Genomic DNA, 121,896 nt, shown 5'->3' with positions numbered 1-121,896 from the left:
GTGCAGTGGGATGTGGCACAGCAGGGAGTCCGGCAGAGCTCGCTTCTCACCATCTTGGGATAGCCTGTGTCTGGCGGGTATGGCAGTTTGCCACACCAGAAACAAGGTCAAAGTATGCAGAGCTACACACGCCCTTCGAGTACACACAAATCCCAGTGATTAGTTACTATAAGCCACTGTTGGGCAGTTAGAGCTCTCCCTGTGTTTTCTTTAGAGGTGTGCACGATTCCTGCCAGATAGCACAAGCATTTAATTTCTCATGGTCAAAGAGCAGGGTCCTAACAACAGAAGTAAAAACCTGTTCTCTTGCACTGAAGGCTGTGCATGGGATTAGCGTGGGATAAGTATGGACTCAATGACCTCAAGGGTCTTTTCCAATCTACATCAGTCTATGATTCTGTGATTCTATATTTATGGGTGACACTTTCCATTATTGCCCTTTTCTGGAATCCTATCAGATACTTATAGCCAAGTTTACACTATCTGAAGTTGCTAAACCACAGAACTGAATATCCATTTTACACTTGAGAAACTCTTTACAAGAGAAAGAGCAATTGTGTGTGTTCTAGTACAGGCTGGACAAAGGGACTCTGCGCAGTGTGGCTTAACTGTTACGTGTGAAAACTGAAGCCAACATTAAAAATAAAATATACAATAAAAATACCAATTCTCTCTGCTGCAACTGCACAAGCAAGGATTACTTTGGCTGTCAGGGCAGTCCACTGCCGTGCTAGTATCCCTGAAGCAGCTCCTTCCAACTGCCTCAGTGAGCATGCCTTAAAGGGGTTTTGACTGCTAAAGGTAAAAATCCCCCATTCCTGTGCAAGTAACAGTCCAAAATATTATCTGTCTAGCAGGAGAAAACTCACCACTAACTTTCCCATTCCTTTCCTTGGAAGAGCATCAGGAAGCAGATGCAGGTCACAGAAAAGCTCTCTCTGTGCTTCTCCCTTAGTTTTCTGAAGTCTGAGGAGGTGCACAGCACACACATGATTTGCTGATGGTGCCTGTAATTTAGAAGTGAGATGCATTTGTAACCTGGCCTCATTGAGGCTACAGGAGTTGAAGGGCCTTGGATCCAAAACTTAAAAGGGCAGGAACAGGAAATCAGGGGAGAGGCAGCTCGCAGCTGCTGCCCCGTCATCCCCACACACAGTGAATGCTGAATATTCCTGGCCAGCAGTGCCAGGAATAATGAACAGGAGCTGGGGTTCCAAAACAAGAAGATTTCCCTGACATAAGGAAAGCAGAAAGATTATTCATATTTCCAGATGCAGAATGTGGCGGAGAGGGGAGAGGAGTCACTGAATCCTACCCGAGTAAGAACTTTAGTCTCGGCGTTGTCACAATTTCCTTGCAGAGTTCTGGAGTGGAAACAAGAGGGACCAGCGGTGGCCAGGAGTAGCAGTGCCATCCTTGTGACACAGCAGGGGCTCGGACACCAGGGAAAGTGCAGCCTGGCTGCCCCAGGAAAAGCCCAGTGAACAAGTACCACACTCACCACAGCAATTCGGGTTGTTTCATCCACAGGGTTGACTGGTTGTGAACCACAGGGAGAACCCAAAGGGCCAGGATCAGGCCTTGGTGCCTGTGCCAGCCTCTTCCAGCCTCTCCCTGGTGTGTTGCAGAGGCCACAGGCAGCAGCATTTCCTACACGGAGGGAAGCAATTGCAAGTTTATCCTCTGCAGGGGGAATGGAAGAGTCGCTTTGCATTTCTGTCAGCTCCAGGTAACTGCAGCAGCCCCGCTGAACTGCACACTATGGACAGTTGAAGTGAGCACCTTTTGGAGGAGATGGCAAGTTTGCACACTTTTGGAGAGGAGGCACATCGTTACAGTTGCTTGCAGGAACAGTCAAGGATGGAGAGAAGTCTTGAGGGGCAAAAGGTAGGAAATTAATAACAGGATTGCATAACAGGCTTCTTATTAAGACCACAACTAGAAGGAATAAAGAAAGGAACATAAATTCTCATTAAGAAATCTCCCCCCACTGTGTGCTACACGAAATACAAGACAGGAGGGTTTCTGTCCCAGTTTTATTTATTTTTTTTACAACATCTGCTTCAACAAAAGATTGAAACAGTCAAACTAAATCAGACATTATATGCTCATACCATTTACAATATTTACATACTGTACATTTTTTTTGCTCAACAACCAACTACAGCAACTTGGAAAAGCGAAAAGAATCACTGGTGTAAAAAGTTAAAACTTTCCTGCTGATCATGGTGCAATGCTTGAACCAACAGAAGTAACAAGTGGGGTAAATGCACTTCTTAACAAGCAAGCGTAGCTGTCACTTCACAGTGACAAGTCCTGCTGAGATTTATTTACACCAAGCCTAAGCCAGCAGAAAGCTATTACTCTGCGCAGAAAATTGCTGAATGAGTTCACAAGTGATCCCTTCTTCATTGTAATGCTGAACAGCAGAATCGCAGTGTTGAACTTTCTATTGTGCAAATAGAAATTAATTTCAAATGCTCTGTTGTATTAAATGCTAAAATATATTTTAACTTCCTTATTATACATGCTATAAAATTACACTAAAAAGTTCAAGTTTCCAAAGTAACAATTACCTTTCTATATATATATATATATATATTCTATATATAAATTTTTAATTTTTTTTTCTTAAATAGCCAGGATAAGGAAATACCAGCTCCAGCATGGCTGTGTTTTTCCATAAGCATCTACCAAAGTCCTGTACATAACCAAAGCCTCATCTACAAGCTGGTTTTCCAGGTATACTACATTTTGTTCACCCTCTCATTTTCCCTTCCCTCCTTTTTAAAACATCTTTCCACACATCTCATTCCCTGGCTGTGCTACCTTTTAACCTCTGGCTATGCCGCCCTCCCAGCAGAAAGGTTGAAATTCAGTGCACTTCAATTAATAAGCCAAGTCGTGTGGCCACTGACAGACAAGCAGCTGGTGACATTTTTTTCATCTCTTGGAGTGTTCCTTCAATACTGCAATCTCCAGGTCAGAACTAATTTAATCCTGTCAGATACTTGACACCAATAAGAATTACTTTAGACCTAGATTTTGTTTCATAGCCAAGTACAGAGGTGCTTTTGCACACAAAAGCTGTACACACGCTGCCATGTGCAAAACAGAGTAGTGTATGGTGGTCTTAGCTGCATGGTGTTCAACAAAAAGCAGTCTGAATTTTACAGACAAAGCTTATCACTCACCTTAGTGAATTGCTCCATGGTTTCATCCTCAGGTAGCACCAACCATTTAAAGTTTTCACCTTTCATATATATACACACATATATATTCACCTTTTAATATTTTATATGTGTATATATATATATATACACACACATATATATGAGGCATTGGTACATTCACCACAGGAGAAACTTATTTACAATTAGTTGGGAAAATTAAATTGTATCGACTTACAGTATAGCAAAACAAAATTGACAATTGTGCTTTCTGTTTGTACAGGAGTCATTTTTACAATTTCAAAATATGTTTACATTTGTATTTGCATCAAGACGCGTCACCTAACAAAAAAACTAAAACAGCTAGGATTGAGAATTATAGAGCATCAGCTTTCCTCATGTGCCACACTAAGTCTACAGAAGAGCTGCTTTCTATAAAAATTCTCCACTCAAACACCTAGGTGGTTACCTGATGTTGCTTGAGGACCTTGTCGCTAAATACCAACACACAGCAGAACCATACATGCTGTCTTGCACTGTGCACATTCATGAGATTAAAGTTCCTGCCTTCACTAACACGTTAATAAAACAGCACTTAACCTCCACCTTTTACTGAGGACGTCAAAATGCTTTTAAAAAGAAGGAAACAACCCCATTCTATGTTGTAGTTAATAGGCACAAAGAATAAGGCTTGAATTACTGTCTTCAGACACCAACAGTCCATGGAAACCATGGGTTAAAACTCCAGATTCTCCATAATCTATTTACAGGGTTGGAGAATCCCATTTTCTCAGGTAATCTCTGCTCTTGGATGCAAGATGCTTCTTCAGAATTCATAACATTAACCAGCCCAAAGAGCCCAGCTTCACTTCAGTAAAACTACTTTTCTCATGAAAGCATGAAATAAATCCATAAGAAAGACGTTTAACTAAAAACAGAGCAAAGTTTAACCTTCATAGTGACTTCATAAATACAGGTAGTAAAGCAGGCTATCAGTAGTTCTTTGACCGGGCTAACAAGTACTTTCTAAACAATCATAATTTCAGCACCGAACTACATAAAAGTGACCACTTGCCTCATCTGTTTACATTTCAGTAATCACTGGAGACCAAAAAGTATTGCTAAGATATACAATATTAAATAACTAATTAAAAACTAACAGTGAACTTTATTTTCTTTTTAAAATACAAAGCCCATCTGGTTGGGTGCTGAAGGAAGACTGCTGCCATCCGCTTCAGGAACTGAAATAGCACACGTGCTGTTACTTTGCAAGCATTTTAACTATTTTAGGAGTAAAAACTTCTGAGTCCTAATAGGAAGTCATAGCATTCACATTCATGTCAGGAAACATTCACCTCTTCCAGACCACAAACTGCTCTTCCTTTAGCTATTGTTTATGTGCACATTTGCAATGCTTTTCCACAGTCTTCTTGTAAATGAAGGTTTCTTGTAGTCCTCCGTTTTGACAAACTACCCTCTCAGAGATGGCTGCAGGATTCCTTTTTCAATGAGGTGAGATTTCAGGGCTTTATACACATTTAATTGTTGCTCAGGCTGAAGTACCAACAGCTGTTTCAGCAGTTTGCTGGGATTTGGACCCCTATCAATGAAAAAAATTATGTGTGTGAGCAGCAGCTCTAGAGAAACTTTTGACATCTTTCCATTTTCCTCTTGCTGCACAGACAGTGCCTTCCCATTTTGGGGATATCAAGTTATGGAGATCTCCCAGTCTATCTCCTCCAGACGCACGGGTGAGCATTACTGGCAAAGCATACTCCTTAGCTCAATCTGAACAGAAACTAAAAAGCTCTTCTTGTATTTGCTGACAAATGGGATATTAAAAAGGCTTACAACAAATAAGATTCACTGATTCATCCTTAATGACTGCAATAAACATTTTTCATTAACGGATCTTTTTCAGTGTAGTACGCTGCTGTATAAACTGTGTACTATTGAGCTATATTAAAAGTTGGCCAAATGTGCTAGTTTTGGCTGCAGTAGAATTAATTTTCTTGACAGAAGCTTGTATGGGGCTAAATGCTGATTTGTGCTGGAAACAGTGTTGATACAGGGATGTTTTCCTTGCTGCATAGCAGAGCTTACAGAAAGTTCAGGCCTTTTCTGCTCCTCACCCCACTCCATCAGCGAGCAGGCTGAGGGTGCACAAGACACTGGGAGGGGACACAGCTGGGACAGCTGACCCCAACTGACAAAAGGGACATTCCATACCATATGATGTCATGCTCAGCACCTAAAGCTGGGGAAGAAGTTGGAAGAGCGATGTTTGGCATTTGTCTTCCCAAGTAACCATTATGCATGTTAGAGCTCTGCTTCCCTGGAGATGGCTGAGCACCTGCCTGCTGATGGGAAGTTGTGAATGAATCCCTTGTTTTGCGTTGCTTGTGCGTGCACCTTTTGCTTTGTTTATTAAATTGTCTTTATCTCAACTCAAGAGTTTAACTCCTCTGATTCTCTCCCCATCCCACTGTGGGGCAGTGAGTGCATGAGTTACTGGGCAGTGCTTAGTTGCTGGTTGTGATTAAACCACCACACAAAGTCAGTAAAGAAAACCACAAATTAAACCAAGCTTTTCTAGCTAGTCACTTATTCACAGTCTACTTCTAATATGGCCTAAATATGAGGCAAAGAATCTATTCCTGATTACATATCTAATAATTATTTAGCTATATGTACTTACAAAACTAAGAGCATGTATCACCTTGTTTCCCCAACTGCCCCACCCCAGGAACTAAAATAAGTGACTGTAAGAGAATCGTCATTCCCATATTTTTTTCTTTAAAGCTGTTGTGGTTCAGGGAAGATGAGCAGTATTTTTAAGAAATTGTTTCCCCTCTTTAACCATAATGTTTTCATCTTAAACAGAAAATCCCATGTCAAGACACTGAGAAGCAGTGAAATTTAGAGGAAGAACTGCAGTCTCACAACCTACAGGCTCTTCAAGAACCACAAAGGGAAATCATATGCTGCTGCAACCCTCCTGCCCCAAACCCCATCCTCATACCTCCCTGTAATCAGCAAATCCTAGTACAACTTCTAAGAGGCTGCTACACAAAACTTTCTGGTACACAGGCTAAATTTAGCAGCAGTCTCCGAAATGTTAAGGCACAGCTCGAACCTGACACAAAGTCCAGGCAGTGACATATGTTTTCTTAATGGTTCTGTATTTAAATCACTGTGTAAATCAGATTTAGAAACTTTCCATCTCCACTGTGCCAACAGTGCAGAACATAACTCGTATGAAGCTACTATGGTACAGCTATTTTGCAAGCTTAAGTAGTTAATATTGTAAAAAGCCCTTACCTTATGAAACTGGTGATATAGACATGAACAAAAGTGGCCATCAAGTACTGACAATCAAAGCGATCCATTATCCCACCATGCCCAGGGATTGTGTCTGCAAAATCCTTTTGGGGGTAAAGCACAGAGAGTGGGGAGGAAAAAAAGATCATGGTCAATGATTGGGATGAAACATACTAATGATACATCACTTGGTAGCAGCACATTAAGGCTGCAATTAAGCTACAGTTTCACTGCACTAAGCCAAAAGTTAGCAAGAGCCTCCTTTGCTAAAGGAGTTGTTAACTGCAAAGGTTTGTCAACGGCTGAAAAAAAAAAGAAGAGATGAAGCAACTTGTCTACAGTATCACACAAGAGGACAGTGGTATGTCAGGTGCATGTTTGCCAGTACTGAGTACACTTGCGTGCCTATACATACTTCATTTTGTCGGAAGCTTCTTAAGCTGATGGCTGTTGTTTCTTGCCTCTGCAGAATCTAATTCTCCTCTTTAATACTTTTATTAATCCTCTACCGGTAGCTGCTGCTGAAGCCCTTGTTACCAGCAAATGCATATTTGCTACAAGAGAAGCGGTATCTTGAGGACTCTTTCCACTGTCTAACACTGGCTTTGCAAGTCATACTGCCCATACACCTGCTGTTTTTTTACACAAGGTTCTTGGTAACCACAGTTAAAATACATAATGTGTGTGGTGGATATAATATAAATATATTTAACAGAATCAAAAAAAAACCCCGTAGTGAAAGATTATCACTACTTAAAATATTTCTGAATCAAACAAAGCTCAATACACTACCTCTGTGTTACCTGTTGTTGTCTGTAGAACAGCTTTATCAATCAAACTACCCATGTATATCCTTTTTGTCACCCCTACTCACTTGTGTACTTGCTGGGTGAAAACCCTGACTTTAGTTATCTGAGGCAACTGCCAGCAAGTCAAAACAGTCCTGTGCCAGTGCCACTCCAGCCCTACAGTGCTGGGCAGGCATGGAGTGTTTAACCTAACCTACACTGCTTCAGTAACAATTCCCAATCTCCTTCTTTTCCCGAAAGTCCTTTGGTCATCATCTTGGGGCCTAGAAGTATTACAAAAATCTACTTTTTAATGTTCTGCTTTAAGAATAAGTGCTGCTTTTCAGAAGCTCTTTTTACCCCTCAAAAGGCCTTCCTCACACAAGCGGTCTTCTGCTACATGGATATACAGGTATGACAGCATACAAGGCTGTAGCTAGCAAAGTGCTGGACAAGCTGCTTGGTCCGGCATAAGAAAGAGGGGTAACTACAAGCATGCGTACAGGAGATTGGCACAAAAAGAGGTTTATATGCTTTTGTGCAAAGCACATGCCAAAACTGGTGGACGTAGGGAACAACAAGAAGAACAACAAGCAACAGGATAAGAATAACAGCAGTCCTACCAAGACATAAAGAAGGTCGGGAGAAAATTTGGGGCTGCCCTCTTCCCACACTCCTGCTGCCACTTAATCCCAGCCAGGGACAACACTGCCACAAGCGACAGCGCACACCTTGCAATAAACAGAGGTTAGCACATCACATCATTTGCCAATACACACTCTTGTTACAAGGCAGCACTGTATTGGCAAAGGCAGCCAAACATCTCATGCTTTGGTGAATCTGACACGTCAGCATCTACATACGACACAAATACTATTGGTAAAACACAGCCAGCCACAACATGAAGGGTAAACCACTGTCAGTGTTTCTAAGGCATCTACAGATTGACTTTCATGTCACATATAATGTCTCACATCTTGTTTGTCTAAGCCACTACTGCAACAAGACTTGGAAGAGTAATTATCAGCCAGAATATGAAACACAACTGTTCTTGTATTTCTGACACTAAAGTAACACATTGATTATACAAAGTTTTAAGACTAACGCATACACGTATCTAATGAAACTAAGTACTGCTGATGATGCTAAAAAACAGCTCAAACATCATCCCATCTTAGTAGAAACACTAGATACTACAATGAATGATTAAAAAAAACCAAACCCAACCCACCAATTTATCTAATTCAAGAAGAAAACCAAAACAAAACTGGTTTACAGGAGTCATTACACACCTTGATTTTGAAAGCTCTTTTAAATCCACTAGCGAAAAATCCTCCAAATGGCCCAATTAATGAGGCAAAGGTTGACAGTGCAATGCTGTGCATCTGAAATGGGTACATATTCACCGCTTCCTACAAAAAAAACAATAAGCACTGTATTTCAATATGTTTGATTGTAGGCACTTTAAGCTTAGATATTTTAAAATGGGGCTGTTATAGAGAAGACTTCCACAAGCTGCAGTTTTCCTAACACAAAGTGTCCTAATAGTGTAGAGAAAGGAAAAGCAGACACACTGTAGAAAGCTGCCGAAAGATTTGGTCTTGTGAACAGGATGAAGTATTCAAGGTTGCTAAAACAGTTAACTTTAACAAATCAGTGGGTTTCAGCCATTCCTTTTAGTTGATCATAAGGAACACAACTACTAATTCCATAACATATGATTATGCTCTCTAGTCTTCCCTGGCTCTTCTTTTCCAGCTCCATTTCCTTTAAACAATGCAGCTTTCCACAAATTCCTCATATTGTTCTCCTACGTGGCCCAATGCTCATCACAAACTTGTCACCTTCACTCAATTCACTCTCGCTTCTCTCAAGTGCTCCCACAAGACAGATACGAACTTTGCTCTAGTTCACCACACTGTCACCTTTTTCTATATATGGCAATAATGGAAGACAGGTTTACCCCTATCAATATTTTTTGGCTTGTGTTTAAATAGACAATGTTCTGTCCACGCACTTGAAATTTGTTTTGATCCATTCAAGTTCCTACAGATAAGAGAGACTCCATTGGCAACAGGTACTTTTCCTTCCTGAACTTAGATGAGAAAAAAATGGGGTTTTTTTCAGTTGGTTGGGCTGTTTTAGGTTTGTTGAGGTTTTTTGTGTGTGGGTAGCCCTGGGTTTGTTTGTAACTTAGGTTTGAGCACTTTCAAGTCAATGGTACAAGCTCCAGCCCTGGAGAGAAAGCTCTGTGGCCTCAACCCTGAAAGCAGAGTACACCTCACCTAGCAAGTCCTGATAAACACCATCTGTAGCTGAAAAATCCTGTACCTTCTATTTCTGATTTGCCTCACAGCTGGCCAACGCCAATTAACTTTTGGCTACTTTGTGCAGTTATGTTAAGACACCTTTCTTCTAGGCTAAACTATTCAGTTGTTCAAACAGAGAAGTTTATGAGTTGGAATTATTAAGTCAATTTTGTTGGGAGAACACAAGGCTCAATGGTATCAATTCAGTTCCTACTCTTCAAGCCTCACCAGCATCCAGATCTTTCAAGCTGGGAAGTACCATTTCGATTTTAACTAAAGCTTTTTTTTTTTCTCTTACCCATCCCAACACAGCCTGAAGCAATGGTGGCAGGGAGTACTTCTTCATCTGAAAGAGCTCTGAAGGTTCACACTCTGTCACAAATCTGTTGGTCTCACTGTTGTATTCCTCAGGGCAGACGAAGTACTGATGCTGAGCCAAAAAATAGGAAAACTGAAAAACAAAACAGACTCCTGAAATTGCCATTTGTTGTTACAGTCAAAAATCATACTGTAGTGGACGTCTTTGTTACTGCAAGCTGAGGATAATTAACATCTTTTTAATAACAAACAGACACAGAATGGAGTAAAATTAGCCTATTTAATTTGGCGAATGCCTCAACAAGGCAGACAAAAGTGGATGTTCAGTGTGCTTAGCGAAAATTCCCAAACTTGTTCTCCTTTCACATCTCTCAGATTCATATCTACTGGATGTTCTGGAATTATAAAATCCAAAATGTTAGCCACTCATCATTTCTTTGCAGTTTATTTCTCTGTTGAAGTGTGAACTATCACTTCTACCAATTTTGACAGTTACGAGTTCAGCTGACCTTGGTGATAAATTATTTACTAGAACAGTTGCTGTATGCTGTTATCATCTTCTGTAAACTACTTCTCAGGAGAAATGTCATTATGAAGTATGTAAGACAGAAGTATGACTTTACAAAGCATAAATAATGCTATAAATAAGCTTCAATTTCAAAATAGAGATGGAACTAATAGATAAAACAATTCCAGATATAGTAACAGTAATGGCGAAAATAGCCAATATAACCTATTTAGGAGAGATGCAAGCCTTGCCTAGCCTTTCCAGCTAGTAATGAATTGGCAGAATTTTCTAGCCCCCTCAAAAACCTAACTCTTAGGCTGTCAGCAATTTGAGACAACCCAAGTGTCAGTAATTTTACTTCAAGTAAAACTAGGAAATTCAAGACTGAATGTATACAAGGAAAGTCCTGTGGTTACTTACAATAAATCCAAATACAACTGTGGAAAAGAAGCCTCCAATGAATCCTTCCCAGGTCTTCTTGGGAGACAGCTAAGCACAAAACAGATAGTGTTAGCCTCATCGGTTGCATCACTGAAGCTTTTTAAATTCTATTTCTGGCTGTTGTTCATGAAAATTAAGCTCCTACTTGTTTATTTGAAAGGTATGTGGGAAATACTGAACATCAGCAGCTTCAGGCACTGAACATGATAAATAGAGGAGTATGGGTAGAACCCATCCCAGGTAAGGAGGGCAAATGCCATAGTTTGGTTGGTGCCATTGGGCAGCTTGAGGGAACAGAGAGCTTCCTTCCCATCCATTGCTCCTGTCTGAAGGCTGCTGTCTGCCTCTGGTATAGCTGACCCTGATTGCAGAGCTGAGCTCCATCAAGCACAAGACTTGAAAACCTGCGTAAGCATGTTATGGCTCTGATGGTGGCCCCTGTTAAGAATGTGCACATTCAGATAAGCAACAGCAAGTTGGGTGTTAGACAGCTACTGCTGGGTGTTAGACAGCTACTGCTGGGGATGGTCCTCAGGAGACGCTAGGTTCCTACATAGAGACTGGCAAACTAATAGAGCAAAAAACATCAGGCCTAAAGAGACCAGCCTAGCAAGTTGTTTTCCTCATCAAATTCTGTCATATTTTCAGTTTAGGAGCAGCTTAATATCAGAACCAACTAAATACTCAAAAGTTAACATGGCAACATCATGAAAATAAATTCATGGCTTTCTGTGGGGTCTTCCATATTCTACCAGAACAGGAAGATTACTACTTGAGCCCTTCTCAGTGCTAGGTCAACAAGACCAGATGAGGAATAGGTATATATGACCTAACAGCTTATTTCAAATTACAGTTTCTGTATTTAAGTATGCAGTAAAAAGGAACCTGGTGATTTGGACCACAAGGCCTGGAGCACAGGGGTTATGGGTAGTGGTGAGGGAACTGGGGCTGTTAAGTCTGGAGAAAAGGAGGTTGAGTGGAGACCTTATCACTCTCCACAGCCCCCTGGAAGGAGGCTGAACTCAGGCAGGGGTGTGGTTCTTCTCCCAGGTCACAAGCAACAGGACAGGAGGAAATGGTCTCAAGTTGCGTCAGGGGAAGTTTAGACTGGATACTGGGAAAAATTCCTTCAAGGAAAGGGTTGTCAGGCACTGGAACAAGCTCTACAGGGAAGTGGTGGAGTTGCTACCCCTCAAGGTATTTAAAAGACATGTGGATGAGGTGCTTAGGGACATGGTTTAGTGGTGGGCTTGGCAATGTTGGGTTAATGTTTGGACTTGATGATCTTAAAGGTCTTTTCCAATCTAAACAATTCTGTGATTCTGTAATGATGCAATAGGCTCAAACTGTATTATAATGTAACGTCAATATTATATTCACAGTAATCCCAGTTTCCACTTACAAACCTTCAGAAACAAGATAGCCAGGGTGTTGAGTTTTTTAAGCAAAGATAGGTACCATGCAGTACAGTAGAAAATATTTTTTCCATTAATATGTTTTTGAACCAGTATCAAAACCACTTTAAAATGCAAAAGTTTGTTAGTGAGGAAGTGCCTAACTACATACCTTAATTAATGGAGTTCTGCCAAAGAAGAATCCAAAAATGTAAGCAGTAATATCATTGCAAATAACACTTGAAATTGGAACCAGAAACCTAGAGAAAGACATTAAAAGTTTGATGGAGAAAAAGGAAAGCTGCACAAACCTAACAGGACAGAACTTGAAAGAGCAGAACTTGTTTCTGTGAATTTTTTTTGCAGTATTTGGAAGGAATTATGTTTCGTAACATGTTCACCTGGTTCCCCCATGAGCAACATATTTAGCTATACTGGTTTTAGTCTTCAGCCAATCAAGATCATTACGTATCCATGTTAGTTCAAGTTAAAATACTATTTTGGTGCATGAGCTTAAAACATGAACAGGCTGGCTTTTTCCTATAAGGCTTAAAGACTAGTACCACAGTTAAGAAGAAATCAACAGATATAAACATGTTAATGTTATTGGTAAAATCAAAGCAAACAAATTCCTTGTAGAGTTTAATGATAACTAAATTTTAAAAAAATGTAACAAATTTTCCTCTTTTTTGTCTTGTCAGCCTGGAGCAGCCTGTGTTAGCTTTTTAAATGTTCTTTGCATGCTAACAGCATCTAAATTCATTACTCAAGCTATTAAACTCTCTGTTTTTTCCCATTTCAAAGCAGGAATGTATTAATAAGCTAAATTGCCTAGCACCAGTGGAAATGAGAAATAGTAAGCTAGCAAGGCAACTAGGTTCATGTTTTGGCACATGAACATGATCACTATGAAAAGGATTTGTTTATATAAACTTTGTCAAAGGCTTTGGGTTTTCTTTCTAACTATGAGCATGTCTTTTCTGCAATCATCTCCCCAGCTGTACATATATCAGGAAAAGAAAAAGAAGAAATGCAATATTGTCCTTGGAAGAACACAAGTTATCTTCCATGCTCTTCTTCCTTCTTTCTCAAATCATAATTTACCTTGTCCCTATAGAAGTCGGGGGGTGGAAAAACACAACTTCTCTTTAATGAGACGTTCTAAGTAATCAAGTTTAACTGCATCATCAGAACTTAACATATTGCTGGAAATGGGGCATTAAGATGACCCAACAATATCCAAGACATAAATTCTTAATTATAAGTAATCTGAATTTATCTGAAAAGGGGAAGCAGCAGGGAAAAGGGAAGGGAAAGCAGCCAGATTGGTGATTTCAAATTTAAATGGTTCAACTTCAATAGCTCCAAGCAACCTGAAGCACCCAATTAACTGAAAAAGAATTGATGGGTATTCATCCATTCAGCAAAATCCTATGGAAACTATTTCATCAAGCATGCAAGCAATCCTATTTCTTGTAAATATATGCAGTGGGTGTTCCAAATTATCGTACTTGTGGCTACCACTCTAGTTAAACAGGTTTCTTCTTCCTCTCCTGTATCCTTTGGTTCATCACTCCCAGTTCCTCTGACTCCTCATCCAACCAAACGCTAATGCTCCTTTAATTTGTGCTGCTTTAACTGCTCCCATGACTATTTCCTAACCAGATCTATGTAAAAGAACCAACCTTTCAATGCAATAGAGTTACAAATCAGTTTATTACTGTCCCCTTACCAGATCATGCCTTCAAAGAGATTTTGGATGACAAGATGAGACTGAGTTACAGTGATCAGCAAAGTGACATGAGTCCATGCGAACTGTTAACAATGCAACAACACAACAGTTAGTGAAAACACCAATCCATACACCTTGATAAATACTGGCGTGTCAGCTAGAGTAGCTATTTAGGAGCTCACAGGAAAGACCAGTTCTAGTGATAATGCAGGAGATGCATGCATACAGTATATCACAAGTTAGCCGGCTTTCTGAAGCAAGTACTGAAACTTTAACAGGTTTCCCCATCACTTACCTCCACCCACAATTTTTTAACGTGCAGTTAAACATCTGATTTAATAAGACACACACCTTCAGCATGAAAGCAGCAAAGAAATGTAAGCAATGTGATATTCTGTATATACATATAACAGATATGTTAGAACAATAACAACAAAATGGCAATGAGCTACTCATGGAAGAATCATGTTACACAGATGTGAATATCTCTCATAACAAAATAACAGTCCTCTTATGAAACATGAAAATTCTCAGGGTTAGCAAAACCAAAGTGTTAATTTTTATGCACATGGTCATCTAAATAGTCATTTTCCTCAGTATTATTGTAAGCGCTTGGTGGTTTTTTGTAGCACTAGTGTACAATATAATGGGTTTCAAACACTTTACCGGTAAAGACTCTACAACAGATTTTATTTTCAAAAAACTTTTATAACAAGAATTACTAGTTTTTTCCATGAAACTGCAAATTTAAGCACTCTGAATGTCTGGGTGATTTAACACTCAATGCCCTACTACTTTAATTCTCTTATCACTTGTGTTTTTTATAACAGCCAGTATCTACTTCCAGTTAAGACAACTCAAGAAGGCTGAAAGAGGGTGTGTGTGTGCAAGAACTAACTAAAGGTTTCTGAAAATATTACCTGCTGGTTAATTACTCTCTGCAGAAAAATTCTTAGTATTGTGCAATTCTTAGTATTGTGACTGGGTTTAAGTACTACCTAAACCCAAATGGTTACTCTCATTGTCTGTTCAAACACTGTGTTGCCACACAGTGGATGTATAGCTTCCCCTGTTTTACTGCAACTCTTCGGCAGTTGTACCTCCACATTTTCTGAGCAGGCACCAAGCCACATGAGTGACTGTATTTTTTCTGCCTTCTTTACAGAATGGGAAAAAGGAAAAAAAAAATAATGAGAAACTTTTACATTTACTCTGTGCTAATCCAAACACAAGGATTTTTTTTTTTTTTTCAGATTAGAAGATAAAGACCACCTCTCCTAAAAAAGCTGCAGCTCCTGGCCAAGCAAGTTCTCCCACAAACAGGGTAATTTTTTCTCAGTAAAAGATATTTTCAAGTGCTTCTACAGGGCTCAGCTAAGTTCTAGTCTAGAACTAGGGATCCTGAATGCTAAAATGCTAACTAAAGGACTGTACAAACAGAGGGGTTAACAGCATTCCTGGAGCTTTAAGAAATCTTGAAAGTTGTGCAATGCCCTGACTGCTGTTAAGTGTCGCAGAATAAATCTTCCACATAGAGGTTAAGACCAAGTTCCTTTCACAGTACTTCAGTGGGGCCTCTACAAAGTAACACTTGAGTCACAAGAACCACTTCCCACACTATGCTGAACTATTTGGCTTCAGACCTGGGAGGGAGATGTACACCCTTCTCTCCAAGAATCTCTTCCACATCAGCCTGTCACTAAGGGAGACATACCACGTTGCATATGCAAAAGGCCTCACTCACCAATGACAGCTTGTATTGACTGGAAGGCCACATGTCACAACATAACAATAAGCTGCAAGGTGAACAGATACCAAACAGTCCAATTGGATTTCATGTTAGTGTTGGTTTAAGAATGTTTTCCACACTCCTCTTCCAAGCTATTTTATGAACATAGGGACATGACTATTTCTAGTGACATGCAAAACATGAGTGATCACAGTAAAGTGGGTAATACACACCATGTAAAACTGCAGACGATAATGTTTCTTCACTAAACTCAAAACAAACATGCAGAAGCCTGTAAAACAAAGCAAGTGTAGTTTGCACCATTTTATATTTAATTACACTTAACCGTAATATACCAGCAATTGCCCTTGAAGCAGCTTTTAATCCCTCTGCCTCCAGGAGTATTTGCTTCCATTCAGTTAATTGTATATATAGAATTATTCTCATTAGAGCACAAGATTTAGTTAACACCAGCAATGACCATCCATTTCATTACTTATGAGGTCCCATAGCAGACATCAGTTTTTAGGGGAGAAGACCATCTCCTTTAAACAACACTCAAAACCCAGTTGACAAGCTGGTTTTCAATAGCTAACATAAATAATGGAAAGAAAAAGATCAGCTTGCCCCTTTCCTCCAGACATGTATACAGCTGCATGCAACACAAGTGTACGGTGCAAGTGCTGGAGAATTCAGCTGACTGAAAGAAGCATTTTGGGTGGCAAACAGAGCACCTCTTCTCCCTAGGGCAGCTCCCTGTGCCAGCAAGGGTCACAGGCCTTCAAAAGATCCCTAAGCCTGGAGATAGCCCCTTGGTGACCCCACAATCCCAATGTGACAGCCGCCAAGGGGCTCTGCTATGCTTTGCCTCCTGCTTTTGCTCATGACTGGTTTGTCCCATCTCTTCCCCTCACTGCTCTTCAGTGGTCATGAAGCATTAGTTAAGTTTGTTTCCTCAAGCCAAAGCCAGCTGAAAAAGGTCAAGTCTTTCACAGATGGTTTCCAGTTTGCAATCTAAGCATCGAGCAGAATTCTTATTCGGTTTAAAAAAAAAATCAACAGACAGACTGACAGTCCATCACAAAGATCAGGTTTCTTAATATATTCTACAAGTATTTGTAGCACAGCTGTCTCCTGTCCAATTGTCCTTAGGCCAATTTGATTCTTCAATTAATTTAATTTTAGGCTAACATAATATTAACTGCACTGCTGAAAACACTGTGGACTATATTTACATGTTCACAAAGCAATATCCCACAAGACTGCCAGCTTATTTCTCTTCTTCCTAGAGAAGAGGCTTTTAAAATGTCTTTCTTTGGATAGGGAGGAAAATCTATTAATGAGGTAAGCATCTGAGTATCTTGCAGACAAAATAAAGCCTCAGGCATTTTGAATAATCAGCATAAAATATATTGGTCAATCTTATTGTTATAGACCTGGCAGAACACTTGCACAATAAAGCATCAGGCCAGCACAGCAATTACGCATCCAAGTCAACTCCACGGACTGCCAAAATAGTGTGCATGTACTCGGTACTGAGCCCCAGTTCTTCAGCAATCAAAACTGATTCATGCCAACTTCTCCCAAGCACCATTAGCTCAACTTTCTCAAGATTATCTGCTTTCTTTTGGCTGTTTTCTTCTTCTCAGTGAATGCAAAAATTAAATGCATATTCTCACAGGAAAAATGGAACTGCAAATGCCCAATTTCCTCAAACATCAAGAGGAAAAAGAAATTGAAAGTGCATAAAGCTGGGAAGCAATTTATATTTTCTTAAAGAAATAAGCACAGAAACAAACACACCACAAAGTTCTTTCGTTTTTTGCAATTTCCTTCACTTACCTATTAAATAGAGTGCAAAAGATATAAATCTGTGGTAACGAATTAGGAATTGAAGTTGTTCTCTTCTCTGAACAAATGTAGCAAAGTAATCGGCTACAGTCTCTCCATAAAAGAAGTAGTTCACACACAGCAAAAAGTACCTAAAACATACAGCAGCTAGTAGTTATCTTGACAAAATAATATATAATTAAGTGTCATTCTTAAAAATAACCAAAGACAGACAACCAAACCCACCATACAAAAGGAAAACCAGAAAGGGAGAAAAGACATAATTATGGACACAAACCCAAAAGATATAAAAAGTAAAATTCAAATATAAATCCAGTCTTTTACTTTTGGGTTGGTGTCTCCTCTGACAAGCCAACTTTTGTAATTTAATATTTCTAATGCAACCACACTAGAAAAACAAACATATTTTGCAGGACAGTTGCAAAATTCATGCCATCCTTAACCACAGCATTAAACACGCCACACCTATGTAAGTCATTTTCAGATATTCTAAAAATACACAACAAGTATCTGCTTTCATTGATATCAATAAAATCATAGAGTGGTTTAGGTTGGAAGGGACCTTAAAGATCACCTCATTCCAACCCTCATGCAATGGGCAGGGGCACCTACTACTGGATCAGGTTGCTCAAAGGTTATCCAACCTGGCCTTGAACACCTCCAGGGATGGGACTTCTATGACTTCTCTGGGCAACCTGTTCCAGTGTCTCACCTCTCTCACAGTAAAAAATGTCTTCCTAATATCTAATCTAAATCTCCGCTCTTCCAGCTTAAAACCATTCCCCTTGGTGCTACCCCTGCTGTCCCTTATAAAGAGCCCCTTCCCAGCTTTCCTGTGGTCCTCCTTTCAGTACTGGAAGGCTGCTATAAGGTCTTCCCAGAGCCTTCTAGGCTAAACAAGCCCATCTCTATCAGCCCGTCCTCGTATGGGAGGTGCTTGAGGATACGGTTGCCTTTCTGGGCTGCAAGTACATATTGCCAGCTCATGCTGAGCTTCTCACCTACCAGCAGCCCCAAGTCCTTCTCTTCTGGGCTACTCTCAATCCATACTGACACAAGCAATTCTGCATATTCTTTTCTTGTGTCTTAATAAGAGTAGTTTGCGATTTCTGCCTTACAAATAGAAAATAATGTACTTGCATGATGAATCCTCTGATGTTACAGGACAGCAATTCTGGCACTGGGCTTGAGTATCTGAATGTCACTATACTTCTGCCACCTGGTCTGAAGACTCTCAGCTGAAAGAGTTACTGCTGCATCTCCTGCTCCACTAGACCACATACTTGGCCTTTTAGTTTTCTTGACTGAGCAATAATCTTACCAGGTTAAATCCATCAACTAACTAGTAAATGCAGGCATTACTACAACTTTTGAAAAACAATTTTGCAGGATTATGTCCACACACAAGGTTCAGCTGAGGTGAAATCTTCAGCCATCTCTTTTTGAAGGACCTTCAAATAAATTCTTTTCAGTCAAAACAGTCAGTATTGCAAGCAATTCTGTCATAGTTTTTCATACAAGTTCAGTTGCTCAGCCTTCTAGACTTAAGTGACAATGGGATCTTCAAATACCAAAGCAGCACTCAATAAAAAACAATAAATAGCAACTTCAAAACCACTACGAGATGTACCTCTCTAGGCAACAAACTCTTTGGGTGATTACTGAAGTCAGCCACAAAAGATAAAAAATTGTGATTCAAGACTGGATCTCCAGATAGTCCCAGAGCCAACAGTACTCATTCTCTTCCCCCCAAAAGATGTTAACACTCACTTTGCAAGGCTTCTCATCTCTAAATAAGCCAAACAGGTGATGTTCAGACCACTAATAGGATTCCCTAATCTCACTGAAATGTCTTAATATGTAGTCTCAGTGGCAAGATGTTGGACTGAAAGGAGCTTTGACGTTAACTAGCGTGGCAATGCAAAGGAGTTGGTTTTGAGCTCCATATATGAAAGTGGCAGTGGTCAACTGCCAAAGTAGACCAAGTGGTAGAGCGCACATCTCCCCCTCCTCCTCAAGCATGAGTCTGCTCTAGACTTCTGTAGATCCAGAAGTCATGGAATGAACCAGACAATAAATCAGTCCCCTGGGTAATCCATGAGTTACCAGAGGGGAACGGATCAGCCTTTACAGAAGAGCTGACAGCAGAAATCTACCACATTACACAATAAGTTTCTTCTAGAAGTGAAGAAGTAATGTGACAAGAGACAGCAAATAACCTAGGTATTTCTTAAAAAAACAAACCCAACACAAAACGAAAACAACCAACATAGGTTGAGAAACAGAAGAGAGTTCTGTTCTCAAGCACCTTAGAGACTACATGTGCCCAACACTCTGCCACAATGCTGACTCTAATCAAAAGCCTTTATTTTTCCTCCCAGAACTCAGAAGAAGAGTTGATTTCCCCAGTTTTATCCAGTTTGGACATTGTCACAAGTATCCCAAACCTGCCAGAAAAATTGGTATCATCTGTTGGTTTTCAGAAGATTCCCCAATATTGTATTTATGCAGTCCTATGATTAAGTAGACAAACTGAGAAGATTTAAAACTTGTATGTTATTATTTTAATTCTCTGTGTGTGTGAAGAGAGGAATCTTTAAGGTACCTGTTCTATTTAACAGTAAAAAAAAAAAAAAGTAGTTCAGATAATACGTTTTCGGTGATTATTTGGCTATGCATGTTTCAGATAGCTTATACATACTCAGTTCTGACTTAAAGGACATATGCATGCATATATGTATGTGTACACATATACACATTTATAACAAGAAAAAAAATCGAAGAAGTAAAAGGCCAACTGATTTGTCCAAATTCAGTGGTGGAAGACAACTACATAGTACTGCATTAGAGACAGATGTTGTTTTATGTGCACATATGACCTACAAAGCTATCGATTCCACTGTGACAGGATATAAAGAACACGAAGATTTAAGTTTTCCATCCCTACTCACTGATGTTCTTGCTTGCTACTCACCAACTGAGGGATCTAAACCACGGTAAATCATAGGAGTGGTAGACTCTGTAACCTATAGTAATGATTTCATGGTAACACTTCACTTGGATGCTTAAGACCTAAAAAAAGAGAAACAAAAACCTATGTAAACATGTTGCAGTTATTTCTTAAAGGCATTAAGTAGCACTGCAACCTGCATTATGGGGAGAAATTATTCTGAATTCAAATCCCACACAGAAACCAGACAGCTTCAAAGTAAGTCCAAGGAAAACTAAAACTCCACTTCCCTCCCTCTCCCTCCCTCCCCCCTCCTCCCCCCCACGAAAACCTCAAAACCTCTAGGCATTCTGAGAAAAAACTCACTGGACCAACTGCAAGAGCACACTCATGAAACAAGTGAAAATTCCTGACTTTTCTACAATAAAATAGTTTGGCAGAAGCAGCTCAAAAGTACCTCCTGTAGAGAAGACTCTTCTATTTCTTTTAGCTAAGTTTTACCTTTAAATTTAGTTTAAGAAATATTTTCTAGGCCTAATGGAAAAAACTAGCTGTGCAACACAACCTGAACACTCATCTTCCACTTGCAAGCATCTCATTAAGGGCAATTAGCATTGATGATTAGAAGCAAAGCTTGTCTAACCCAGGTCTGAATGTCACACCCTCCACAGCCTTCATTTTATTTTGCTGATCTCACTACTTCAGCGACTGTCCATTCAAGTCTGGTAGTACATCCTGTCAGTCTTTGGGCTCCAAAGGACTCTCTGCCTCTTTTGTCTAATTCGCAGTCAGTGAGCAGATCACCCTGCCAAGTTATCAAGAACTGCCAAATGCAGGTCAGTAATCCCACACAGAGGCAGAACTAAGAATCTACCCATACTGACTGTGCATGTCAGCATGCTCAGCTTTGCAGTATTCTCTTACTACCCACATTCATGAATAAATTTCATCTTGCTCATTGTGTGAACGTGGTTTAAAACAGCCTTACAACATCTCAGTGAGTTAATTTTGAAGCTCTCCTATCTTGCACTCTTTCTTTTGCTTGACCAGTTTCAGGTCTTGTACTCCAAACTTCGTAGACTATACCCTTTCTACAAGTCTCTAGGGATTTTCAGTGTCAGTATTAAGATTTGGTTTTAGCACGACAACTCTTGTTAAAATATAAGCTATTTGGTTCCAGTAAAATGAAATAATTAATGATCAAAAATGCGGTCTCCCTCCACTCTTCCTTTTATGTAGTCCCAATGTCAACTTTATGAACAGTTTATTACATTAGAAAACAGTTGTTGCTTTATGGTACAATACAGGAAGAACTCTATTCCAATGCCATGCTAAATTTATTTACTTTTGGGTGATTAAAAGCTCTTGATAGCTTTGACCATAATTGCAACCTCAGAGTACACCATGAATCATGCTGCTTAATTCCCTTTTGTTTGTTAGCATGTCTCTCAAGTATAACAGACTGCTAAAGGAAGAACTGAGAGAAAATATGTCTCCACAATAACCTACAATTTAAAGGGGATCTTTTGTTGTTTCTTCACACACAAAAAATGAATTCCTCTACCAATGAAATGATTAATTACTAGTTTGCTATGTCACTCGTCTGAAAACAGGAAATATACACCAGTCTAATTCAGGTGTAGAGACTGTAACGCAGACCATAATACTGGTAAAACAGCATTCCAGTTGCTCAAAATAATACCAGGGAAAAAAAGGGAGTTTATGACCTTTGGAAGCAGGGGCAGAAAACTCGGGACTACACAGATGTTGCGAGGTTGTGCAGTGAGTCAAAGTCCAACTAGAACTGAATTCGACTATTGCAATAAAGGACCATAAAAAATGTGTCTATAAATATATCAGCAGCAAAAGAAGGGCTAAGGAGAATCTCCATCCTTTACTGGATGTGTGTGGGAAACAGTGATAAAGGATAAGGAAAAGGTTGAGGTACTTAATACTTCCTTTGCCTCAGTCTTTAATAGTCAGACCAGGTGTTCTCGCAGTACCCAGCCCCGAGCTGGAAGATGCAGATGGGGAGCAGAATGAAGCCCCCATAATCCAAGGGGAAATGACTAGCAACCTGCTACACCACTTAGACACACACAAGCCGATGGAGTCAGATAGGATCCACCCATGGATACTGAGGGAGCTGGAAGAAGTGCTCACCAAGGCACTCTCAATCATTTATCAGCAGTCCTGGCTAACTGGGCAGGTCTCACCTGACTGGAGATTAGGAAATGTGACACCCATCTACAAAGAGGGCCAGAAAAAAGACCTGGGGAACTATGAGCCTGTCAGTCTGACCTTGGTGACAAGGAAGGTTATGGAACAGATTTTCTTGAGTGTCATCACACAGCACGTACAAGACAACCATGTGATCAGGCGAGGTCAGCATGGGTTTAGGAAAGGCAGGTTGTGCCTGACTAACCTGATCTCCTCTTATGACAAAGCGACGCACTTAGTGGACAAGGGAAAGGCTTTGCATGTTCTTTACTTGAACTTTAGTAAAGCCTTTGATGCCGTTTCCCACAGCATTTTCCTGCAGAAACTGGCTGCTCGTGTCTTAGACGGATGCACTCTTCACCGGCTAAAAAACTGTCTGGATGACTGGGCCCAAAGAATCATAGAATCACCAGGTTGGAAAGGACCCACTGGATCCTAATTCCTAACATTCCCTTAAACTATGTCCCTAAGCACTTCATCCACCCGTTCCTTAAACACCTGCAGGGAAGGCAACTCGACCACCTCCCTGGGCAGCCTGTTCCAGTGCCCAATGACTCTTTCCGTGAAGAATTCTTTTCTGATATCCAGCCTGAACCTCCCCTGGCGGAACTTCAGGCCATAAAGAGTTGTGGTGGATGTAGTTAAACCCAGTTGACAGCTGGTCACCAGGGCGCAGTGTTGGGGCCAGTTCTGTTTAATATCTTTATCAATGGTCTGAACAAGGAGATCGAGTGCACCCTCAGGGAATTTGCAGATGACACTTAAGTTGTGTGCGAGTGCTGATCTGCTTGAGAGAAAGAAGGCTGGGATCCAGACAAGCTGGATCAGTGGGCTGAGATCAACTGTATGGCATTCAACAAGGCCAGGAGCTGGATCCTGCACTTGGGACACAACAACCCTGTGCAGTGCTACAGGTGTGGGTCTGAATGGCTGGAAAGCTACCTGGTGGAAAAGGACCTGGGCTGCTGGTCAACAACCAGCTGAACATGAGCCAATAGTGGCCCAGGTGGCCGAGACAGAGAACAGTATAGCTGGCCTTCAGAAATAGCGTGACCAGAAAGACTAAGGAAGTGATTGTGTCCCTGTACTCATCACTGGTGAGACTGCACCTCGAACGCCGTGTTCAGTTTTGGGCTGCTCACTCCAAGAAAGACACTGAGGTGCTGGAGCACATCCAGAGAAGGGCAACAAAGCCAGTGAAGGGTCTGAAGTTCAAGTCCCATGAGGAGCGGCTGAGGGAAGTGAGGCTGTTTAGTCTGGAGAAAAAGAGACTGAGGGGAGACCTCATTGCTGTCTACCACTGCCCGAAAGGAGGTTGTAGTGAGATGGGTGTTAGTCTCTTCTCCCAAGTAACAAATGATAGGACATGAAGAAACATCCTCCAGTTGCACCAGGAGAGGTTCAGATTAAACATTAAGAAAACTTCTTCACTTGAAAGGGTTCTCAGGCACTGGCAGAGGCTGCCCAGGGAAGTGGTAGAGTCCCCATCCCTGGAGGTATTTACAAGACAGGTGGATGTGGTGCTTAGGGACACAGGTTAGTGGCACAGCATTAGGTTTACAGTTGGACTGGACCATCTTAAAGGTCTTTTCCAAGCTAAATAATTCTATGAATACAATCCAAAATGTGTTTCACAGGAGGCCATGAAAAAAAGTAAAAGTACATTTTGACAGTTTAACAAACTTAGAATTAAAAAAAATAAAGCAGTTACGCAAACCCAGCAATTTCAGTGTTTTAGGAAACTGTTACCTACTATGACAGTGAAAAACAGTGAAACCATAATGTCATAGTTTAACCCCAGATGGCAGCTAAGCACCACACAGCCAGTCACTCACTGCCCTGTAGTGGGATGGGGGAAAGATTCAGAAGAGTAAAAGTAAGGAAACTCCTGGGTTGAGAGAAAGACAGTTTAATAACCTAAACAAAAGCCACACACGCAAGCAAAGCAAAACAAGGAATTCCTTCACAACTTTCCATTGGCAGGCAGACATTCAGCCATCTCCAGGAAAGCAGGGCTCCATCAGCATAATGTTTACTTGGGAATACAAATGTCATAGCTCAAAACACTCTCCTCTTCCTTTTTCCCCAGCTTAAGCATGACATAATATGATATAGCATATCCCTCTGGTCAGCTGGGGTCAGCCATCCCAGCCGTGACCCCTCCCAACCTCTTGTGCACCCCCAGCCCGCTCACTGGTCGGGTGCTTTGAGAAGCAGAAAAGGATTTGAGTGCATCTAAGGACTGCTCAGCAGTAAAGAAAACATTCCTCTATTATCAACATTTGCAGCACAAATTCAAAACATACAAGCTACTATGAAGAAAATTAACTCCATCCTAGCCAAGGCCAGCATAAAAAAATACCAGCTATAAAAATGACAGAAAGCAGCAGTAAAAGCTGACTGTGTAGGCATGATGTATGAATATTGTTGTTATTATTTCATATCATGACTTAAAAATGCACTTTATCTTTGTACCTTGGAAAGGGATCTAGATCTATTCTACAGATACACTCAAGGCCATGAGGTAGCCCTGTAGAGAAACAGAGAATTAATGGAGCATGTCTGAGGAAAACCTTTTGGCGCCCATCACAGCCAGCAGACCAGAGCTGCCCGCTTTCCTCAGCTTCAAAAAGGAAATTCTCTCTTTAGTTTTCTGGGTCTTAAGGGTTTTTTTTTGTTCCTGTTGGGGTTTTGTTGTTGTTTAAAAACAAACCTCAAAGAACATCACTGTAGGTGATGGGAACTGGATGGCAGTAGTTTAGTAAACTTCAAAGCAATAATGGTTCAACTTTTCAGAGTTACTTTCATTCCTACTTAAAAAACTCCAGTAATTACAGTATATAAGCAGCCCCTAATCCACAAGGCTCAGTTGTGAATTTGTCCAGTGATTTTCAAAAGCATTTTTATCTACACAAATAATAGAAAAATTGCTCTGAATTGTCTGTGCAATTTGCTTCCAGATGTTTAGGCACAATGAATGAAGAGATGAAGTAACTCCTGCATGGCAGAATGTATTTAAACAAACTTACCAGAAGCATCAGCATAAATGATCCCAGGTATATTATCAGAAAAAACCCAGAAATCATAGCTAGAGTGAGAATTCCACGAATCCACCAATTTTTCCATCTATTTAAAACAAGAGAATAAAAAACAAGCAGTTACAAATGAAAATAAATGCCACTTCCTTTACTAAGTAGAGATTAAAATGTATTTGCAACAGTAGGAATTCCAGAAATTTCCATGCTTAATAAAATGCATAGCAAGAAACATGGAATCAGCCAACTATCTAACTAAAGAGAATACACAGTAAAAGAAATTCAAGTTAGCCACCTTAGTCCTCCCCCATGTTTCCCCCAAACGTCAGCTGCAATTAAATGTATCGACCCCATAATGAAGTTGCTATGAAAATACATTAGGACCCTCAAAAAGAATGACAAAAATCACCAAGATGGATGGGGACCCAGCCGTGTAAAGGCTTGCACATGAAAGAAAGGCTGCCAGGAAAAAAGCATATGATTCTTTGAGGAATAATAGACCAAAAAACCCAGGCAATCACCAACTTCCTGTGGCCGCAAAGTTGCTATTTGGCCAGACAGGGGGTTATCTACTGAAAGCAGTGCTGTGCCCTAATGAGCACCGGAATCAGGAAAGGAAAACATATGACGATGAGGGGCAATGGGTTGAACTAGCTGTACACCTCTGTCCTTGTAGCTGCTTGTTGCTACCTAAGGAAAGCAGAATAGAAGTCCCTATTACCATAGAATCATTTAGGTTGGAAAAGACCTTTAAGATCATTGAGTCCAACCATAAACCTAACATGGCCAAGTCCACCACAACCATACCCCTAAGTACCACAACTACACATCTTTTAAATACCTCCAGGGATGGCAATTCAACCACTTCCCTGGGCAGCCTGTTCCAATACTCGTCAAACTTCTAGGTTTAGATTTTCCCTAATATCCAATCTAAACTTCCCTTGTGCAACTTGAGGACATTTCTTCTTGTCCTATCACTTGTTACTTGGGAAAAGAAATGGACATTCACCTCACTGAGTCCCCTTTTCTCCAGACTAAACAGCCCCAAGTTCTCTCTGCTGTTCCACATAAGACCTGTGTCCAGCCCCTTGCCCAACCAGCTTTGTTGCCCTTCTCTGGATGTGCTCCAGCACCTCAATGTCTTTGTTGTTGTGAGGGACCCAAAACTGAACATAGCACTCAAGGTACAGATGCTCTAGTTGAAAAAAATAAGAGTTCTTTTTCAAAAAGCCCAAACAACTGGAAAGTTTTTGCTGGTTTGGTTTTTTTTTTCATTTCTAGAATAACTAAAATGTTATTTTCCACGTGTCCCACACTCCCAACCCCCTTCCCTCAAAGGCCAGTATCAGGAAAAAAACAAGAGCCTAGTGTATTTTAAAAAATAATTTAAGAAAACTCTTCATATGCTCCACTGTGCCATAAGAATGTTTCTAGTTATCGATAATCTGTATTTTATTGTTCATATTACTTTTCAGTAAGTTCTTCTCCTGTTTTGCCCGTGCTTTTCCCTTCAAGAGTTTTGCCTCTACAAGTACACTATCTTACTAATTGTAAGTTACAGCTAAACACAAAACCCACTACTACAGCTTAAAGAAATTTTCTGTTTCCAAGCTTTGTATCATACTTCAGTTTTAAGGTAAACTTCAACTATATTAGTTTGATTTTCAAGGATGTTATTCATCAGCAGATTAATGGCAGCTAAAGCCACTAATTGGATTTGCCTTAAGTATCAGAACAAAGGCACAACGGGCTTTATTGCAATGGAAGCTTTATGTTCCTCTGTGATGTGGGCTATAGAGTAGCAGCTTGCTCCTAGTGGCATATCTATAGTAAGCAAGACTATTTTAGAAGAATTTGACTTCCCTTAAGAATAATGTTAAAATACTGCATTGCATCTTGAGGGTGTTGACAATTCAGCACCGGAAAGACAGCTTCAGTGAGACAACATGCTCCAGAATCTAGGAAGCCACCTGCCAAATTTATTGTATCCTAACTCTCCACCGGAAAGTTGGAGATACTATTTCCTTTAAAGGTCAAATACTAAGAGAAAGGATATTTCCGAGAGTTACAGTGCAACTCACTCATGTTGTACATTATGAGAACAGCTCTGGTGGGACTGCCAGTTACTAAACTAGTGGGTAAGTTTGAATCTAGCATTCATAATGCACCAAGAATTTAATCTTGCACTCAAAGCACCTTTGTGCAAACACTCCAATAAAGGATTTAAAGCATATGAAACAGGAAGTTTTGCCTGCACCTCTTAGTTGCAGGGTTTGAGGCATCACCATACAAATGCCCTTTGGAACAAACTTGATTTGGAGGCCTAAGGCTTCCACGACATTTAACATGGTAAGAGAACTCTGAGAGTGATAGGCACTAGATACTCCTTGCAGTGTGATTGCAGTAGAGACCACTACACTCTGCTTGGAGCTGGTGGAGTTATCAAACATGTTTTTTGAAACCTGAGATCAACGTGTTTGTTTATAGCTCCCAGACATTACAACAGAAACAGACAACAGATTAGAAAAGGAGCATGTCAAAAACTGTAATTTCGCACTGCTATTGGAGATACCTACTGTAGATCAGGTACATTTACAAGGCCTTGGAACGTTTTATTCATAGTCCAGATTGGATGTCCTTCCTTCTAACTCCTGCAAGGCCTAAATTGCGTCTAAAATATACATTGTATATTGCTTGGTTTGTTATGTTAAGCATAAGGTATATATGACACATGCATTCACGTTACAAGGCAGTTTTTTGGTATGTGATCTGTCACACACCTAAATGCTCTTTCATTGCACTAGTGAAAAAAAATGCAGTGCTAATTGCCATCTCCAAAAGTGTTTGACCAATAAAGTCTTGTAAAGAGACTGTATAAAAAGTTATACTAAGAACTTAGTTCATTAGCTTCTATGGATATGCAAGTCCCCATGACTGACAGTCTGTCTATATACACACACCTCTGCATTTGCTAGCATTCAAGCTCCTCAGAACAGGAGTTGGAAACAGAAACCTAGGTTTGAAAAGAAACAGCCAGAAAAAATTAAACAGTGCTTTGAAAGGTATGAAAATAAAAGCTATGTTGTAAACTGTAAAGAAAGCTATGTTGTAACTGTAAAGAAAAGTGATTCAGAAGTGGAAATGCTGTCACCAAAAGCTAGCAAAGCTCATCCGGAGAATTTACACTTCTTCCCTTTTCATTTATACAGAAATACTGCTGCCCCTTATCCTTGGATGTAGGGAATCAGTTTATTATAACCCCTAGAAATAGTTATTCTAGACATCAAACCAAATGACTATTCTTTAGCCCATTTTATTTCATTGCTCAGACTAAGCAATGACAAATGTTTACATAAACTGTAGTTAAACATTTCAGCTGTTTACATGGAAATGCACGCAATGGGCAATCTTCAGGTCTATGCAAAAAAATCTTGCACTGAGAGGCTATCAAAGCATAAATCAATGACATCCAGTAAAAATATATCCACGAATTTTCATGTATATCACATGAAACTTAAAACTCTAGCACAATCTGTAAGAATTAAACAACATAATCTGTAAGAATTTTAGCCAGCAGCTATTAAATTTGAGAGTTGTTTGGTTTTACTATACCTGGCAGATAAGCCTGACAAAGCCCTTTTGAGGATTTCTGGAGTGCTGTCTGTTGGTGGAGGAACATAAGGAACATCTGAATCACTTCTGAGATCCAACTCACCAAGTCTTTCTTCCAAATAAACCTCCTGTTGCAAATTAAAATACAAAAAAGAAATGAACACAACACGCAAGATCATTAGTTATTATGTCTGAAAAGAGTATTCAGAGTCATAAGTATTGATTTAAGAATTGATAGTATCTACATTACTTTCTAAAAAGAAAACAATAGCGTACTAGAGAAACTGTGGACGTTCTAAGAGACAAATGTATCCCAATAAATGCTTAAAAGAATGCCAGTACTCAAATCTTATGACATTTTCTTCTGTGCTCAAAAAACTTCACATTCTAGGAACTTTTTCAACACATGTACATAAGCATGAAGATATTTGTTTCTTGAAATACTATAGTTGACATAGAACACGAGCTTAACAGAAATTCCCAACCTTTTAACAAATTCCCTCAATTACATCTCAAATCAATCCTTTATAGAATCAGGAGAAGGGTCTTCTGGTTTAATGTCACATTAAGGGGGGGGGGAAGGAACTAGAATGCATAAAAAAAACAACAGTCCTTTTGTACAACGAGAAGAGGTTGCTGGCACAGTCTCATACGTACACACATACTTGAACCCTCTAGCTTGAAAAGAAAGATCCAAAACCAAACTAAGGGACCAAGTGTCCTATTGACACAGTATTACTCAGAATAATTTCTCGTATGACTCCAATGCTGCAGTTGTTACTTCAGTATTCACTAATGACCACTGAGGCAGCCATCATCTAGACAGACTTTGGGTCTAACCCGTAAGCAAAATAGGCAGTATATATTTTGGTGACAAAGTACAAATTGCCATCAACGGCCAGAGTAGACTGTCAAGCCTATTTTTCCCACAGTTAAAGCAAAATCTAAGGGTGCCGATCATTTATTTCACTCATGATATTACAAACACCACAGCTCTGGAGAGAGACAAGGCTGCACTTAGCCCTAGTGCAGCAGTAAAGCTGTCTCTAGCTCAATGTCTGGCTCTCTAGAGACCTGAACTTCCTCCTGACCCCCCTGACTTGCCTTACAAATAACTTCCAGCCTGCTCTGCTGTCTCAGGTCCATCAGTTCTTAACAGCTTTGGGGACTGTTAAGTAACTTCGCTTGAAAACTTTTTTCGCCACCACCATACTACTATTTCTCACTCTCTCTCTTTCCAGCTCATTGCATATCTCAGTTCTTTCTCCTTAATCTATCTCCATGAATGTGGCTGCTTTTCTTTCCTATTTTTCCTTAAAAATACAATTTTCTTCCCTTGTTCTGAGTCTTTTTGGCATTTTGGAAGCCAGCAGAGGTATAGCCTCCCCCTCACCTGCTCCACAAGACACCACAGAATTAAGGCAGCCTAAATCCCGTGGTTACGCTGTAGGCTATCGCTGTTTTCTCTCAGTCTGCCGGCAGGAGGTCACACTTGGTGTAACCATCACCCCAGGCAGGAAAAGAGAAGCCTCTCAGCCCCGGCCGCCCGGGGCTGAGCCCCCCACTGCCCCGCGGCCGGGCGCTGACCATGGTGCTGAGGGCCCTGCCGAGGGCCAGGCAGCCTTCACTGCGCTCGCTCTCCAGGCGTACCAGGCCGAGGGAGACCGTCAGCCTTTTCATTTCTACGGTGCTTTTATCTTGTTAGAGCTGACATTACATGTACACACAAGGGGAACAGGTAACAAAAGGAAGAGTAATTCTCTATTTCAACATGTTAGGCCTGTGTTTTACTCATTCACTTTATGAACCACGCATGCCCAAGATGAAATTCTTGAATGCATTTTACATTATAGATTTCTTTGAAAAACATGATCCATGCTTTTCCTATTAGACAGACATAGTCTACAAGTAAAAAGAACAAATACTCTGTGGTCAAGACTTCAGAAAGTCTGTAGAACACCTGAAAAAGCACACAGATCAATAAAAAAATCACTGTCTTGCCACCTTGTTATTCACAGATGTTTCTCATAGTGTTGTACCATAGCTTGGAAAATCAACTATAGATGTGATTGAGGGGGGAATCTCTGGTCTCTCCCAAAGCCATGTTTCATCTGTTGTGACCAGCACTTGAACGCAGCAAGCTACACATACAGTTCCAGCAGACACTACTCACTGCGCAGATGATGGGCAGTAATCCTGGCCCTAAACCCATGACTTAGTGTCTTTAATATTAATCCCTGCTTGCACATGGCAGAGAAGTTCTCCCTTTTAAGTACTCAGTAGTAAGAGCGCCCCTAAACTTTTTTTGTTCCATTTTTTTGACTTTTGGTATTGCAGATTTTTTTCCATACACAATTAGTGTTTAAACATTAAAAAAAAAAATCATACTGGGTTTCCTCCTTCAGATATTTAACACGCAAGCGTTACTTAAGCACTTCATCAGAAGCAACATTTTAGATTTGTTGTTTCCAACATCTGAATTCACCAGTGCATAGCATTTCTCAGAGTAGCTGAACACCCAGAAAAGGAGTCTGTTTATCCATTCTTTTTCAGTAGTTCATGCTTCATACTGTCTGTACTGGGAGCTTGGTTGACACGACCTGCAAGTTGCATGGAACTTGGTGCATTTGGTCATTTTTTAGCTTTACATTGCTACAGTAACCAATGGGAGACAAACTCCCAACTACCTTCAACTTCCCATTTTAACATACCTCAAAAATGACCTTGAATACTCTATTTTCCAGTTAAATGCTATAACAGCCACAATAATTTCCTAAATAAGGCATTTAATTTGCCAGTCAGAAGCCAAAAAGGAAGTTGTTAACTTAAAGCTAGTTAATTGTCTTCTGCATCATAAAATGCTTACAGAACCCCATGACTAGGGGACAAGTCTTTCTAATTGTTTTTTATTTTTTTTTATATGATTGATTATAAACATCCCAGTTTATAGCCCCAAAGAACAACAATCATAGTGGAAGGAAACACAAAGTTAACCACTATCAAAGCCCTCAAAAAAAGTGTCTTTCTACTTCAGTTTGACCTTGTGGAAGCAGTTTTGAAGTTCAGTGTAAAACCAAGCAGCCCTTCCTTCTCCTGCTCCTCAGGTTTGGGATTTGGCCAAAATGAATGCACAGGAACAGGGATCTGCAAGGGGTATTAACTGAAATGCCATGAGTTCTATACCATGAGAAGGTATTTATAAGGTTTTCAAAGGTTAATTTAAAACAGCAGAAGTTCTACTATCCCACATGACTAAGACACCTTTCAACCCTAACCCTAAATTAGATGTTTGATCCAACATGTTTTCATTATTTTCTAGAGTTCTCAAACTGCAGGTGACAGAGGCTTTTACATGCAGAAAGTGTGCCAATCCCTTCTCCTTGATTCACATTCCAAGTGTCTGTAACGGATAGATGTTGCAACGAGGTTGTTGCCTTGCTTCTTTACATTTCAGGGCACATGTTCCTTCAAAAGAACCTATCTGATCAGCTCATAGAATCCAAGTCCAACAAGGCTGAGATGATGTAGGCCTAACAAATACAAGGAAGAAGGCAAATATGACAGTTATTCACACCTTACAAACAGCTCAGCGCATAATAAATGTCTGACGCACTATGACCCTCATTGGTTTTCATAATTTCCAAAGCATCCCAAGACAAAGGTTTATTTAGTTGAAGGGTTTTGTTTTAAATTTGGTGTCCTTAAAGACACCAAAGCCTTTCATCCTTAAGCTAAATTTTCTGTACAAAACTACAAATATGTGGCCATAGGAAGGAGGAACTCAAACAGTCAAAGGTCTGAGCCTCCCTAGCAGGAGTTAAAAACATGTGACACCTTGCCATAAATTAAGCTTCCGTGTGGATTTCTGCTTGATGGCTACTTCACAACAGCTACCAGAGCACAACCATGTGTCATGCAGAAAAAAAATAGTCCTGTCAACATTTCATCATATAAAAGGACATAATGCACCTGAACTGCTGTTTAGTACCACACATCCTCCACTACAATTAACATCTGCTGAGTGAACCATGCACAAGAATTATTCCAGTTACAAAAGCACCTGCTTTGCTTGTACTGGACTTTTTCCAGGATGCACTAAGGAGCTCCCAAATAGACAGCAAACATGTTTTTCTTGGACAACACAGCATCTACATGAAGAGCAACTGAGAAAACAAAGACCTTTTCCAACAAGTAATACGAAAAAAGTTAGCAAGCAAAAGAATTTAATTATTGTCATTTTACCTCTATATATGTTACTTAAAGTAAGTTTTCTCCTCCAGCTTTGACCTTTCTGCAGTCACTCTTACAAGTTTTACACCGAAGCTAATAATTCAGTTAGACCATGTTGTTTAATTAGATGTAGCCTGATACCTTCAAGATGTCAAAGTATTGGAAGGACCTGAATAACAAAAGCCTTTTTTTCTAACTGTTAAAGCTGGACATATGCAGAAATACAAGCAGGAGAACTGTACATGCTGAATCAAAGACTGAAACTTACAGATCCCTCAGTATCAGCCTCCTGCTGTAAGAGAGGATCAGCTTTGTGGCTACCTGAGGAACCCGAACATATGTAAGGCTACAGGATCTGATGAGATGTATCCCAGAGTCCTGAGGAAATTGTCTGATGTAGTTGCCAAACTCCATGATATTTGAGAAATCATGGCAGTCAAAGTCCCTGGTGACTAGAAAAAGGGAAACATCACACTCATTTTTTAAAAAGGCAGAAAGAAGTATTCTGGGAACTACCAACCTGTCAGCCTCACCTCCGTGCCTGGGAAGATCATGGAACAGATCCTCCTGGAAGCTATGTGAAGGCACAGGGAGCTGATTCAAGACAGCCAGCGTGGCTTCACTAAGGGCAAGCCCTGCCTTACCAGCCTTCTATAATGGAGTGATTACACTGGTGGACAAAGGAAATGCTATGGATATCATCTATCAGAACTTCTGTAAGGCCTTTGATATAGTCACTCATAACATCCTTCAAGGATATGGATTTAATGGGTATACCATTTGATGGACAAGGAATTATTTGGAACATAGCATCTGGAGGCTAGTGATCAATGGCTCAATGTTCCAACGCAGATCAGTGAAAAGTGGCGTCCTTTGCGGGTCTATACTGGGACCAGTACTGTTTAATATCTTCATCAATGACATAGCGGGATTAAGCGCACCCTCAGCAAGTTTGCAAATTACACCAAGCTGAGTAGTGCAGTTGACATGCCTGAGGGACAGAATGCCACTCAGAGGGACCTGGCCAAGCTTAAGAAGCAGGCCCATGTGAACCTCATGAGGTTCAACAAGGCCAACTGCAAGGTCCTGCACCTGGGTCATGGCAACCACTGGTATCAGTACAGTCTCGGGGATGAAGGGACTGAAAGCAGCCCTGACAAGAAGTACTTGGGGATACTGGCGGATAAAAAGCTGCACATGAGCCAACAATGTGCACTCACAGACCAAAAAGCCAACCATATCCTGGGCTGCATCAAAAAAGGATGGCCAGCAGGTTCGAGGGAGGTGATTCTGTCCCTCAACTCCGCTCTGCTCTGGTGAGATCCCATTTGGAGTACTGCATTCAGCTCTGGGGTCCTCAGCATAAAACAGACATGGACCTGATGGATTGGGTCCAGAAGAGAGCCACAAAAACAGTCAGAAGAGGTGAGACTTCCCTGTGAAAATTAAATGGATGCATTTTCTGGATATTGCAAAAGTAGTAAGTCAAATGAAGTACCTAAGAGATCTGTGACAGACTCTGTTGTTCCACCATAACCCACACTGCCATCAGGAATTGAATTTATCTCCAGGCCGATTTAGGAGGTTTTGGACATCGAAGACCCAGGTCCCAAACTCAGCTTCACAGGTCTGAACAAATTATCTAGCAATTGATTCCCCAGAGAGACTGTCTTGCCAAACAGAAACAGCTTTTTCAATACCATAGGAGAAACGGTGGTCAGTGATACGGGGCTTGTTTTACTTACAGATAATTAACAGTGACCCTAGGCAAACTGACTTGTTCCCACAGCCAGCAACGCAACACAATTCCACTACCGCCTCCCTGCACTACTCCAACAACTCTGCATAGCAAAAAGAGGAATAACTGCGTGGTTACTTCCAGGATACACGAGGGGTTTTTTTGAGCATTTGAAAGCAGTGTCACTTACTTTTTAGTAAACAATGCAAACAACAGGAATTTTAAGAGAGGCATGAACACAGGCTGATCAATCTGTAAAACTTTGACTGACTTACATGTATTAAGTATTTGAATGCCAAGTCGTTCCTCTTGCTCCCATGGGCTGCAGAGTATTTATGAAGGCACTTAGACAAGACATTCTTAGGAAAAGAGCACCGAGGGCATGCAGCAGCAAATAAGAAAAGGACAACTGAAAAATTGCTCCTGCACACCACAGGAGAATGCAAAGAAACAACAAACTCATGAAAATGCAAAACCCTACAGGGCAAAAGCATATTCATGGGAATTTTGTGAAAAGTCATCTCAACAAGCTAATGAGCATCTGAAGACACCAAGACTTACAGAACTTGGGAACTTCAGGATGAAGCTTCATGAAGGGCATACCACATTCCTTCACACAAAACCATGGAGGTTAACTTCTATTTGAAATTACACGGATGTAGAAATGGCTACCAGTTGTGTCCAGTTAGTGGTAAAAAAAAAAACATACAAAGGAGGAAAAAAAAACAGCTTTCCTTCCTTTGAGTAGGAAATTAGTTTCTATGGACATAGTAAGCGTAACATGAGAAGTATCAGATTACATACTAAAAAAATAGCACAAAAGTACAGAAGATAATTCTTCGGACATAATTTAGTGTTCATGGAGTTCTTCGGGAAATACAGAGCGCTTCTCTACTTTGGTAAACATGATGCTTTAAAGCATGACGCCTTTACATATTTGGAAGTCTAACTGGGTCAACAAGACAGAAGCAGCAAAAAGCAGTTACCATATGAAAGGAGAAAGCCAAGTTTTTTCCTTCATTACAAGAGAGGAAGAGAGTGATGTTTTCGAGAGGAAGCAGTGGAAACCCACTGCATCATGACCATCCTGAACAGTTACAAACAAAAGAACAAGTTTTGGGTCCAAATACACTATTACCACACCAAACAGGTCATGTCAAAATAGCCAAAGGACAATAAGCTATCCACCAGTTGCAAAGGTTAGGTAAGAGGCAGAAGGATAACTAGTTAAGAATAACTAGTGTATAACGTGGCATCTGTGAATCCAGATGACCAGATGGTTCTCATCAAGTCATAGAATCATAAATCATCTACATAGAATCATAAATCACCTACAACAGACATTGCCTGGGTACTCATGTTCAAAACAGAGACCCAAATTGTGACCACTGTCCCAGTTTTTGCTGGAACAGAGTGAATTTTCTTCCTAGTAGCCATGACATCCACTAACAGACAACTCAGAACAAAATGCTGGTTTGTCTTCAGTTACCAGCAGCACTAAAGACAGCTTAATGGGTAAAATAAACCCTTCATGTCACTTGTGAGCCATGGCAAGGGTCATTGGTGCTACAAACACCGTGGATAAGTCGAACAAGGAAGGTCCATCACATAATCCATAAAAAAGTCTTTTTATGCAGTGGAAAAGGCTTTCCATATCTAACAGTTCAAGCAGTCAATCACAAATGTAATGCATATTGAAATTCATCTCCTGAAAGCAATGTCCTAGCTCCATATGCAGCAGCAGAGTCCTTTCACACCATCCGAAACTGGGTGAAACACCAGACTGTCAAACAGCTCAAGTAAAAGCACAGTAGCCCTATGGCCAAGAATAGCCTTTTCCTCTGTGGAAATCATGCAGGTAAACCAAGAATAACATTAGCAAGCTTTAGGTGCACCCTTTTGAAGCCTAGAGAGCAGAGGCTTTGAACGGGAAGAATTCATTCCTGAGATTTGCAGCCTTCAGAGAACTCAGCCTACAAAATAGAGCAAATCAGAAGACCTCCACAAAAAAAACAGCTTTTTGAGTGCACTGCTACATGAAATAATATTTGAAAGTTAATTCTTGTCTACAGAGAAATGTTCTCTGCACAGATACAGTCTAAACTTTTCTTTAATCAATCATAGCCCCCAATGCAGCACAAAACTTCAAATTTTCAAGTTCATTGGCTTTGAGTTCATGCAACCAAAGCACAGAATAAAAATATTGAGTTTCACTTTCCAATTCCTTGCCACAAAGCCTAAGGCAGACTGCACACTCTGCAACTTCAACATGCATGCAGGTTTAAATAGTTACCAACCCAGGAGCCGTCCGCCACGCATTGCAAATTCAATTTAGCAATCAGAAAGCTTTTTTTTTTTTTTTTAAATCCAGCTACCAAAATGAGAACCTTTCTTTCATTTCATCCAGGCAACTAGCAACAATGATGTGCTCAGCTGTTGTAGAGATAAGCCTTAACTCCACAGCAAACAAAAGAACAGCACTGTGGCTGTTTTGCCAGTATAATGAACCTAATGCATAGACAATATTTCAAAAACCTCTTGCCTTAGCAGAAATGCCGTACTGTAAGCCTTTCTGGGCCAGAGGTGAATGCTTAAAAGGCCATAAAACAGAAACAGTCACTGGGGAAGCACTGGGACAGCCTTTAACCGACATGGACAACTGCCCTGTGTGCGTTTCCGTGTTGCCACACTGGCTGCAATGCGCTGCACCCCACTTTCTGCCCAGCCCAGCAAGTCGACGGCGTTGAGCTTTTGCTGCAGGCCTGGACCAGACGCTTCCGTCTCATTCTTGCCAGGGGAAGAGGGCAGGGGGGGTTACAGCGATGCAGGACACACGTGGGCCCCTCGCCCCGGCTTGGGTAGGGCCTGGCAGTGCCACTTCTTGGGCTCCCACCTCACCCCAACACCCTGTGCACTCACGTGTCTGCCCCAATGCCTCCATGTCCATACCGATGCCCACGTGCCCGCCCCAACGACCTTGCCCCGACAAACTTGTGCCTGCCCCAACACCTGCACCCCTGCCGCAGTGCCAGCGCCCAGACACCCCGTGCATGCCTGCCCTGATGCTCTTGTGCACAACACACCCCTTGTCTGCCCTAACACACCTTGTCCCTCCCCTGCACCTTCCCTGACGCCTCTCACCCCAACGCTCCTGCCCCTGCCCTGACGTCCTGTGTGCCTCCTGCCCTCATGATCCCCACATTTGCCCCAATGCCCCTGCCCTGATGCCCCTTTGCCCCAGCATCCCCATCCCTGCCCCAATGCCTTGCACCTGCGCTCTGATGCCAGCACACACCTCAATGCCCTCACGCCTCTTCCCATGCCCGCGCACCCGATGCCTTGCACGCCCCCATCTCACACCTGCCTCAAGACTCCCAGCCCAAAGCCCTCGCACCTTCCCAACCCCCACCCTGATGCCCTCCACATGCCTGCCACGACGCCCCTGCAGCCCTCACACCTGCCCCAATGCCCCCACCCTAAACCTCTTGCATGGCCCCACCTCGAAGCCCCTGCCCTGATGCCCTGCACCTCCTGCCCTGACAATCTCTGCATCTGCCCCGATGCCCCTGTGCCCCAGCGCAGCCATCCCCACCTTGATGCCTCTGCGCCTGCCCCAACGCACGCACCCTTGCCCACATGCCCCCCCATCCCGTGTGCCCTGCGTCTGTCCCCACCCCAAAGCCCCGACCGCTGCTGTGTTCCCCACACCTGCCGCGATACCCCTACCCCAAAGCCCTTGCACACCCCCGACCCCTGCATGTACCTGCCCCGATGCCCCTGCCCTGACGATCCCCACATCTGCCCTGATGCCCCCGCACCCCAGCGCCCTCACCCCCGCCCCGATGCCCTGCACCCGCGCTCTGACAGCCCCCGTGCCCCATCCCGCATCCCCCGTGCCTGTCCTAATTTCCCCATCCCAAAGCCCCCGCCCCGACGCCACCGTGTCCCCCACACCCCCACCCCGATGCCCCGTACCCGCGCCCCCCGCACCTATCCCAGCGCCCCCGGCCCCGCCTCCACACCCCGCGTGCCCCTGTCCCGTGCGCCCCGCGCCTGCCGCAACGTCTCCACCCCAAAGCCTTCGCACCTTCCCGACCCCCGCCCCGACTCCCGCGCGCCTGCCTCGACGCCCTCACCCCAAAGCCCTCGCACCTTCCTGACCCCCCCGCACTCCCCGAAGCCCCCGCGCCTGCCTCGACGCCCCTGCTCCCCCCACGCCTGCCCCAACCCCAAAGCCCTCGCACTTTCCCGACCCCCGCGCCCCAACCCCAAAGCCTCCGCATCTCCCCGACTCCCGCCCGTCCCTGCCCCGCGCCCCCGCCACGACGCTCCTACCCCAAAGACTCTGCAGCTCCCCGTCTGCCGCCCTAAAGTCCCTGCCCCGACGCCCCTCGCCCCCCACTCCTGCTCCATCGCCAAAGCCCTCAAACTTTGCCGCGCCCCTAGCCCAAAGCCCCCGCACCCCTCCGCTCTCCCCAGGCCCCTGCACCCAATGCCGCGGCGCCCCCTGCCCCGCCCCCGCGCCCTCACCTTGTCGCTCCCCGCCTCCTCCTCCTCCGCCACCGCCTCCTCCTCCGCGGCCGCCCGCCGCCGCCGCCGGGCCGACATCGCGCCTCGGGAGCCCCGCGTCCCCCCGGCGGCGAGCGGGCGGGGCCGGGCCGAGAGGGACGGGGAGGACGGAGAGGCCGCCCTGCGGAGCCCGCCGCCTCCTACGCGCTTCTCCTCTGCGGAGCCCTACGCGGTACCCGCCACACAGGAGAGGCGTGCTCCCTGCCGACCCCGCGGCTCGGGCCGCGGCCGGACCCCAGCGCCCCGGCAGCGCAATCGCCCGCGGCCCCGGGGCGGACGGGGCGGGGCCGCCAGGTGCGCCCGGCCCTGGTCACGCCCACATACACTGGTCACGCCCACACCTCCTAGCCCCGCCCACACAACGGCGCTCTGTCCTAACACTCTGCCCCCGCCCCGTTTGTGGCCCCGCCCACGTCTGTGGCCACGCCCATTTCGCCGTTCCGCACTGCTCTATGCCGCGCCCACTCCCGTGACCCCACCCACGCAGGACGCTCTGGCCACTCCCACCTCTAGCTCTTTGTCACGCCCATATGTATCGCCTCGCCCATGCGCTGGCGCTCTACCGGGCCTCTGGTCCCGTCCCCATAGCTGACCCCGCCCACTGCCGACGCGCTGGCCATGCCGTTGGCCCCGCCTCTGAGATTAGCTACGCCCACGTTGCTGGTCACGCCCATACCCGGCGCTTTGCCCGCGCCGTTGGCCACGCCCCTATCGTTCTGGTCACGCCTCATACCACGCCCCCAGCGCGCTAGCCCATCTTTGGCCACACCTCCGCCTTTGGCTACGCCCCCGCCCAGCGCAAGGACTCTGGGCGTGCTCGCAGTCCGGGAGCGGGGTAATCTGTGGTTTCAATACAGGATCGGGGGTGATGTGATGGAGGGCAGCCCTGCAGAGAAGGACTTGGGGGTGCTGGTTCATGACAAGTTTGACACGAGATGGCAGTATGCGCTCGCAGCCCAGGAGGCCAACCGTGTCCTGGGCTGCGTCAAAAGAAGCGTGGCCAGCAGGGTGAGGGAGGGGATTCTGCCCCTCTATTCCTCTCTTGTGAGACCTCATCTGGAGTATTGTGTCCGGTTCTGGAATCCTCAACATAAGAAGGATATGGAGCTGTCGGAACAGGTCCAGAGGAGGGTTACAAATATGACCAGGGGGCTGGAGCACCTCCCATATGAGGACAGGCTGAGAGAGTTGGGGTTGTTCAGCCTGGAGAAGGCTCAGAGGAGACCTTATAGCGACCTTCCAGTACCTGAAGGGGCTGCGGGAAAACTGGAAAGGGTGTGTTTACAAAGGCTTGTAGTGACAGGATTAGGGGGAATGACTTTAAATTGGAGAGGGGCAGATTTAGACTAGACATAAGGAGGAATTTCTTCATTATGGGAGTGGTGAGGCACTGGCACAGGTTGCCCAGGGATGTTGTGGCTGCCCCATCTCTACCTCGAAGTGTTCAAGGCAAGGTTGAATGGGGCCTTGGGCAGCCTAGTCTAGTGGGCTGTGCCCCTGCCCATGGCAGGGGGTGTTGGAACTGGATGATCTTTAAGGTGCCTTCCAACCCAAACTATTCTATGATTCTATGATGAAAAAGGCTCTGCCAGGGCAGTTACACTGCTCTGACACACACACCACACTGCTGGTTCTATCTTCCTCTCAAAACAGGCACTGTTGATGGGCTGCCCTGAAGCTGTGCAGAGGGTGGGTGTGAGAGGCACACAGTGCCCTCTTCACCCAAGCTGCCCCTGTGCCGGAGACATCAGAGACGTGCCTGGGTGCATGTCAAAGCAGGACACGTCCTTGTGCATTGTCAAGCAGACCCCACTGAACACAGTGACCTGATGAATTGCCTGGAAATCACCCCTCTGCTGAGAATTGCTACTATTTGTTGTCAATCCCAGCCCTCTCGTCCATTCGGATGACCGTGTTGAAGTGCCTCTCATCTCTAATACACTGCTGTCAGGTGATTAGGAGAGCAAACACTACCTTTGCTTCCCAAAGCCTGCTGAATTCCTCCAGCCACCCTGTTACAGTGCCCATCCCACTCCATGTTTGTTTAGCTACCAACAGTCTGGCCATGGCAACAGTCAGCTGCCCCAGAGCATTCCCATAAAGACACTCAGTCTCAATGTCACCCTGATGTCCACATGCTGGTTTACAGTGTCTGCAAACACAGGGCCAGCAACTCCTAAGGCAGTGTCTAGCCATGTCTGCCATCATTTACATTATCCCTGTGGTTACTGCTTTCCCCGAGCTTGATTGGTTTTATTTCATAATGTAGTTTTCTTATATAAACAACATTATTATTGTCTCTCTCTGAAGGTATGTTTGGCATGTTTTTAATGACAACACCATGGTTCAGCAAGTTAGAGTGAGCTGCTGTGAGCAGACACTGTTTATGGCGTTGATAAACCAACTCTGACCTCACGGCCAAGAAGCACAGCCGCTCACGTGTTGGGAAAGAACAGCCATTTCTGTGATGCCATGCACTGCTGACAGTGTCAGGAGGCAGCCTGCCTGCAGCATCCTCAAGTGTGTGCAAAAACCTGGTGTGCTAAGAGAAGTGCTGCTCCTGCAGAAGGCAACACCAGACCAGACAGGCTACAGAGGCACAGTGTCTGCCATTGGGTCCTGTATGGACAGAGGTGAGATCTCCCACTGGAGATCAGTGATATGGCCATATAGCCTGGATCCTCCAACACTTTACTTTTACTGAGTATAATTTCAAATTTATTTCTCTATAAGTGAAATGTTGCGGGGCAAAATGGAGTCAAAACTCTGCTCTCCTACCCCAGAAGGTGGGAGACAGCTCCCCATCAGAGAAGAAACCTAAACCATATAGGGTGAGCTGAGTGCAGAGTGGATTCCAATGGGTAATGAGGCATCCTTTCCACTCTCTCCTCTTCCAGTGTGTTTCTGCTGTTGAGTTTTCCCTTGCAAGCGTTTCTCCAGCAAAGCTTTCAGAAGAAACCACTATTTCTCTTACTTCCAGAGCAAGGTGTGCATTTACTCTGTTGGCCCTGCAATAGGACCAGCTGTCTAGAGGAAAGCATAAACGTTTATTTCTCTGCACAGAGAAAATAAGAAGCACTTTGTCTGGTCTTGCAGCTTTGCCACTTGTGGTTGCAGCACGTGGAGCAAACATCTAAGCTGTTTCTCCCGGCCTGCAGATCCCACACACAGGTCAGTAGTCCTGGAGCGAAGTGGACATCAGCTGCCCAGCAGACCCCACAGAGCAGCTGGGTCTGGGTGAAGAAGTACATGCCTTGTTATGAACCTGCCTGGTAAAGCTGTCCTGACAAGTATAGAGCTGAGAATGACTAGATGCTATGCTTTTGCCATGGAAAAGGCCCTTCTGTGGTCAACAAGTCTTCATTATTTGCATAAAGATCATTAAGCAGATGTTTATGTCCCATACAGGAGAGGAGGAAGAGCCTCCATTTGTCCTACATCTTTGCTTCACCCTTAGCCTAAACAGTGAAGGGGAAAAGAATTCACCTAAAAAAGCTTGGAGGAAAAAATATTTGTTTATCAAATGGTGTGATGGAAGAAAGTAATGATAATGGCAAAGAAGGAAAAGGTAAAGTACTCAAAACGTATTAATAAGCAGTGGCAAGGTGAGTGCAAGAAGATGAATCACTGCATTTTGGAAATAAGAAAGAGAGCAAGCAATGAAGAACTGGTGATAGTGGGGTGAGGGAATGAGCAATCTTCTGGGCAGGGCCACCAGGAGAGAGAGAATTAAAAACAAGGACCAGAGTCTGGTGGGATCAAGCGGGAACCCAGCCCAAACTTCACTCCTTCTCTCTCCCAACCAGGTGCTCGTGCTGTTGCCATGCACCTTTGCACCTGCACAGCGCTCAGTGAAACAGCTGTGTTGCAGCTAAGCATTTCAAGCATCTCCAGCTCAGACGAAAGAGGTGAGGGGCTCACAGGAAAGCTGCAGGGCTGGGAGCTTAGAAAGCAACCAGAGCATGAGAGCACGGTTGTCCTGCTTCTCCATTGCACCCCTTGCAGTCATGAGAACCCTGTGTGCCTCTTGAGTTGCAGCTGGTTGGACTGGTCAGATGGGAATTTTCTAAGTCTCCGCCCTGTTATTCAGGTTCTATTGAGGCAAGTAACTACACTGGCTGGAATGTAACATCACTTCTCCAAACATTGTGACCCTGCGTGGTTTCACAATGTGTGGCAGGAACTTCCATGGTCTCTGTACACAAAGGTATTAGCATGTCAGCCCCTGACTTTTCTGATATGAAATATTATCGCCTCACTTGTTCGGAAGCTCAGTGTCTTGATCTGTGAGGCCTCAAAGGTTTTTGTTGTTCTGTCTTGCCTTCTACTCCTCCTTGTATTCCCACATGAAATTAGTGGATCAAATCTGCCAGCCAACAACCCAAAACTCAGCGACTTGGTCCAACATTTTCTGCAGCGTGGGAAAGCCCCTAACAAGCACATCTCTGCACTTCCCTCAAGTCCCAAAATTAAGAGGTATCCCCAAGGTTTCCCCCACTGCAGCCACACTCCTCCATACCCCACAATCCAGGCATCTACAGCAGGCAGATCTGCCTTGCCTGCTTAGCCGGGAGCTGCCTCTCTGCTGTGTGCCTCAACCTACTTACAGAAGGGGGAGTTCTCCACAGGCAGACGCAAAACTATATGCCTGACATTAAAACAGTTATATAAATCCTGTGTTAAAGCACTTACATAAACCGTATACAGCCTCCTGACAGAAAGGCAGCAGGCTAGGGGCTGCTGTTGCCTCCTCTGACCAACAGAAAGCCTCTCATGCAGGGCATGAGCAGAGTGAAGCTGTTTGGTCACTGCTGCAGCAGAAGAAAATGGAATGAACTGATCCGCGTGGAGGCTGAGGAATAGAAGGTACCTCGAAACATGTGCAGGACAGAATGGCACATCTATTGCTGGCAGTCTCAGAAAGAGAAGTTGTTTGCAGCTTTTTTTTTTTTTGTAGAAGGATTCCTCCTAATGCACAGAGCAGGTGGGACAAGTGGAAAATGTCGATACCTACCGGTCAGCATAGACAGCAATGTCAAACCATGTGAACAACGGCTCGGTATACCCTCAGATAATATTGACAAACAATATTGTAATGGCTTGCATTTAATCAATTCATAATCTTTTTGCGTGCCTAGATCACTGTAAAGAAGCCAGAAAGAAGCAGAGAAAACAGCAATTCAACAGCCTCGGATCACGCTGGGTGTTTGTTCTCCAAAGCACAGGGCAAGCTATTAATACCCTGTGCTCCCCTGACAAAACTGAGAGCTGCAAAACATTGCCTGGTGCTGCCTTGAGAGGATGCGTGGGAGCAGGGCACTGGAGCCCAGGTGCTCGGGATATGCTGGAAGCTGAAATTCCAGGTCAGAGGCTTATTATTACACAACTGTGCACTCTGAGATGAATCCTTCTCCAGCTCTAAGCACTAGACTCAAATGCTGAAAAAAAAAGAAAGGCACCAGGATATAGGAGTGTATGAGTCAACAAGAGGCTGCTTTTCCCCTTCTTAAGTGAATACAGTATGAACTATAATACTGTCTTGCTGGGTTTTAAATGGGTCAAAGGTCAATGATGCTTTGCCAAAGCATCCTGAATAGAGCATACATATCTATATTTTAGTAATTTAAATCCACTGACAGCACTGAATTGTTCTTTTGTGTTTAGTTAACATGTCGGGTAACCTGTTTACATTTGCTGGTCTGGCATAAAAACATCACAGTCCATGGTATTTGTGGTTGAGAATTATTTGCTTATTACTTGCACATTTGAACTTTATAAAGTAGGCCACTTGTATGCCAGAAAAAAAACAAAACAAAACAAAACAACACACAAAAAACCCAATAAAACAAACTGACCTCATTATTTCCAAATTAAGTACTGCAGTCTAAGGAACATAATCTAATGACCACTGTGAAAGGTCTGGCTGCAGAAACTTTTGCTTCAGGCAGCTGTCATCTTCTGTTTGGTCCAAGCGGCTGAGTACTGCACAGCTACTGAATTATTCTTGATCCTTCCTTCCTACCATAATCCATGAGATGGTCTTGCTTTTTTCCAAAAAAAAAAGGGTTTATGCATGGGTGTTTGGCAAGCTGCGGCTGTTTTCATATAAGATGTGAAATTAATTCTAGAATTCACTTGTTGCAGCTGTCTGAACATGCCATGAATCTGCAACACACCCTCCCTGCATGATTTCACATGCACTGTATGTTATATTAACCATGCAAAGCCTTTCTTCTAATACAAAACTCTGGGACACCATAATTCATTGGCTTGCAGCTCTTCACTGCTGGCAGGGTTACCTTTTGCAAGGAGTGTGTGGGCATGGAAGAAGGTGAAGACAAGCCTGATGAAGAAACAGACAGGCTGATGCCAGCGTACCTTTGCAACTCCAGCTGGGTAAGGCTGAAGGGGGGATCACTGGATTGCTTAAAGGGACCGACAGCACCACTCCGTCAAAACGCAAGTCACTGCCTGACAGAAAAGAAGAGCTGGCTCCATTCTGGGCAAGTCCCGTGAAAAGCAGCACAGACAGAATCAGCTGTTACCCCCTGAAGTCAGTCTAAAGTCTTTGGAGAAAACTGCTTACTCTCTGGATTTTTTGAGCAGGACTGAAGAGCAAGCTACTCCCCATAAAGTTTTATAAGATGCTTTGAAAGAGGCCTCACTAGATACATAACAGTTCCTTTGGGTGACCCTACAGGTGGGGCTGCTGCACAGCAGCTCAGCAGCACCTTCAGGGTGGTACCAGCCTGATGGATTCTCAGGGAGTGCTGGGATGCCTTGTCCCTCACAGGTAAAGACGGGAACCCTAACCCACAGCCTGCAGCAGGCAGGGCAGGAGGGAGGAAGAGGAGACCTGTTGCTTCCTACACATCCCCCACCACTCTGTCTGGCAAAGCCTCCTTGACAGGAGAAACTTTGCCAAGCAAACTCATTGTGCCCAGTGCACTTCCCAGTGGTTTCACTGGAGGTGAAGAGCATTCATGTTAACATATACATGGTTGGTATCGGGCTTAAATCCACGAATGCCTGCATCTAACAGCCAGCTGTCTTCTTCTGCAAGAGATAATCCCTTCTGGGTGATCTCAGAGGGACTGTGCTTGTGCCTTTTTTTTCCCCTCTTCAGTCTCAGGTCATTCTGGTTCTTTCTACGTCTTATAACTGAGTAGACCACAAAACTCTCTGATGTTGGACTCTCAGGTATGGCTCTTTCCTACTACAGTATGAGTGATTCCCATTTCATCCTGTTGCAACAGACATGCTCCCCCACATGCCAGATACAAGTCCAATCCCCAGTCTCATCAGTGGGTATTTTGCCATCTTCTTACACCGAGGCAAAAGCTGTTCTGCAGTTGCAGTTTAAGCAATATCTCCCATTCTCAGCTCAGAGTAACACTTTCATATGAAGTATTTACTGTTTATTTGACTTGTGGTGCATGGAGCACAGCTTGCACTTGTCTCTGCTTTCTGTCTCTGTATTTGCTTCCCTCCTTTTAACAGTGCTTTCGAGACATTTTATGCCATTTCATTTAATCAAAATCTAGTACTACTCTAGTTCATCTAAGGTATAAGCGGGCATCATCATTGATTTTTAGCAGTTTATGAAATATCACCCTGTTTTGCCAGCAGTACCATCTTACTGTCTTATCTCAAGGGACAGAAAGAGCATTATGGCACACTCAGAGTGTATTTTATAAGTGGTGAGCAGTCGGCAGATGAAGCTAAGCCAAGTATTACAGTCATGATTTGGAAAGGTTGCCCTGTGAAGTTCTGGTTTGCTGCCATTTTGTTGTGGTAGTCTTCAGGCTGAAGTACATACTGTGCTTTACAAAAGTGCTCCTAGATATTCACTTAGGTGAGGTCTCTGAGAGTTATCTTCCAGGGGCACAGTCATAAAAATACACTACAAATTGCTAACTGGTTGTACCTTTGGCATCTTTGCCATCTTTCTCCGAACACTGCGAACTTGAACTGTGTTACGTGAGACCTTGAGCTCTTTACCACAGGGATACAGGTTGAGAGAAGTGTCTTCCCCTCTCCTAAAAAGAATCAAGAAAACATGAGCTGCAACAGAGCCTTAAGGCCTCTTCACTTTTTTTGAGAACTGTGGTTGAAAGCCTTTCAGCAAGTCTTGACTAGTGACTTCTGTATGCCACAACACTCCTGCTCCTGATCTCACTTCTCTCTTCTCCAGGTTGCCTGCACACATGGGGGCAGCTGTCAGCAACTTCTTTTTGTGCCTCTTTTTCTTACCTGGACGTGCCAGATTTATTGGGAAACCACTTGATCCTGAACAGACAGCTTCTTCTAGACACATGCTCTGTGTGCTAAATAGACCAAGAAGCCTGGGGTCAATCAGTCTATTACTTGTCCTCCAAATGCCTCAGCTGTCTGCCTGCCTCATGCTGAGATCATGATGAAGGAGGGATCCGCAACACTAGAAGGGTCAGGTACTGGCTGCCCAAAAGAGACACCAGTTCTGCTTCTCAGCACTGTTATCTCCCGCTGGGGCTCTGACCAAACTGGCCAGTCCTGTCAGGTACTGCTGTAAGAGCAAGAGCCGAAATGGGAATGGAAACCAATCACAGCAGGTGGCTTTCTACTGCTTCTGCTATTGTGCCAGACAGATGCCTGCTTATCTGAAGCCTGCAGTGCAAAGCCAAGACAAGAGAAAGAAGTCCAGAACTGTATCTTCAGGCTCGCTCACTCTTTGATCCATTTTTTTTTTTCAAACAATTGCAAACTAAAGAAATGTTCCTGTTTGCCCTACAAGAAGACTCACTCTCAGACAGCTGCTGAAACATGCTTAGAAAGTGCTTTCTGAACCACTAGAAGTCTATGGGAAATGCAGAACATGACTTCTATTGACAGCAGTGGTTATGACACATGAGAAGGGAAGCATTAATGTGAACAGGATTGGGAGCTGGTAGAGACGACTGAGAAACCTGTAGAAAAATGACAGTTTCTTCTGTGGGGCAAGAAATGGTGGCATGCTTTATCCCAAGAGTCCTTGACAAGATCACTTCAAACTGAGGTGAAAAGTTGGATTCAAACTCTTACAGCAGAAAATTGCCCCTCCTGGCTGTAAGCTTTTTAGTGTTCTGCATCTCCTGCCCTTCTCTAGAGAGATTCCCAAGGAATCAGCTTATTACAGAAAAAAATGTCCAGGTATCCCTGAGCAGCTGCGGGCCTGCCACCTCTGTTGCATGAGGCACTTTGTCTTCTCCCCTCCAATAGAGAATGGGGCTGAGCCTGGCAGAAGCCACCACATCTCCTGAGGCCTCTGGAGGTGCGGTTCAGCTCTCCATGGCATAGTACTTACAGCCCCTGTAACAAAACCCCATGCTGTTGTTGGGGCCAGTAAGGTGATTTAGAGTTTGTAGTGCTGGATGGTGGCACATGTTGGCAGGAGGGAGAGAAACAACCCCTTCCTGCTGCTCAACTCATTGCCAGGCTGCTCTGCTCTAGAAAATCCCAAGGCAAGCAATAGCACACTCCTAATACAATGGTAGAGTCTACAGCTCTGGTCCCATCCAGGAGGCAATGCTCTTGCCCCTTCCATTGTGGGACAGCAGCCTCTGCTGGCATGGGGCAAGCAGAAGGATTATGTCCTTCATGATTACACAAGTAGGTTTGTACCTTCCCTTATTTTATTCTAGTAAAGGTACGAAGAAATCAGCCGGCCTCTGCAGGACATAACACAGTAAGGGTTTATGGTGGTGAGAAGGAGAGCACAGTCTGCTTGGCTGCTCTGCTGGGGCAGGGGGACTGGACTGGCAGTGCGTAATTACTCCCCTCGGTATTTGCCCACACACTGAGACTAACGGGACACCTCTCCCATTGTCACTGATTTGTGCCAGGACCAGCATGGCCAAGACAGCAGGGCCTTGCTGAGCCCACCTGGGTTCAGGAAAAAGTGAGACAAAGGGCTTAGGGCAGCAGAAGCTCGGTGTGACCTGGGTGTGCTGCAGTGATGCACAAGCAAAGGGCTTAGGGGTGGTAGTTCAGATGAAGTTCATTATTGAGATGAAATGCCTGTAGATCATTGAGGTGTTTTTTCACCAAGCCATAGAAGAGGGGCTGAAAGCATCAAGTTTCCACCTTGTCCCTCATGCCTTTCGCTCAGATGGGCTTCTCTCTTCCTGTCTCGCTCCTCAGGAGCGGCCAGGAGAACTGGATGCTTGGGGTGGACCTTGCTGCTGCGGGGCTGGAGGCGAGCTTGCCTTCACCGGGCCCCTGGCCTGCGTTGGTGGGACCAGAACCGGGGAGGATGGGGAAGACAGAGAGGACCTGCCTTGCCCTGTGGACGCAGTGCCGGAGAGCTGGCAGAGCGCCTCGCTAGGTGGAGCTGCCGGAACGAGCACGGCGCTGGCTGCCGGATGCAGCCAGAGAACAGCCTGCAGCTCCCCGAGGACCGCCTGCAGCTCCCCGAGGACCGCCTGCAGCTCCCCGAACACCACCCTGTTCCCTGAGCGCTCCCTGTGCCCGCACACGGCTGGTGCCCCTACACTTCGTGACGCTGGAAGAAAGCAAGCGAGGTCTTTTCTTAAACAAGGTCGTGTTACGAAGTGTATTGCTCTCGGTAATTTTCTGTATCATTTAGTCTGAATCTCTTAATCGATGCGGTCCTGTCAGCCTTCGATGTGATGGAAAATGCTGAAATACGATTTTCTAAAAATCATAAAAATATGCACATAATGATAGCTGCTGCCGGCGCTTTCTCCCTCCCATTCCCCGTTTAGATCATCAATTTAACGATTTCCAGTTCCCTGACACTGGACCACCCTGTGCCAACAATTTCTAAGCAAAGCTCTCTCTGCTGATTTCCATGGAGGGGCTGCTTAAAGATCGATAGCCAGCGATCGCCTACCGTACACATATTGGTCTCACAGAGTGAAAGAAACTGTATAAAAGCTCCAGCTATGCCAGTTAAATTTCCATACATTTTTGCTGTTAATGTGAAACCCAAGTAAAGCCAGACATTAGCATTAGCCTTGCAGTATTCCTGGTTATCCACATCAAGAATGCACTCATATGAATGCGGGAGTGGTGCCTGGACCCACACCCAACCACTGCAACCGCGGGCACACTCACTGCCCTGCACATGCTTGGCTGGCTCGACCGGCTGACCAGGGCTCAGGGATGATGGGTGAACTTCTGTCGGGTCTAAATTGATATCTCCGTCCACACCTCATTTGCACGTACATCACATAGCAGGAAATTTCTGTGTAGCAATGCACAATGGAAAGCAAAGGGAAGGTAGCTTTGGAAGGGTGGCACTTTCACAGCTCTTGGGCAAAAATAACTGGGGGAGATGGGGCGTGGGTGCTCCTTGTCCCTGCTGTTATGCATCTGGGCTACAACACCTGCATTTCAGCATGACTGTTAATAGCAGGTTTCTAAAATAGTTTCCTTGCCTGCATTTGATCAGCTACATGCGTCCAGCCCTCGAGGGGCTCCCCAAGACCACCCATACATGGAGCAGGCCACTAAAAAGCAATCGTGCTGCAGACTGAAGTGGGCAGAGGCAGCAGCAGTCCCTGGCACGTCTGCACCCACTTCCAGTGAAAAGAAGGGTCATCCCTCCCGCGAGGACTGCAGTCCTTTGCAAGCACGTGGCCAGAGGGAAAGGCACTGTCTGAATGCCACATTGCATCACGGGGCACCCGTGGGGCTGCAGCTCTTGGTAGCACCACACAGGAGCAGACAAACACAGTAATGATGAGAAATCTGTTGTGCACTAATTAGTTAGGATAAACAGAAACCTGGTAATCAGTAATGCCACATGGCTATTGCTAGCAGGGCTTTGGAGCCAGAATGCCAGCGGAGCAGCGGGTGTCTGCAGCAGGTCCCCGCAGACACACTAAATAGATTTATGCTGCTTCCACATCACAGTGTAACAATAGAGGGGGTCGGTAGTCCTCGGAGATGTAAGCTGGACAAACTTCAGGCACGGCTGGTACTGCCGAGAGGGGAGCGTGCAGTGAGGGCAGAGTCTGGGGTGGGAGAGTGATTTGGAGCGGGATTGAGCCAGGAACGGTTTGGTGAACCGTTGGATTCGGCAGAGGAACGCTCCACACTTGCAATCCTCTCCTCCGGGCTTTCTCCCAGCAGGGGTCAGGCTGGACCAACGATCACTCATTAAAAGTAAAAGTAACTGCTCTGCTCCAGCATCAAATATTTTCAGTGCTCCAGAAAGGAGAAAAATATTTTGCCTTGCTGAGTATACCGGATACTCGAACGTGTCTTTTAAGAAAAGCAAAAGAAACATTGAAATGACAACAGAGGTAAGCAGCAGCCTGCAGCACCCTCCTTATCCTTGCAGCTGTTTGAAAAAGACAATGACCGCGTCCTGTTTCCACCCAGTCTCAGCCTCCGTTGCCGGTGTTTTGGGGGACACGTCAGTGTAAATGGAAACAGAAATTCGGCCAGGATGTGAGGACCACGGCATCAGAGCAGCCAAGTGACATGAGCATGTCCTCAGAAGGGACTGGAAGCACTCGAGGAAGGCAGAACTCACAGCATCCGCCACCGGCTGGAAACGCAAAGCTGCTACCCACAGAAACAATTCCCGCGCGGCCAAACCAAATACGTAGCGCAAAGGGACATCAGACCTAGTTTGGCATCTCCAGTACAGCCTCCAGCTAGAGCTGGCAGCGTTTCATGGCTCTTGCCGCTGTGAAGAGCAACCCAGGGGGTCTGCAGTGGGGTCACCCGCGAGGTGATGCCTCTGCTTTTGGCTGTCACCACAGGTCTGCGGGCAGACACTCGCGGATGAGAATGCTAAAAAGCAGGTGAGGTGTACCCAAAGGCCTGGCTCCTGAAAAATTTTCTGGCCAGCTTTACCTCAGTTTATCGCCTACGGAGAGAGGACACAGAGGATAGCCTTCCATGTGTAGAATTTTAATGATAACTTTATTATATTTTAGTGTATTATTGGCTTGCGATTTTGTAGTCTTACAAGAAATTTCCGTTTCCACATCCCCATTAAATGTCTGATTCATTTTCTTGGCTCATGATAATGCCTCAAAGCTACATTACTAAAGAATCAGTGCTCTGCATTAGATAAATATAAGACCGAGTCTAATTAACCTATTAACTATTTTTAATTAGCTTTTACTGTTGTAGAGATATTCTGTGTTTTTGAGGAAGCAGAAAGAGAATGAGAGCACGCTGGTACTGTAGAGCTGTATAGAGTAAAGCATATGGACTGAGATTATTCATCGTCATTGACAGGAGCTCTGCTGTAGGGAATCTTGCAACAACATCGCAATTTTCCTGCTAGAGTGAATGCCATAATGGACACATTTGCAACGTGAATTATGGGCAAGATAAAAAATTTTAACTCTTTATAGCATTTTTATGCTATGTATTCCTTTTTGGTAATCAGATCTTGATTAAGATCTGGAATTAGCACACAGAAGAACATTTCCTGGCTCTGTTTCTTTCCACCAGGGCAGGCAACGAGTGATTCAGGGGCTTTACAGAGCCGCTACAACAAAAAGGTGTCCAAATACCTATCCCATCACTTTAAGAAAGTAACCGACTGCTTTCTTGCAATGAAGAACATACGGTAACAGTAAAGCATTTTATTTGCTAAATAAAAACTATTACTTGATTCAGTTCAGACATACCCCTCTGCCAAGTCATGATGACTTCCCGGGGCAAAAGCTGGGCCAGGTGAGGTTCTTGGCACCTGTCCCCGTTGCTGGAGAGCTGAAAGAGCTGAAGAGCAGAGCCAGCCCTCCCTCTGTGGCACAGCCCCGGCACAGCTGCGCACCGCAGGTCGCACGGAGCAGCAAGTTGCAGATCGGGTCCCCCACTCACCAGCTTGAAGAATATCTCACTCTGCTATGCCAAAGCACTTTGGACCTCCTGATTGTAGATGTTCTCATGTTTGCTTGTTTGTTTTGATCCAAGAAGTAGTTACTATTATAGTTAAATATTTTTGATTTAGATTTCAGTTTTATCTAAGCAATTGTGGGTTTTTTGGAAGTTAGATAGCATGTCCCTCTGATAGCGTGTTTTCTTTCAAGCAGTGTTTTTCCAGACACTGTTCATCCTTCGAAGTTGGTAACGACTCATGTTCAGTATGATCTGTGCTGAGCAGATGTGTCTTCTTCTGTAAACCCCTCTGTTTCAGTCTCTCCCCATCTCAAATGCAAGCTCAGACCGAGCTGGAGCCACCTCCAAATTAGCAAGTTTTGACTGTTGTGAAGTTCATAATAACATTAAAATTAGACCTTGGAAAGTAATAGAATATGCATAATATTTCTGGCGAATTTTATACATATGCAAGTAAGTGGGAAATGTATTCTGTCCCCAGCTCTTGTCTCGCTGCACGTGATTGATGGAGGTCACTGCCCTGTGTTGCCCAGGCCTGATAAAGGATGCTTGTTTTCTAAAACTCCAAAACGAGTCTTGGAGAGTTTTATTTGCCGGCATTTTCGATATCAGTTTGTTTTCCTTCCAGATGTGCTGGGACCATTCCAGCCAACGTGAATTTCAGAGGCGCAGCTGCTCCCTGCTCTCGTACTCAAACGAGCAAACAAGTAACTACTGCTTTTCCTGACAAAGCTCCTTCTGCAGATCTCCTAATTCCCGTCTCCTCTGTGCGACCGGGGTCACCCCCGCACCCCCTCCTCCCCGCCCGCACCTCCACTCCCTCGGCTGCTGTTTGTTATTTAACTTGGTAGTTGCTTTAGCCGCAAAGGAGGAAAAAGGAGAAAGGGTTGTGACAGGACTTAGAGGAAGGGGTGAGACGCAGCCAGGTGTGAAAGAGCAGCTCTCGGAGCCGCTCGGCACCCGCCTGTGCTCCAGGAGCAGCTCGGCCGCGGCGTTTCCAGCCTGCGCTTTGCTCCTCCCGCTCGTGAAGTTTGTCGCCGGGGTAGTTTCGACCCCCACGGCTGCCTAGGGTGTCCCCCAGCCGCTGCTCAGCTGCCAGGCGGCACAGCCCCCAGGCTGCCTTCAGAAACACAGAAACTGAGCAGGGAAAAGAAACTAAATCACGGTGTTTTCAAATATTTCTGGATGACAGTCGTTAGAGACACGGAAAGAGGGTCATGTTGAAGGGTGCTTCTGAATCCAAACTGTGTCTCAAGCCCTGTTGGCACATCCTCACCTGTGATGCTGCTTTTAGGGAAGAGGTGGAACGAAGCTGTCCCCAAATAAACGATCGGGATGCGGCCCGTTCGTTACAGAAGGAAGGAAGGAGAAGCGGATTGTGCGGGAGGGATCGTTCCGGTTGGCTTTGCTTCCCCTGGGACACAAACCCGTGCTGGGCGCTGAATTCCGCTCCGGCCGGCAAGGCAGCGCCGAGGGAGCGGAGACGCCGGGCGGGGAGGCCGCGCAGCAATACCCTCATTTTATTTGTTGCTCTATTTTTCTCTCTCTCTTTTTTCCTCCCCTCTCTCTTTTTCTCTCTATCTTTATCTAGTCACATCCCGTGCTCTTTCTTTCTTTCTTTCTTTCTTTCTTTCTTTCTTTCTTTCTTTCTTTCTTTCTTTCTTTCTTTCTTTCTTTCTTTCTCTTTCTCCCTCTCTCTCCTCCTATCTCTCTTCCTCTCCCTCTTCCTCTCTTCCTTCCTCTCTTTCTCTCTTTCTTTCTCTTTCTCCCACTCTCTTTCTCCCTCTCTCTCTTTCTCCCTCTCTCTCCTCCTATCTCTCTTCCTCTCTCTCTTCCTCTCTTCCTTCCTCTCTTTCTCTCTTTCTCTCTCTTTCTTTCATACATTCTCTCACTCTTACATTTCCTTCCTTCCTTCCTTCCTTCCTTCCTTCCTTCCTTCCTTCCTTCCTTCCTTCCTTCCTTCCTTCCTTCCTTCTCTCTGTTTTTCTCCTTGTCCCTCCTTCTCCTTTTCCTACCCTCCGTGCCCCGGGAAGGGCTGCAGGAGAGGAGCCTCTCCAGCCCCAGCGCCTACCGCAGCCGGTGTGTGAGGCTCCCCGGTCTCCCCGCGCCTCGGACCCACCGGGGCGCTCCTTTCCCCCGTGCCACCCCCTCTCCCGGTGTCCCGGTGCCCCTCGCCGCCGGTGCCCGCCCTCGGCAAAGCTCCCGCGGGGGTTCCGGTGCTGGGACAGCCCGTGTCCCCCCGGCGCCGAGCCGCGCCGCCTCTGCAGCACCAGCGGCTCCCCCGGTGCCGGACACCCAGCGGGGCCGCCCCGCGTTCCCCCTGCTCTCCAAAACATGGGGTTATTTTTATCCCCTCAGTCTGGATGCAAACCGGTTACGTTCAGAGAAAGGATCCCCCCCACCCCCACGCTCGCTAGCTCCACTGAAAACGGCAGGAAAGGACTTGGGGGTGGTGGTGACGTCACTTTTGGAATATTTGAGAAGTGACAAAAGAAAAGACACCCAACCAAAGAACAATCACTATTACAAAATAAAGAAAATAAAAAGAATATCACCAACCCCCCCCAAAGCCAGGGACTAAACCACGAGCTTCTGGGAGGCGCAGATTGTGTGGGCGGACAAAAAAAAAGTTAGGGAGAGGCGAAGATCCTGCACTAGCGGCCCCTTCTCCAATGGCATTTTCGTGCGGCTTTATGAGTTAAACTAAAACAATTCCGAGAAGCATGGGATATTCAGAAATGGAAAGAAACACTGTCGCAGGACGAGGAGCCACACGCTTCAACCTTAGCTAAGATCTATAATTAAAAAAAAAAAAAGAAATACAAATCGAAATTCTGCAGCAGCCCCTCTTTCAACCCTCGGGGAGATGGAGCTCCCTCAGGCACCGGCAGCCCAGGGACAAATTGTTTCGGGGGGTTTTGCACAGCGCTTCTCGCCGAGGGACGCTGTTAGTGGCCACAGGGGATTTTTCCCCTCGCAGCCCCAGGCGACGGGAAGAGCCGCGAGCAGCCGGGGGCGCTGGGTAAAGCGCGGAGGGGTTCGAACCGCTGCCCCGGGGCCCCGCGGCTCCGACGGGCGGCGGCACCGGGAGCGCCCACGGGCCCGGAGTGGGGGAAGTGCACGGGGGAGGCTGAAGAGGAGAGAGGGAAAGGGGTAAAGGAAGACACAGAGAGAAAAAGAGAAAGAGGGAAATAGACAGGGAAAGAGAGAGAGGGAGGGAAAGAAGGGAGGAAGGAAGGAAGGAAGGAAGGAAGGAAGGAAGGAAGGAAGGAAGGAAGGAAGGAAGGAAGGAAGGAAAAGAGCGAGGGAAAAAGAGAGAAAGAGAAAGAGAGAAAGAGAGAAAGAGAGAAAGAGAGAAAGAGAGAAAGGAGCAGGATATGTGAATAGAGAGAGAAAGAGAGAGGAGGGAAAAAGAGAAAACTAGAAAAAGAAATGAGAGAGAGGGCTAAGGAAAAAGAAAACGTGAGAAGAAAGGAAAAAGGGAAAGGAAACTAGAGGGAAAAGGAAAAGGAAAAGGAGGCGAGAGAGAAATAAGGAAAAAAGAAAGCATGATGGGAAAGAGGAAAGGAAAAAGCAAAAAAAAAGGCAGAGCAATGGAAAAGGGGAGAGGAAAAAGGGTGAGGGGAAAAGGGAAATGGAAAAGGGGAGAGGAAAAAGGGTGAGGGGGAAAGGGAGAGGGAAAAAGGGAAATGGAAAAGGGGAAAAAGGGAAAGAAAAAAGAGGAAAGAAAAAAGGGAAAGTAAAAGGGAAAGAAAAAGGAGAGGGAAAAGGAAATAAGGAGAGGGGGAAAGGAGAGGGAAAATGAGACGAAAAAGGAGAGGAAAAAGGGGGAAGGGAAGGAAACAGGATAAAGAAAAAAGGGGTAAAGGGACGGGAAAGAGGAGAACAGAAAGGAGAGGAAAAGAGAAGGAGAAGAGAGAAGAGGGGAAACCTGCAGAAAGGCAAAGGAGAGCGGGGTGCGGGCAGAGCGAAGTTGTCGGCGGGGGCGCGGGTGGGCAGGGCCGCCTCAGCCCCGCCCCCTCCCGCCGCCGCCGCCGCCGCGCCCGCTGCTGGCCGAGCCCCCGCTAAAGGCGGAGGGAGCGGGGCGGCGCGGCAGAAGCGCCCCGAGCTGTGCCCGCAGCGCCGACCGCCCGCGGCAGCAGCGATGGAGGCAGCGGCGGTCCCTGCGCCGTTCTGAGCGCCCCACGGGCACGGAGAGGGGACGCAGACCCGCGCGCACGCACCGACCCGCCGCACAGAGACAGAGCGGGAGCAGCCGGCAGCGGCGCCGCTTCTCCGCCTGGGGCGCAGCCCCCATGCCCGGCGGGGCGGCGCGGCCGCCGCTCGGTCGCCCGTCTCTGCGCTAGAGGCGGCGCCCCCCGCGCCCCGGATGCTCGGAGCGGGCGGCACCCCCGGGGCGGGCGGCGGGGCCCCGCGGCGCTAGGGGCCGGCCCGGCGGCGCGGGGATGCTGGCGCTGGGGCAGATGGACGGCGCGCCCCGGCAGGGCGCCTTCCTGCTGGGCAGTCCGCCGCTCGCCGCCCTGCACAGCATGGCCGAGATGAAGGCGCCGCTGTACCCCGCTTACCCGCTGCCCGCCGGGCCCGCCTCCTCCTCCTCCGCCTCCGCCTCGCCCGCCTCCGCCTCGCCCTCGCCGCCGCTCGGCTCTCCCGGCCCCAAGCCGCCCGCCCCGGGGCTCCCGGCGCCGCCGCAGCTCTCGGCCGCCACCCCGCACGGCATCAACGACATTCTCAGCCGCCCCTCCGTGCCGCTGCCCGCCGGCGCCCTCGCCTCCGCCTCGCCCTCCGCCTCCTCGGCCGCCCCAGCGGGGCTGCTGGCCGGGCTGCCCCGCTTCGGCAGCCTCAGTCCCCCGCCGCCGCCTCCGCCGCCCCCCGCGCTCTACTTCAGCCCCGGCGCCGCCGCCGCCGCCGCCGCCGTGGCCGCCGGGCGCTACCCCAAGCCGCTGGCCGAGCTGCCCGGCAGGACGCCCATCTTCTGGCCGGGGGTGATGCAGAGCCCGCCCTGGAGGGACGCCCGCCTCGCCTGCGCCCCCCGTGAGTACCGGGAGCCGCGGGGGGGAATGCGGGGGGACCGGGAGCCCGGCCGGGACTCTGGTGCCGGGAGCATCGCGACGAAACCCTCGCGTTCCCCAGCCCCTGTCCGAGCGGGCTGCCTCGGCTTCGCTTTCTTTTGTTTCGTTTCTAAGTTTGCTTTTGCTTCCTCCCTCCTCCTCGCTCGACTCTCACGGGGGAGGCGGCCGCGACGGGGATTCTTGGGGACGGGGCCGCTTTTAGGGGAGCTCGCCAACACTTGTCCCGCTTTTAGGGGCGCTCGCCAACACTTTCCCCTCTTTTAGGGGCGCTCACGAACTCTCCCCGAGCAGGACTTTCCGTTCCCGCCCGGTTGCACTTGGCTGCAGCTTTTCTGGAACGCAGTCTCGTTTGCCTGCTCATCGTTTCGACCCTTAAATGAATAAACTAACCGGGGGAGCAGGGAGGCTGGCGCCGCCGCCTCTTCCAGGCAGGAATTTCGTTGCGGCCCCTCCTGTGGGATCCCCCGGGGCCGCTCGAGAGCGAAGCGCTTTCCCAAATCCGTAGATTAACGTGTCTGTCCGTGCCTTCCCTTTCTCTCCCCCACCGCCAGATCAAGGCTCAATTTTGCTGGATAAGGACGGAAAGAGAAAACATACCAGACCCACTTTTTCTGGCCAGCAGATTTTCGCCCTGGAAAAGACTTTCGAGCAGACGAAATACCTGGCGGGCCCGGAGCGAGCCCGGCTGGCCTATTCGCTGGGGATGACGGAGAGCCAAGTCAAGGTGAGAGGAGCGGCTCCGCGCACGGAGCGGTGCGAGGCTCGGGGAGCTCAAAGCGCCCGGGGAACAAAAGGACCGGGGATGCTGCTGGCGGGGGCGGCCGGAGATGCTGCGAGAGAAAGGCGAGGGCTTTCCCAGCAGCTACCGGCAATTCGTCTGCCTTACTGGTAGGGCTGAGAATAAAGACAAAAACAAACAAAAAACCCAATAACTAAAATCCCGAACAAGCAGAAAAACCCAACCAAACAAAGAAAAAAACGCAAACCCAAACAAATAAAATAATCAACAAAAACAAGCAAACAAAAAAAACCACCAAAAAAACTCCCAAAACAATAAGACCAAAAAAAAAACCTAACCAACCAACCAAAACAAAAATAAACAAAACCCGACCCACAACAATAAAAAAAAAAAGGAAACCAAACGAACCCAAGCAGTAATGACAATCCCAGTGCGTTCAGCCTGAACTCCACGGGGATGATCGCTCTGCTGGGAAAGCCCGGGGGGGAGAGATGCGTGACACCCCTAGCCCGCACCCCACACGACCTCCCCGCCCCTCCGGGCTGCAGGGACCGCGCTCCCCCGCTTGCACCGTCCCGCTTCGAACTCTCCGTTTCAGCTCGGCTCCGCGCTGTGGGCGAAGCGGGGCTGGGAGGTGCGGGAGGCGTTTGCGGTGCGGGCGCAGTGAGATGAACCAGAGGGGCCTCTCGGTGGTGCTCACGCTTTCAGGCTGGTCTAGAGACCCTCCTTTGTCACCGCGAATTTGTCCCGACGGCCTCGAATAAATTATTGGAGCCTCTACAATGAAAAATATCCCCCTCCTGTGGCAGCGCCCTGCTGGACGATAAATACATCGAGGGGGGCTGGGGGAGGATTCAGCCCCAAGTGCGTGTGTTTCCCGCACCCCGCCAGGAGGACAGGGAGCATCGCCCCGGGGGGCTGGGGGCCACTGTTTGCCCGGGTCGGGGGCTCCGCTTGAGGGGCTCGACGGCTCTTCTTTGACGGGGAAATTGCCCGGAGACCGGGGAAGCTGGAGCGACTCCCACATAGAAGGGACGGGGAAGGGCGGGGGCAGGAACTGCCGCGGGTGGCAAAGTGATGGTTATGGTGGTGATGGTAACAGTGATGGTAACGGTGGCGGCGGGGGCAGGTCTGGTTCCAGAACCGACGGACTAAGTGGCGGAAAAAGCACGCGGCGGAGATGGCGACGGCGAAGAAGAAGCAGGACTCGGAGACCGAGCGGCTGAAAGGCGCCTCCGAGAACGAGGAGGAGGACGACGACTACAACAAACCCCTGGACCCCAATTCGGACGACGAGAAGATCACGCAGCTGCTGAAGAAACACAAGCCGGGGGGCGGCGGGCTGCTGCTGCACCCCCCCGAGGGCGAAGCCTCCGCCTAGCCCGCTTTCGGAGATGTACAGATCTATTTTTCTAGACTCTACGCGCCCGGGAGGAAGAAGAAGAAGAAGAAGGAGAAGAGGAGGAGGAGGAAGAAGACAGGACGGAGGGGGGGAGCAGAGAGAGGACTGCAGAGCCCGTCCCCGCGTGTTATTGTAGGGTCGGGGGATGCGGGAAGCGGCGGGGGCTCTGCCCGGGTCCCGCTCCCGGCCGCCCGGTGCCGCCTCCTTGTAAATAAACCGTGAGTCCCCGCGACCGCAGGCGTTCCTTACTGTGAATATTTAAAATGTAAAATACCTTCTTTTTTTTGTACGGCGCCTGCCCGCGCTCCCGGGCACCCCTGGAGCCCCGAGACGGCGATCCCGCCTGCTATTTATTAGTATTTTTGAAACACTTTCTGTTGCGGTCGTCGTGCAGAGGGAGGGGCGGGGGGAGAGGGCGAAGGGACAGAGTTTGCTTTCACTTACACCTTTTCCAATCAACGGCGTGTTGGAAAAAAAAAATATTAGCTGGTGGGAATTGTCACAACCAGTTTCAGTCAAAATATAAAATTCATTTAGTTGCTGTAATTGAACTTAAAGTGTGTTTTCTTTTGTATCATACGGAATACTATAGAATGTAAATTTTTTTTAAGCTAATAACGATGATATATCGTGATATAGCATCTTAACATTTATTAATTTATATTAAAATTAATTCGGTTTGTAAAGAGAAGAAAAGCCCTTTGCAAGACCAGTTAAATGTAATGCACTTTCTGTTTAAGAAAAAAAACAACGACGATAAATCAATTAAACCAGTTTAAAGACGTCTGCTGCCTTCACTAAAGGGTACAGATAATCTGATCTCATCAAAGATTAAATAATGGACCACGACACAGGGGGATAAGGAGGAAAAAAAAAAAGAGATAATTTTTTTTGTTCGATCTCAGCAGTAGGTTTTGGGTTTTTTTTTTATGGTGTTGGGTTTTTGGATTCCTTTCTTTCTTTTTTTTTTTTTTTTTTTTTTTTTTAAAAATTAAATTTGTCCACTTTGTGGTGGGAGTTGCAGAAGGAAACAAACCAAATAAGCTGCGGCTTATTTGGGATCAGGGCTGGCGGGTCCTGCCCACGCCGGTCCCTCGGTGAGCCCGCAGGCAGGACTCCCACCCGGCCCCGCAGCTTTGCGCCCCCGCCTAAATTAGGCTGTCTTAACTTTTAAATACAGCTGTTATCGAGGGCAGAATGCTACCATCATTGTGGGAAAGAAACTGCTTTCCGAGAGGAAAACGTCGAATAAAATAAGAGCCCGGCTAAGAGTTTAGAGTAAATAGTTCAACCCAACACTGAAACAACTGGTTTAAATTGAATCTTATTATCTAGACGCCATCATTTCCATATCTAAACATACCCAACAATCGGGTTGGGTTTTTTTTGCTTTTTTTTTTTTTTTTCCACGGCTGCAGCAGAGCAAACAGAAGCGCTGACACGAGGGAGAAAAGGGCCAGCTATTCTGGAGGAAGAACTAAATAAATTAGTATTCTTCCGTAAATTTGTGAATTATTTTCTACGCAGAGGGGGAAGAGAAAACAAAAAAAAAGAACAGCCGGGACAGGGTTTTATTCCGCTGCCAGCTCAGACAACGCCGGGGCCGGGAGGAGGAAGCGAGCTTCGGCTGGGGATGCGCCGGGGTGCGGGCGGCTGCCCAGCACCCACCGACCCCCGAGTCTTTCCCAACGCGTTGTAGCGGCAGAAAGGGAAAGGCCAGGCGGTTTCCCGAGTGCCGCCTTGACCCTGCCGGCTCTTGCCGTTACGATTTCCCCGTGAGTTTTGCGGGAGCCCCGGGAAAGAAAGGGAAATACGAGGACCTGTCGCTGCCGGCTTCATCCCGGGAGGCAGCAGCGGAGCCCGGCGGGGCCCGGTGGCCGGGGCTCCCGCTCCCCCAGCGGTGTTATCGCCCTCCCGGCTCCGGCGGGGAGATCCCGGCCCTCCCGGTGCCCCCGGTGAGCTCAGCCCGCCCCCCGGTTCCCTTTTCCAGATGACTGCGGCACCGGTGAAGGCTTTCCAGTTAATTGACTTCTGCACAGAGACCCAGCTGGCCACCAGTTGAAGTTGGCACCGTGGAAGGGGAATGGCAGGGAAGAAAAGCCCGCTCTGATCGCTTGGTTAGGCAGGTTTTGTCTGGGGCGCTGGCGAAAAGAGCAGGTTATTCACATGAGCTCACAGCCCCCTCCCCCCTTCCCCCCCGGGGCAGGTTTTGGAAATCGAACCCGGCTCGGCGGAGAGGAGCGGTCCAGTAGAGAACTCTTTAGGAGCTGATCGAACAAGTAAACCTCGGGATCGCTGCCATGCACATCGCTGCGAACAATTAGGAGACAAAATGCTTCCCCCCGTGCGCGGGGCCCGGCCGGGAGCAGCCGCAGCTTCAGCTCAGTCCTTCCGACGCTCAGGAGTTTTTTGAGGGACGGGATAAACTCATGGATAACGACATTAAAAAAGTACTGTAGGACCAGCAGAGCCCCGCACTCGGGCCCAGGCAGGAATCCCCTTGGCCAAGCTTGTCCCGACAGCTCCCTTTGCAAACAGCTTTGGGTTTTCCTTTCTTTCTGTCACAGAGCCCTGGAGTCTAAACTCCGCTCTTTTCCTCCCGTGTGCGGGGTTGCCCGGCTGAGGAGCAAATAAAGGCGGCTGTTTCTGGGTTTTACCCTGTCTCTGTTCCCGCCATGTTCCTTTTCTGGGGCACGGGAGATGTCGCGGGAGAAATACTTGGCTGTGCGGTCTTAGGGTGCTGAAAGCATCCTCCTCGTTTTTCCAAAACAGCTGCTTTGTGGCACCACTTCGCAACGGGAATACTCTCCAGCCCCAGCGAGCACCTCTGTAGGCGGGGGAAACTTCTTTCTTCCCGCAGAACGAGCCAGGAGCAGGTCCTTGCTCCGCGCCCCGCAACGTGAGAAGGGATGGAAGGAGGGAGAGGAGGCACGGGAAGGGAAAAGAGGGCTGGGGGGCAGCCTCGCCGCCCGTATCCCGCTGCCGCCCGCGGGTGACAGGCAGATGGACACGGGATATAAGGACACGGGACAAAAGGACACGGGCAGGATCCGCGCCGGCGCCCCGAGGGATGCGGGGTGCAAGGGGATGTCCACGGCCGGCATCCCTCCTCGCCTCCCCAGGCGGGGTATCGAAGTGGCTGCTCGCCACGGGGCGTGTGAGGTGTGTGTGTGTGTCTCAGCCTGTGGGCCACTGTCGCCCTGCCTCCGACGGGCCCTACACCGGCGCTGTCACCACCCCCAGGCCTTCAGGCTCCTTCATCCCGGCAGCAGTTCCCACCCGGAGACCCCATCCCAGGCAGCAGGCGAAGAAGCGCCGGCATCGCTGCCAGAGCGATGCCCAGACGTTGGAACACTCCGACCATTCCAGCCAACGCTGAGCTCTCCCACCCTTCCCCCACTTTTATGAGCTCCTTTTGTCCCGTTATCGTTCATCCCTTCTCACTGATTCATTTTTTAACGTTTCCCGCATGGGGCAACCGCCGTTTTCGCCCCCGCGATGTCGTTTCGTGGGAGGATTTGGTTACACCCTTGCCAGCCGCCCCGGGGCTCTGCTTTCGGCACCTCTTCCTTCGGGACACGAGCCCAGAGAACCCAGGGTTTAAAATGCGGGTGTGTGTGTGTGGGTTCACTCCACCTTCAGGGCTCCCTTCCCGTACCGAGGCCGCTGGGAAGGAGCGACAGGCGTCTGCAGGGAGATGCCGAGCTCAGCTCCGGCGTCGCTGCGAGCAAATTAAAAAGTAAGATGAACTGCTCCCTTCTAATTACAGCTCCACGTTTACCTTCTGCTCCGATAGGTATTTTTTTTTTCCAGATACATGTTTACCAGCTGTCTCGAACAGCGGTTACAAGCCTCCGGGAGGGATGCAAACATCTGCCGGGCTGCGGCACTGCCAGAGGGAGCCTGGGCATCCCGCACCACACCCGCACCCACTGGGCTCGGGAAACGCCATTTGTAGGAATAAAGTTGTTTCTCTCGTAGTGATGCGGGCAGCACCGCGGGGATGGGATGCAGCAACCCGCTGCCGCACACCCGAGTGCATCCCTGTAATAACGTCCTCGATCATTCATTAAAAGTCACATCAAGCCAGCCATATATTTCATCTTTATGCAAATCTATCAATGTCAAGCCATTAGTGTATTGCTCGGGGTTTTTTTTTATTAAAGTGCATTCTTTTTAATTCAGCTCAGTAAAATACGAGCCCTATTGCTCAAGAATTATAGCAACTATTAGAATAACATATGGGCAACATGCACTCAGAAAATAAAAATCAACAGATAAAGTGGCAGGGTCACAACGGGGAGCAAACACTTAACAAAATGGTAGCGGGGTAATAGATTTTCCTCCCGCGCCCTGGCGCTGGGGTGTCAGGAGGAGCCCGGCGCGGCGTTCGCCCTGCCCAGAGACATCCCGGCCCGGTGCCGGCTCCGGTCTGGGCTCCGGTCCCGTCCCCGGTGCCTTCCCTGCGCCCTGCCCCACCGCCGGGCTCCTCCGCGCCGCCCCCCGGCCGCCCTCCCGGATTTAATGAGAGAGTCGCCCACATCCTCATCACCCCAGCATGGTAATTGAGCAGATCTATTAACTTGTTACACTAGATTTGTTTAAAGAGACTATTACACAGTCATTTAATCAATTTGTTACACTGGAGGTCCTGACTTATGAGACACTTGCCGTATGATTCCTTAATGACTGAATTAATTTGTTTTAATAAAACCAACATTGTGTACAAGCACATTTCGAGAAATGTAATTTTGGAGACGGAACAGTCCAATGCTTCATCTGATTAGGTCTTTTCTATGGTTTATCAAAGTCGGGAGTTGCCGTCATAAACTGCATGTATGGGGTATTTTTCTTTTTTATAGCGTCATTAATTTAATATGGATCATTAGTTCTTTATACACATGCATGTTCTGACAAATGTACCCAATGAATAATGCACCTAATGCGTTTGGGCTCAAATGCATCACGCCATAAACAGAAACTGCCGCAAAAATTAGTAATAACAAATAATAATAACAACAATTAATAGCACGTCCGTCCCGTTCCCTCCCGGCCGGCTGCGCTCGGGGCCGGTTCGACTGCGGCGAAGCCGGGGCGCCCCCCGCTCCCAGCATCAGTCCGGGCTCACGGCGGCGGGAGCGCGAATAGATTTACGGTGAATTAAGGTTATCCCGAGAGCAGATGTAGGACAAGAAAATCGGTTTTGCTCCTGATGGAAACTGACGTGTGCGGAATAAATGTAAATAAACGCGAAGGTCCTCAAGAAAAGGAACTTGATGGTATTGATTATGTAAAATAATCGCCACATTACAAATGTTAATGCACTATGTTAATGTACTACAAACAGCCGGTATTTAAGGTCCAAATTTGCAGAAAAGAAGGCAGGAACAGCCTCGAAAAACGCTCCTTGGACCGGGCACGACGACAGCAGCGCAGCCCCCGTTATCGATGATGATAACGCCCGGCGCCCGCTGGCGTGGCGGGGCGCCCACGGGAGGGCTCGACGGGAGCCACCGCTGCCCCGGGGCTCCTGAAGGAGCCCGGGCTCAGGGAGCCGAGCCTCTGCCGTACCCGGGGCCGGCAGGGCAGCGAGGAGCATCCCCGCACGCCGCGGGGTGCGGGCGGTAAGAGCCGAAACGATTTCTGCGCGGAACATGCCAGCGCCTTAATATCAACCAGAGGAAACGTCTGAACAGATTGTTTTCATCTCAATTTTTACGTGTCACCTCTGAGATTCTTTGCCTGGACGGTATATTTTTACAAAATCTTTTCCACGAGTGACCTCGTGATCCAGGAATTCAACTGGGCATCTAACTTCTTTTTTTTTACACACCAGCCCCCGTGGGAGGTAAAGCTCGGCCCCAAACGTGGCACTGCTGCTCCAGAGGGTACCCTCTGCCCTGGGTAAGCAGCCCTGAGAGCAATGGCTGGCCTCACGCCTTCCTCTGAAAGCAGTGACACCCGGTACCGAGCCCAGCCAGCAGCCTGGTTTGGCATACTGGGATGTTCTGCACACGGCAGAATTTAAAATGAAAACCTGAAGAAACTTGCTGCTGAAAAAAAAGTATAATGAGATGGTGAAAACACGTCTTCTGAGCAGTTTTTCACCCTTCTCACAGACAGGTTCCCCTTTCTCTTCAAAGCTATGTCTTCCAGCCCCTTTCAAAACGTAGGCAGCACATCCACCAGCGATGTATGCAGTAGGTGTCTTTAAGTAAATGGATTCGACCTTTTGCCCATTTTAACAGATGCTGCTCCTGACCACCCCAAAAAGCTTGTTTAAAGTTAACAACATTAAGCACTGGAGGTCACAAGGCCAATTCAAGGTCATTTTCATTCTGGCTAAAGGTTAATTAGATCACTGCATTAAAGGAAGAATAGACTATACTCAACTTTACCCTAATGAGGATGGACAGGTTTTTTTATATACCTCTTAACTGCTCCCTCTATGATAAGGATATAGGGTGTATATCAGGGAAGAAATCTTGCCATCAGTTCCACAAATCGAGTTACAGGCACTTCTCTGGCTTTACACCAATAAAGCATAAATGCAGCACTTGATCCATTTTAATTCTTTTCTTTTGTGTGAGGTTGGGCATCTCAGTTTCCCGTTACTCTTTACCCTATTCCCCCCTCTCCCCGAGAACCTGGGGTTGCTCTGCTCTGCTTTGAGGAACACTGACCTTCATGTCCAAATGTGCATGGTGGAGGTGTGACCATCAGAGCCAACAGAACTCTAGGCACTTGCCTGGGAATAATATTCAGATACCAACTGACAGAGCCAACAAGACTCATTTGAAAAATATCACAATAATGCACTTCCGAGTGCTGAATCAAATAGGAAAGTAGTTTCTGATCTGGCAAATGTTACTGAGCTTTTGTAACACTGCACTCCACTCCAGGACAAATCCAAATTTTTTTGTAAGAAAGAGCTTTTTTAACAGAAAAAATCTGTATAGAAGAGACTACAGAAATGAGAGACCCTGGCTCAAGTCTTGATTATCCCTTCCAAGGAAAAGCAAGGACCTCTGCTTGCATCTCCTTCCTCCCAAGAAAACCCCTGCTGCTGGGCTGTAGGTTGCTCTGGTGTGGACTTCTCTCTGGATGGAGCTGTTCAGCTTTGAGTCAGCAACTACATCAGAGCTGAGCAGAGAGGCCAGATGTCTTTTCTTTTTAGGTAAATACCCTCACTGCTGGGCCTATAGCTAAACACAACTCTTATCCCTCATCTCTGCCAGAACTGGAGCTGTAATTCCCATCTCTTTCAGAGAAACTGTCTAGGGGAGAACTTAATCCAGATTATGGTTTCTGGGGGAAAGGTGTGGTTTGACAGATATTTTACCAGCAAAGATTTGTTTTGTAAGGAAAATTCCCACTCAGTTCAACATCGATATTTAAAATTGTGCCATAATATCAAGCTAGAAATAAGGGTTAGTATTGATTATTAGATTAAGGGTATTGGATGAATAATTGACAGGCAGGGATAATGGTCTGACTTACATTCCCAACACTACCAGTCCTCTAGAACAACTGTCCAAGACCATCATGGCTGGACATGCTCTAAATCCCCCACTGTGACTTGCCACAGCAGTGTAACTGGAGTCATTGGGACAGGCGAGCCATCCCAGGGCTGAGAGAGACACACATAGTGAGGGGCTGGTGTGCCAGGTAAGTCACTGGAGGGAAATGAATGAAGAAGAAGGAGCTGGAGAGCTTATGTGCCAGAGAGAACAATGGAAAATGTGATTTCCCAGTTTGCAGTACGTGGTCACTAACGTTATTTTCAGCTTAACTGCAAGCAGGGAGTGTGAATGGCACAATAATATGTAGCAAGGTACCCACAAAGGGAACAGCCTGAAAACAGCTCCTTGTTCATATACTTCTGGGTCGAGCCAAGACAATCCCCTGAAATTGGGATTGGGTTGTTGGCTATCTATGATCAGTGAAAGGATCACATTTATTGGATAATTTATGTATAATGAATAGTTAAATCAGTTTTATATGGAAGAGCTTAATTTGTTTGGGCTGTTCACTTGCGAGTCAGTGAGGCTGCATTACCACATATTTTTCACTTTCTAAACTTGTTTTTTTTTGCTATAGAAGTTACAACACAATCACCAAGTTGAAAGCTATTTCTCTCTCTCTTTTTTTTTTTTTTTTGTCTCGATACAGTGATTTCAGACAGTCACGGTTTCCAGACCACAGCATAAAACATCATTAGGAGAGAGAATTGCTCCTGTAGCATTTTGTTCCCCTCCCCTGTATTTTTAAATGTATTGCTTTATTAAAACAGCATTATTCTCAGTAAGGCTGCTGGCCTCCTGCTTCCACTGCAGGCCACATCACTGTTTCCTTGTACTTTTCTCCTACAACCACCTATTGGATCTCACCTCGAGATTGCTCACACTGTCTGTGTGCAGACCTTCTGCAGAGCTAGTTCCTGACTGGGTCAACCACCGTCTTCCCTCATACTTCCATTGGGATTAATTCAATCAAGAACATTCTCCACTTTATACTTTTCCTATAGTGCAGGTGACTCAGACACAAGCTACAAATTGTCTGTTCATTGGATTTTGCCTCCCCAATCACCTTAGCTTATCAATAAGCTCACTTCAGTATTTATTTTTTTAGTGATATGATATTCCTAGGCAATGTCCTTCTGGAAGAGGAGCTCTATGGACCGTCATCTGCTTGCTCACTGCCTGAGGGATCTAGTTACAAAGACTGTTTCTTGAGTTCTCTCTGGGTTTTAAGCATTTTCTTCACAGTACAAGGCTTTCCAAAATCTTACTAACTCCCATACTTGAAAAAAAAAAACAAACCAAAATTAATGCTTGTAATAGACAGTTGCGTAATAAATAAATGAATAAGCTGAGTAGTCATGAACCTGATTCTCTGCTAGGAGAAACTAGCCTTGTTCTGTGAAGTCACTCACCGAGGACCTTGGCAAGGCTCTTCTCTCTGGGACTGACAAGCTCCTGGTTGGAAACTCTCACAATATCTTTTCTAATTCTGGCAGAACTGTGTCTTCCATTGGAAGAAAAATGCCAACATCTAATATATGTATATATACAAAAAATATACATGTATGTAAAATAAACCCTTACCAATCTAGGTGTATCCCTTTATGCATATTTATTTGAGTAGCTGTTAATCACTGACATTCCCCAAGGAGGCCACCAGAAAGAATGTCAGGGGCCCTGCTCATAAGCCAGCCGAATACCTGACTATTTAAGGTACTCTGGAGCTGCATGAATCAGAAAGAAAACAGCTCCCCCTACCCATTTTATTAGAAGGCAATAAAATCTGGTGGTGTCTCATTAAATTTAATGAGCCTTCATAAAATAGCCATTACGCTGTGAAGGTAATGAAAAGAATAACTATGATGGTTAGTAAATAAACCAGCAAGGGTGATACTATTAGACGTCCCAGGTACCTACCAGGTATCAAACAGGTAAGTGACTCAGAACGAATTATGCTACCTTACACTCCTTTGCACACATTGATATCTTATTCTGTATCAGTTTTGAGGCCTTTCTTTCCTCTCTTCCCATATGACAGGAGCATACTTGATGCAATGCCATTTGTTTTTATAGCGCTAGGCAGTATATGTAACCCCCTGAGCAAACTGGTGCACAGATAACCTTAAAAGCCAGATGCAAATTTCCGAGTGGCCGTGGGTTCTGTGTCTCCCCATTTCCGAAGTTTCTTTTAAACTAGCTGCTACTTCTGCAAAAGGCACTGCAGAAGTTTCTGGGACAAAATCCTCATTTCATATAAATCATCAGCATCCCATTCTGCACATTTTCTAATCATGGTGACACCTGCAGGCACTAAGATTTAAAAACATGATCCAAAGTCCATGTCTTTCTTACCTGGCTCGCGCATGCCACAGAAATAAAATAGTTAATCTAATTATGGAATCAACCCTACTGAGAGTTTATGACTAGCCATAAAAAAGCAAGAAAAGGGTCTGAGCAGAGGGTAGAGTAAAACTCCAGAAGGCTGCTGTGGGAAATGTGACTTTTGCATTTCCCATTTCACCCAGAATGGCGTAAGGAAAGATTTCAGCACAGTGGGACTATTTGTGGGAGCAAATGAGGAGAATTTCATATGTGAGCTTATTTCTGTATCCTTCCTTCTGAGATTCCTCTTGTTCCTACCAAGGCCAACCATAGGATTATTACTACTTCAGTTGCTAAACAGACGTGGCGTGTGAGCGTGATGTGTCAGAGATATATACCTGCAGTATTTATTTCTGAATTTAACTGTGAAAGCCAAATACTGAAGCCTAATTTTTGTCTACATTTTTTTTCACGTGGATGTTGACTAATAACAAAGCAGAGGCTGTACTCTTTCATGTAGATCATTTATTGAGATGACCATTTTCCAGAAACTCATAGCTTTTACCTCCTTAAAGGACTTAAAACATACACTTGCCCCTCTTTTGGGACATGCTATGTACAAAAGTGAATGGTGAGATCGGTATTTTTTGTTTACCTCTATATTTTGTTTCCTGAAACAAGCACAGTGGCCAACTTCCCAGATGTCCTCCAATTCATAGATCTTGTACTGCCCTATGCAAATCAGGGGCAGCAGAAGTCTAACCTAAAAACTTCTTGAGAAGGTCAAGTCCAAAACACTCCACTGGATCTTATTCCCCACCCCTACCTAGCTGCTTCTTTCCTGCCCCAGTTGAAGGGGACACAAGTCTTCCCTCAGTTGCTGTTTTGCAGCTCCCTTATCCAAGAGAATGAGGAGCACGGGGTACAGCACCATGCACCTCTGGACACAGACTTCTCCTCTGTGAGAGGAGACCGTTGTACCAATGCGGTGGTGTGGAAAGTGGTCTTAACACTTTGGCTAACCCAGAAACAATTTCTTATAAATTCACAGCCATTATTGTTATTTTATGGCAGAGGCAGCACAATTTTAGTTGAATTATAAATATTCCAGATCTGTTTTTCCCTCCCCAGCAGTTCCCAAAGACATGTAAACCCATAGTGTGATTGCTCCCTAATCTAGTTGAGGTGATGAAATGGTGCCAAAACTCTCATTGCAATTTCATTAGCATATTCATGAGTCGCACTTTTGCAGTGTTGCAGAAACAACATAAATTGGTTTGTGAATTGTGAACTCCCCCTTCTTCACCATCATCGTTGTCTTTTTCTTCAGAATCACAAATTGTGGATTAGCAAGGCAAGTGTGCTTAGGTGACTTTGTGACCCAACCACGGAAGTTTGTACCTCTCTGTTTTTTACCATAGTTTTCCCCTTGCCTGGCGTTTGTGTGTGTGCACTCCATTAATGACAAAGTGATAAGCAGGGCAGTTGCAAGGCTGCTAGCTCTGCCATCCTGGCCAACCCTCTTCACCACCACGGCTCTGATTCCTCACTGATAGCAAAAAGGATCAAACACAACAGGCATAGTCAGTTCCAAGTTTTGGATGAAAGGTACTAAAAACCACAAATTGTTCTGATGTCCTGTTTAAAAGCAAATATACCCTGTGTAAGTGGGCAGCAGGATCAGCAGAACCTTCCCACAGCAAGGTCTCTCTCCCCTGCCAGCTGCTCCAAGATGCATATGTGCCAATCACCAAAGCCGCCATCAAAAATTGTGTCAGCTTACCGGGAGAAATCTCCCCATTCCGGGTTGAAAGGCAGGGAAGTACAGGCCAGTTGCAAAGATGGTAGCCTACAGGGCCACTGCGGGGCTCCTTGTAGGGATCACTTGGGGCACACACGTAGCCTTGGCAGGTATAAATGTCTGGATTGGCCACAGGTCACTTTACAGGTAGTAGGATGCCATGTGGGGGACGTGATTTGATGTGAAAGTTACCTGAAGCAATGGGAAACATTATTCCACTTCGCTCTAGGATTGTATAAAGCACCAATAAAAACCCCTCATTGTAAAAGCACACAGAGAGGTTGCATCAGATGAGGATGATGATATCATCCGATATGGAATGCAAAGTTAATAACAAAGGAGATCCTGACTGGAATGAGAGCTTGAGAACCATGCAGGGCATGGGTGTTGCACACCCCTCTGCCCCAGCACTATGCACACACGACTGGCTCATACCAAAAGCCTGGCATGAGTTGGGGCAAGCAGTGCCCAGCAGCTGGGACATGCTTCTGAAAGGTCTTCTCTGACTTGCCACCAAGGTGTCTGACACTTACAAGGACAACTACAGATCACAGCTCATGGGACAGCTTGTCATCACAAACAACAACAGAGCTTGAGGTATGGGCCTCCCTGGGGCTTGACAGCAGGTTTGGATGCTGTAAGCTAAACACTGGGGATTAGAGAGGAAAACATGTCTTCCAATGACATACCAGCCCCTGCCTCGCGTCAAGTCACTCCAACAGTATAGTCATTAACACACATTGGAGTACGACACCCGCTTCCTCAGCACAGGCGCCTGCAGCTGCATTTCACAATAAAGCAGCATTTAAATGCTCCACCCTTAACTAAACATCAAAAGAGACCTACTTGTTAGCTTAGAAGAAGCTGTAATTACGTGTCTTGCAGGGAAATCACTCTTGTATCAATGAGATATTACTCTGGTACTGCATTTGGAAAGCCTAAGGAGCTCCTGAGCTCCACAGTGCGCGCTGGTGAGAAGGGGAGGTGGAAATGCTGTTTTGTGGGGCTTCTCACAGCTAATGGTTCTCTTCTGTGCAAATGAAACATGTTACAAACACTGGATGTGAAATACATTTGAAATGGCAGACTTTCACATAGAGCTTGATTTAATTTTTCTGTGGAAAGACCACTTTAGACTTGCATTGTTCACATGAAATAATGAAATCTTACTGATTTAATTAGAGTTCAGTTTTTCAGTCTGTCCTTTCTCTACTGTTGAAATTGCGTTTAGCATGGGATAAAACTGTCAATAGATAAAGCAATTTAAAAGACACAGCCACAGAATATATTCTCTTCTCCTTTTCCTTTGCTAGTTTCAATTCATTGCTCAATTAAAGTACGAAAATAATGTTTGTCAAAGATTTCCCGACACATGAATTCCACCACAAACAAAAAAAAAAAAAAAGAGGCAGAGAAAGAAAGATAAAAAAAAAAGAACAGGGTGTCTCCTGCTTGTACTCCTAACCCATTTATGGTACAATATACAGATAATCCAATTTACTGCTGAAAACAAGGTTTGTGCAGTTATGCTCCACTACTTCACAATGCTTCACTTAAAACTTGATAGTTTTCCCATATTTTCTTTCTCCTTGAACCGTCAAAGTGGATTCCTACCTGACAGAAATCACTACTGACTCCTGAGCATTCACCCTCCAAGTTTTTTTACGTGGGGGCTGTGAATTAAATCTAGAGAAAACAGGGTGTTGGCTTGTGAGATCATCACATGTGCCTAAGGGCAGGGCAGCAAGTCCCATAGCTGAGTCCCAGAGCAGGACAGGAATGGGTCTGTGGTCGGATAGCCTGGGTCTTCTTGCTCCAGGCAACACTCCCCAAAAAGCCAAACAAACACAATGAGAATTGTAACTTCTGGTTTTTGCTTGTTCAGGAAAGAGCCTGAAATACAGTTTTTGCCCTTCGATTAATGGATAGTTCTTTCATTGCTATGGAGATGGGAAACAACTACAGCACACTGGCAACCCAGGAATGGATATTTAGCTCTGGTATCACAGCTGGCAGCAGGACCAGTGATTTCCACTCATGAATCCTACCAGTTAACCAAGGGAGTTCTCTCAATTTTCTAGCACATATTCAGGCACAAAGTGCATTGCATTCTAATTTGAGTCACATGGGGTGAAAACTGAAATAATCCCACAAGCTTCACTAGCGGAATGTAGATAGTGAAGTGAGTCCAAATGAGGAAAAAACCATGAAGATGTAAAATCCTTGAAAACTTACAGCCTTGCTTCAAGCGTATAATCTGGTCTTATAGCACATCATCTATAGTATCACCACTGGCAAAGTCAGCTCGTTTAGATGATAATTTGTCTTGATACCGATATTTGTGCAAGAATGACGGCACCAGTTGCGTTGTGCTGCCAGAGTCAGGATTTTTCTGTCAGCACCGACAGGAACTAAGGGGAGCTATCCCTAGAGTAAGGTTTTTACATTGTCTTGTTTGCAGTAAAGAAGCCTTTCCAAGTAAGCTGACATCCACCCTTAAATTACTTCCCCGTGTAGAGTGTCTGTGTCTTTGCTGTATAGTAGGAGACTGCTCATTTCTCATATTGATTTACACAAGGCAGGGTAGTGAACATACAATTAATAGCTGACTTCATTGGAAGCCAGCTGTTAGCCCCATAATTTACAATGGGAACAGTTTAAGAATAAGAAGAATTATACTTGTAGAAACTGTATTTCTGGGTTTTAAAGGTCAAATCCAGCTTCCACTAAGGATTTTAGAAACCCTAATGGTCTGAAACCTATGCTATGTGTTGATGCATACAGCCATGATTTTTACATCTTACTGCAAAAACAGCTTTTATGGGACATGTGATCCTAAGCATAAGAATAGGTATTTTCCCCTGGCCAGATCAGAAATTGTACTGTCAAATCCATGCACCTGTCTCCAGCTTTGCTCCCGAAGTAGGTCTGAATTCCTGTGGATCCAATCCAACAAAGTTTTCTTTCAGAAAACACTAATGCCTACATAGAAATCCTACTGGAGTTCAGCATCTGCTTAGGTGCTTCTGCTTTCCTGCAAGGAGGGTACTGAGGGGCATATCAGAGGAATGGCAACAGGAAACAGCAGTGCCTACCTCTAGCCAATCTGAAGTTTCAGAAGTGACTTTCTGCAAGAGCAAACCTCCAGAGACTTAAATAAGAGTCCTGTTCAGAGACAATGAGTGACTGCAAACAAGAAAAGCTTCTTCTTTTAGCTTTTACTTCTACAGGATCTAAGGGAAATATTTTTAAGAACACTCAGGTCTTGATGTAAACCTTAGGGTCACCAGTTCTTCAGCACAGATGAAAACCTTCTGTTCTGCTCTGGACTCCAGGCCACGGTGTGAGGGTCTGAGATGCAGCATTGCTCCCTGCACCGTCCGGATGCGCAGGCCAGAAAGGTGCTCACGGGCAGTCCAGCCCGACCCCAGTGCAGAGGCTTCGTTGTCCAGCATTGTTCAGGTGCCCCCTGTAAAAGCAGCGTAGTAACTTTTCAGCGACCTGTCAGTTAGAGTTATCTATCCTCGGATATAACTGAAATTCCACCCAGCTGTGATACAGGTACTGTACTTCTGTGAAGAAACATAAGCACGAAGTAATGCATTTCATTATCGTTACATGTATTTTCCCATATATACAAAGAAATAATGAAAAGTCTTATGCACAGCAGAAGCATGTGTACCTATGTGTACCTATGCACATGTGAGTTTGTATGCTAACAAAGACACTTACATTCACATATGCATACCTACATACATACATGCACAAGAAACAAGGGTGGAAAATTTCAGGAAATGGTTAGCCAGTGTGTAGAAATAGCTGGGTGGACACAGAACAGTGCTATAGCAATGTTGCCTTGTTAGTTCCAAACAGAGATGCAAGGTCAGACTTGGATTCCAAAGCACTTTGCAAATATCAGCTATGAACTATAAAAAATACCTACTGCGCTAGCCAACCAGCATTATATTATGATTTAGATAGATGCAGGTACACGAAGTGAGATTAAAAGCAATGCTTCCAAGGGTGTGCACGTGAAAGTACGCTATTCAAACCCTTTCTTCAAGCCCTGCTTATAGCAGAAGGCAAATTGGAGGCTGTCTGCACAATTGAAACAAAGACTCATTTCCCAATTATTAAACCAAACTGTGTTGAGCAGTTAATTTGGGGGCTACTAAGATAAAACAATACATACTCTTTACTGCTTCTGTTTAAAAATTATTTGTGTGTATGTGTCCAAATAAATCCATGCAACACAGCTTACTTTCACAACCGACAGATTAATTTATTGACAGAGCCTTCCTCAATATATTGGGTCAAATACCAAAGAGCATTTAATTCGCTGATGCCCTTGAAACTAAAACATTATTTCCATGTGTCATTATACCAGGAATTCATCCTAGAGGGTCACGTATTAATACTTCGTGAATGTTTTGAACATGTTTTCCTCAGTCTCTGTAAATGTAAGCATTTAGAAAGTTAAATACTCTGCACTGCAAATAAATTGGCATCTGTTCACAAGTCTGATAACCTAAGGGGTACTATTACTTCCCACATTCTTTTTCCTGGTGTCACACTGTGGGAAATATTGAAAACAAGATAAGAGAAGAATGCACCTTTTACAAGACTGAAGGCCAATCCCCTACACCTAGGAAGTGAAACCTGGGGGAGTTTCAGGGATTGGCAAAGAAAACCCAACGATCCCAAGTTACTGAACACACAAGCCTGTTCCTACACAACTATTCATTCCAGGGTTTTTACACAAAAGATAAGATGCCTGCAGCCTCCCAGAGGACCTGCCATGCACAGCAGTGAATCTAGTCCAGGCTTTGCTGTTCCCTGAAGCATCTGGTTGTTTAAACAACTTCTTAGTGTTGCTATTTCTGGAAGTGAGTTGGGAAGATGTTGAAGTTCTGCCAAGGAGGACTGAGGAGCACCTGAAGATTTTTAGCCTTATGTGGTAGATTCAGAAGTGCTGGAATTCTTGCAGGAGGTTGGGATCAGTGCCTGCGCTTCATTGCTCACCCCAGCTAGGTTTGAACCAAGAGGAGGTTGTCTGGCTTGTCCATGTGCAGACTGCCTCCAAGGGCAGCATTCATTAGCAGTGCTGGAGGAGGTGTCTGCCCCTTTTTGTGTGCCACTACTATCAGTTGATTTCATTACTATGCTGACTGCAGTGTTTTTCATCAGTTCGGATAGTTCTGGCTAGGTGCACAGGGATGTGATCAGTGCGTTCACTAATGTCACTGGTTTGCACAGGAAAATTATGATCTCATTAGGGAAAATTCCTGCTTAATGCCACTTATATGGGGCTTATGGCAGGTGGTACCAAGATTCATGGCAACCAAACTTTAGGGTCAGATTCGAATTGTAGACAACTACAGTTCCCTTGTCTTCAGTAAGTGTTGCCCACAACCCAGCTGGGGCTGTGACCACGCAGTCCTGACAGTGGTGACTAATGCAAAGCCATGAGTATAAACTGGCCTCACGCTTTACTCACTAGAAAATATAAAACTCTTAATATAATCATAGAATAGTTTGGGTTGGAATGGACTTTAAAATCACCTAGTTCCAATACAATAGTAACAGAGGTGCTTATTTTGTATTTGTCTGTTGTTCTGGTTTTGTTTTTACAAACAGGTCGCTCTTCACACAGCACCCAACACAAATCATGCAAGTCTTTGCCATGTGACACTACAATGTTATCAGGCAGCACTAAGATTTGGCAGCAGCCTGAGTCACATCAGTGACCCACAGCAGAGGAAAACGCTTTTGCGAGAATGACTTCTCCCAATATGCTTACAATTTCTGTGGCAGAGAAATCCCTCCATTGCCCTTAGCATGCAGTACATCTCAGATAGAGTTTAAAAACTGAGGCAGAACAAATCCTGCAACCCCCCTTTGGATCTGGGGAGGGGTGACTGGGTGTTTATGGGGGTGCTTTCTGCTGCTACCCGCCAGGATCCCATGAGGCTGTGGGACAGTCAACGGAGCCAAGCACAACAGTCAGAATAACAAACAGAGATTCCACATGATTTAAAGAAAAGTTTCTCAGAGTTAATATTAGGATGAGCAGCACACTGGGTCACAGGCTGACTTAACCCAGAAAGAATGGGGTAGGATTTTAAAGCGCTTTTCCAGTGCCTGACTACAGCTGAATGCCCTCTGTTCAGGGAAAATATGTATGTTCTTGTCATTTATGTTGTTATCTTTGCATGTTTAGCAGTGTTTCTCAAAGAGTTTAAGCCTTGAGTACATGGGGAAGACCCAGTCTTCTCAATTGACTTTGATGGACTTTATATCAGTCTAGTTTGATGACAAAAGGTGCTATTTGCTCACTAGCCCCATAGTTATGGCGTTGGCCTGCAGGAAAGCACACCACTACAGAATCACAGAGTCATTTATGTTGGAAAAGACCTTTGAGATTGTCGACTCCAACCACTAACGTAACACTGTCAACACCATCACTAAATAATGTTCCCAAGTACCACATTTTTGTGTCCTTTATATACCTTCAAGAATGGTGACTCAACCACTTCCCTTGGCAGTCTGTCCCAGTGCTTGATAACCCTTTTGGTGAAGCAATATTTCCCAATATCTAGTATATACCTCCCCTCATGCAGCTTGAAACCATTTCCTCTCATCCTGTCATTTGTTATTTGGGAGAAGGGACCAACACCTGCCTCACTACAATCTCCTTTTGAGTAGTTGTAGAGTAATAAGGTCTCCCCTCAGCTTCCTTTTCTCCAGACTAAGCAATCCCACTTCTCTCAGCCACTCCTGGTAAGGCTTGTGCTCCAGACCCTTAACCAGCTGCACATACTTCACGTGCTCCAGCACATCAATGTCTTTTTTTTGTAGTGAGGGGCCCAAAACTGAACACTCAAAGTACAGCCTCATCACCCCTGAGTAGAGAGAAACAATCCCTTCACTTCTCCTGCTGGCCACACCACTTCTGATACAAGGCAAGATGCTGTTGGCCATGGCCACGTGGGCTACAGCTGGCTCATATTCAACTGGCTATCAACCAAAACTCCCAGGTTCTTTTCCGCCGGGCAGCTTTCCAGCCACTCTTCCCCAGGCCGGTAGCGTTGCACGGGGTTGTTGTGACCCAAGTGCATGATCTGACACTTGGCCTTGTTGAACCCCACACAGCTGACCTCAGTTCATTGATCCAGCCCATCCAGATCTCTCTGCAGAGCCTTGGGTAACACCACTTGTGACTAGACACCAACTAGGTTTAGCTCCATTCACCACAACTCTTTGGGCCCAGCCATTCAGCCAGTTTTTTAGCCAGTAAGAGTGCACCCGTCCAAGACATGAGCAGCCAGTTTCTCCAGGAGAATGCTGTGGGAAACAGTGTCAAAGACACTACTAAAATCCAAGTAAACAACATCCAAAGCCTTCCCATGTCCACTAAGTGGGTCACACTGTCATAGGAGATCAGGTTAGTCAAGCAGGATCTGCCTTTCCTAAACTCATGCTGACCTGGCCCGATCACCTGGTGGTTCTGTACATGCTGTGTGATGGCACTCAAGATGATCTGCTCTTTAACCTTCCCCAGCACAGAGGCTGGGCTAACAGGCCAGTTCCCCAGATCCTCTTTCTGGTCCTTCTTGTAGACTGGTGTCACATTTGCTAATCTCCACTCAAGCGGGACCTTCCCACTTTGCCAGGACTACTGATAAATGATGGAAATTGCCTTGGTGAGCACTTCCTCCAGTTCCTTGTACTCTTGAATGGATCTCATCTGGCCCCATAAGTTTATGTATCTCTGAGTGGTGTAACAGGTCACTAATTATTTCCTCTTGGATTGTGGGGGCTTCATTCTGCTCTCCATCCCTGTTTTCCAGATCAGGGTGCTGGGTACTCTGAAAACAACTGGTCTAACTGAGATGAGAAGGCATGAAGTACCTCAGCCATTTCCTCATCTTTTATCACTATGTTTCCCACTCACATCCAGTAAAGGATGGAGATTCTCCTTAGCCCTCCTTTTGATGCTAATATATTTATAGACACATTTTTTATTGTCATTAAACTCAGTAGTCAGATTAAGTTCTATTTGGGCTTTGGCCCTTCTAATGTTCTCCCTGCATAACCTCACAACATCTTTGTAGTCCGCCTGAGCTGCTTGCCCCTTCTTCTGAAGGTCATAAACTCTCCTTTTTTTCCCAGAGTTCCAGCCAAACCTCTTTGTTCAGCCAGGTTGGTCATCTTCCCCATGTGGGGATGTGGTCTACTAGTCTCCTAAATAGGCCAAAGTCTGTCCTCTGGAAGGCCAAGGTGGCAGTTCTGCTGACCCCAACCTTCACTTTTCCAAAAATCAAAGCCTCTTATTACTACCTGTCAGGCTGCAGGATCTGGTTGGAGAATGCGGAGTGCTGCATTTGTATCCTTACCCTTCTACTTTGACCTACAGCCCTAAAAAATTCAGCCCTATTTCTGTTTGCCAGAGTAAGAACATGAGACTAAATAATCTGTCATTGCCATGAAATGTTTCCGTCAAGGAGGGGAAGCTGGGCCGAAAACCAACTGGGTCTAGAAAGACCTTTTTTGATCCTTCTGTTGCTCTCTTCAAAGGTGCTTGATGTACTGCACAGGAAGGAGATAGCAGAAGTGCTGTGTCAGCAGGAGAGTCAGCAGGAGATTTCTTGCTCCGTCTGATGGATGCTGAACCAACTTCTGTTTGCAGGTTCATTTCACAGAGGCTTCCCTTCAAGCAAGAAAATGAGAGGTGCTGTGGTTTCATATCTCCATGACAGCTGAAAGACTTTGCATGGGGTTTGTAATCACAATGATTAGTTTGTAACAATTAATGATTATAAATTCATCACAATTATAATGATAATTAACAGCGAGAATGGGAGGTATTATGATTGGAAAGGAAGTTTCTTGTAAAAGAGATTAATAACATTGACTCAAAACAAGAATTCCTGCACACCAGTTCAAAGTATATGACTCATCCTTTAGATGTATTCATCCCATTGGATGAATTGTTTAAAAAAGTATGAGCAAAAAGCCAAAGTTTTGGTGCTTATGTTGTTATCCTTTATTTGGGGATTGCATCTTTTTGCTGTCACTAGAATCATACTACTTGCTCTTCCATTGTTTTTTTTTTTTTTTTACCGATCTTACTTCAGATCCTTTTTTGGGGCTTTTGCATCATTTCAACAAACAAGTGATGTAAGACTGCTTCCTCTCAGGAGTCCAACTTAGAGCAGGATGCATAGCCCTATTGGACAAGTCCTGTGATGCCCAAACTGTAGAGAAGCAATAATTCACAGTAGCACAAGGTTCATCACTGAAAGTCTCCCAGGTGCACAATGGTATAAGGTAGAATTGTTCTAGTCATCCTCTTACCTATACTGAAACGGGGTAGACTACTGCTCAACTAGTGGTTATTTGATTCCAGTGGATAAATTTGACCACCCTGAAATAAATTTTAATTCTGTGGGCATCATTCAGACAGTTGTACAATCACCTCCTAGCACTCCCTGGTCTTGGCAGCATTGCAAGGACCATACTTCCAACAGACAAACTGTTCTTAAATAGTTCTCCTGACTGTATTAGGCACAGTATTTGCTTCTATATTGAGCTTGCTAACTGTAATGGAAAACCCTGCGTGATTTCATCTGGATGCAATCAGCAGAATTGCACAAAGACTTCAAAGGACTCCACAAAAAGCACTCAACAGGATGGAATATCTGATTTTTCTAAACCACCCTGTGATACGGTGGTGAAACACTTCACACATTTCAACCATGCGCATGCTGCATCCTCCTCTGTCTCTTCCAGGGACTGGCTCCTGTGACAGAGAGCAGAGCCCACAATCCTGTCTGCAGGCTTGCTAACTCCGTTCATGTGCTCTCCAGGCCTACATTCTCTTTGCCCAGTCATGGGAAAGTGGGGTGAGATGAAGCAGAAAAGGCAAAGATATCCAATTAAAGCCAAATCCTATTGAAATCAATGCATATCCTGATTTAGAGTAATCAGAGGGATTCCGTAGAGAAATTGGAAGGATTCTAAAGTGCAGCCAAGCAATTGCGACTCGCCACATTGGAGGGGAATCTGGTTTAGGACAGACGTGTAGCAGCATGGGCAATCCCTACTAGGTATAAGATAAAAATACTTCATGATAGCCAGGGTCAAAGGTGGGGAGAGGGGCCCAGAGAGGCTGTGTGATCTCCATCCATGTAGAGGACACTGGACAGGATGAGGGCCCGAGCAAAATAGTAGCCCTGCTCTAAAAGCACAGCACTCAACAACATGACCCAAAAAGAACTCTTGGGCTAAATTGTTCCCTGATTCCAGCCAAATGCTTCTGAATCCATGCCAAGCTCATAGAAAAATTTTGGTTAACATTTGATTAATATTTTTCACGATGTTAACTTTTTTTTTTTAAATTGGAAATATTTCTTTTTTAAAAAACATATTCAATTTGATTACAAAAAGCCCGATAATGAATGAAATATTTAATTTTTGGTTAAGAAAACCATTCTGTTCAATCCCTCAAGACTTTTAATGGATCTTATCTCATTTGCTGAAAAATAGAGTACCTTTGTTTTTTACTAATTCAAAATATACTTTTAATGCTCTACAGTGCAGAGGAAGCAAAGGAAGCCCTGGTGCATAGTTTACCTATAATTTTTACTCCTCCAGACAGCCCATCTGGAAGAGAAACTGAAGAGAGAAGTACCTTGCCCCAAGATTTGTGTTGTGCTATATCAGATTCATCGGGTTTCTGAACGTTAATTTGAGCCGATTGCAGGTGCACCCGCACATCCCCATGTATACACCACCAACACTGTTCACATAGCCAAAATAATTTAGGCTGGCTTCCTGTGTGTGGCTGGTAAAGGACCAAGTCACCTGCTGGGCAAAGAAAACAACAATGCAAACAAAATGAAAAACACAAAAATTATGGCAGGGCATTGAAGAGAAGCGAGATTAGTGTGACCATCAGCCCCTTTTGGGAGCACGCCATAAAGAGACGTTGAGTGCTCACATCCTCCCTGTCCCTAAGACAAAGGGGAGCACAGGCCGGGGTGCAAGCAGGACATAAAACAATAGCAGTAATGACCAGGGAGCCGCTGGCTGCGAACAGAGTCGTGGATCATGCCAGCAACGCAAGACTTTTCCCTGTTTCTCTCTTTCTTTGATTTTCTTCTGATCATTCAATTATTGTTCATATTACAGCATCAGTGCTTCCCCCACCGACTTACAGCTGATCAGGGCATACACTCTCTCCTAATTCAGTGTTTCCTTTTTCGTTGGCATCCAACCTTTATCTTTATGTAACACAAGAGAAATACCCAAAATCTACCCAGGGTTCTGTTAATCTTATTTGCTCTTTTTGCTTTCTCCCCCTGCAACAAAAGAGTTGTCAAAAGTAATGTTTATAATAATTTAACGGATTATTTGCTTATTAGATATTAATCATCCTACTGCGGCTGGGGTCCATGCTGGTGTTCCTCTACTAGAACAGCGATTCTGATCTCAATTAGATTATGTCTCTCTCCTTTACCTCCCCATAAATCATTCCGGCAAACTGAAATTAACAGCTACTGGAGCGCATTAATAATCTGCCTCACACATTGGAAAATGCATTAGCCGGAACCCTCCCATCACTCTGACTGTTAAGCACATCATTTTGTTTATGAAATATAAACATTTCATGGAAGAGCTCTCCCACATTTCTCTGGGCCTTGTGACAGCTAAAATGATTGCCCACAATTGCCAGTCAGTCAAGCGCCCAAATAAAGTTTGTTTAAAGCCATGGCTCCATGACTGCCCTCTTTTCTCAGGCGTTAAACCCCCTGCATTTAAAATAAAATTCCTGTTTATCTGAGGAGAAAGGAAAAGGAATAGCTGTATATCTGTTGGAGTTCTACAGAGACAGATATACAGTTTGCAAATGCTCTGGGGTTTCAATGTTTGGTTTTGCTTCATGTAGGAGGAAGCACTGCCAAATTATCTGCAAAATAAGGCTCCAGAATAATTATTTTAAGGATGATCTAATCAGAATGTTTCATTTCTGATAATGCGACATTTCGATGAGCACGCTGAGTAATGTTCCAACTTGCATTTTAAAAGCTCAGTATCATATTATGAGCATGTCAAAATATAATAAAAAACCCCAAGCGTTTAATTTCAAAATGAAATATGAAAATGCAGCATGCAAAGAACATGGCATGTTATGACAACATTGGGCTTTCTGGTGGTTTTCTTCCAAAACCAAATGAAAACAATCTACAATCTGAAAAAGACTTGGACTTACTACTTCCCAGAAAGTGAGAAATACCATCACTGGGTGTCTGCCTGTTTTTCTGGGGTGCCAGATGCATGTGAACTCTTCATTTATACAGTAGGTTCTTCTCTGTTCGGTTTTTTTTTTTTTTTTTTTTTTTTTTTTGAAAGTAGATGGACATACATTCCTTGTAAATTGCATACATCCCTTTAAAGCCCCTTTAAGACTTAATGTTATATTTTAACAGAACATTCTCTGTGTTTTGCTGCTTAATATAGTCTACATGGTTTCACCCTAGCAATGGCTGAGCCTGAAACATTCTTTGTATAGGTAGTGCTGTTACCAATATATTCAAGATCAAATGTTTGCCCATCAATGCACATCTGACTCTACCTAGCAGTCAGAGACAGTATCCAAAGATAATCAAACTAATGGTACTGGCACCACCTCACTTCCACCTTTGTCAAACTCTTGATTTAAAAATGAGCATTAATACTGAAAGTTTTGTATTAGAACAGTCATGCACCTGTGACCACCCATGAGGACTGAAGTCTACATATTGTCTCATCTGTATCTGCGGAAGATGTATTCAAGTCTGGAAGTGACCAAACTTCAAATGCGCGCCTGCTCTATGGTGGGCTTTTTGGAACATTCTGCCCTCTCAAAAGCCAGGCACTTGCTCACACTCTGGTGAATCAGAGCTCATGTGAATGCAGCCACTCAGGTATTGGTATGAGAATTGAGTTTGTGGCTGTAAATTCCTGGGGGTACAGGCTGGGTCGCTCTCGCTGGGTTGCGTTAGTCTGTGCACTGATAAACAATAAATAATTGTAATGAATGGCAGTATTTTTTAAATACAGGAATGAGCCCATTTAAGATTTAGCTGAGTTTTGTTTATTATTCTCAAAATGCATTTGCAGCATATAGAGTAATGTCTCCAGAGGGCTGTTCTGCCATGGAATATTATGCGACTCTCTATCAATAAATGACACAGCTTTTTACATGTTTTAAGTAAAAGAAATAATTGCTGCTCCTTGTGGAGTTAGGCAATTAATTGCCTAATTATTTTGTTAAGTGTCACTACTAAAAGAAAAACATTACTGGAGCTTTATGGGCAAATTCACATCTGAACTGAGGGTGAAATTCTGGGAAAGAGCATACACGCTGTATATCTGCAACATACTGAAGTACTAAACTCCTAATAAAAATGTCTTTGACTTCGGGAAAACTAAATTTGTTTCCTTATCAGTAGCTTCGTTTAATTTTTCCATACTTGTATTTTTGCTGCCTCATCATTTTTGATCTCTCTCAGGCTTCCTCCGTGGTGCTGACATGCACCTCGGCAGAGCCAGACTAGGAGAAAGGCAATGGTGTCTTCTGCTTCTTGCAGCATGCATTGAGCTTCTGTAAAGAACAGGGTCTTGGAGCCCCACAGTTTTGTCCATGCACTGCAAAACACAGGTTGTGATGAGAAGCGGGAATTGTATCATCTGCAAGGGAAATAGGCATACAGCATCCTTCTTAGCACAGACTAATGCTGGAGCACAGAGTATGAAGTTCTTGATATCTCAGGGCAAGTGATAGTACGGCCATCACCTGCTCAGTCCCGGTAGTGATGTTATCTCATGGATCTCTCTCAAATTACCAAAATTCTTATAATTAGGTATAAAAATGGTCTAATCCCTTGTGATTGCTGCCAGTGATGGTAGTGGGGCTGGTCAGCCTCCAGAGATGTAATTGTAAGGCCAAGCCCAAACAGTAAGATCATGCTTCTAGTGTGGCTGTCATTCTTCCAGAAAGTAGAACTGACCCTGCTCACCCCACAAAAAATTTTGGGGTGAAGAAAACTGGAGGGAAATGATGCTACTGTGACTTACATTTTGAGTCCTGGAGTAGCAAACCATGCCTCTCACAGCAGTACAAACTGGGGCAGGATCCTGGGCAAGGACCTCCAGCAGTCCTGCCCACCTGCCTCCTCCTGCAGAAGGATTTTTGAATTGCCACAAGAATGGATCCCAGAAGCTTTCTCCCACTTTGTCAAAAATCAAAGTGTTAGGGTCACTTTGCAGTGGCAGGTATCTCCTCATCTGCTGAGGATGACAGAGACGAGGGTCCTGAGTTAACAGGACCATGCCTGCAAAACATAGCTGCTGATGTGTTTGTCCATGATGCCTGTGGCTATGTGCAAAATGTCTCCAATGAATGCAAGAGGTTCATCTCCTGAGCAACAAAGAGGAAAAGGAAAACAGAGCTGAGAGAAAAGTGGAAGCTTGCAAAGCTTTCCTGCAGCCCTCCTGTGACACCAACAGGGATTTCACAGCTCTCCTACAGACCCCATCAAAACCAACTTTCCCTGTGGGTGCATTTTGGACTGGAAGAGGCAGCCAGGCACATGGACCCAGACTGCAGTTATTGAGAGGGCTATGGAAGACTCTGTCATATAATTATCTTCATAAACCCATTAAGCTTCATCTTAAAGCTGGCCAGGGCTCAGTTGCTTCTTTTCCTGTTAGAAGACTCTTCCAGAGTCTCATTCCTCTGCTGGTTAGAAATAATGTAATTGCTTATATTTATTCATGGTCAGTTCAAAGCCATTTGTTCCTCTGCCAATATTGTTCTTTAGCTCAAACAGCTCTTCTCCATTGCGGAATGGGCAGAAAATTTCAGTGTCTCTGAACTTAATGTCTGGGACGCATAAGGATTAGGCAGGGGCTCACTGCAGCAGATTCAGAGGTTACACAAACAGACAGATCTGGTTTGCTGTACTATTATACCACTATTAACTGTTAGCCCACATCACCACGTGCTGCCTTATAACTTGACTAAAGCTGGCTTAGCTCTGTTTCCTAAAAGCCTCAAAGGAAACAAGTTTCACCTGAAATTCTGGGAGAAAAGTTAGTTCTATGTTAGGGCAACAAGAGACCACTTAGTCTAGCAAGTCCATTGCTTACCTTCAGGAGGAGTGTTGGGGAAAAGTCACTGGCGCCTGAAGCATTTGATCTGAAGCCCCACACATAAAACCAAATAATATGGTTCAACATCACAGATATCACCACTTTATTGCATTTCCACCTAAACTGAAGTCAAATTTTTTCACTGCCCCCTACATGCTGGATTTAAGATAGGCAAAGTCATGGCTTGCTGCAGCCTGTCCCATCTAATGTCCACTCCCATCTACTCCTTCTTATGGACAGCTTATAGTTCAACAAGTAGCACTTGCTTGGTATTTATTTTCTTTATCTGAAATCCGTAGGAAGCTTTTGAGAAATGACTGGCACTTGATGTTTATCAATATTTTTCTCTCACTATGTAGGAGAAAGTATGAGGGACATATTTCACAATGAAGTGGGTTTCCACTCAACAGGACAAAATGAAAGCCAAGCCATAGATCAGCGTAATATGTCAAAAGAGAAAAGAGTTCAATTTATCGTAAATGATATTCGAGTTAGAAAAAAGCACAATGCTAGAAATCAAGATCCTGATTTGGGAAAGTACTCCAAGATGTGCTTAGAAATCAAGTACATACTTCAGTCCTACTGAAGCTAAAGGATATAATAGTTTTCCTCCATTAAAAAGATTACAATTTTTTTTTTTTTTATGTAGACAACTCTTTGGTGCTGCACTATGTGTGCTGCGTTAATGGAGACAGTGCAGCATTTTGTGCCTCTTGCAAAATATTCTGGAAACATATAGAATAAAATGCAACTTTGCAAATATTTTTGGGGCTGTATTACTATCAGGATAGGAGGAGTTGGGCTGCAGGGCTGCAATGTGCACAAGAAGCAGGGCTGAAACCCCAAAGCGTTATTGGGTTTTTATTACCCAGTTTGACCCTAAAAGGTTGAGGAGAGCTTTGTGCCTTCTGAAGTGAGCAAACACTGGGGTCACAGAAGAAACATGGTCATTGTGTTAGTTTTTACAAGGTGAGGTTTTTTTCCCACAGGAAAAATTTTGCCTGGAAATTTTGCACTGCACCACTGCATGTGTCATCTTTATCAACCTGGGCATTTACTGTGGAAAATGCCATGCATAATCTTCACAAATGGTGTGTTCTACCACTTAGCTATTTTTCATATCTGCTGGGAGACTGAAGGTGTGGAAGACTTTGGTGGAAGTCTCCAACTGAAGTCAACAGCTACTGAGAGCACACGGTAGTTTTTAACCTGCTATTTGTAAACAAATACAATGATAAACCTATGGACAGCAGCTGTAATTTAGAGGAAACCTTTTACTACATATGTGTAGCAAATCCACTATATCTGCCTTAGAAATACACAGGATTTGATATAACTGCATCAGGACAGGGAATTCATAACAGTTTATCAGCAAACAGCAACATCATTTTAATTTACAATAAGAAAATAACTGATGTAGGAAATAATTCTTTCAGCTCTATGCAGCACCCAAGCCCAGACGGAGAACATCATTTGACATTGGATTTCTTGAAACAAAACAAGTTGCAGGCAGCCTTGTCTTGTCAGGCAAGACTCTGAGCTGTGGGGTCATGTTTTCCAGGAGGACATGACCAGTGGACATAGGTAAATAGATTAAAAAGAATGGAAATGACTGACTTACAGCAGTTTCCTACAGTGTGTAGGACACACACACACATACACAAACTGAGATCTACAAATCTTTTCACCGCCTCTATGGGAGCAGGAAAGAGTGTGATTCATACCGATTTTGCAATTAAGTGGGACCACTACATAGCCACTGTCTACCATCTCCCTAGCACATCAGAATCTCCTCCAACTAATATGCCCTCTCCCTTTAGCACTACTTGACAACCATGGAGCTGAATAGCATGGAAGCGTCAATATCTGCACCAGGCTTAGATTGGCAAGGAAGGATCACACATGACTGCGTCTTCCCTTGCAGCATGTTACAGGAGAACAGCCCATATTCACAGACCAGATGAGTGCACTACTACAGTAATTCATGTATCTAACATGCAAGTATCTTCCCTATACTAGTTTCTGAGCTTTATACAAAAGAGCAACAAAGCAAGATAAAAAAAATTCATACCTGCATACTCCCAAGTGGATGCTCTCATGTGATGTGACTTGTGTCTGGCCCAGGCTTCACTAGAGAGGTGAGTCAAGCAAGGTGTTTGTGCAAAGACATGGCAGAGGCATTTCTCCAGCTGCTGTGGACCTGCACCATCTCCTACCCAGCCCAGGTGCTCAGCGGACCTCTTCTTCTAACTACTCCCCCCAAACAAAATACCATCAAAGTCTTCACTGCAGGATGGCTTTACCACCAGAACAACTTTGGGAGACCTCTTTACAACTCTGTGCTTCTTCAGACATCCTCTCCCACAACTGCTCTGATTTATAGACCTAGTTTGGCCTCATATGATTTAATAGGACTTTTTTTTTTAATATATTGTCAGTGAGCAGGTGTCTCCCAACATTCAACCAAACAGTCCACATGCAGCCTAGGGTGCTGAAATAAGATTGCTAGGCTGTAACCATGCTTTAGCACAGGAGCTCATTTAAAGCAAATCAAGAATTCCATATTCCTACAGACATAATTACACCAGCAATTACAATCGCTACCACAGTTCTGACTTGAGAGACCTCCCTGAGACCTGGGAATACAAGAATGTATTTGGGACTCATAACGTGGAGCGTGGTCACGGAGGAGACTGGAGAACGAGGTAGCTCCAGGGTTGCACTCAAAATATTTCCTTATGGAAGGGCAATAAGATATATCTCATCTAACCTCCAGGCATTAGCTGATAGGGACACAGGCAACCCTGCCACTGGGCACCTATAATTAACCCAACTTTGCCGTTAGCAAAGGCACTAGTTGTCTAACTGCTATGGAAACTAGCAGCTCACCTACACCTAGATCCATCAGTGCTTAGAGGGTGCAGCTGCCAAATTTCAGTGGTGTTGGGAAACCATTGCTTTGTCACAGGCTGCATGTGTGTGTCTGCAGGCGTGGCAAACCATGCGGGGAGGTATGCAATTGCAGCAGCGGTTGTGCTCTGTGCCATCCTGCTACGCTTATTTTAGCTGCCATAAATAAAAACACGAGCAGAAGAGCGCTGCAGAAATATTTACAGAATAATTTTCAACTGCTGACACCTCCAGGCTAAGCACTGAATGCTAAAGTTTATGATGTGTAATGCCTTGGGCTACCACGGCCCCAAATTGGACAAACCTGCCATTAACACCCGTGTGGCAGTTATTTTACTGGGGGTGACAGATTGTGAGGTAGGGAGAGTAATTCAGACTATTACCCAGGTGAAGGCATGAAAGCTCAGTGATATATGAAGACCACTTAAATTCATTGTATCTTGTACATCACATCTTTGATAGATTATAGCTGTGGCATTAAAATGGAAATGGTTTCTCTGAGGCCTGACAGGGGCTGGGGTGACCCGTGACCTCCCTCTGAGGAATGTGACTGACCGAATTATCAGTTAAGAGAAAAATCTATGGGGAATAGACTCACAGTGATGGAGAATCTGCCATGCATATATATTTTTTTTAACTTTTGCTTTGATTGAAAGCTGTGGTACTCAAGCATTCCCCCCACCTCCTCCTCTCCCTGTCTCCCTGCTCCCCCCCAGCCAATCCCAGACTCCTCCGCTTTGATTCCAGATCAGTCAGGTCCCCGATATTGATTGAAAAATTGTTATTAGAGATAGTAGGTCTTCCTGCATGCTGCCTACTGATTTAATTTGGAAAACATTTAATTTTATGAAGCGGTAAATGGTAGTGGCACGCTCTCTCGTGTTAGGGAGCAGCTGGCTCTTTAGCTGTTCGCCGTCACTACTCCCAGGTGTCCTCTTTGCAATCATGTGTTCCCTTCCCCTTTGCTTAACAAGTTATTTCAATTTCTAAACGAATGCTGAACAAGAGAAAGACAACATGCAAATTGAGATCCCAGCCGCCATTCACACATGAAAAAGTTCCCCTGGAATTCCCTCAACTCTGCCCGTCCCTCCTGCCCTTCCTCTGCATCTGTCAGGAAAAAACAGAGCCCTTGTTCTCATCAGATTGTTTTTACCAATGACCTGACACCACCATCTATAATTAATTACATCATTTACATTAGACTATTGACTAAGCAAATACATAAATCATAGGCAGAGTCAATAGACGCAGACATATTTAATCATGTTCTAAATAATGATTACTGCTCCCATAATGCAATAATTATTTTCAGCAGCTGACTTGAATTAATCTTCTGTCAAAGTGCCATCTGAAAAAAAGAGAGCGGACCACAATGAAGAGGAAGGCGGCAGCCCTGGTGATGGAAAAGCCATCTAGCACTTTGCCTTCACTCTCCCCACCACCCTGTCTGTCCCCACGAGGTGTGCAGGTGGCAGGTCATGGAGGATGCTCAGCACCACCCAGCTGGTGCCCCCACCCTCCCACCCCACCCACTGCAGGGGAGCCCTGCCGGGCCCCCAGCACAACACTGAGAGCATCCCATGGGGCAGGCCTCAGCCCCCACTGGACTCCCACATGACTCAAAGCTCCCAGCAGGCAAAAGATGACCTCCATTGGATGCCCAGCACTGTCCTTCTGCACCTTGCAGGATCAAGACGCTGCTCAGGCACTCTTGCATCCATCCTCCCTCCTCTCTGTACAGAGGAGCTTGGTTTGCAAGGTGCTGAATGTGTCTGACAAACAGACCGACGTGACCCTGAATAGACACTGCTCTCCACAGAGGCTAATGCAATTAGGGTGAATTTAACTCTCATTTACTTAAAAGCATTTCAAAAGGCATTTCATTAATTTGCAAAACACACATCTGGTCTGTCATGCTGATCCGCCTGGCACACTTCGACCATGGCATGTTTTCAAAGGGCCTTGAGAATGCTGCTGCTCTCCTCCCCCTTATTTCTACAGCAGCCAAAAGCCTCCTCCCAGCAAAGTCCATCCAAGCATCGATGTGAACAGCAGGAGGATAGAGCACCCGCTCCCAACAGGATCCCATCCCCAGTGGCTGGCTTATGGTGCCACGATAATTGAAGCACAGTATTTTACTGGAGAGAGAGAGGCTTAATCATTACAAGGGCTGCTACAGCTCTGAGTAGGTATCCTCAGAGGAGAAGAAGGGAAAATTACCCATGCAGGATAAGTAGAATCAGAAAAGGATACTCCAGGTTTAGGGTTAGAAATCCTCCAGGGAGGAGTTGAGCCTGTCTTAACCATGGTCCCCACTCAAAAACTCACACCGTGTGGGATGACAGGTCTATATGAGAGCAGCAGGCAAAAGGATTTTTAGATGGGAGAAGTTTGGGTAATTTAGGGGATTCTCTATGCTGCAGCAGGTGCAGGAGTGTTGTCAGGAATGGAGAAGAAACCTTTCAATAACCTTCCTTCTCCAACTATTGACTAGACTAACAGCCTTTTGGTTAATGAGCTATTTTGATAACCTGTAGCTTGATAAAGCAGGATTGCACTGGAGTATGGTTATAACTGCAGCTGCTACAGTCATCTGGAAGAGACAAACTCTCCTGCCTCAGACACCATCCAGCTTCTTACAGAAAGGAGTTAGCACATCTCTAAGCTGCCCATTGCAGTTTTTTCCTGTCTTCTTGCATTGTCAAGATATTACACGTAGTAAGTTTGATCGAGCAAAGCCATTCTTTTGTCCCTGAGGGTGAAGGAAGTGCAATATTGAACACCATATAATTTAAGATACGGAACTGCATAGGAAATTCAATTGTAAAATGAAAGTTTCTGTCCTTTTCCTAAAACAAAAAAAGAAAAGGCAAACTTTAACTTTCAGATTTTAATTTCCTAACTAGGAGGTAATTATACCATAGGCGACTCAATAATATCATCATTATACACATGTGGCTGATTTTTCCTATCAGTACACATTTGTCATAACACAAATCTAAATAAGCCTGAGGAGTTGTAATGAACAGTATTTGTGTGTATAGCTTAGTATTTGTAGGACTTCAAAAACAGCACTTTTGAATGCTTTTCTAATATAGCAGAATTGGGCAGACTACACTAAAATATGCATGAAGGAAAATGAAAAAACAACCGTCAATGACAGTGTTATAAGTTGGTTAATATTGTATGATAAGTGTGCTATAACCATAAATAAACTATAAGTATAAATGAGAGTGAATATAAATAATCACTAATACAAACAATAAATAATAAAACCTAAGCTCAAGAGGGCGATGTAACAGAATCAAGACGGGCATCAACTATCAAATAGTTTTCCTTCCTACTCTGCATTCTCTCAAAAAGGCTTCAGAGCTGATATTGTTATTCTCTTCTATCAAAACCAGAACAATGCAGTATGCTGTGCTTCTTTATCTTTCAACGTGCACTGGTAGCTTTTCAACAATACACTATTGTAATAAAAAATAGAAATCTTGACCTTCTAGAGGTTACAAACCTTAAATGGGCCATGAGCACAAAAGAACAAATCAGAAGAATGTATTGCCAATAATGTTATTTTCTTCCCTGGAACTGAAAGGAAGGAGCTTGCATGAGCCAACTGTAATTGCAGTTTGCTTAAATTCAATTTTCAGCTTCAGACTTTAATCACTGGGAAAAAAATACTAAAATAGTTTTATTAGTTGTACATGTAAAACATCAAGCATTTTACATGGCTGAGAAATCTTTGAAAGAGAAAACAAAGAAAGTGAGATAAAAATGTTCCTGTGGCTAAGAGCCTGAGCTGGGTAAGGACATAAGAGGTGCAGATGCACCCTCTGGTTTGGTACATGTCTTACAAGAGAGAGGGGGCAAGTCAGTCAACTCTCCAAATTTTGTTTTCCAGCACTATAACAGAAACAGAAAATTCCTGATGCCTGTCTTATCTCTCTCTGTTAAAAGCTTTAAAAAGAAATATTTTAGCATCAATGAGGACAGCAAAACAAGGCAGAATTGTTGTGCACAGCAGCATTCACACAAGGCTGGATCACAGTGGCTAATATCAGCTTCACCACTGTAATCTGATCTAATACCCTCCCCCAGAAAACTCTCTCACCCTTGGCATGCACAGAAATCAGTATCACCCTTGAGAAACTTTCTGGAGGCACTCTCTCCTTAAACTGGTGCTCAATATTAAATGGGCATCTTGACAAGCAATCTGCAGGACAGTGGTGGAATTGTTGGAGAGCTCGAATGATTGCCCTAAGATTGCACAGGTGCCTGTATGTGGCAAAATGTGGAATTCCTTCAAGGAATTCCCATTCACATCCCTGTTTACAGGATTCCTTACTCTTCTGGATTTATCTTATCTAGGTAACCTCCTGTGTCACATCCAAAGGCCATACCTTAATTACCCCATTACACCTGGGCCTTTGAACCCATTTGTTATCTTGGCCAGTCCTTTGGTCCCCCTACCAACCTGAATGTATTTGTGAACAGTAGATGGTTGTTGGGAGGCTGCAGTGCATATGGAGACTTTCTCATGGAGTTGCTTTGTCTAAAGTAGTTGCTTAGAGCCTATTAATCAGAGCTGTGAATGAATTCAGATGAGAGCTGCCATCCTTAGGAGCAAATTCTGCTATGGTGCCCCTGTCCTTCCTCACTAGCAGGCTTCCCCACACAGGTAAAGCAGCCAGCAGCACATCACTCACACTCTTTCATGTAGCACTACAAGGCACTCGGATGCTGTGTAAGAAAAAAATTCTCCTCAGAACAGGAATCCCAGTCATACCAACTTCAAACAGCTACACAAGTCCTACACATCTTTTTTGGCACTTCTCTTCTTGCATCCCTTTTTTGCTATGTAAGGGCTAAAGCATTTCTCTCTACTTTACAAGTCCTGTGCATAGTCCTGCCCTGTTTCCCCATAAGTTGCTATCCCAAGACACTGGTGTGTTGGTCCACCTCCCATACACACCTGCCATCACACTCCCAGTTTCTTCCACGGTGTTCATTGAGCTGCTTGGAGTGGCATATGTTACTTTCATTATCTGATTTTTATTTTAACATATATTTTTATTTTAACTTGTATTTTAACATGTGTTGTCCATACTATCTTGAGACTTTTTTGCCCTAAACAGATCCTTAGTCATTTCTTTATAAACCTGGCTTTGAAATTATATTTATTAGGCATCAGTTCTCCTTGATTTGTTTGGCTTTACAACAACTAGTGTTTTAATTGACTCCTCCATTGAGGCTTGGTTTTTCAAAGCAGAAGAGAAGTTACAGCCAAGCTCCTATTATTGGAGACGGTAGCCAAGAGCTGGAGAAATTGTCTCAACTTACTGTCATTTGAACATGATCATAGGGGAATGGTTGCCCGCTGGTGTAAACAACTGCATGGATATGAGTTTATAGCCAACCTCAAAGTCTTTAATAAAGAAATAAGGCTCACTTATTACAGACAGAGTTAAACAGCCAAGTGATAGGGTTATTTATAAACTTTTGTTAAGCCAAGTGATAGTTATTTATAAACTTTTGTTAAGTCTGTCATTTTTAGCTATGCTTAAAAGCAACCTTTTAAAATGATGTTTCAGAACACAGTCAACAGCAAGGCAAGCTGGTCTTTGGCTTGATTAGATTTTGCTCCCTTTACCTTGATGAAACGATGCCTTATTAGCATTCCAAAATGAGTGTGTGCTCTAAATGTAAGTGGATTTTAATACAATCTTTCTGAGGAAATGTCAAACTGAATTGGGTACGTCTCCTCCCTGCCCCACTTCTCCTTCCCGAACAGCAGAGTTCAGCAAGGAACTGTGCCAAAATAATGAGCAAGGGACAGGGGGAATTTCAGAGTCAAGGTAAAATATGAGAAATAAATTCTATCAGCAGTAACGTTACTGTAGTTCTGCCATCTGCTTAATTCAGTGCCTTTCCTTCAGTTTTGCACTGGTGTAACCGACAAGGCTTTGGCTCCATGCATTTCTCACGACTACTCAATTAGTACTGAACACCATATAGCAAACGCTGCAGGCTTTGCTGGTGTAAATTGGTACCAACTGGCACAATTACTTATACCTGCTGGAAAAATCAACTGTATACCTGCTTTCTGTCTTGTGCACCCTGGTTTATTTGGTATTACTGGAGGTGCACACCCATGGACCTCAGGAGGTTAAAGGGCCTTTTAAAAATTGTCACCAAAAGTTACTGAAGTCTGGAGAAAAAAACCAAACAAAATAACGAGCCCAAACCTCAAACAGGCAAAGCATACCTGCTTAAATTAAATTAAATATTAACATCCCTCACTTTAGAGTTGCACCACGAACACAATATGTGCACTGTTAATGAACCGCAATTTATTTACACCTCAAACAAAGAGTATCCTCACTGCCCTAAAGTAGTTAAATTGCCCTCTTCCCAGTGAAATTTATTGCCATTTAAACATGCCAAAAGGCCATTCTGCCGGTCATTACAATAATCTATCATTTCTGCAACTGCTGGTATCCTGTTCTGTGGTCAAATTCAATCTGAGAAGGGTCAACAGAATTTTTCCACCAAATGCTTCCCTCTTGCCTGTCATCAATTTACTTTTGTCAACAAAAAGGGCATTACTACCGAATGAAATAGAAGATCCCCTTAAGACCTCTAGCAAACAGTGAGAGCTTCTCTGACGTATTGCATCTTTTCTGCTTGCAAATGCCTGTGTGTGTTGGGACCGTAACTGCACTGAATGCATGAGCAGGAATTTTGTAGCTTGTCAAGCTCCTTTTACTCCAATAAACATTCACATTTCCAACTAGAGTGGACAATTGTGTGATGTTCCAACTTAAATGATTCTGCAATTTTCAGTTTTTCTCTATGAAAATATTTTTAAGAATATGTTTTCCATTACAAAATTAGGACTGTGTTAGCAACTCAGCTTTTTGTCACGCAGCTCTTCAGTTTTTCTTACATGCATGCAGTCAGAGCACACTCTGAGACTTGTTTCACCTCATGTCCCATCCATCTGGTAGCAATAGAGCTCCAGCTAGACACACAGACAAGGACAATAGACCCCCTGCTCAGAGAAGCCATCAGATGACATCTGAAAACACACTTTGCTACTTCATGCTCCTTTCACTGCTTCTCAAATCAGAGTTGTTGCCATTTCAGCTGATAAGCCAAATGGAGTTACTTGCTGCATGTGGTTAAGGCCAGTAGACAGTGACACACATGCACACAAAGGATTAGGACCACAAGCTGACGAAGAGAAGTCCAACTTCGACCTGCCACTGACTTTAAATGGCTAATGTACCTATTGGGAGCAGCACAATAAAAACTGACTACATTATAAGTGCTGGGGAACTCTCGATTCCATTGAGAGCACAGCTAGATTTTGGTTTGATATCTAAAAATCCTAGGGAATAGTTCAGTGCCATGTAATAAAAAAAATAGTACTAATAAAACAACCAGAGTGCCCTTAAATGATTTTTAGTATACCAGCGTCAGGAAACACAAATCCAAATTAGGTCGATTAGGTCACTACTATTAATCAGCATACTCTTCATGTAGTTGAAGGACCCCAACACTGTGCCCTGTTTTTCTTGCATACTGTTAAATACTTAAGAGGTATTATTACACCTAATTCTTGCCACAAAGAGCTAAGAAACTACTTTTTCATACACGCATAAAACACAAGGAGAAAGGAAAGGCAAAGAGAGACGAGATTTTCCTTGGAAAAGGAATAATGTATCACCTTGGTCCGCAAGCAGTTTGTCCCAGACTCTGCAGGGAGATGAGCAGAGAAAGGAGAGAAGAGAAGAGAAGGGAGAGAAGGCAGGGAAAGGACTTGTGTCCTGGCTGGAAGAAAGGAATCATAAACCAGTTTGGACTGCAAGGGACCTTAAAGACCATCTGGTTCCATCCCCTGCCATAAGCAGAGGCACCTCTCATCAGACCAGGCTGCTCAAGGCCCCATCCAACCCATCCTTGAACACCTCTAGGGATGGGGCAGCACCACTGCTCTGGGCAACTTGTGCCAGTGCCTCACCACCCTCATCATGAAGAATCTCTTCCTAATGTCTAATCTAAATCTTCCTCTCTCCAATTTACAGCCATTCCCCCTTGTCCTACCACTACACGCCTTTGTAAAGTCCCTCCCCAGCCTTCCTGCAGGCTCCCTTCAGGTACTAGAAAGTTGTTATAAGGTCTCTTCGGAGCCTTCTCTTCTCCAGGCTGAATAATCCCAACTCTCTCAGCCTGTCCTCATAGCAAAGGTGCTCCAGACCTCTGATCATTTTTGTAGCCCTCCTCTGGACCTGTTCTAAAAGATCCATATCCTTCTTATGTTGTAGATTCCAGAACTGGACACAATACTCTAGATGGGGTCACGAGAGTGGAGTAGAGGGGGAGACTCGCCACCCTCAACTTGCTGGCCAAGAGTCTGAAAGTGTTTCACAGTGCGGAAAGTAAGCAGCGGCTGGATACATGATAAGGAAAAGCACAAATGTGTTACCAGAGTAAGCAGGAAAGAACAAAGCCACAAAGCCCCTGACAGTATGGGGTATCTATAGCACCATCTATCACACTCGCTCCAAGCAGTGTGGCTCAACAAGCCATTTCAGGACACACTTTCATTCCGGAGTTACTTGATCAACAGCAGTGGTACTGCTACATTTTTAGCTAGATCCAACTAATTTTCACTGTATTTTCAGCTTGTCACCATTTATCCACAGGCATAAAAGGTGTGACATTTTATTCATACAATCTTATGTCTCCTCTGTTCTGTTTTTGTGTGGAAAATCTGTAGGTATCAATTTGTAGGTATCAATCTGGAGTGAGTTTTAGTGCTTTTTTCCCATCTTTGATCTCCTTAGGGTGATCACCCAGGAGAAACCGTGTTGGTCCCTTTCCAAAAAGAAATGAGAAGTACCGTTTTGTTTCCTCTAACATCCCACAGAGCCATATGTTTTGATGAACCACCGTACAGATTTGAAGAGTTACTTATTTCAGTGACCTAAGGAACTAAATTCACAGGTAGCAAAGAAATGGCTTCTCTTCCCTCAGAGTCAAAAACAAACCCTACACTCCATTCTCTGTCACCCACATAACTTCCGTGGCCAAATGGTAACAGATTTTACTTGGAAAGGCACTAAATGATGTAGCATGTGGGCTTTCCCAAAGCCAAGCACTTTCTGCTTGCCGTCGCTAGAAGAGCATTCAAATGAAGCATTCAAACTAACATCCAGACCAACTAACAAAGAAGGGTTGGTAAGAGCAAGAGAGAGAAATAGTAACAAGACTACCTGAGCTTTGTCCAATTTTCTTCTTCAGACTGTTTTTCTGCATGTGAAAATGCAATGATCAGAAGCTGCTTCTCAGCAGCATCAGTTGGGTGGTGCTGAGGATATTGCAAATTTGGAAATCTAGTCTGTCTCATTATTTTGTTTCTATATAGGAAGCCAGAGGTCTTGACAGGCACAACCAATAAAAAAACATTCATGCCTGGAGCCAAACATTCATTCAAACACTCTTGTTTGAGCTCTGAATCAAAACTCCCTCTCAAAGACCCTCCAAAATAATCATGTTAAAGTTATACAAATGCCAACGATTTATTCCAAGAAAATGAAATCTGGTGAGGTGAGACTGGAAGGTGTTAAAACTTAATGAGCATACAAATACATAGCCTGGCTTAAACAGAGATGAATTTTCTTGAACTGGCTACAGTCCTCAGCATTCCCTCTTCTGATTTTTAATCATTTGGAAACAGCCATATTATTTTTCCTGTGCTGGAAAGATGATGAAAGTTGTTCCCCTGTTTGAATATGATGTAGGTGAGGAGAACAGCCTGTGACAGCTTATAGCAATTACTTGTCTTGACTTTTAAGGAGAAGAGCTGGCTAGGAGAGCAACATAGAGGAGAATAAACAGACGTGAGGTGTCCCTCTCTTCAAATGACCTACAAATACCCCTTGTCTCTGTGCTCAGAGGAACAGCTTGCATGTGGGCAGAGAAAAGGGAGAACGAGCAGAGCTTTATCTCCACCACCCCCACTACATCAACCAGGAAATATGTTCTACAAAGTAGTAGTAAGAGGAATAAATGAGCCTGTTCTTAGTATAGGCCAATTCTGTATTCTTTTCCACTGTAAGAAGAGAGAAACCAGGAAAGGCTCTGAGATTCTTCAAACATCTTTATATGTCTATTGCCCTTCAAAGCACCAGGCAAAGCCATTATTTGGGCCTTCAGAAGCAACTGCTGCAAGAACAAGTATTTTACTGAGCAGTATACGGATCCTCCGCTGGGGATGGGGTAATCCTGCTTATATATGCAAACTGGGGAATGAGAGGCTGGAGAGCAGCCTGGCAGAAAAACATCTGCAGGTTTGGTTTGATGACAAGTTGAATATGAGCAAAGAGTGTGTCCTGGCAGCTAAAAGGGCCAACCATGTTCTGGGATACATCAAGCACAGCATAGCTAGCCAGTCAAGGAAGGCGATTATCTTGCACTACACTGCACCTCACCTCAAGCACTGTGTGTAGTTTTGAGTGCCTCAAAACAAGAAGGATGTAAAATTGTTAGCGCGTGTCCAGAGGAGGCCGACCAGGATGGTGAAAGATCTTGAGGGCAAGACTTAGGAGGAGCAGCTGAGGTCACTTGGCTTGTTCAGCTTGGAGGAGAGAAGGCTGGTGGCTGACCTTATCACAGCCTATAACGTCCTCAAGGGGTGCAGTGGAGGATGACATGCTGATCTCCTCTCTCTGAGAACCAGTGATAGGACACAAAGAAATGGAATGAAGCTGCATCAGGGGAAGGTCAGGTTGCACATTAGGAAAACATTCTTCACTGAGAGGCTGGTCGGTCACTGGGTTTTCTAGGGAAGTGGTCACAGCATCAAGGCTGTCAGAGTTCAAGAAGCATCTGAATTATGTCCTTAGTCATGTAGTTTAGCTTTAGGAAGTTGTGAGAACACCAGGGAGTTGTACTTGATGATACTTGTAGGTCCCTTCCAACTTGAGACCTTCTATGATTCTGTGAATGTGCAGAACAACCATGTTGTCTGCTTAATCAGGGCTGGTACATGAAGTTTCCATGCCCACATCAATGAGACATGGGCCAGGGCCTGTGACATTCAAACTGCACACTGAGGCGGCAGACCTTGTAGTTGCACAGAACCCCCTAGATCCCTTGTCTTACCAGCAACCAGCAGTTTTAATAAGAGGAACAGGAACTTTTATTACTTCCAGAAGTTCCACTGCAAAATGGAAACAAACCAATGTAGTAGCCTTTTTGAAATTTGTTGTAGCTTTCTTCATCTAGGTGGTAAAACAAACTCATACCATCTGCTTCCACCCAGGAAATATCCATCCTTGAAGAATATCTCTCTGCCCTTCCCTTGTTCTGCCTGTCCATAGAGTAAACAGTTGCAGCTTCCAACTGTCCTTGCAACCCTTTGTTGCTGCCTTCTGGACGGGGCTGCAGCTCTTCAGGAACCTCAGCGTGAACCCAGCTCTGCAGTCAGACTTCCTAGGATGACCCATTTTCACCTCTCTGCGAGTCCTGTCCCCCTAAGTATGGGCTGAGGTTCAAGTCTGTTTCTAGTAACTCAACTAGGGAGCTACTTCCTGGTGAAAGAGCAGTAACAGCTTCAGCTAGTGAAATCAGATCTGTTAAATCTCACCCAACAGAGCCAGAGCAGCTTTGCAGGTTTTTTCTGTGCAGTTTTGCTACTCAGTACCGGCAATGTAACCTGGTTCTGGCCGGAGCTTTTGCTCACCTCAATCTGTGCTGCAGTGGTTTGCATTGTATCTGCATGACAAATTTTGAAAGCTGAATTAACGTGAAAGGCAGAAAATTAAAGATATTATGAGAACTGAAGGCTGTTGTGGGACAGCTTCTCAGCTGGAGGAACAGTCCAGCAGTAGTAGTGGAATTTCTTGCTTATCAAAAGGAGCCAAGAAAAAGAAGTGAGACTTTGCCACAGTCACACAGGTTGTGACAGCTTTCGAGTCTAAATCCATTGAGGAAATTCAGTGTTGCCAGATGATATAGACCATTGACAATGGTTATTTTGTACATCTGCTTATTTCTCATAAAACCCAAAAAGTCATGGCTTGGCCATAACAAGGTTTAAAGAGGCAATAATTCCAGTTTCATTCAATAGAGAAAATAATAACCTACGTGTCTCTGCTTAATATCAAGATGCCTGACTTGAAAAACTGAGTCAGATAAACCTATCATATTTTGCAAGAAAATATCTGCAATTATTGTGTTTAATAGTTTAAAAGCATCAAATTAACCTGCTCTAGCACATCAACTGGGCAGGGTTAAACCCACTGAAAATACCCTGGATCCAAAAGACTGACAAATATCACCACTCTTTATGAAAATCTCATGCCTCGTGTTTTTTGTCACTGCTGTCTAGGCTGTGACAAACATTGGGCCTCAGGCAAAAGTGCACAAAACATTTCATGTCACCTAAACATGAATGCGAGCTTTGCTTGACACTTTTCCAGGGGAGGACCAGCGCCGACAGCTTATGGGAATACAGATTATTACTTGCCTAATGCTAAACAGCATAAACACTCACAAATCTAGTCTCAGTTTCCAGGTACCCTCATAACTCACCATATAGTGATGTTTCTACCAATGACTGTATGTTAAGCCAGAGAATCCAGTAGCAGCACTTGGGAGTACTTGGCATAAAAACACATCTAATAACAATCATGCTAAATGTTTATTTTGCTTATTATGTGGATACTCAGTTTTTAAGATCTTGATTCATAGTGGGCCTTGCAAGCAGACAAAGCAAGGTCCAAAGCGGCGTTTGGACACTCAATCTCTGACTAGCTCTGCTTATTTTTTTCTTAGCACCGAGCTAAATGCTGAGAACTTCAGTGTGATGCAGCATGGCATTGTAGCTTGTTACAAAAGACACTAAATCTTATGTCTCAAACAAGTATAGGGCTCAGAGGCCTTCTGAAGTTCAAAAAGATGCCCTGGGCACATGTAGTGAGCACAAGATTAGGAACAGTCGCTCTCAAGGCAGTAGGTGTTTTCCAGGTTTAGTTTTCTGATTATGCTTCTCATGGTGCATTGTGAAAGTATGCGCATCACATATACCCAATATATTTAACTCATTTAAAAAGCCATTCTACTCTTCTGTGTCTTCCTCAGTTGTGAAGTTAAGTAGGGAAATGTTTGTACTGCTTGTGATTCCTCAAGCTCCTCTGTACTTTCAGTATGTACCTGTAGGGAGCTGCCCTGCAACAGCTTCAATTTCCATCTCTTTACAGGCTGATAGATTGCTTTCTTGACAGGCTGCATTACCACAGTGACAACAAAGAAAGCAATGGTGCACCATATACATGTGGAAGAAATGCAGGTCTTTTCCCCTCAAATGGATGGGTGAATGGAAAGATAGTTTGTGGGTCAGACATGCTGGATAGTTTGTGGGTCAGACATGCTGGCAAGTAATCACATCTACACAGAAATTATCCAAGAAAGACCACTGTACAAGATATAAATCTCTGACTTCTAGAAGCTCATTTCCATCCTCTCCCTCAAACTGATATTTATGTTATGTTTAGTGTTACTTGGCAAGCTCTCATTGACATTCACTACTGTATTCCTCCAATGCAACTATCATCATTTGAAAAAACATTTCTGAAGCCAGATTTTGGGACTGAATTCCCATCCAAGGACTGATATCCAAGAAAGGTGGGATGAACTGGTTTTCTGGAGATGCTTTTCTCCCTCTGCTCTGGCTAGAGGCAGTCTGAACAGCAAGGTAAGAGATGTAGTGCAGACAAGCTTTGAAGATGCTAAAGAGCAGTGAGAGAAAAAAAAAATCCTTCCTTTATTTTTCCAGTAAACTGGTGACAGGATAGTTGATCAGATGGACTGCTTGCTCTGATCAAGTCTGACAATTTCTGCAGTTTTACCTTCCTGCAGAAAAGCAACCCAGGCTGAACCGATACTGGCAATCAAGACAGTTCCCTGAAACGGCCAACGGAAACAAATCTCCAGTTACTGACATACCAATAAATTATTTAAAAAAAAAATCAGACTATATTAACGTTTTTCAAGAGGTAATTAAGTAAATCGTTAGAAACATTCTGTTATTTACTTTGGCTCACAAACAGACTTTCCCACACCAGGTGCAACTGTTTTTTGTCTGCCAGTGAGTTACAATGCAAGGAACCCTGTTCTGGTTTGGGCTAGGGCGGAGTATATTCTCTGACTTTTCAGCTAAGCCTCTTTCAAAACTTCAGCTGCTGAAGCTTCCCAACACAGTTTTTCAGATAGTGGCTGCCTCTAGAAGCCAGTTATCACCAAGGCAATGGGCCATTGGTATGCAGAGATCACTGCTAACACCTGTTTTATTTAAGAGCCCGCTGAGAGGGGTGGACAGCACAGGTCATCCAAGCCTGACCAACAAAGTATTCCATGCCATACATGTCGTACTCACTGTAAAAGCTTAGAGACCACAAGGGTCAGTCCTCTTCTTTGATGGCCAACATTCAGGGAAGACCTTGTCTGTCTGTCTGCCATGAACACATCCACGTGTTCCTCGATAGAGTTCCTGGGCCCAAGTCCTGAGTCCAGCTCCTGCCTGCCACTGTGTCCAGTCCAGGATCTTATTCACACCTGCCCTGCAGTGTCAGCAGTGACATGGTCATGGGGGGAGTCTGAGCTGGGTTTGTATACTTGTATGTATATTATTATTTCCTTATTAATATTATTTTCCTTATTATTATTATTGTTTCATTAAAGCCATTGTAGTTCTATTTTCCAGCCCACGAGTCTTTCTTTCATTTCCCCTTTTCCCGGGGAAGAGGAACTGGGACTAAAAGCTGCCCAGTTTTGTTACTGACCTGGCTTAGGGGGTGCTAAACCGAGACATACCATCTCCCTTTCTAGTAGAAATGCCAGGTTTTTTATATATTTGATGAGGTTGTTCACTGAACTCCTCCTTTCTCTTTCTGCATGCCACTATACTTCCTATTGATGTGACCTATGCACAGGCACTCAGTTGGGTATGTTTCCTTCAAAATGGGGTAGACCTAGAGCTATTGGCCAGCTCACTGCTTGCAGCTGCACAGTATTGCTGTTACCATTCTGTGTCTGTCATCTGGCAATACCTATAGCTATCTGAAAGCTCATTCTAAATTATGAAGTATTTTGACATTATATGTCTCTGCTGTCACTGCTGCCACTGCTCCCCTTCCCCACAGAGAGCTTTGCCACACGCACTCACAGGTACAAGGAAAGAAAGACTCATTATTTTCTGTAGTCCATTAAGTGCCCAGAAACACCAAATATTTGCATGCATAAACAAAAACTGTTTTTCAATATGTGCTTCTAGGTATTGCTTCTAGGTAAGCCTTGTACTTCGAAACTAACAGAAATGAACGTTGTTAATAAGGTACAGATCTCCTTCTGACAACGCGATTTTGAAGAAAAGTATTTTCATGTTGAAAAAATAATAAACAAGAGACTTAGATTGTATATGCTGCCCTGGGAAGCAAACAAGGAACAAATAAATGACATGCACAGATTAAAATTAATTGAATAAAGCGGATGCCTATCTGACCAAGCATCACCCTACACAACAAAAATTACTGATCACTTATGAAACAGCTCCTAAGTGTTCAGCTTCAAGTTTTAAGTGGTCACCATGGGTTTGGCATAACACAACACAATGGCCTGTAAACTGCAGCAGCTCAGAAGCTACTTCTCCAGCAGGGCAGACTCCTCCCCCATGTGGTGCCAACTTCTCCCTTCCCCCGCATGTGTAGCAGCATTTGAATCACTTGAGTTTAATCCAAGATCACAGGCACATTAGAACTCCAAATCACATGCTCTCTTTGCCTCCTCCTTCTGCCTTCCAACCAGAAGATGTTGCATTATGCCTCGGGTTATGCCCAAGACCATATTGTGAAGCAGTTGTAAATCAAAGCTGGGAATCTGCCCTGCCAGAGCACAGTAATGCTCCCAGCACCTCTCCTCTGCTTCTCCCATGGGATGGACAGGCAAACAGACAGCTCAGAGGGCTCTGAGGTGGCTCAGGGAGAATAGGGAAACAATTTTCCTTCTCTTGTTCCTCTGTGCAGCCAAACAGAAATTCAGATTCCTGCAGAGACCCTCTTGTCTACAAAGGCATGGGGAAGTTGCAGCTTAGCTGCCAAGCCAAAGCCCAGCTGTCGCAAACAGCTAGGACTGGTGAGGAGCCCTCCTCTGCTCACATGCCAGGATATCGCCCCTACATCACTTGATCACTGAAGCACCAGCACCTTGGCTGACATGGCTGAGCACAGGCTAGACCTCCAGCACTCATGTGCACTGGAACGTGTACATAGCAGCCATACTCAAAATAACTGCAGATGTACTCTTTCAGATGTGGGAAGAATGTAAGACAGGACAGCAAGGAGACCAGCAAGACCTGCTGCACCCTGTACTCACTGCACTGCTATGTGCACACAGATACCCATGAACAGAAATGGCACCTTCCAGTAGGGGAATGCAGAGACAACTCTTCTCTGGCTGCTGGGTCAAATGTCCGTGTCATCTTGTTTCTCCATTGCTGTTCAGTCCTGGGAACCCACCAATTTATTACATATCCCTAGCAATGCTTGGCTCTGATATCTATATTTGATGTAGGAAAACACTATTTACTATGAAACAGACACTTTCTGTTCAAGCCAGAGATACTTGCATTGAAGACTAACTTACAAAATTTAATCTCTTTTCAACACAAACCCAAATCCTAGAAACAACATGTGCAAACATAGTTCAAACTGTGAAAGCTTTCCACAAGGTCTCTCACCGAAATTCACAGACTCTTTTTTCATATGACCAGGTGTCCAACTACACAGGACAACACTTGCCAAAGGGCAGAGAAACACTTACGAGATACCCACTGACTTTCACAGCCCAACATTTTCCTGCACACCATACCCAGGCTTGCTAGCTCAGCCAAAGCAGAGACCCTTCCCAAGCATCATGGTTTGTACCATCACATCGTCAGAACAGTGCTGGCGAGTAACTTGGTAATTAATAGTTAATGAAACGTTTGTTGTCTAAAACATTTCCACTCATTGAGTGAGTTGACCTTTGCATGTGCCACCATCAGGCTTTCTTGCATTGTACTCTTCCTTCACTAACTCTTGGGCAAATATTTCTATACTGGCTGACAAGACTAAAATAATGCCCATAATTCGTGGTTTATGCACATGTTACAAATTACATATTACACTTTAAGTTCCATAATTAATATCTGCAGTTTATTAGCTCTATTTTAATCAAGTGTAGCATATAATGAAATTACCCATCACTGTGGTTTTTGAACTTTTCATCTAGCTGTCACAACAAGGTTTTTTCGTAGTTCAGATACATTATTCAACAAAAGCAAGAACTACAAGAGTAGATGAACTGTACAGTTAATCCACTTAAAAATTATGATTGCTTCACATACCACTCTGCATATATAGGAAAATATTTATTTACTAAACACTTTAATAAAGGTCATGTATTTTCATTTTTTTTTTCTAATAATGTTAATTTGGCTTTGCAGATGCATCTCAACATGGCAAGATTGTTTCCTGTACCATATTAATTTGTTCTGATACACCTCTTTTAAAAACTATTGCAGTTGTACTTATGTGGGCCTTTGCAGAAAACACAGAAGCAATCTGTATAACGCAATAAAGCTGTAGTCAGCAGCCCCATCCTCATCTGCAGGAGGAAGCAGCTTTTTGGCTTCCAATTCAGTATTCCTGCAAAATTATAAACTAGACTCTGTTCTTTAATATCCTTGCCAATTACCCATGGGGTTGATTCTACCACATTCAGACACTTCTTCAAATCAAAAGTGAGTCAACTTGCCCAATTAACAATATTTGATTGCATCGAATACAATTGCCCTGTGTTTGATATAACCATCTCCCACTCATCTTGAACACAAGCAGCAGTTAGAGCAAGCGCATCTAAGACAACAACTCCTCTGTATTTTAACAATGTTATCCTCTCTGCAGCGTGCTGTTTTCAGGGCACTGTTGCAAATGCATGATGGATGGGGGGGAAATGGCATAGAGAGTGTATCACCCCAGTCATCACGTGGCTTTTGGATGAATGCCGCTTGAGATGAGCAGTGCAGGAAGTGGAAAGAAGATGGGGTGATGGTGACTCCAAACACTGACACATACCTACACCCCTCATTGTGAACACTGGCTGCAATTCCCAGAAGTGGGCATAAAACTGCACTTGGATTGCTAATAAATGGCATCCAAGATGCAATCGTCACCTCAGCATTTTGCTATGCAGATAGGGTTGTGCCTTCTGAGCAAAGCAACACACTACCCTCAACAGAAAGCCCTGTTTATCACTTGGAGATGCAATAAAAATAACAAATGCCCAGAGTAAACCTAATTCACTGTGCTACTTAGTATTTGAAATACATAAATATGTCAAGCAAAAGACCTCTAATAGACCCTTTTATCCTGGTAATAGTGTACATATAATTTTCCTCTCATTAGTACAAAAACTACCTAGGGAACTATCGGCCCATCCTTCATCCATTTAATCTGCATTAGTTTACTTTTACCTTGTGTTTAATCTGCTTTCCCTCAAGGTATTTTGAATAAATCAATAGGAATACATGATTGTTTAATGATTTTTAGAAGAGGTCCCTTCGACCACAGCTGCATGATTTAGAATGACTAATTCCACTTTTTACAATTGATCCCGCTGCACATGGCCCACTTATTCCTGCCACGTCTGACCAAAGAGATCATAAGCTCCATGGTGAGGTTGGTCTTAAAGGGGCTGAGGGGCTCCCCAGCAGCTTAGGGGGCAAAATGAGTGAGGCAACAAAATACTCAAAATAAATACTCTTAATTCTTGGCAACAGGTCCAGCTCCCAAGTGTAGCTCGGCACTATCACGTGACCACGCTTCTTGTACACCTGGGCTTTGGAGGCACCACCGTGCCTTGCTCTTTAAAGTGCTTGAGGGTGACAGGATTTCCTGTGAGGCAACAAAGAGAAGGCCCTATTTCGGTGTAGCAGAAGGGGCTCCTGATCCTGAGATTTTGATCTCGAGTATGAATGCACATGCTCGCGGAAGCTCAGCATACAAGCAGAGCTTAACAGCAAAGGCAAACTGAATTGATGTGCAAAGGTCTAGCTTTCATCACTTTTTAATTTCAAAGTCCTTTTGACAGTGTGAATACACTATTGAAAAAGACTATCACTGAAAAGTGGTGTTATACCTGTTTATCCCATTCGTCATGAAGGAGGCATGATTTAGTGTGTATGAAACCAGAGCCAGGATATATTTCTGCCATTGAGCTGTTGCCTGACAGGGGATGTATCCTCCTCAGTTCTGTTTCTCATCTCACCAGTTGGTGGATCTTAAAAAGGGCATAACTTTCCTCAAAAACTTCCATACCTGTGTTACTGCTCTGAGCACAGCAGAGCCCCAGACATTGGAAACAAACAGCAACATGTGCAGCATAACCTTATTTTATTGCAATCCTAAAGAGAATAAGCCAGTCAACAAGAGCCCAGCCTAGTGTCCTGTGCCTTAAGCACACTGTTGTCCTGAGACTAGGCCTGATATCCCTTTACAGAAGATTTTCAGTGTGCATCCCAGCCCTGGCACCCTTTGTCCAGTACTGGGACCAAACCCACTTCCCTCTCTTTGGCATGTAGTCCTTTCTATAAGTACAGAAACTATGGGTAGGATGCTATTTGAAGAATAAAGGTATCCACATCATGGCTCAAGGGACAGATAGCACCTCTTGCATATCCATGACACTTAGAAAAGGATGTAAGCTCCTGCTGAGAGTGGTATCTATGGAAACCAAGATTGATAAAGACTGATAAAGACCCCAAGCCTTGTGTGGTCCTCCCAGGGGTGGTGGCTCTGTTGAGTCTTACTCCACTGTCAGAAATGTCTCAGTTCGGGGGAGGATAAATTTGAGCTGTTGGCACAGAGGTCTGGGCACTGCAAGAGAATTATCAGCAGTATCACTAACAAGTCTAACCTTTTAGACAGCTGAATTCACAGGACACAGAAGTACACAAAACCTCTCCTGTGTCTGACCCTCTCTGTTTTAAGACATTAATGGGTTCTAGATTAGGCCATATGTAAAACTCAACAGTTCCATTAAGACTAAATTCACTTCATTTCAATGGTGAACCTGCATGATATATGAGCACATTGGCAAACAGACCAGCTCAAAGCTGACACTGCTATAGCACTAAACAAAGAAATATTGGTAGTTAGCTCCAATAAGTTAGAAATCTTCCTTGATCAGGACACTGAAAGTGATTGAGACAGGCTATGTCCTTACAAAATGCCAAGGTACAGAAGACTGTACAGTTTATGGTGAATAATCTATTGCTCTAGGGTTTATATGTTGACTGCAGTCCAACAATGACTGTCAAGCAGGCTGGCAGCTAAGAACTAGGCTAGCATTTATTCTTTATTCTATTGTCAGCTTACTTAATTTCCAAAGCTCTTTGCAAGCTGATAAGAACTTTCAGGGAGACAGAGCTCTCATTTCAAGATCAGATGGCACAGTACTGTGGAAACTGAAAATTGTCAGGGGTTCAGATAAGGTAACTATGGTCTGCACTGGAAAACTGCTCCACACATCAGAGAAGCATCCTTGGAGTACAGGAGCAGGTGGAGCGTAGAAGAAACCACAGTTGGTTGCTGTCACTGCTCACCCTCTTCAGCTTGTTCTCAACTGCAAAAGGCAGCTTGAGGTTTCAGGAAGAGAAAGCAGATGTTTGTGCCCACATGACAAGTTTCATAAGATGCTGAAAGGGTCCTTGATAGTGGTGTATGTGTCTATGTGTTTAATAACTGCTGCCAAATGATTAGAAGAACATATCAAGAAATCTGGCAACTGACAAACATCTCCAAGCAGTCCACTCTCAAGCATCCCAGGACTGTCTCTGGCATAATACAGGACATTTAATGACTGCATAGGGGAGAGCTCTGTGGGACTGGAGCAGATGTTACTTAAGGCACCCACAAACTCACCTCCTTGGGCTCCATGACCTGGCAGGCACAGTTGTTCCTTCCAGCAGACAGTGACCCTCTGCCACCTGTCAGAGGCCAGCTCTGAACTCCATTGGAGATACAACACAATGGGAGCAACATGAAAACTCAGCATTTCTGCTCCAGATGCCCTACTTGTAGATCAGAGCCTCTGCCATAAAAGCAACAACTTACCCAGTTCTTCTACCTGCCACCCAAACCTTCAGGTCGAGGTTCTTCATTCAGCCCCGGAAACACCGGTGATGCTCTAGGTAAAAGCCAACTTGAACGGCTCTGGACTCAAAGTCACAATTAGCAGATGGGAAACTGGGTTACTGTAATGGCAGGATGATCCTCCCAAACCCCTCAGGCTTAACCACTGAATTCTGACACTTGGCACTGGTAAAATGCACACACCCCACAGGAGACTGAGCGAGGGTCTTTGCAGATAAAAAGTAGAGGGAAAACCTATCTGGCATTGGAGGATTTTCATTTTTACACAGAGAAATGAGGTCCAGAGACTACTGCCAAGCATCACACAGGAATGCAAGAAATGTGAAAACTTAATACAGATATTCTGAGTTGCAGTTCTGTGCATTAAATATCAACCCACTCTTCATGCATGTATTACCTCTACGTTAAAAAGAACAATTACTGAAAAGGACATAAATACCTTACACCTCCAGATATACAGTTAAATATACAAGTTTATGCATTTTATTCTCTTTTATTTAAAAAGAAAATGCACAGAGGAAATTTTTTTCCTTAGTGTTGGAATAAAGAAACAGCTTTACTGGCATGTTACCTTCTGGCTGTTTCAAAATATTACAACAACCACCTCAGAGTGCCTTGTTCTTCTTTTAGCTTTTGTGCAAGTAAAACATCTATATTTTACTTGTTGACCAAATGATAAAAGCCTGCTTTTATCAGTCAAGCCAGACTGGCTTGACTGCAGCTGGAAGGGAAGAAGGGAATGTCTTTGAGAATGCAATACTTGCAAGCTGAAATGGAAAGAATGATTTTCTGTTTCTTTTCCTCCATTCTTTTATCCTCTGTTTGTCCTCTAATGACTTGCTGATTTTTTCTCAGACTCATTGGTGGAATATTACTTTTTATTCACCCTTGAACTAAATATAAATATCTTTCTCCTGCAGCACACCCTTGCAATATGACCCTTCATCAGCAGGTGTTCCAGGCAACCCCTGCAGCTGTGGGCTTCTACCGATTTCGAAGCACCTCAAAACTCCAAGTGAAAATGTCAGCAACTCAGACTCTAAAAGTTCATCAGATTAAATTTGCATAATAGGCACTGTGTGATTTCCCTTCTTCCCTAGTATTTTCCACTACTAGCATTTCTTCTAGTATTTTCTACTACTGCAGCATCAGACCATTTCTACATTTGTCGCTTCTGTGTTAAAATGTGAGTGGTTTAGAAGTTGCTTAATTATGACCACATCTTTTTTAAATCAGCATAAATGCATTCCAGTGTTTGACTCTGAATTCCAGCTCCCCTACTAATTGCAGAAGCATCTAAGCCCTCCAATGTGCACCTATCTTCTGAAAAGCAGGCTCTTCCAAAGAGGCTGATAGGTGCACCAAACTCTTAACAGCCACCACTATTTCTGATCACAGAAACCAGCCTCACCGCCCCAGAGCTGGGAGCTGCCTGTTGACCCTCCAAAAACCCTGCCTTGACTGAGGTGCCCAAGAGGAAGCTGGTGAGTTCTTTCCCCAACCTAGACATTTAATCAAACTTAGCAAGTTAATCTGTCCAGCTTTTAGTAAAATATGCTTATATGCTTGAGTTAATAATTTGTCAGAGGAGCTTTCAGTTTGTCTCTAGGACAGCAAATCCTTAGACTATATATGCTTTTCTTACGCTGTCAGGTCTTTGGAGCAGTGCTTGTTCTGACTACGTGTGTGGGCAGCAGCAAGCACGGCACTGGTGCCAATAGGACGTAAGTGAATATTAATAACTACACAGAGTATTCCTGCATTCCCTCATTAGGAGCTGAATATGTTTGTGCTCGAATTGAAGAGACTGGTGGAGCATCTGAGTCTTGCACCTAACGTCATCTTGTGGCAAGCTTTAAGAAGAAAGTAACATTATTTCTCTGCTCACTTACTCTATCATTGGTCACTTTCTCTACTTGAGCCTCAAATACTGCCAGTCTTAGAAGCTCTAATATCAGCCCTATAGCTTTGGAATTGCTACAGAACACCAGAAAACAGAGGAGCAGAAGCTGTACGTTATTTGCATCTGCAAGCTGTGAAGGTGACTAGCCTACAAGCCTTGAACTGGGGACATCTGATCTTTCAAGTAAGAGAAATCATGCAACACTGGGTTCAGAGGCACCATAATAAGCCCTGGGTCACATCAGCACACTATAGTGCTTCTCCTTCATCTTCCTCTCTGGATTTTTCAGAGAAAACCTAGTACAGCCCAGTCTGTATGGGTAGTCCCTCAGTCACCACAAAGCAAAGACTGTGTTTTTCTGTGGCTCACAAGTCTTGCATAAGTGATTTCCAGCCATGCAAAGAGGAAAAAAGCATTAATAAACAATTGTTCTAAATTGCTTCCAACTCAAAAGAGAGAGGTTGCCCACTGCCCCTTGTGCTTCAGGAAACATAGGTAAACTTTTGCCCTTGGCAGCAAACCAGAAGCAACTCTTCTGGCTTTACAGCAGTACAGATGTAGTAGTTACCCTTGCTTTGGACCAACAAATAAAATATTATGAGAACCCCCCATCAGCTGCCAAGAACAGAGAGGAAAGCAGCCTGTTACACTGCATTGCACCCTAAGGCAACACCTCACTTACACCTGACACATAATTGACATGCAAAATAAGGTGCTGTGCTCCTGCGTGCTGTCTTGCCTGCCCTGGGAACCATTAATCCTATTAATTGCATATAAGAAGTCCGGCAGCAATTCTACAAATGAGTAAACACCAAGATAAAAGTGTAATCATACTAGTACAGCAAATTGGATTCAGATCCTCATTGAACAATGCTGTTTCATTTCAGCAATTTTATTATCACTGTTACTGGAACAAATTACTTTATTAAGCAGAAGGGGCTTTTGTAAAAGAATTTCTTCTTGTAGGCAATATCATGAAGCTCTGTAACACAAAACCAGCAATTACACTTGTCAGGGGATTTCTTTAAGCAATTCAGCTAATGGCTTGTGACAGGTAAGACTTGAAATGTTCATTGAAGCCTTCCCTCTGCTATATAGATATATTTTGTCAGCAAAAAAAAAAAAGCAGTTTTAGTGAAATGAATGCTTTGGGCAGTGCTTCTGTCGAAATCCTGCAGAAGGGAAGAAGGCTTGGGGTAAGCTGATGGGCAGGACAACAGGGCTGGGCAGGATGCCTGGTTTAAATTAGGAATAAAGTCTGATGACAGTTATACAGTAACAAAGACACAAATACCTGGAGAAATCAAGACTAATCCCACTGCTGGGGGAAGTCAAATAGAAAAGACTGCAGCATCAGTCTAAGCAGTAAGCTAAGGCAGTCTCCAGCTCTTAATGCTTTCACATCACAATGAAAGGACAACCTCAATTTAGAAGATTTTAGAAGATGTTTCCATCAAAGACAAGTTATCAGGCTCATAGAACGGTTTGAGTTTGAAGGGACCTTAAAGATCATCAAGTTCCAACCCCCCTGCCTGTATTTGTGGTTGGGATTGCCCCTACCCACATGTAGGACCTTGCAATTGGCCTTGTTGAACTTCATGAGGTTCACACGGGCCCCCCTCTCAAGGTCCCTCTGGAGGGCATCCCTTCCCTCCAGCATGCTGACCACGCCACACAGCTTGCTGTCACTGGCAAACTTGCCGAGGGTGCCCCCTTTTCCACTAACATTTTTGTCAGAGACATGGACAAACAACACTGCTCCCAGCACTGACCCTGCAGAATGCCACTCATTACGTGTCTCCACTTGGACATTGAGCTGTTGCCGACAACATTTTGAGTGCAACCATCCAGCCAATTCCTTACCCACCAAGTGGTCCATCCCATCTCTCTCCAATCTAGAGACAAGAATGTCATGTGGGACAACGTCAAATAGAAGAAGGGAGAAACTCTGAGTGAAACAGAAAAAAAGGTGAAGTGTCTGAAATGGTCACAACACCTTGTCTGATGGCCATCTGTGAACATCTTGGACTCATTGCTGACATAGCTGGATGACATTTAATGGCTAGCATTACCTCCCCCCCCCTTTTTTTTTCAGTTCTGTAAGTTATACTATTTATTATCCATAAACATAGCGGCGGGAAAACTGCTGTCCTGATGAAGCATACTCTGATGAACAGCTGTAGGATCTGTGGAAGGCAAGTGTCCTAAAAACAAAACAACCAAAAATCTATTTTAATCTGTATTAAAGGCTTAAAAGGGGCTTCAAAGTCAGAACTGAGTGCCCAAACAACTGAGAAACCTGTAGGCACTGAGGTCTACTTTTACCAAAGCCAGTTGCTACCTTTGAGAATCTAGGGCCAGGGCACCCTGATTTTGTGACGGCTTTAACAGTGTCAGCCAATAATGTTGTTGGTTGGTTGTGCTGACACATTAGGCATATTTTTCTCTATTCTGCAGTTACCCTTCTCCTCTGAGGTGCCCCCTCCATGTTTCTGGAAAAGAGTCAGCCACGATTTGACTCTGTCACTAAGTGGCATGGGTAAAGTACAGAAAAATCACAGATAACAATTGTAAACATGCCACCAGAAGTAAGAAAAACATATCCAGTCTTAGGCACCTCTTCCATCACAGGATTAATGCATGAACAACAAGAATCTCCCAGACTGCCATCAGACAAGGTGGTATGACTATTTCAGATACTTCACTTTTTTTTGTGCTTCACTCTGAGTTTCTCTTGTGTATGTCATGAAGTCAAAAGTCCAGGAGAGTTAATATAAATCCTTACATTCTCATTCCCCATGTACGCGGCTATTTTGAGTGAATAGCTGGGGCTCCTAAAGATTAATGTGGACTTCAGCTTGGAGATCTGTCCACAGCTCCATTCAGCCTTGGTGTCCTCCATCTATTCTTAAGCCCTTTAATTCCAAAGGCAAACTTTTTTTTTTTAAGGTCACCTCACCCCCCCCCCCCTACTCTCACACACACAGTTCTTCAAAACAGGAGGCCTGCACTGGCCCTGTTTACTTATAGCACAAACACATTCAAGCCAGCAATGTCAGATTAAAGGAAGAAAGGGGAGAGAAATCAAAGCCTCTAAACTGCACATAAAAGGCAATCGCTGGCAACCAATCTGTTCTACTTCCAACTCTTTGCACTTCATGAATAAAGGTCAAGCTGGTATTGGCACCCAAATGTTAATGTTCTTATAAGGGTTTAAGCTGCTTTAACAGCTGAATAAGTGAGAGTGATCCACAGGGCCACACCTAATCATGCCCTTACAGCAGGGAAGACTTCTGCTTCTCAGAGCCGGCTGTCCACAGGGGCACAGGAAGACCTACAAGAGCAAATTAATTGCCTAAAGAAGACTTGAGGTTAACTAGCCCCTTCCCTGCCATTCTTCCATCTGCTCTGCCTGCTGGTTGCTCTTTTACCTTCACCTATTTTGTGCTTATTTGGCTTGTCAGGCTTCTTTCTGGTTCTGTAGCTGTGGCTTTCAGGACATTAACAGGTAAACAGAAAAAACACCCTTTGCATTTCTTGTTTTTTTTAAAAACGACACACCTTTTTTTTTTTAACTACCTCCTTTTCCATTTAAGGTTAAGAAGGCACAACTGTGGATTCCTCTCTTCCACAACAAAAAGTTTTGGGCTAACTAGCAGCCTGACCTGGATACCAGCTGTATTTCAAAGTTGACAATGCTACTCTCTATTTAAAAGGTAACAGAGCTTTCACTTTTGCAGGTTTGTGCTGAGTGTACTGAAAGCACCTAGACCCTAAAGGCGGCTATTAAATTCTCTTACTTAATTCTCTAGGCAGCAGCAGAGACCTAGCAACTTCATGTCCACATTTCCAAATAAGCAGCATGCTGGAAAAGCTTCAGTGTGTCCCCATAACAGCTCACTGTACCAGACAGGCCTCACCCAACAAAGGAAAAGAGGTTTTACTGAAGAAAGAAAAAGTCAATATTTGGGATATGTTTTCATAAAGTCAGGATGAGTGCACTGCCAAATTAATTCATGTCTGGCATTTACAAACAGTAACTTGATCTTTCAGCTGGTGCCCTTGCCAAGTCGAACAGTTTTTAAAAATTAAATTTCTGTAAAGGTGAATTTAGTGCTAATGAAATTGAAAGACCAGTAGGAATAGTTTGTGCAACGTGCTGGCCTGCCAAGCCCCGCAGGAGCTTCCCTCTGCGGCTGATAGGGCATCTAGACCTGGTGCTGTGTAAAATGGATTGCCCAGGTCCCAGGCCTCACCCCTTCTAGGGCAGTCAGCTGGGATTGCTTTTTGAATGCACAGAGAGAGAAATCCAGCCATTTAACAGGCTACTTAGGGTAAGCTGGCTAGCACTGAGCAGATATACCTTACACCATTTGGACTCAAGAGTACAGAAGAAGTTACCAAATGTGTTATACTTTCAGCTGGCAATTGTGTGTTTAACAACTAGAGCTTTTGACGTCCATAGTGCATTCCTGCAATACTGTCTGGAAAGGCATGGAGGCAAGTCCATCAGCAAGGGTTCAGTCAGCATCCAAACACTAGCTTGTGAACTGCTGAGGTTCAACAGGGATGCTTTCCTTAGGCCGAGGAAGTACCTGAAGCCACAAACAGGGGAAGTCATCCCATTTACAGTGCTGTTCTGTTTCTCCTGTGGCCCAAAGCAAGGCTAACCCTACTAATCCTACCATATATACCAACCTATTCCTACCCTGCAAACCGCCTGAGCTCAGCAGGCAGCACCTCCAAACCAAACCCTACTTATCCCAGACAGCTCTCTCGCGGGGAGCAGCCTCTCCCTCTGCAGAACACCCTTATGGCAAGGGAATTACTTTCTGTCAAAGGATTAGAGAATATAATTTCAGCCCAGTTCACTGGCAGGACTCCCAGTGAAAGCTCAGCTTTGTGGGTCGGGTCCTGTCTGCTTCAAGAGGGCTGCTGCATGCAGCCAGCACCAGGCTCTTGGCACGCTCAGAGTCACCCTATGCACCACTGCACATCTTTGCAGGATTGTTTCTGAGGCATTAGCTTTCCATAAAAGCTTATTTTCCTCTTCTTCTTCTTCTCTTTTTTTTAATTATTTTTTTTTTATTTGCACATTTATAGTAAAGAAATCCTCAGCCAGGAGAGCCCTCCTCTTACCTCTTCCTCAGCCAAGTCTCAGCGCCACTTGGTGTCTGTTGGACTTGTTTTCCACATCATTAACTACAATTACCTATCCGGCAAGGGTATTAAAAAAAAACAAGCTCCAACTTCTGGCTCAGGCAGACACAAAGAGGAGCGCGATTTGCATATTCCACCTGCCTTTTCCCTCACCGGCTTCGCAGAGCTAAAAGGGCGCGATTTAAGAAAGCACGAGGAGCAAAGCGTCGCGGCGAGAAGCGGGCGTAGCCCCCCGAGAGAGGGGCGGGGGGCATTCGGCCCCCCTGGATCATCGCCCCCCAGTGCTTAAGGACCTGTTTGGCTTCCTCCCTCCCCTCCCGAGCGGGCTCCCGCGCCAGCATTTCCATTTTAATGCCCCAAGTTGGTTAAACACGCACCCGAGCCCCCTCCCCACCCCGCCGCTAAGAAATGCAAATGTAGCCAATCCTATTTTATGTTAAAAAGAGAAAAAAAACCCCATTTCAATGTATTCTTGTCTTGTATGACTGGCTAAGAGCCTCTAAATCCCCACCATTTACCAAATTAAACTAATTGAAAGAGCTTCCAAAAGCCACATCTGTAGGCTGACGTCTGTCCCTGCCTTTCGCTTTAGGCTGGGGGAAACTGTTCTCCATCCCATTGATCCCTGAATAGTCACGCCTGTCAGGAAGCCACATCAACCATTATCATTCTAATTTTACTGCCTTTCTTGGTCCCTAATCTAATTTGCAATGATGCTTAAGCATTTCGCAAGGCCACAGCACTTTCTTCAGAATTTCAACAAGAGCATTAAACCCCCCAATTTACATTAATGAAGTGCACATTTAATTAGGGGAGAGGGTAAATGGAGGGCTCTTCAAGAGCAGTTTGCGTGATATGATAGGCTCTTGAAAAACGAAGATGCACCTGATAAAAGACTCGGTGCAGCCTTCCCGCCTCATTTTATTTCTCGGCTTCCTTCCCTGCTCCCACACCCCTCCTTCGCCCTTCCCACCCCAAAAGAGGACAGAGTCGGGCAACGAGAGGGGGCAGCATCCTTCTGGCCCAGATGGACGACATCTTCCACAGATGGGAAGCTCTGGCTCCAGGGGTCAGCTGTGTCTCAGGCCCCACACTGCACAAGCCTGCATGGAATACACACCCAGCCAGCCCTGTACTTTCACATATTCAAACACTTGCACTCCCCAAATATTTGGAAACAGCTCTCTCTAGCTAAGGTTTTGCCTCGAGTGCATCCCAACACATGCACAGACCCAAACCTCATTTTCTGGGAGCAGACTGCCTTTCAGTGAAGGTTTTTCCTATCTTCACATGCCCAGACTCTGGCTAGAGCTCAGGCTCCGTGTCCTACCACTGCTTCTCCAGACACCTCTCAGAAAAGTAAACTGAGGCTGGGTTCTGGTGGTTTTATAAGAATCAATTCAGTACATGTACCTCTGCAATTTTCTGCAGCTACGCTCCTGTTCTGCTGTACCTTTGAGTGGCAGGAGAACTCATCTCTTTCTGAGCCTTCTCCTCTGAAACCAAGGTAGGAAAGAAGAAATGAAGTGCCAGCTGGAGTTGGCTGCGAGATGCTAGTTGGTCATGACTCCCCATAGCAGCTCAGCAGACGCTCCTTCAAACCAGCCCTCCTTTGAGGGAGCTGGCAACTTCCCATGCCTCAACTCAATCCCGTGTGCTCAATCCAGCAGCACAGAGACTTCCCTCAGATCCACACTCCTGCTCTGGGAATATCTCCCTCACCTCTGTTGCTGCAGGCAAGCAGGTTCATGCTGAAGCATTTCTCACATTGAAACACTAACAGAATACACAGGCTCCAAATTGTATCTCCATCATCAAAGTGAGCAGAGAAAATAAAGCTAGAGGAAGGCCTGGCAAGTCACATGGCTTTTCTCTTTACAGTTCTCGTAGACGACACAACACAGACCTGATCTTCCTAAATCTCACAAAGCTGTCAGCGAGTGCTTTCAGTACTGTGCCACATCAGCTAGCCTCATTTCTCCTAGCACTTCTGGTGGCCTCTGCACAGTGCAGTTACAGGACCAGCAATGCAGAAACAGCCTCCAAGAAAATGGGAGTGGGAAGCAGCCTCTGTGCTAGGTTGCAGGTGAGCAATAATTAATACTTAAATACCTCCTTAACAGAATGTGTGAAACAGTTTAATATAAAACAGTTTCATAGAGGAGGCTTGTGGGAAGTTTTCTAAAATTGAAGTTTGTTTTTTGAAAGCCTTATCGACACTGCAAAATGTGACAGAGGAGAAGGACAGCAAAGATGATGTGTATATAACAGGAAAGGATGATGCAAAACCCGTTATAGGAGATAACACAGAATGAGCCATAAAATAATCCCTGAGCCTCTGACAGAAATATTGTCAGAGAACCAGCAGGAGGGAAGATGTAACAAAAGAGCACACACAGACGGATTATTACTGTACAAGTGGAAGAATATGAGAAGTAAAATAAAGGAAGTGATTTGGAAATAAGTAAGTAGCTGACAGAGTGAGAGCAGAGTGATTTCTAGCAGCAACGCAGCAGGAGACAAGCCTGAAAAAGGCGAGGATGAGGGCGAGGGTGAAGAGGTTAAGCAGCAGAGAATGAAGACATGAGAGAAACTCAAGAGCAATGCCTCGCAATTGCACAAAGACTGTTATGTCAGCTGAGATACTTTGGGGAGCTACATTTTAGCAGCAATAGCACCATGAACAAACATATTAATGTTACAGAGTACCACCAAAAACTTTCCCACCAAATTATACCCCCCCTCCCAACGCTGTTCTCTCCAACATGCGGTTGTCTTCCTGTTATCTGCAATGTTATCTACTTTGGACTATACCCTTGACTGAAGGCAGAGGTAACACAGCACTCGCT

The 121,896-nt window shown here is 44.6% G+C and overlaps 2 protein-coding genes across 2 annotated transcripts; one reads left to right on the top strand and one right to left on the bottom strand.

The window, feature by feature from the left end:
- Positions 1–2,028: 2,028 nt before the first annotated feature.
- Positions 2,029–40,211, bottom strand: CDS1 (CDP-diacylglycerol synthase 1). The gene is made up of 13 exons (XM_054066128.1): positions 39,877–40,211; positions 29,379–29,506; positions 25,761–25,857; positions 20,536–20,633; positions 17,553–17,692; positions 15,944–16,002; positions 13,982–14,064; positions 12,422–12,509; positions 10,835–10,903; positions 9,887–10,039; positions 8,572–8,691; positions 6,492–6,595; positions 2,029–4,770 (listed from the first exon to the last, which is right to left on the bottom strand). Exons 1-13 carry the CDS (start codon positions 39,952–39,954, stop codon positions 4,641–4,643), a joined length of 1,347 nt encoding a protein of 448 aa, XP_053922103.1. The 5' UTR covers positions 39,955–40,211; the 3' UTR covers positions 2,029–4,640.
- A 17,624-nt stretch (positions 40,212–57,835) lies between these two features.
- NKX6-1 (NK6 homeobox 1) lies at positions 57,836–61,738 on the top strand. The gene is made up of 3 exons (XM_054065406.1): positions 57,836–58,791; positions 59,381–59,553; positions 60,698–61,738. The coding sequence occupies exons 1-3, from the start codon at positions 58,206–58,208 to the stop codon at positions 60,947–60,949; spliced, it is 1,011 nt and encodes a 336-aa protein (XP_053921381.1). The 5' UTR covers positions 57,836–58,205; the 3' UTR covers positions 60,950–61,738.
- Positions 61,739–121,896: the final 60,158 nt, after the last annotated feature.

The sequence above is a fragment of the Cuculus canorus genome, chromosome 4 (assembly GCF_017976375.1).
Source record: "Cuculus canorus isolate bCucCan1 chromosome 4, bCucCan1.pri, whole genome shotgun sequence".
Taxonomy (NCBI): Eukaryota; Metazoa; Chordata; class Aves; order Cuculiformes; family Cuculidae; genus Cuculus; species Cuculus canorus.
This window is presented reverse-complemented; position numbering and strand designations above follow the sequence as displayed.

What these genes read in the sequence shown, in the direction of transcription:
- NKX6-1 (XM_054065406.1), top strand. Translation starts at nt 58,206, where the DNA reads ATGCTGGCGCTGGGGCAGATGGACGGCGCGCCCCGGCAGGGCGCCTTC. An exon ending in CCGCCTCGCCTGCGCCCCCC is followed by an intron (nt 58,792 to 59,380) that starts GTGAGTACCGGG and finishes CCCCACCGCCAG; the next exon opens with ATCAAGGCTCAATTTTGCTG. An exon ending in TGACGGAGAGCCAAGTCAAG is followed by an intron (nt 59,554 to 60,697) that starts GTGAGAGGAGCG and finishes CGGCGGGGGCAG; the next exon opens with GTCTGGTTCCAGAACCGACG.
- CDS1 (XM_054066128.1), bottom strand. Translation starts at nt 39,954, where the DNA reads ATGTCGGCCCGGCGGCGGCGGCGGGCGGCCGCGGAGGAGGAGGCGGTG. An exon ending in TTTTGCACTCTATTTAATAG is followed by an intron (nt 16,003 to 17,552) that starts GTAAGTGAAGGA and finishes TTTGTTTTACAG; the next exon opens with GCTTCTGCATGTTTGTTTTG. An exon ending in ATCGTCTGCAGTTTTACATG is followed by an intron (nt 14,065 to 15,943) that starts GTGTGTATTACC and finishes CATTGTTAACAG; the next exon opens with TTCGCATGGACTCATGTCAC.